The 120,298-nt window shown below is 41.9% G+C and overlaps 5 protein-coding genes, 1 long non-coding RNA gene and 16 other non-coding genes across 30 annotated transcripts in view; 4 read left to right on the forward strand and 18 right to left on the reverse strand.

Annotated features, from left to right (window-relative positions):
- Positions 1-5,768: 5,768 nt before the first annotated feature.
- plekhf2 (pleckstrin homology domain containing, family F (with FYVE domain) member 2) lies at positions 5,769-24,793 on the forward strand. Of its 2 annotated transcripts, none has more exons than XM_029679581.2 (2): positions 5,769-5,900; positions 21,282-24,793. In XM_029679581.2, exon 2 carries the CDS (start codon positions 21,293-21,295, stop codon positions 22,037-22,039), a length of 747 nt encoding a protein of 248 aa, XP_029535441.1. In that variant the 5' UTR covers positions 5,769-5,900; positions 21,282-21,292; the 3' UTR covers positions 22,040-24,793. The 2 variants fall into 2 exon arrangements, with proteins under 2 accessions (XP_029535441.1, XP_029535440.1); XM_029679580.2 differs by lacking the exon at positions 5,769-5,900 and adding an exon at positions 11,794-12,097.
- Positions 24,794-31,907: 7,114 nt separating this feature from the next.
- Positions 31,908-38,620, forward strand: LOC115142228 (serine/threonine-protein kinase pim-3-like). The gene is made up of 7 exons (XM_029681687.2): positions 31,908-31,944; positions 32,187-32,570; positions 32,656-32,750; positions 37,226-37,276; positions 37,456-37,834; positions 38,039-38,215; positions 38,369-38,620. The coding sequence occupies exons 1-7, from the start codon at positions 31,908-31,910 to the stop codon at positions 38,458-38,460; spliced, it is 1,215 nt and encodes a 404-aa protein (XP_029537547.1). The 3' UTR covers positions 38,461-38,620.
- Positions 38,621-43,499: 4,879 nt separating this feature from the next.
- LOC135559648 (uncharacterized) lies at positions 43,500-52,786 on the reverse strand. The gene is made up of 2 exons (XR_010458461.1): positions 52,332-52,786; positions 43,500-44,170 (listed from the first exon to the last, which is right to left on the reverse strand). It is a non-coding gene; the product is annotated as an uncharacterized LOC135559648 (long non-coding RNA).
- LOC115141016 (scavenger receptor cysteine-rich type 1 protein M130-like) lies at positions 49,591-63,523 on the forward strand. Of its 8 annotated transcripts, none has more exons than XM_029679590.2 (13): positions 49,591-49,711; positions 49,816-49,922; positions 51,663-51,743; positions 52,774-53,073; positions 53,340-53,654; positions 56,209-56,268; positions 56,411-56,554; positions 57,064-57,177; positions 57,565-57,711; positions 57,957-58,040; positions 58,157-58,291; positions 58,485-58,586; positions 61,307-61,759. In XM_029679590.2, the coding sequence occupies exons 2-13, from the start codon at positions 49,871-49,873 to the stop codon at positions 61,327-61,329; spliced, it is 1,557 nt and encodes a 518-aa protein (XP_029535450.2). In that variant the 5' UTR covers positions 49,591-49,711; positions 49,816-49,870; the 3' UTR covers positions 61,330-61,759. The 8 variants fall into 8 exon arrangements, with proteins under 8 accessions (XP_029535450.2, XP_029535449.2, XP_029535447.2 ...); XM_029679589.2 differs by lacking the exons at positions 57,565-57,711; positions 61,307-61,759 and adding exons at positions 57,778-57,864; positions 62,321-63,523 and having other exon boundaries at positions 49,592-49,711; XM_029679587.2 differs by lacking the exon at positions 61,307-61,759 and adding an exon at positions 62,321-63,523 and having other exon boundaries at positions 49,595-49,711; positions 56,414-56,554.
- Positions 62,830-67,018, reverse strand: cfap418 (cilia and flagella associated protein 418). Its single transcript, XM_029679591.2, has 6 exons — positions 66,651-67,018; positions 66,269-66,365; positions 65,913-65,962; positions 65,384-65,449; positions 64,797-64,892; positions 62,830-63,892 (listed from the first exon to the last, which is right to left on the reverse strand). The coding sequence occupies exons 1-6, from the start codon at positions 66,830-66,832 to the stop codon at positions 63,733-63,735; spliced, it is 651 nt and encodes a 216-aa protein (XP_029535451.2). The 5' UTR covers positions 66,833-67,018; the 3' UTR covers positions 62,830-63,732.
- trnas-aga (transfer RNA serine (anticodon AGA)) lies at positions 65,740-65,821 on the reverse strand. Its single transcript has one exon. It is a non-coding gene; the product is annotated as a tRNA-Ser (tRNA).
- Positions 66,994-67,075, reverse strand: trnas-aga (transfer RNA serine (anticodon AGA)). Its single transcript has one exon. It is a non-coding gene; the product is annotated as a tRNA-Ser (tRNA).
- Positions 67,076-71,108: 4,033 nt separating this feature from the next.
- trnas-aga (transfer RNA serine (anticodon AGA)) lies at positions 71,109-71,189 on the reverse strand. The gene has a single exon. It is a non-coding gene; the product is annotated as a tRNA-Ser (tRNA).
- Positions 71,190-73,157: 1,968 nt separating this feature from the next.
- Positions 73,158-73,239, reverse strand: trnas-aga (transfer RNA serine (anticodon AGA)). Its single transcript has one exon. It is a non-coding gene; the product is annotated as a tRNA-Ser (tRNA).
- A 1,974-nt stretch (positions 73,240-75,213) lies between these two features.
- trnas-aga (transfer RNA serine (anticodon AGA)) lies at positions 75,214-75,295 on the reverse strand. Its single transcript has one exon. It is a non-coding gene; the product is annotated as a tRNA-Ser (tRNA).
- A 1,967-nt stretch (positions 75,296-77,262) lies between these two features.
- On the reverse strand, positions 77,263-77,344 carry trnas-aga (transfer RNA serine (anticodon AGA)). Its single transcript has one exon. It is a non-coding gene; the product is annotated as a tRNA-Ser (tRNA).
- Positions 77,345-79,312: 1,968 nt separating this feature from the next.
- On the reverse strand, positions 79,313-79,394 carry trnas-aga (transfer RNA serine (anticodon AGA)). The gene has a single exon. It is a non-coding gene; the product is annotated as a tRNA-Ser (tRNA).
- A 1,975-nt stretch (positions 79,395-81,369) lies between these two features.
- trnas-aga (transfer RNA serine (anticodon AGA)) lies at positions 81,370-81,451 on the reverse strand. The gene has a single exon. It is a non-coding gene; the product is annotated as a tRNA-Ser (tRNA).
- A 1,971-nt stretch (positions 81,452-83,422) lies between these two features.
- On the reverse strand, positions 83,423-83,503 carry trnas-aga (transfer RNA serine (anticodon AGA)). Its single transcript has one exon. It is a non-coding gene; the product is annotated as a tRNA-Ser (tRNA).
- Positions 83,504-85,476: 1,973 nt separating this feature from the next.
- trnas-aga (transfer RNA serine (anticodon AGA)) lies at positions 85,477-85,558 on the reverse strand. The gene has a single exon. It is a non-coding gene; the product is annotated as a tRNA-Ser (tRNA).
- A 1,968-nt stretch (positions 85,559-87,526) lies between these two features.
- On the reverse strand, positions 87,527-87,608 carry trnas-aga (transfer RNA serine (anticodon AGA)). Its single transcript has one exon. It is a non-coding gene; the product is annotated as a tRNA-Ser (tRNA).
- Positions 87,609-89,585: 1,977 nt separating this feature from the next.
- On the reverse strand, positions 89,586-89,666 carry trnas-aga (transfer RNA serine (anticodon AGA)). Its single transcript has one exon. It is a non-coding gene; the product is annotated as a tRNA-Ser (tRNA).
- Positions 89,667-91,641: 1,975 nt separating this feature from the next.
- On the reverse strand, positions 91,642-91,723 carry trnas-aga (transfer RNA serine (anticodon AGA)). The gene has a single exon. It is a non-coding gene; the product is annotated as a tRNA-Ser (tRNA).
- Positions 91,724-93,697: 1,974 nt separating this feature from the next.
- trnas-aga (transfer RNA serine (anticodon AGA)) lies at positions 93,698-93,779 on the reverse strand. Its single transcript has one exon. It is a non-coding gene; the product is annotated as a tRNA-Ser (tRNA).
- A 1,973-nt stretch (positions 93,780-95,752) lies between these two features.
- Positions 95,753-95,834, reverse strand: trnas-aga (transfer RNA serine (anticodon AGA)). Its single transcript has one exon. It is a non-coding gene; the product is annotated as a tRNA-Ser (tRNA).
- A 10,819-nt stretch (positions 95,835-106,653) lies between these two features.
- Positions 106,654-106,725, reverse strand: trnae-cuc (transfer RNA glutamic acid (anticodon CUC)). Its single transcript has one exon. It is a non-coding gene; the product is annotated as a tRNA-Glu (tRNA).
- Positions 106,726-114,600: 7,875 nt separating this feature from the next.
- LOC115141018 (uncharacterized) overlaps positions 114,601-120,298 on the forward strand; it is a 10,582-nt gene continuing 4,884 nt past the window's right edge. The window contains exons 1-6 of the mRNA XM_029679593.2: positions 114,601-114,787; positions 117,280-117,425; positions 117,654-117,776; positions 117,878-117,914; positions 118,022-118,087; positions 119,866-119,943. Coding sequence (XP_029535453.2) covers positions 114,760-114,787; positions 117,280-117,425; positions 117,654-117,776; positions 117,878-117,914; positions 118,022-118,087; positions 119,866-119,943 — 478 coding nt within the window. The 5' untranslated portion in view covers positions 114,601-114,759. The remainder of the gene's footprint in view (positions 114,788-117,279; positions 117,426-117,653; positions 117,777-117,877; positions 117,915-118,021; positions 118,088-119,865; positions 119,944-120,298) is intronic.

The following is a 120,298-nucleotide window of genomic DNA, read 5'->3' on the forward strand; positions in this document are numbered from 1 at the left end:
AAATGTTCTATAGGATTGAGGTCAGGGCTTTGTGATGGCCACTCCAATACCTTGACTTTGTTGTCATTAAGCCATTTTGACACAACTTTGGAAGTATGCTTGGGGTCATTGTCCATTTGGAAGACCCATTTGTGACCAAGCTTTAACTTCCTGACTGACCCAAGCATAATTGTGGCTGTAATCACTGCCAAAGGTGCTTCAACAAAGTACTGAGTAAAGGGTCTGAATACTTATGTAAATGTAATATTTCATTTTATATATTTTTTTACTGTTTTTTCTTTGTCATTGTGGGGTATTGTGTGATTGAGGGGAATTTTTTGGGGGGTCCATTTTGGAGTGGGGCTGTGGCTTAGCAAGGTGTGAAGGAGGTCAAGGGGTCTGGGTGCTTTCCAAAGGCACTGTATAACATTCTATAGGCTACACATACTGAGACAGAGAGGTGCTGTTTCACTGTCCAGACAGCATCAGATACATGGTCAACACATACTGAAACAGGGCAGTGCTGTTTCACTGTCCAGACAGCAAAAAAAAGAAAAAAAGACTTCCTGACTGATGTCTTGAGATGTTGCTTCAATATAACCACATCATTTTCCTACCTCATGATGCCATCTATTTTGTGAAGTGCACCAGTCCCTCCTGCAGCAATGCAACCCCACAACATGATGCTGCCACCCCATGCTTCACGGTTGGGATGGTGTACTTCGGCTTGCAAGCCTCCCCTTTTCCCTCCAAACATAACGATGGTCATTATGGCCAAACAGTTCTATTTTTGTTTCATCAGACCAGAGGACATTTCTACAAAAAGTACGATCTTTGTCCCCATGTGCAGTTGCAAACCGTAGTCTGGCTTTTTCATGGTGGTTTTGGAGCAGTGGCTTCTTCCTTGCTGAGCTGCCTTTCAGGTTATGTCAATATAGGACTCGTTTTACTGTGGATATAGATACTTTTGTACCTGTTTCCTCCAGCATCTTCACAAGGTCCTCTGCTGTTGTTCTGGGATTGATTTGCACTTTTCGCACCAAAGTACGTTCATCTCTAGGAGACAGAACGTGTCTCCTTCCTGAGCGGTATGACGGCTGCGTGGTCCCATGGTGCTTATACTTGCGTACTATTGTTTGTACAGATGAACATGGTACCTTCAGACGTTTGGAAATTGCTCCCAAGGATGAACCAGAGTTGTGGAGGTCTACAATTTTTTTCTGAGGTCTTGGCTGATTTCCTTTCATTTTCCCATGATGTCAAGCAAAGAGGCACTGAGTTTGAAGGTAGGCCTTGAAATACATCCACAGGTACACCTCCAATTGACTCAAATTATGTCAATTAGCCAAGCCATGCCATAATTTTCTGGAATTTTCCAAGCTGTTTAATGGCACAGTCAACTTAGTGTGTGTAAACTTCTGACCCACTGGAATTGTGATACAGTGAATTATAAGTGAAATAATCTGTTTGTAAACAATTGTTGGAAAAATGACTTGTGTCATGCACAAAGTAGATGTCCTAACCGACTTGCCAAAAATAGAGTTTGTTAACAAGAAATGTGTGGAGTGGTTGAAAAACAAGTTTTAATGACTCCAACCTAAGTGTATGTAAACTTCTGACTTCAACTGTATATCGTATCCAGTGGAGAGATGAGGAGGAAAGTATCAATTGGTTGTGATGATGTAAGTGACCAGGTTGGGAATTTATAAAGGACTATTAAAACCCCTATTTGTCATAAAACTCCACTATCACTGCCCTGTGGTGTTGGAGTCATCAGATTAATGGCCCTAGTTTTCCAACAGCAGCAACCTGATTTTGTCTACCCACCCATCCATCTCCCTAAAGTCTACTAGGTCTGACCCTGCTAGATGAAAACCAGTAGATAAGGATAGAGGTTGGTGTGGTTTGGTTGACTAAAATCATACAATACTGCACACTGATTAAACGTGATTGTCTAAGGAGTCTGTAACATGGATGTTCTGTTTTTAGCTTTGTTTGGGTAGAAGTAGACACAAAGAAAAACAAAATAATAATCTCATGCCATAGTAGGTGTAGTGTAGTGGTAATGCTCCCTAATCCAGGGTCACCACGTGTGACTCAGGTCCCAGCTCTGCAAAGCTCCATAAACAGAGGAAGACATGCAGCTGGCATCATGCCCATCTCACCAGATGCAACAGTCAATATTTCCTTTATCGCAATTCAACAGTGATAGGAGAGTACCTACCACTGTTGAACAACAGCGCCTCAAAACACATGTGGAACGTCAAAAATGGAAAACTTGAGAAATCTTATCACGGAGATGAGATAAAAAGAAATACAAGGGATTTAGAAAAGACAAAAACATGGCTTTGGTGAAAAAAAGGTACTTTGTGTAAATTCCTTTAATGTCCATTAGTAGCTAGCTACCTGGAGAGACAAAGAGTCTCGAGAAAAGGTATTCACTTCCTTCTGGTTTTCTGTTCTACCTGATAATTAATTGCAGACACCCAGTGTCCCAGGTCTAAATCAGTCCCTTATTAGAGGGGAACAAATAAAAAATGCATGAAACTGGCTTTGAGGTCCAGAGTTAAATTTGACGGGTCTAGAGGATGAAACTGGGATTTAACTAAATCTCTTTGAGGCCACTCGAGCTGATAAGAATGTTTATTTCTCCCTTTGCTCCCAATTTGTTTTTTGGAACTTGCCCAGAGGAGTCTTTTCCTTGTAGTCACCAGAGTACACACTTCAAATGAACAGACTTTCGAGTCTCTACACACCAGGTTTTCTGGACTACAATTTAACCTGTTGTGTGTGTTTATGATCAGTCAATGTAGTTCAGATGATAATCAGTGCATTATCATTGTGCTCTAACTCCTAGCCTGGCTCTATGCTCTAACTCCTAACCTGGGTCAGAATCAGCTGCTAGAGACTAAGGAATATGCTCCTCATAAAAGTGCGAAACATTCAGGTGCACTGAATTAGATGTACAAGTAATTGTACAGGAACATGTTTTCTGAGTGTTCTTGGATATCCCTGACCTACTAGTGCTATGTCTGTGTGTACTAGATGGTTGTCCATGCTTACATGATCCTCCAGGCTATATTCACCTCTATTAAGAGTGTGTTCCTTATTTAAAGATCTAGGCATTGGAGGATAAAGTATGTGGCATTCTCCTGATCCTCTTAACTACACAAAAATATAAATGCAACATGTAAAGTATTGGTTCTGTGTTTCATGAGCTGAAATGAAGAATCACAGAAATGTCCATACTCACTAAAAGCTTATTTCTCTCAAATTTTGTGCACAAATTAGTTTATATCCCTGTTCGTGAGAATTTCTCCTTTGCCAAGATAATCCATCCACCTGACAGTGTGGCATATCAAGAAGTTGATTAAACATGATCATTACACAGGTGCACCTTGTGCTGAGGACAATAAAAGACCACTCTAAAATGTGCAGTTGTCACACAACACAATGCCACAGATGTCTCAAGTTGAGGGAGAGCTCAATTGGCATGCTGACTCCACCAACGCTGTTGCCGGACAATTGAATGTTAATTTCTCTACCAAAAGCCGCATCCAATGTCGTTTTAGAGATTTTCAACAGTACGTCAAACCGGCCACACAACCACAGTACACTGAGGAGTATTTATGTCTGTAATAAAGCCTTTTGTGGGGAAAAACTCATTCTGATTGGCTGGGCCTGGCTGCTAAGTCGGTGAGCCAATGCCCTCCCAGGCCAACCCATGGTTGCACCCCTGCCCAGTCATGTGAATTCCATAGATTAGGGCCTAATGAATTTATTTAAATTGACTTATTTCCTTATATGAACTGTAACTCAGTAAAATCTTTGAAATTTTTGCATATTTTTGTTCAGTATAGAAGAGAAAGCAGATCGGCTTGATGGGAAAGTGATGTATGTTAGTCCGTTCCTGACGTAATGCTGCGTTCAAAAACAACTGGGAACTCGGAAATCTCAGACTTGCAACTTCAATGCGTTCAAGACAACTGGGAATTTGGGGGAAAAACTAACTCCAACTGGGAAAAATAGTTTTGAATGGTCATCCAACTCGGCATTCCAAACTCTGGCATCTTTCTAGAGCTCTGACTTTCTGACCTGAAGATCACTGACATCATGATTTGACCTGTTTTTTTCCCCCATTTGTCTTGAAAGCACAATAGAGGCAAAGCAAAAAAAATAACAGTTGCGTGCCATCGACTGAAACATTGCTATAACATCTGGGATGCGTTCCTCTGACCAGGTGTTGGTGACGCATGTCAAATCTTACAATGCCTGGATAGGTACGCTATATGACCAAAAGTATGTGGACACCTGCTCGTTGAACATCTCATTCCAAAATCATGGGCATTAATATAAGAGTTATAACAGCATCCACTCTTATGGGAAGGCTTTCCACTAGATGTTTTAACATTGCTGCAGGGACTTGCTTCCATTCAGCCACAAGAGCAAGTGCAGGCCAGTCAAGTTCTTCCACATCGATCTCAGCAAACCATTTCTGTATGGACCTCGCTTTGAGCCAGGTGGTAATTGTTATGCTGAAAAAGGAAAGGGCCTTCCCCATACTGTTGTCACAAAGTTGGAAGCACAGAATCATCAAGAATGTAATTGTATGCTGTAGCGTTAAGATTTCCCTTCACTGAAACTAAGGGGCCTTGCCCAAACCATGAAAAACAGCCCCAGACCATTATTCCTCCTCCACCAAACTTTACAGTTGGCACTATGCATTTGGGGAGGTAGCGTTCTCCTGGCATCCGCCAAACCCAGATTTGGACTGCCAGATGGTAAAGTGTGATATATCACTTCAGTTTCCTCTGCTCCAGAGTCCAATGGCGGCGAGCTTTACACAACTCCAGCCGACGCTTGGCATTGCGCATGGTGATCTTAGGCTTGTGTGCGGCCGCTCGTCCATGGAAACCCATTTCATGAAGCTCCTGATGAACAGTTCTTGTGCTGACGTTGGTTCCAGAGGCAGTTTGGAACTCGGTAGTAAGTGTTGCAACAGAGGACAGACAACTTCGCGACTGAGCCATGTTGCTCCTAGACATTTCTATCTCGCAATACCATCACTTACAGTTGACCGGGGCAGCTCTAGCAGGGCAGAAATTTGACTAACTGACTTGTTGGAAAGGTGGCATTCTATGACAGTGCCACGTTTAAAGTCACTGAGCTCTTTAGTAAGGCCATTCTACTGCCAATGTTTGTCTATGTAGATTGCATGGCTGTGTGCTCGATGTTACACACCTGTCAGCAGCAGGTGTGGCTGAAATAGCCAAATTCACTAATTTGAAGGGGGGTCCACATACTTTTGTATATATAGTGTATTTTAAGTATTAGCCAACCACACTATATGTTATAGTAATCTGTCAGTCAATGACGTGACACGCAACCATTGGTTGATGCGTGCAACATATGAGCAGGGGAACACAACCTATATGTGGTTAGCTGATAAATACCTATCATGCATTGTAAGATCTGTCAGGAGTCAGAAACATCTAGGCAGTGGAACATGACATAAGTATTTACTCAGTAGGGAGTCCAGGCAGTTATCTTCTCTACTATTGTTAGATCGCAGTTTACTAGTGGAGTAGCCTGCCTACTTTACAACAGGGTCTGTTGACTAATCCTAAACCAAATGATGGATAAGAAAAATAAAGACCAAAAACCATTGTACGCCAGTGAGCCACAATATCCCCGACCCGTCCTGTTTATGACTGCACGTCCCAGTCCAGCACTCACTCCCATATTTTTTTGAATAAGTCAAGTGACGCCACTACTCCCTGTAGCCATATTGTTATTACTTTCAAGGCAACGAGTGAGCCGCTACCCGCGGACAGCAAGGTAGAGGGCGACTGACAAGTGTGGAATTTCATTAAAACGAAGTTACAAGTTACTTGTAAATTGCTGGCCGAAGTTAAAGTCGGGTATGTGCTTTGTTGGAATGATATCTCACTATTTGTGTTCTATTCTTAGCCATAGTCACAGCTACTGTAGCTAGCTAACGTTAACTCACCACTTGTCCACTGCACTAACACTACAGCAGCTAAGTTAGCTAGTAAGTTGGAAACGGGACCGAATGGAGGATTTAGCTAGACTTTGCATTAACATTGTGGCTAATGAGCTTAGCTACCAACTAACTAAGTTGATCTATACACCAATTATGAAGTATATTGAGATAACATTAGCCAAGTTAAACACGCGAGTCATCTTAAACTAGTAGCTAATGTTAGCTAGTTAACCAGTACACCATAGACGTCGTTAGCGAACTATCTTATTTAGCGCCCATTGACGATAGTATCGTCTGACTGGGGGTGTTTTGTTTAAGAGCCCCGACGCTTGTTCTAAACGTTAACGCATCGTTTGCGGTAGGGTTATGAAAACACAAAGTACGTATCTTTCATATCATCAGGTGGGAAAAAGTACTCAATTGTCATACCTGAGTAAATATAGCTTAATAGAAAATGACTCAAGTAAAATGGAAGTCACCGAGTAAAATACTACTTGAGTAAAAGTCAAAGTATTTGGTTTTAAATATACTTAAGTAGCTATCAAAAGTAATTTGAATTGCCAAAATATCAAATCAGAGACAGTAGGGATGAACAGGGATGTTCTCTTGATAAGTGTGTCAATTGGACCATTTTTCTGTCAAAGTGTAACGAGTACTTTTGGCTGTCAGGGAAAATGTATGGAGTAAAAGGTACATGTTATTCAGGAATGTAGTTTCGTAAAAGTTGTCAAAAATATAAACCGTGAAGTACAGATACCCCAAAACTACTACCGTAGTACTTTAAATTATTTTTACTTAAGTACTTAACACCACTGTATATCATCGAGAAATAATTTCCTACAAACAGGTTAAATTACACACACCTTTTATAGGGTTATGGCTCCCACAGAGACATATTTCCATGTTACACTGCTTGTTTTCAGTAGTGATGGGGAAACAAAGCTTCCTGAAGCTTTGTACATTTCCAGCCAATTGTGTCAAATAGGTTCATTACTCGAGGCTTTGATCGACACTGTGCACACTAGTGGCACCTGGTAGTCAAAACAATTTAGCACAGCCAATTTATTATAGATGACATCCCACACAGCAAGGCACAGTGTAAGCTTTTTGTCATCTCCCAAAACAATCAGGTGTTTGGCGACAGGTAGCCTAATGGTTAGAGCGTTGGGCCAGTAACCAAAAGGTTGCTTGGTCAATCCCTGAGCTGACAAGGTCAAAATCTGTCGTTCTGCCCTTGAACAAGGCAGTTAACACACTGTTCCCCGGTAGGCCGTCATTGTAAATAAGAATTTGTACTTAACTGACTTACCTAATTAAATACAAATAATAATTTGTATGATGAAAAGAAGCTTCGGACGTCATTGATCACGTGCCTTTGATAAAGCATCTGCACACTGCTTCAAAATAAACTGCTTAGCGATTGCCTTGGCGCGCCAGTATTAAACGTAACATCACTAGTTTATGGAAGACAGAGTGGACTAACAACTTGTGCTAATTAGCTATCTGCATCACTGACACCTGTGTGTATCAAACATCTTGTCACTGAAAAATACTGTCGGGTGCAACTGTGTTAACCGGTTAAAACATTGTACAGTAAGTGTGTATTTGTGAAATTATTTAGTTGTGAGATGTAAGTAGAGGGATTTCTGTTTCTAGAACCGTACTGCAATTTAGAATCAATGCTTTCTTAAGGGCCCTTCCCAACAATGCAGAGAGAGAAATTGATAAACAATTGAAAAATTGTAACACGAGGAATAAATATATAATGAGTAATGATAACTTAGCTATATACATGGGGTACCGAGTCGATGTGCAGGGGTACGAGGTAATTGAGGTAGATGTGTAAATTGACTATGCAACGGGATAGATAATTAACAGTAGCAGCAGCGTATATGAGTCAAAAGAATTGGTGTAAAAAGGGCCAATGCAGATAGTCCGGGTAGCCATTTGGTTAAATATTTACCAGTCTTATGGCTTGGGGGTAGAAGCAGTTCAGGGTCCTTTTGGTTCCAGACTTGGTGCATCGGTCCTGCTTGCTGTGCAATAGCAGAACGAACAGTCTATGACCTGGGTGGCTGGAGTCTTTGACAATTTTTTTAGGGACTTTGATGGCAGGGAGCTTGTCCCCAGTGATGTACTGGGCCCGTACGTACTACCATTAACACCTTGCACTTGGATGCCAAGCAGGTGCCATATTCAGTCACTAGGATCAGGATTAAGAAATTGTGATTACGACATTAGCTAGCTAGATTTTCACCAGGTCAGAGCATCAGCGTTGTACAATTATATTAAAATTAGAGGTATCTAGCTGTTGCTTTTACACACACACACACACACACACACACTACTGCCCAGTGCCTGATACTGCTAACTTTACTGTAGAGTAGCAAAAGGACAAGGTTGTGCAAGTGTGTCAATAGGCTATTGCAATGCCTTTTACTTCTGATTTATTGTCTTTGTATGTCTCTGTGAGAGGATTTCACTTGAGAGCTTCACTTCTGTGAGAGGATTTCAGTTGTTAGAACTTTACTTTTATCCAAATGGGAGGTAAGCAAACAGTTAGCAAGATGGGACATGAGTAGCCTAGTTTTTTATTGCTATTAGAAGACAGTTTTATTCAAAGTGGCTAACTGCAAGCCGTACCACTCAACTTTTTACCGTTCTCTGCTACCTTTTGTATTAAAATGTCCCAGAAGTGAATATGATGAACGAATGAGCACATCTGAAGGAGTGTAACAGATGTTGTTATGGTGCATTCCTGTGTAGCCAAACTCCTCTCTCTTGCTGGTTCTGCTCCTATGGTTGAGTTTAACGAGCGCTACCAAAAACCTGGAAAGAGTTTGGAAGAGCAGCCATTTCACATGTCATCAGAAAATAGCATGTGTTAATACTCAAACCGCATATGGAGAGCAGCTACCCTTTTTTTTCACATTAAACATCAATCTGTAGTGAATGCTGTTGCCTGCTGCTGAGGGAGTGATCATAGCTTTCTGAGTGAGTGGTATGAGTAACAACTTCTCCACAGAAGCAGAGAGCTTAAGGGTCAACCACATGACACAGTACCCTTTGACCTTTACCACAACTCGGTCGGAAAGAGGCGTGTCAGTCGGACTCTTGATCTCCATGGTGATTTTACAACCCCGTGAGCGGTATGAGGCTGAGCTAATGCATAGACTTACTAAAGCTCCCACGCTTCCTGTACTGGAAATTGTAGTGCTGGAAATGTTGTCAGCCTATAGGCCTAGCCTAAAAAATAATTTTGAGACAAAAAGGTACTTGGATCATACAGTTGAAGTCGGAAGTATACATACACTTTGGTTGGAGTCATTAAAACTCGCTTTTCAACCACTCCACAAATTTCTTGTTAAACTTTAGTTTTTGCAAGTCGGTTAGGACATCTACGTTGTGCATGACACAATTAATTTTTTCAACAATTGTTTACAGACAGATTATTTCACTTATAATTCACTGTATCACAATTCCAGTGGGTCAGAAGTTTACATACACTAAGTTGACTGTGCCTTTAAACCGCTTGGAAAATTCCAGAAAATTATGTCATGGCTTTAGAAGCTTCTGATAGGCTAATTGACATAATTTGAGTCAATTGGAGGTGTACCTGCGGACATATTTCAAGGCCTACCTTCAAACTCAGTGACTCTTTGCTTGACATGGGAAAATCAAAAGAAATCAGCCAAGACCTCAGAAAAAATATTGTAGACCTCCACATGTCTGGTTCATCCTTGGAGCAATTTCCAAACACCAGAAGGTACCACGTTCATCTGCACAAACAATAGTACGCAAGTATAAACACCATGGGACCGCACAGCCGTCATAACGTTCAGGAAGGAGACGTATTCTGTCTCCTAGAGATGAACGTACTTTGGTGCGAAAAGTGCAAATCATTCCCAGAACAACAGAAAGGACCTTGTGAAGATGCTGGAGGAAACGGGTACAAAAGTATCTATATCCACAGTAAAACGAGTCCTATATCGACATAGCCTGAAAGGCAGCTCAGCAAGGAAGAAGCCACTGCTCCAAAACCGCCATAAAAAAGCCACACTACGGGGACAAAGATCGTACTTTTTGGAGAAATGTCCTCTGGTCTGATGAAACAAAAATAGAACTGTTTGGCCATAATGACCATCGTTATGTTTGGAGGAAAAAGGGGGATGTTCGCAAGCCGAAGAACACCATCCCAGTCGTGAAGCACGGGGGTGGCAGCATCATGTTGTGGGGGTGCTTTGCTGCAGGAGGGACTGGTGCACTTCACAAAGGGAACATTTATGTAGATGTCTTGAGATTTGTTGCTTCAATATATCAGTCAGGAAGTTAAAACTTGGTTGCAAAACGGGTCTTCCAAATGGACAATGACCCCAAGCATACTTGCAAAGTTGTGGCAAAATGGCTTAAGGACAACAAAGTCAAGGTATTGGAGTGGCCATCACAAAGCCCTGACCTCAATCCCATAGACAATTTGTGGGCAGAACTGAAAAAGTGTGCGAGCAAGGAGGCCTCCAAACCTGACTGTTACACCAGCTCTGTCAGGAGGAATGGGCTATTATTCACCCAACTTATTGTAGGAAGCTTGTGGAAGGCTACCTGAAACATTTGACCCAAGTTAAACAATTTAAAGGAAATGCTACCAAATACTAATTGAGTGCATGTCAACTTCTGACCCACTGGGAATGTGATGAAATAAAAGCTGAAATAAATCATTCTTTCTACTATTATTGACATTTCACATTCTTAAAATAAAGTGGTGATCCTAAGAGTGCATTTTTACTAGGATTAAATGTCAGGAATTGTGAAACAGTTTAAATGTATTTGGCTAAGGTGTATGTAAACTTCCGATTTCAACTGTATATAGCGTGTCAACTTTTGGCCTGAGAGGCAGCTGAAGTCAATTTGGGTCAGTCACTTAGTCAAAGACAATCTTTCAATGATTTCAATCAATTCAAATCGAATCCCATGGTCCATTTCCTGCTCCATTAAATTGTTTCAGAGGTTTTATATAGCCTAGCCCACAATACTGGGGGATGGCTTCCCCTCCTCTAGTCAAATCATTACATTACATTTAAGTCATTTAGCAGACACTCTTATCCAGAGCGACTTACAAATGGGTGCTTTCACCTTATGACATCAAATTTAACATACTTTCTGCTTAATGCTTCTTCTTTTTTTTTTACTAGCTTCTGAGTCAGCAAGTTATGGCAATGACTAAAGCTTTCCCTCCAAGGTTCTCAGTAGAGAATAGTAGCTGAATAATTATTTGCCATTTTAAGAGTAGGGTGTTTGTTTTTGTCCCTCCATAACCAGTGTTTATTTTTTTAAACTCTCACCTGCGCAAGGTTATAATCTAGCCTATCACCAGGTGGCTTCACTGTAATAGTTTACACCGTGGAATGTCCCACTCCACACTTCACCCGAAGGTAGAGGTCCCCTAACAAAGGTTAGACTGAAATTCAAATAAAACCTTGTTGCAATTGGATTTATAAGGGTATTCTATAAATACAGTGCATTGGACATGCTTTGGTTAGACTGCCCTCTTGCTCTGGTTTAGAGAACACATTCACAACAGTCCCACGCAATTGTGCATGTCATGAATTAGGCTTGGGCAGTATATACCGGGGTATTTGGAAAAGCCACGGGATATATTTGTAGATACTTTTTAAGTAAATACCTGCAGTCAACTTGTGCAATACTATAGAAGATAAAGAACATTGCGTTCTTCAGTTCGTCTGTCACATTCTTATGAAGTTTACGGTAGTCCCCAGTCACGTGTCACATGGTGTTTGTTTACAAGAAAACGACGAGAGACTGGAGATTTGTGAGTCACTCACTGTTGTGCAGCATGCGCCAGGGGATCTAATTACAGTATGGAATTCACAGCTAAATGTTTGCCAGCTAGATATATTTTATAACGTATGTTACATCTCAAATGTGCTATATGTCTGCAGTTGTGCACTTGGTGTGCAAATTTAGTAGCTAGTTAGCTATCTAGCTAAGTGGTTAGCTTATTCCTAAATCAAGCATTCGCTTGGTAACAGCAGAGAATCCCCGCCTGGATCAAGAGCCTTGTGGGCAAATATTAGTTTTGTGCGTGCAGCAAAATGAGTGAGTAGTATTTTTGAGTTACTTCTTTAGGTCAGAAACTGTACAAAATGTTTACAATGCGCTCTTTAGCATTTAGTTGGCATTCTCTATTGGGATTTCACAGTGCATTCAAAAACTATTCAGACCCCTTCCCCTTTTCCACATTTTGTTACGTTACAGCCTTATTCTAAAATGGATTATGTACATTTTTACTCATCAATCTACACACAATACCTCTTAATGACAACGAAACAGGTTTTAAGTCATTTTTGGAAATGTATTAAAAATAAAATACAAATCTTATTTACATAAGTATTCAGTCCCTTTGCAATGAGACTCAAAACATCCTGTTTCCATTGATCATCCTTGAGATGTTTATACAACTTGATTGGAGTCTACCTGTGGTAAATACAATTAATTGGACATGATTTGGGAAGGCGTGCACAGCTGTCTATACAAGGTCCCACAGTTGACAGTACATGTCATAGCAAAAACCAAGGTCGAAGAAATTGTCCGTAGAGCCCCGAGAAAGGATTGTCGAGGCACAGATCTGGGGAAGGGTACCATATCAACTGTAGTACCCGAAATGTGAAGTGAGAATGCCATCATGCCACTATATCATCAGAGGCTATTAGGTCCAATGGTTTGTTTTGAAAGGTCACCCCCCTATATTTGCAGTGAGGGGTTTGACCTTAACTTAGCCCTGTCCTATTCAACAGGTGGATGTGGCTGCACTGCACACCTGTTTAGATATCACATAAATGGCCACATGACACAATATATTTACAACCCCCTTATCTCATATTGAGATCATGTAATCCTCTGTGTAGACATGCTGTGCTCCTGGTAAGCCAGGAGTGTGTCCTCTACAAGGCTGAAGTTGTTTGTTGTAAGCTGATGATAACACAGTGCGGTAGTGTTGTCACGATACCAGAATTTTTTGGACTTCGTTACTCGATACCACAACAAATAAAGAAGGCATATCAGCCAAAGTCACAATGTCACTTGACCCAGACAGATCTTTTGAGTTCAATATCATTGCATTACAATTTGAGTTTTGGTAAAAAAAAAAATAACGAATTACCTAAAGGTAATCATTTATTTGAATGGCAAATCTTAGGGATGTGCAGCTTTTTTTGGTTTTAAATGATTCGGAGCGATTTGGTTTGATTAGAGGAACGATTCGATGCACTAACATTTGTTGTATAAGCACATTCGTTTTCCATTCTAAATTCTAATGGAGTTTGAGCTGGGTGCCTTTAAGCTGAATCTGTCTGAGCTGACCTCTGTGTGTGTGTGTGTGTGTGTGTGTGTGTGTGTGTGTGTGTGTGTGTGTGTGTGTGTGTGTGTCTATGGTTTATGTCGGCACCTGAGCTGAGCCATAAGGATGACTCGGCATCTACCACCCCACTATCAGATAATGTGGATAATGTTTGCTTTTTGTCCCTAAACGTTAGATCTGAAACCCCATCACCCACTAATTAATTTGTCATTTTTGCAAATTCAAAGTGTTTGACCTAGTAATGTATCAATATTCATGGTTACAAATTAGCTATGACATAGCCAATGACTATATAGCACAACTTTGTATTTCAGCCATGTCTCAATTGAATGGTTAGACCTTTTTTGATATATATATTTTTTTAAATATATATCTCCTGCCGCTTTGCCCATGCAAAAACTAGGGAAGTCAGTTAAGAACAAATTCTTATTTACAATGATGACCTACCCCAGGCCAAACCCTAACCCGGACGACGCTGGGCCAATTGTGCGCCGCCCTATGAGACTCCCAATCACAGCCGGTTGTGATACAGCCTGGAATCGAACCAGGGTCTGTAGTGATTCCTCTATAACTGAGATGCAGTACATTAGACCGTTGTGCCCCTCGGAAGTATCTTCTTGCAAGTGTTCTAGCCTGTAATGCTAATGAGTGCAGTGGTTCCTCAGGCCAGGCTAGCGAAGAGTAAGTGGAGCAGGCACGGTGCTCTCCCGCTATAAGGGGACATCTGCTGCCCTGATAGACATACTTTATCCTCTCTCAATCAGTAGACGACATGAGGTACGTTTGAGACTGACAGAAGTACCGAAAGTAACAAACTGGTTTTCATGTTCTATTGTTGAAAAGGTACTGAAAGTTTGGTGTACTGTGCTACACTACAGTGCAGTGGTACTTCTCAGTCCCAAGGACTCAACATATTTTTTTCTGGCTGTCTGGTAAGTTCTGTCCTTGGTGATTGGGGCTGGCTGTGGAGTGGACAACTCGTGGTCCTCTGGTTCTTGGACTTCCTGCCATCCTTAAAATGAGGAGAATTTGATACCAAATGGAACAACTCTGTGAAATTGAGTCTACTACTGTTACCAAAAAGCAGTGACGCTAGTAGAATCACCTCAGCACGATATAAGAGGAGATTTGGATTGGAGGAGAAGGAAGAGCAGAGTTGGGTGTAGTGAAGTAGTAGCCTAAATTCTTTTGGAGGTGTCTGGTCACTGGTGACATTCGTTCTCAGTGAGGAGGCATAGGCCTATAGCTGTACTGTACTATTTCCCAAATATAAACATGTTTTACTCTCAATCTTTGTCAACAAAATAAATACAAACCCTATATAGCCTTAAAACATGGTTTAAACTATATAATTTTGCCATCATGGATGGTGAATCCTTGCATCCATAGCTCTATGAATTTGAGTGGTTACATTTCTCAAGCCCGATCCCTTAACTTTTTACTGAAACTTCTGGGTAGGTCGCTTTATTGTTTTAACTGCTGGTTTCTGCTTTAAGGTCATGAATTCATGTTTTGGTGAATGAATGTTTACTCGCCTGCTTCTGCCTACCACCGCTCAGTCAGATGCTTGTATGCTCATTCAGATTATACGCAACGCATGACACGCTAGATAATATCTAGTAATATCATCAACCATGTGTAGTTAAGTCATTATGATTGATTGATTTTTTTTTTTTTAGGCCGTCATTGAAAATAAGTGTGTACTTAACTGACTTGCCTAATTAAATAAAGGTGTTAAAAAAAAGTTTTTAATCAGTAAAATTGGTGTCCAAAAATACCGATTTCCGCTTGTTATGAAAACTTGAAATCGGCCCTAATTAATCGGCCATTCCGATTAATCGACCATTCCGATTAATCGACCTCTAGATGGAGCATACAAATTGCTCTTTCTCCTTTTCTTCCTTCTGACACTTTCATTCTCTTAGTATCTGAGTCACTTCTCTGTCTTGCCAGAGTTCATGAGACGTGGGCCGGTATACAACTGCATTGCACTTTCAGACTCAGTGGTCCTCAGAGTATTCTAGTGTCTGAAAGTTAGTTAGGCTAAGAAATGTTGTGGCTAAGAAATGTTGTAGCTCAGCACTGTGGAGAAAGGTTGAATGTCCCCTGCTGCCTCCCTCCATCTGCTTCATGAAGACAATTGTTTTGCAATGGTGACCCATCTGGGGAAACCTTGGATTATTTTTAGATTAACTGTCTCCCAATTTGAGACTGAAAGAAGACTGTTTTGCATGCAGTGCCTCTTCTGTTCGACGTTACAGGAAGGAAAGGGCAAGGAACCATTCATTATGAGAGCCAGGCCTTTTTAAACCTGCTGTTTATTGACAGTGTCTCCTCCTATACCATTAGTTTATTATGACCATTACACCATGTGTAGCTTGGATGCCCTCCTGCCTATGGAAAATGTTAGCATTATTGGCCTTCATGTTGCCTCAGGAAGATGTAGGGTGGCAACTGTGTTCATTGGGCCCTCCCCACAAACTCATATAAACTTCACATAGAAAATGTTGTGGGGAGAAGAAGATGTAGGGTGGCAACTGTGTTCATTGGGCCCTCCCCACAAACTCATATAAACTTCACATAGAAAATGTTGTGGGGAGAAGAAGAAGAACTAACATCATGAGTGTTGACTTTCTGAAGAAGTCCTGTTTTCATGTCTGCATAATGTTGGGTGTATTTTCACAACCTCAATCTGATTCTGGGCAAAATGGCTAGAAAAATAAACCTGAAAGAGCGAGAGGACAGGGCTCGTAATCTATTAATCATGGGTTTATCTTTAGCTACTGCTTCTCCCGTAACCCGAGGTAGGCTATAGCAACAAGTGTCGGCGTCAGCTAACCCTGCCATTCAAAATTAAGTCTTTAGTCCTGTTACTCCAGCATCTAAAACTATGAGGAGTGCTCTGTAAAAGGTTGTCCTTTTTCCCAACCTGTCCAAGATCTGGTGTCGCTGATGGCGGAGGGAAAGTTTGAGGTTCTGAAAGGACCAGCTGGTGATGGGGAAGCCCATAGTCAACCTGGTGCTGGGATAGAGGTGTATTCACCACCTTGCTACCCTCTGCTACCTGGCAACCTTCTCCCACCTGTCAACTTGGCAACCTGTACATCCACTCAGAGACAAGAGGCACAAGAGCAACCAATCAGCACATGACAACCTAAAACACTCCCAAGTGTTGTTGCCACCTGTTGCGTGGTGTCTGACCGGAGTCTAGATTTGTGTGAGGAGGTGGTTATCCTGTATGTGTTTTGGCGTGGTAGTTCTTTTGCAAAAAAAAAAATGTTTTGTTGTTGTTGATATTACTCTTGAAATCGAGTCTTTTTTTCTGTCATTATGAATAACAGTACTAAATATTTTGTGGACATACGCATGTGTTTGATTCGATGACCCATGAGTAATTACCCTGTTCCAGTGCATATTTTCTTTTGTCGCTGATCATTTGGACAAATCACGATTTCACAGGTGTGCGTGCACATCTTTAAAATTTCAGAGAGGGGAGGGGTCATTTGGCCCATAAACTTGCCTGTAACCTGCAAGGAGAGGGGGTGGAGCTACAGCTCTGCTTCCCCTCGTTTTAGTATCTTTCTGGCAAGTCTGCAACCAGAACTTAATCAAGCATCTGATGCAATTACGTGGGATTTTAGTTATGGATTTCCGAGATTACTTGATACTAGGTAGTGGACCCTGTGTACCCTAACCTATTTGACAGCAGAAGTACATGCACGCACATGCATAGTATTAAAAGGTCTAAATGAATTCAGTCAGTATGTGCTTACTCTTTCAGGCAGTGCACTGGTTGACCCGTTGAGCTGAAGGTGGTGTATGACCCGAGCTAAGCTGAAAGGACATGAGATGTTTTTCTGTCTTCCCCATCTGTTTACTGCGTGTCACACTGAAGAGGAGGCGGTGTGAAAGTGAGACTGAGGTCATTCTGCTGTTATTTTGGATGAGAGCTGGAATCTGCATCTTCGGAACTAAATCTATTGAATCCACTGAAGCACTACATGTACTATAGGCCTGTTACTGTATAAAGTTAATGCAAAATCTATAGCCTCACTGAAGCACTTTTCTCTGAAATGGCATAGGCCTCCCTCTCCACTCTGTGTTTAACTTTGCAAAGCAGAGGTGAGTCACAGTAGTTCACACAGTCACAACCAGGATTGGCAGTTGGTTTTGTCCCAACATGTTGAGCCCTTCAGATGAAAACCACCACGCCTAACCTGGTGGGCGCAGAACCTTGCGCCTCAATGCTGAATGTCAATGCGTCCTCGTATGCCTTTGCCATTTACATGTAGGTGTTTGAATCGATGCCTTCATGCAGCCTCACCACTGCAAAGTATTGCATTTTTCTTGGACAGTGTAACGTGATCAAGATCATCTGTTGTAATCAGATGTGTTGAAAGGTTTAGGCCTTCTCTCTTTCTATTGGGCATTAAGTACCAATGAAGAGACCAAGCAGTCTTGTATCTTTCTCTTAACCTAACTCCCTATGATTAATTTCCCTGACACAATCCTTCATCTCCTTTCCTTTTCTCTTGACTGCAGCTGTAGTTTGTCGTCATGGCAGTAGGCAGAGAGGCCTCACTAACAGGGCTAATATGTCTCTAAACAATATCCCCTCCAGGCAGGGGCACACAAGGCCCTATACTCCATGGCTCCATATTACCTGTCGTCAATAGTGTTAGCTCTCTGGGCTAGGTGGCTAATGCACAAAACTGTGAGCCTGTGTGCCCTCCCTGCTTGTAGCTTGGCCCCAGTGCTTATGTTAGTGTTAGCTTCTGCTACTAATTAGCACAATCCCAGAACAGCAACAGTGAGGCCAGGCCTGGAGTGGCATTATGTTGCTATGATCCACTTCATATTACAGATCTGCCAGAGGTGTGTACCTAGGTTTGAATTTGTCTTGGTATCAACATCAAGAGATGGCCTAGTTGAGTAGACTGTGTATGCAATCTGTAGGCTTGATTTGAGATTGAGTGATCAAAAATAATGTGCCTATAGTATTGTATGCATCAGATGCATGTGCATCACCAGTTCAAACAACTGAAGTCTGTCCCTCTTGCAGGGTACAGGCCCACAGGGCAAACACAGCCCATCGTCTTTCTCATCAATTACCTTTGACCTATATGAATGTACAATTACAAGCTCCCGCTCAGTGCTTTTGCTGGAAGTTGGGTCAAAGCAGATTAACTTCTGTGTTTGCTTTGCTAGTTTTGGATTCACTCCAAAGAGTGGGAGAGATGAGGGTAGCATTGTATTTGTCACATACGCCGAATAGAACAGGTGTAGACCTTACAGTGAAATGCTTACTTACAAGACCTTAACCAACAAAATGAGAGGTATAAAATAACAGTAGTGAGGCTACCTACAGGGGGCACCAGTACAGTCAATGTGCGGAGGCACAGATTAGTCGAGGTAATTGACGTAATATGTACATGTAGGTAGAGTTAAAGAGACTATGCATAGATAATAACCATAGAGTAGCGGGAGGTAGCCTTTTGACTAGCTGGTCAGGAGTCTTATGGCTTGGGGGTAGAAGCTGTTAAGAAGCCTTTTAGACCTAGACTTGGCGCTCTGGTACAGCTTGCTGTGCGGTAGCAGAGGATATCTATGACTAGGGTGGACTCTTTGACAATTTTTAGGGCCTTCCTCTGACACCGCCTGGTATATAGGTCCTGGATTGCAGGAAGCTTGACCCCGGTGATGTACTGAGCCATACGCACTACCCTCTGTAGTACCGGTCGGAGGCTGAGCAGTTGACATACCAGGCAGGGATGAAACCCTGGTGCAGCTGTATAACTGTTTTAGGCTCTGAGGACCCATGCCAAATCCTTTCAGTCTCCTGAGGGGGAATAGGCTTTGTCGTGCCCTCTTCACAACTGTCTTGGTATGTTTGGACCATGATAGTTTGTTGGTAATGTGGACATTAAGGAACTTGAAACTCTCAACATGCTCCACTACAATGAATAGCATTCTCATGTAGGTGTTCTTTTTGTCCATGTGGGAAAGAGCACTGGAGTGCAATAGAGATTGCATCATCTGAGGCGGTATGCAAATTGGAGTGGGTCTAGGGTTTCTGGGATAATGATGTTGTGAGCCATGACCAGCCTTTCAAAGCACTTCATGGCTACAGACATGAGTGCTACGGTTCAGTAGTCATTTAGGCAGATTACCTTAGTGTTCCTGGGCAAATGGGGCTTTCTGGTTTCATGCCATGGTTCTGTGACGCTGCAGATGGAAGTGCCCTAAGGATAGAGAGAGTGAGGGAATTAGATTGGGAAAGACAGATGGTGTTTTCTGGGCAGAGAGCGAGGTTAAGGAGGCGAACGAGTAACGGAGGTTGTCATCGTTATGAAAGTTAGATAGGAGCAGCTTGGTTTTTCTACTGGTACATCAGAACCGGTTAGAATATAATGTCCCAGTGCAATTCTCTACTGGTACATTAAAGGGATATTTCACCCAAATGACATATTGGTTTCCTTACTCTGTAAGCGGTCTATAGACAAGGTGAAAAGCACAGCAATCCATGCTTTGGTTTAGTTTCAACATTTTCCAAGTCATGGGACTGATATTAGCATTTTTCGTGCTTCATGTTCAAAGCATCAATAAGTGACTTTATTGAGCTTTACAATCAATGTAGGATACTTTCACATGATTTGGATATGATGCGTGGGGGGAAAAAAAGCTATCAGTCCCATGACTTGAATAGGATTTGTGCCACAAATGCTAAAACGTTAGCATGTGGAAACCGTGCCAGACGAACTAAACCAAAGTATGGGCTGTCATACCTTCTCCATCTACTGCTTACAGGGCATAATTAAGTAATTTCAGTGAACAATCTCTTAAAGACCCATATTAAACTCTCTCTTTTTTAACACTCATCTTCTGTGGACATCATTAATCTGCAGCTATCAACCTTCATTAAATTGGTTGTCCAGATTATTTTGTGGGGGCGATGGGAGTTATTAATACTAAGCATTTGCTTCTCGGTGTGTGTGTTCCTTGAAGCAGTGTTTCCCCTTTATTAATTTAGCAGCGGTGCCGCCACTGAAAAAATAAATATAAATAAAATACAGATTTCTGCCGAGACGCACTTTTTAAGGTCAGAGTGAAGTTGCTTATCTTCCTCAGATTTTCAGTAGCTCGCCCGAGAATCTCCAAGGTAACTTGAAATCCTGGAAGTGTAGCCAACCCATAGAGAGAGAGGATTCGAGAGCCCAAGAGCCCGTTTTTGCATGGGCAGCGCTATTGATGACTTTCACCATTTTGAAGTAGTTAGCAGGGTGGGACTTCTCATGAGTAAAGGAAGGATCACATAATTCCATCCAGGTCATCAGAAGGCATGAGCCAGTGAATTATACTTGTGTGAAAAGGTGGCAGTAAATGTATACCTGTTCAAACAGCACACTTCAGGTGGCAGTATGCACCCTTTCACTTTGTTTACCATCTCATAGGAGTAGTAGAGGAAGAACATTTGACTACTTCAAAATGGAGATGGCCTCAATGGCGCTGCCCATGCTCTCACAGTTGCCGTAATGGGACAAATACAATGTTGCGTCCTCTGTCCTCGATTTTCAGAAGTGTTTTAAAGGAAGATAACATAATTACATGTTCATGTATTTTGGAGTAGGATGTCTAATAAAGCTCACTCAAAAAGGATGATTTTCATCTTTTATTAAGTTAATAAAGCAGCTAAGTGAATGAGACTTCAGGACTTGTCCATGGACATTTTTCAGAGGTTCTCAATTGAAATTCGTCTGTATTGCCTGACATATTTCCAATATTGCTTTTCATATTCTTAAAATATAATGAGGATGAGACTTTTTTTCCACTTTCAATATTTGTATCACAGCTTTGAAGGGGTATTTGCAAAACATTCAAATACAATAGTTTTCTCTCTCTCCCTCCTCTCTCTGTCTGCTCCAGGCGAGGCTAAGATGGTGGACCGGCTGGCGAACAGCGAGGCCAACTCCAAGAGGATCCAGGTAGTCGAGGGCTGCTTCGGCGCGGCGGGCCAGCCACTGGTCATACCGGGCCGCGTACTCATCGGTGAGGGTGTGCTCACCAAGCTGTGTCGCAAGAAGCCCAAGGCGCGCCAGTTCTTCCTGTTCAATGACATCCTGGTGTACGGCAACATTGTCATCCAGAAGAAGAAGTACAACAAGCAGCACATCATCCCGCTGGAGAGCGTCACCATCGACACGGTGGCTGATGAGGGCGACCTGCGGAATGGCTGGCTCATCAAGACACCCACCAAGTCCTTCGCTGTCTACGCCGCCACCGCTACTGAGAAGTCAGAGTGGATGAGCCACATCGGCAAGTGCGTGGGCGACCTGTTGGAGAAGAGCGGCAAGGCGCCAACTGGCGAGCACGCAGCCGTCTGGATACCAGACTCAGAGGCCACCCTCTGCATGCGCTGCCAGAAGATCAAGTTCACGCCCCTCAGCCGCCGCCACCATTGCCGCAAGTGCGGCTATGTGGTTTGTGGCCCGTGCTCTGACAAGAAATTCCTGCTGCCCAGCCAGTCGTCCAAGCCGGTGCGTGTGTGTGAGTTCTGTTACCTGCAGCTGGCCTCCGCAGGAGGGGGGATGGGCTTAGGCCCACGCTCGGACTCCTACAGCCGGTCAGGGTCAAAGTTCAACAACGTGTCGGACGACGAAGATGAGGAGGACAGCAGTGACTGAGGAAGGCCCTCCTGACAGCCTTCCATCTTCCCCTTTTAGTAATCAATTAGCAATATTCCACTTATAATTATAGTTTTTTTTTCTCCACAGCAGGGTTTTGAAGAAAAGTTTTTTTTTTCTTCTAGCTGAAATAAATGCTTTTTAATGATAATATAGTGAAATGCCTGATGGGAATTGTAGTAAGTTTGGTAAAAATATCCCACACACTATTTGTAGTATGGCTGCTTCCTGTATGGCGTGCTCCACAGTCATCCTCTTTGTTTTCCATTAAACAGTGGACCTCACTACAGCGGAGAATGATGCTAGGAGTCATGTAGCACCTCTCATTGTCCTCTCTGCTAATGTCATCCTCTTCTATTATATTCTTGATTTCATTTCCCCTTTTTTTTTATTTTTTTATTTTTTTTTTTTTACAGATGAACCTTAAGAGGTACATGCCTCAATGCTGATATTTCTGCAGGGAGAAGCGATTAGCATTCAGTCACACGTCACATGGTCTACCTACCTATTTAAATATTTCAGGTAAAATACCTATAGGTGCTTTTTTTTCTAGGTTTGTAGCTGCTTCATTCTTTTCTAACCTAAATAACCCCTCCTTCACTAACCTCTCAAATGACAAATCAGCTAAAGCGTTATGATTGTATGGTGAAGCTCCTCTAGGTGTGTATGTCTTAGCATACAGTGTTGGCCAACTTTCAGTTTTGAAGTTGAAGAGTTTTTCTACACAGCTTAGCTTGTAATAGCATGTATTTGAAATGCACATATTCAATCATCCCAAAAATGTACCTCACACAGACCTTAATTTCCACACAGTGCCTTCTGAGAAAGTGAGTTGTCTGGGCAGCCCTGTTTTAATGAGATATTGCATCAGACCCTAGTACTGTAACTTCTATTTTGAGGCTGTGTTCTGTCGGTATAACCCTAAGCTGAATAATGGCTGTAGGGAGAAGTTTGTGTGATCATTGTGTCGGTGTGTGTGTGAATGCGCTAGAAAGCTTTACTTCAGATATTTTTTACTAAATCATAGAAAACATGCACCTAAAAATATTGTCATGCTTTATAGAGTACTGTCCAGTGTTGGAGATATGTGTTAGGTTTTGGTTTATCTAAAGTATTTGGTAAGTTTCTGGCTGGAGTCTCCACTGAGTGCCTCTAGAGTGCTGTGAGAGCAGAACCTTGACCTGTGGTGATCAGGAAATCAGCCCATTGTCTTACTGTGGTCTCTTCAGTATGTGACTGCTTCCTAACCTGCCCTCACAGTTCCAGGGTATCATGACCTGTCAGAAAATAAAGCTGAACTTGCCTGAACAGAGAATGGGAAATCATTGCATAACGCACAGGAACTGTACAGGAAGTGTCTACCGTCGACTTCTCTCAGAGGAACCAGGACTGTCCCTGCCCCCCTGTGGCCCTCTTCCAACTGTATTTCCCTATAAGGTATGGCCATTCTGTGTCAGCTGACACTGACATGTGAAAGGCTTGTTGGAGGACTAATGATGACCTACCCGCAACCACCATCACTTTTTCACGCTGTGAAGCGAATGTCAAATGCACTAACCATTTCAGGTTTTACACTCTGGGACAGACAGATCTAATTCAATCACTTTCAGTCTGGGCATAGTTTATCTTCCTGTGTTTCCATGGGAATCCTTTCTCTCCTTTTTTTAAAGCAGCTTGTTTTTATACCTAAGCAGTCAGGCTCACAGGTGGCAAAGACTTGAACTAATTTGCAGTCTTTCAGTGTAATATAGAACGTTTATCCTGAGATGTGTGTGTTTTGAGTGACAGAACTGACAAAAGGGATCATTTTTCTTTCCTTTTTTTCTTTTTTAGCTTCTCTAAGAAGTAACTGTAGAACCCTATAAAAGTCCATCTCTTTGGCAAGCAATAAAACATGAGATGTCATACAGTACTTCGATGCAAATCTCCTATCCCATTGTCTTTGATTATCAGGTTGTATTGTTGCAGATGCTCAAAATACTACATCCCTCACTCTTGAAGGTTTATCATTATACTCAAACAACAAACCGATATTGGGCACAACTATATTAATGCAATTCCTACCATAATCTGTAGTTTCCTTTAATCAACTATTTTTTTCTTCTTCTTTCACCTCACTTAAGGAATATTTTGAAATGACTTCTGTTGATTTTGTATATTTGTATAGTGTTTGGGGTTTGTTTTGTACAGTATACTATGTAGTTATACAAATGCCGCTGTTTCAGGTCTCCTTGTGCTCGTCTTACCTTCATGTATGGACCGGATTAAACACCTGCACTTTACTCTCTTTCTCTGGAGAGAGGTCGTAAACAAGAGCTACATTACCGCTGAGACCGTAAACTGACAGGACTGGATTTCCTGTCTGACATCACCTCAGGAGAGTGAGCTAGGGGTACCTACACAACCTGAGAATTAACATTGTACACCCGTTAAGCAAAAATGATGTCTGAACACAGAACAGAGGGAACAATGTGAGGTTTCTGAAAAGGAGCATACCATACTTTTTTGTTTGTTTTCTTTGCCTGCTTATCTGGTTTGGTTTGTTAACCTCTCAAGCCTCATGGAATTGAAGTTCTCTCCATTGCTATCGGGTGGTGTTTTTTGTTGTCTTCTCGAAGATTATTTTTTTTCTGTTGCCATTTAAATTCTCGTTATAAAAGTCTTAAGGGCTTAAACCTGAATGTAATACAGCATATCATCATTGGATACTAATTTTCTCTGAATTGAAATATATAAATACCATATTGCCTAAAATCTGTCTCTTCTTTGGCTCGCTGGAAAAAGTCCTCATGGCTTCAGAGGGGAATGACTATTTACTATGGTGTTTAGAGGGAGCTTGCTAGGTGGTGGCGACAGTCTTCTCGGGGAGCTGAGAACTGACTGCTCCATGACCTCATAGGCTGCCTGATAGTCACATGGCCTGTAGTGCTCGTAACAATCATGCCATAATCCAGCAGCCAAACTGCTCTGTCAATGCAGTTTTCAAGCCCTGTTTGTCCAGTGACTCAATGGGAAGCCCGGAAAATTCTGAGACTTATTTTGTTTTCCTTATGCATATCTTAACATTCGTGATCAAGTCACTTTTAGTTATGTAGTAGAATTTAATTAGCCACTGCTTTCTATTCCGAGCATCGCAGAATTCCTTGTGTATTGTGCAACTTAACCAATTCTTACACAATGTTGAGGAATTCTGCCAGGCTCTGCACCAAGCATTTCTGAATGCTATTTTACTCATTCTGAAGATGCCATGTTCATAGCTGTCCTTTCATTTATCTGTTAGACACCTTACATTCATCCATTTCTGATGAATTATCAAGAGGCCCTCAACTGAGCCTGTGGTGTCTTGACAAAGTCAAATAAAGTTAAGATTATAGGGATGGTTGTTTGTCACATTTACCATTCCCTGAAACAATAAATTATGTATGAAGCTTAACTTGTCCAACAAGTGCAAAAAGCGTTCAAAAAAATCTGGAATAGGAATATTTTACTGTCCATCTCCCCGCAGTACAGGTCTATCAAAACGTTCAAGTTGAAGTTGGTTAAATGCCTCCAAATCCCTCTTGATACACCATCCAGCCCAAGTCTTTCTGATACACCATCCAGCCCTAGTCTTTCTGATACACCATCCAGCCCAAGTCTTTCTGATACACCATCCAGCCCAAGTCTTTCTGATACACCATCCAGCCCAAGTCTTTCTGATACACCATCCAGCCCAAGTCCCTCTGATACACCATCCAGCCCTAGTCTTTCTGATACACCATCCAGCCCTAGACTTTCTGATACACCATCCAGCCCTAGTCTTTCTGATACACCATCCAGCCCAAGTCTTTCTGATACACCATCCAGCCCAAGTCTTTCTGATACACCATCCAGCCCAAGTCTTTCTGATACACCATCCAGCCCAAGTCTTTCTGATACACCATCCAGCCCAAGTCTTTCTGATACACCATCCAGCCCAAGTCCTCTGATACACCATCCAGCCCAAGTCTTTCTGATACACCATCCAGCCCCTCTCTTTCTGATACACCATCCAGCCCTAGTCTTTCTGAACACCAAACACCATCCAGCCCAAGTCTTTCTGATACAAGCCCAAGTCTTTCTGATACACCATCCAGCCCAAGTCTTTCTGATTCCAGCCCAAGTCTTTCTGAACACCATCCAGCCCAAGTCTTTCTGATACACCATCCAGCCCAAGTCTTTCTGATACACCATCCAGCCCAAGTCTTTCTGATACACCATCCAGCCCAAGTCTTTCTGATACACCATCCAGCCCAAGTCTTTCTGATACACCATCCAGCCCAAGTCCCACTCACTACAGCCCCTGGCTAATCTCCACTGTACAGTTCCCATGGAAACCGCAGAGGGCTGCAGCCTGGCTGTGATTATGACCCGTTGTTGCAACTTTGACCTCCGTCTGGGTAAGTTTAAGTGCTATTGAGTTTTTACTGAGACTTCACAGCAAACAATTTTTTTGAAATCCTATTGAGAAAATAGGAAGGTTTAGTATTTGTATGTTGATACTTGAGATTTTTATGGTAATGCTGCAGATGGTGTTATAGATTGACTCCTTTATCAGGCCAGTATAAACTTGTGGTAGTTATCTTCAGATTTTTCTTACTAAAATGATGTGAAGGATATTGACTGGGACCAAACTAAACCTAATAGTCCAAGCTGGGGGGGGGGGGGGGGGAATTCAGCCCCAGCATGGCAACAAAAAATAGTTACAACATCTTCAGAAAAGCACTATTGATTGCTTAAAACCTACGACATCAAGCTGAGGAAACAACGGACAAGGAGCCATCCGCACTGATGTCCATCCGGCCTCTAACGACTGGCAGGTCGACCACCCATTTCTGGTTGGAGGAAGAGAAGAGGTATTGATTAAGCTAGCTGCCAGTGGGATGTGGCAGTTTAACGCCACTAAGAAAGCAAGATGTACTTGCTCAGGTCAGGTTGGGTGTTGTGATCAGCGGGGAAGCTAGACCGCTTTGTCCATGAACAACATGCAATAAATGCACAGACAACCGTTGAGTGGGGTGTTCGGTGTAAAGGTGAGAACTGCTTGTGTGTGACTACTCTCTTACAGATGGGATCGATGGCTGGTCCTGATGCTGTAACTTCAAAAGCTGCATGGCACTTTCTACTGGCAGACGCTTAAACTGGACGCATGTAGCCTACTGTCACAGTCTTCTACTAGGGACAGTGTTCCTACTGAGAATAGAAATTGACATTACCGCAGAAGGCTGGTGTGTTGGACAGTTTATGCCACACATGCTATACATCCTCTATTGCAGCGGTTTTGAACTGGAGGAGGTTGGAATGCCTTCTCCTGGCGTTCTCCTTTTCTACTTTCTTTTTGACATAGGGGTGCTACAAAATGCTATATTTAAAACTCACTTTCATTTTCTATCTGAGAGTACCTTATCCATACTGCTTTGTATGAGAAACAGATTTCAAATGAATGATGGTGGAAAAGCTGTTTTGAAAAGCAGCTGTAAAGGTCCATGTGTCATTCTACAAAGCCACGTTGTTTCACTCCACAGGTATTAATAGCCTTACTGTTGTAACAACTAAACACCTGTGCTCAGTTAGCCTGCCTTGCCTCTCCATGGTGGGGTCTGTGATGAACTACCCTGCATCGGAAACAGAGGTGCATTGTTTGAATAGTGATGGCTGTTATCAGGAAATGCTTTCCTTTTAAAAGTGACTTTTATTGTGAGACCCCAACGGGCAACTTCCTCATTTATTTTAGTGATAGGAAATGCATGAACATACATGAGGTAGTTACCCGTTGGGGTCCCACAAAAGTCACTTCAATAATATGTCAGATACATTTCAAAAGACAGGGGCCTAGAGAACAATGCAAAAAGACAGGGGCCTAGAGAACAATGCAAAAAGACAGGGGCCTAGAGAACAATGCAAAAAGACAGGGCATAGCTGTCAGAAAAGCTTCAGCTATGCAATTATGATCTTAACGATGTTCTTTACTGACAGAAATACAATGGAACGAACTTGTAAAATAATGCATTGACCATTAATAAACAGATAATGATAATAGTGACTATGATTGTGTAATCAGCAGTGCTTCACAATGATGAATCATAGCTAACTGAACACAGTAGGAGGTACAATGGCAAGAGAATGCTGTACTTGACCTACAACAGTACAACCCTCCCCACACATTTTAAATGATGCCTCTGCTTTTTTCAAACATCTTGCATAGATTTAATTCCCTGTTTTCTGTCCATCACACTGATCTGACTTGACAGGTAACTGGCAAATAATGTATGTCTGTCCACCTCCGTATGAAGCAAATCACTGTAAAGCCAGGATCAGCAAGAGTGAAGCAGTTGCAGATCATTGGGGCACTAATTTCTATAGAAATACAGTAAATCAAATTCAATGTAATTCAAAGTTGAACTTCCACTTTCAAAGAGTTGCTCTGTCTCCGTCAAACAGGTCACATTTGATTAAATGGATGTCTTGTTGACGAGTGCAAAGATGTGTGAAGCACACCACCAACAATCACCCTTCGCCTGTCCTTGTCCATTAGCTCCAGTGAGCAACAGTAACAAGATGACTAGAGAGAGAGAGACTCTTGACTTAGCTATTGCGAAGAAGAGAGACAGTGGAATGTTATATTTTTTTGACTAAGTGTTCATTTACTCTGGTCTTGTTATTCTGACCACTCGACACAGAACATCACAGCAACAGTTGGTGAAAGTGAGAATTGTTGTTGAGCCAAAGTCCCTTCTTCTGTACTTCTGTAGAAACCCCACGTCATCTATCTGGGCATTAATCACCAACTTTGTGGGTGCTTACTGAAGTATGTGATCTGTAGTACAGGGATAACTGTATATGGAGAGTTGTGAGGCAGGGGTGTGTGCTTTGTGATACACCAATCCGTATCATCATGGAGACCTGACCTACAGTATAGTACTGTAGGGACTCAAAAGGGTTGTGAACCCGGTCTGGAGCAGGATCCATTGGGTAATGGGTTGCAGAGTTGTTACACAACCCTCCCCTATTGAAAAGCATGTCAACACTGACTAACTAGTCCTTCATAGGACTTCAGGAGTGATGGTTGTCGTGGTCACGATTCCACTTCTGCCACCAACATAACAAAGCTTTGGCCTCATGTATAATGGCTATACAGTATATTGGTCTTGTACTGTGTGTATAAAGGACACATTTTTGACAAAAGCACAAGAGAAATGGACATACATTGTTGTCTTCCTGGATCTGCCACAGCATGTGAAATGAGTTTGGGCCAAGTTCTGGGCCCAGGCCTTCTACAGGCCCTTCAGACTGAAGGAGTCTGTGTGTATGGTGCAACCACGTCAATCTCATGGTCAAAGGATTCGTGATCAACTGAGGAGAACATCAGGGGTGTAATCATTAGTCCAAACAGTTTCTATTGGACAGATTCCAGTAGGTCCCTCCGTTTCATTCCGTACTGGTTGTGGGCCTACTGGAGGAGGTTTAATCATGTTGTGTATTCAATGACACCCATAGGATAGGATATTATTTGGTTACGAAATCACACACCTACTCCCTCCTTGGGCATTTGGTCCGAGGCTATATTGAACACTATACCTGAGGTCTCAAAGTGGTTTTGGTTGTGGTGGGAAATGCATCACAGATTTTTTAAATATTTTTAGTAAACAGCCAGACTTAGCAGTCCTGTCTGCAGTCTAGCTGTTTTAGAGGGAGATGATAATGGTTTGTTGTGGTAAAAGTGCATTTGTAAGTTGCTTGTCAATGTAGTAGGTAGTATACGAATGTGTTACCGTTGAAAAGAGTGTCTGTGTAAATATGCAAAACTATTCAAACCAATTATTGACACATTAATGAAATGTCTCATTAGATTATATAGGCACGTCTTCTATAACTTTCTCCAATTATAGCAAATTACGACCTTGTGCCTCATGCAAATCAGTCTGTTGACATCCACCCGTCCCTCGAGTGGTTCAAGTGGCTTTCCTGTTCAAACCAGAAGCCCCGTGGCGGTAGAAAATACATTTAGTTAGGGGGAAACCCCGAGTCTGATATCAAGCCAGGGCTGAGTGTCATTCCAAAAAATGTGGCCTTGTCCATCTGGCCTTAACCAACCTCTTTCACATTGGAAAAGACTGGACATTTGGCATAGGGGCATTGTCGTGCTGAAACAGGAAAGGGCCTTCCCCAAACTGTTGCCACAAAGTTGGAAGCACAGAATCGTGTAGAATGTCATTGTATTCTGTAGCGTTAACATTTCCCTTCACTGGAACTAAAAAGCCTAGCCAAACCATGAAACACAGCCACAGACATTATTCCTCGTCCACCAAACTATACAGTTGGCACTATGCATTGGGTGGGACTGCTCGGCCATGGAAACTCATTTCATGAAGCTCCCAACTAACAGTTATTGTGCTGACGTTGCTTCCAGAGGCAGTTTGGAACTCGGTAGTGAGTGTTACAACCGAGGACAGGCGATTTGTACCCACTTCAGCACTCGGCGGTCCCGTTCTGTGAGCTTGTGTGGCCTACCACTTCGCGGCTGAGCCGTTGTTGCTCCTAGTCGTTCCCACTTCACAATAACAGCACTTACAGTTGACCAGGGCAGAAATTTGACCAACTGACTTGTTGGAAAGGTGGCATCCGTTGACTGTCACTGAGCTCTTCAGTAAGGCCATTCTACTGCTAATGATTGTCTATGGTGATTGCATGGCCGTGTGCTCGATTTTATACACCTGTCAGCAACGGGTGTGGCTGAAATGGCCAAATCCACTAATTTGAAGGGTTTCCACATACTTTGTATATATAGTGTATGATAACCACTTATTACTAAGAACAACAGCAGTTCGACTTCCTCCTCACTTGATATTTAGATCGCTTGGAGGGTGGAAACTGTTTGAACTATGTTTGGAGGGAGCAAATCACAGGTGTCTTTGTCCATAAACACACACACACACACACAGCTGTTTTTAATCTCTCTCCACTGCTTTCTTTCATCCTTGTCTGGTCATTGCCAACAAAGTGCAAATTGATATTTGGCCAATTTTCTCAAATGTTTTCACATTGGGTGTTTATGCAGAGCTTAAATGGTATTGAAAAAAAAATCTATACCTAACTTATTTGTTGTGGATTCAGAGAGTTTGGGGGCATTTTTCTCAAAAACACTGAATTTACAAATATTTTTTTTTTTACAAAAATGTGAGATAAAGTAGGCCTAATGATGATGATTAAATTAGACTATATAGTGTTAGGTCATATTAAGCTTTTTGTAACTGATTAAATTTGTCAAGGTTTTGTTGTTGATCAGCTATAGTTTCATCAATTGGTATGGATTAAAACAAAAGCCTGCACAGTATGTGGGTCTCCACTCTCCATGGACCAAGATTTCAAAAACAGTTGTAGGTGTGTGAAGATTTCGACATTTATATAAAAAAACATTTTTTAAAGAATGTGATATTGTTAGCATATGGCGTCACAAAATGCAAGGTAGGGCTGCTTTTATCTTGGCTTTGAACCTTTCTCTTCGTTTCTAACCATGAAATAGAGGAATGGGTAATCTCCGAAATTTTAGGTAAAAGCAACAATTTAAGGCGATTTTGAAAGAGCTAGTAGCGCCCCCTTTTGGATTTTCATGTACAGGCACAATTGAACTCGTAAAGCAGCCAGTCATTGCTTGCAATAGGTGTGGGACACTTGGCGCGCACGACTCTTTGTTTTACATCATGGCACGTCATAATTGTCACTGTACATTACGTCAGAGCAATAGTGTTTTTTAAGGCCATGTGACAATCTGTCAGACGCAAATATCTGGTTTGATATCCGTTTCAGCCTACCTAAAATCATGGCTGATTTAAGAGGATAGAATTCAACCATGATTACTCGTAGCTCCCAGGAAGTTCTCTCTTCAGGTAAACGAAAATAAAAAAGTAGTCTGGGTGCCTAGTCTTGTAAAGTAGGCTAGATAAATACATTTAGGCTATATTGTAAATGGGTATATGGAAGGAGATGGGATGGAAATGACAGAAGAAATGTTATAATCAAACAACATTGACCTTGTTGTTATTATCAAAAAAGTGAACATCCTTTTAAACAGATATTTTTAAATATTAGGTTATCATCAACTGTTTGCCCCTCTCTGTTCTCCCTATAGTCCCCAACAGCTCTGACCAGGGTTGCGGTCTGAATGGAGGCGGCAGGCGGAAGAGGAAAAGGTCTGGGTTCCACAACGCCAAAACGGCTTCCCCCGACTTAGAATGTAGAGGGTCCAAGGAGCCAAATGCTTTCCAGGAGCTATTTGCTGTGCCGGCTCCCCCTGCACCCAAGGTCCTGTGCCGGCGTAAAGGGAATGTTAGCCAGAGATGCAATGCTGTGACCTCCAGGGCCTGGGCCCCAGGCAGGGGGGGTTGGATGGAGCCTGTAGGCCATGGTCCTGCCCTGAACCAGACTCAAGGCCCCTGGCCACTGTGCCTGGTGGGGGCAAAGGATGACTGCCCCTCCACTTCCCGTCCTAAAGCCACTAAACGCCACCGCAAAGGTAAAAGTGACCACCAAATAGATTTAGAAATAATTTCCGGTCCCATCAGGAGGGAATGAATTTTCACAGTTTTGTTTCGTTTCAGCCCGACTGGAAAAGCTGTATGTAAAGGGGCCGTTGCTGGGGAAAGGGGGCTATGGCTCTGTCTATGCAGGGACCCGCAAATCTGACGGCATGCTGGTGAGACAACTACTCTTCCCTTTCCTGTGAAAACACATGTTGTCTGTGTGACACTTAATATTGTTTTAGTGTCATACAAAATCTTAAGCCAGTCTGGTTACCCAGTCTGTTTCTGCCTCAGCCAACTTGTTGTTGTCCTGCTTGTTTGGCAAAGCAACAAAGAACTGATACAGTGGGGCAAAAAAGTATTTAGTCAGCCACCAATTGTGCAAGTTCTCCCACTTAAAAAGATGAGAGAGGCCTGTAATTTTCATCATAGGTACACTTCAACTATGACAGACAAAATGAGAAAAGAAATCCAGAATATCACATTGTAGGATTTTTAATGAATTTATTTGCAAATTATGGTGGAAAATAAGTATTTGGTCACCTACAAACAAGCAAGATTTCTGGCTCTCACAGACCTGTAACTTCTTCTTTAAGAGGCTCCTCTGTCCTCCACTCGTTACCTGTATTAATGGCACCTGTTTGAACTTGTTATCAGTATAAAAGACACCTGTCCACAACCTCAAACAGTCCCACTCCAAACTCCACTATGGCCAAGACCAAAGAGCTGTCAAAGGACACCAGAAACAAAATTGTAGACCTGCACCAGTCTGGGAAGACTGAATCTGCAATAGGTAAGCAGCTTGGTTTGAAGAAATCAACTGTGGGAGCAATTATTAGGAAATGGAATACATACAAGACCACTGATAATCTCCCTCGATCTGGTGCTCCACGCAAGATCTCACCCCTTGGGGTCAAAATGATCACAAGAACGGTGAGCAAAAATCCCAGAACCACACGGGGGGACCTAGTGAATGACCTGCAGAGAGCTGGGACCAAAGTAACAAAGCCTACCATCAGTAACACACTACGCCGCCAGGGACTCAAATCCTGCAGTGCCAGACGTGTCCCCCTGCTTAAGCCAGTACATGTCCAGGCCCGTCTGAAGTTTGCTAGAGAGCATTTGGATGATCCAGAAGAAGATTATGAGGCTGTCATATGGTCAGATGAAACCAAAATATAACTTTTTGGTAAAAACTCAACTCGTCGTGTTTGGAGGACAAAGAATGCTGAGTTGCATCCAAAGAACACCATACCTACTGTGAAGCAAAGGGACCAGGACGACTGATCCGTGTAAAGGAAAGAATGAATGGGGCCATGTATCATGAGATTTTGAGTGAAAACCTCCTTCCATCAGCAAGGGCATTGAAGATGAAATGTGGCTGGGTCTTTCAGCATGACAATGATCCCAAACACACCGCCCGGGCAACGAAGGAGTGGCTTCGTAAGAAGCATTTCAAGGTCCTGGAGTGGCCTAGCCAGTCTCCAGATCTCAACCCCATAGAAAATCTTTGGAGGGAGTTGAAAGTCTGTGTTGCCCAGCAATAGCCCCAAAACATCACTGCTCTAGAGGAAATCTGCATGGAGGAATGGGCCAAAATACCACCAACAGTGTGTGAAAACCTTGTGAAGACTTACAGAAAACATTTGACCTCTGTCATTGTCAACAAATGGTATATAACAAAGTATTAGGATAAACTTTTGTTATTGACCAAATACTTATTTTCCACCATAATTTGTAAATAAATTCATAAAAAAATCCAACAATGTGATTTTCTGGATTTTTTTTCTCATTTTGTCTGTCATAGTTGAAGTGTACCTATGATGAAAATTACAGGCCTCTCTCATCTTTTAAGTGGGAGAACTTGCACAATTGGTGGCTGACTAAATACTTTTTTGCCCCACTGTATATTGTTGAAAGCAAGACTGGTAGTCTTATACATGTTTCTACTCTCTACACACTCGCAGAGTCGTCCTACTCACGCACTCGCAGAGTCGTCCTACTCACGCACTCGCAGAGTCATCCTACTCACGCACTCGAGGGATCTAACCATCATAAAAAGCCTCACGCCCTTGCAAATTCTTATATTCTTATCGTTTGAGACATTCTGTCTCATCGATGCTATAGCTTTTGATTGTCGGCGCTCTATGGCGATAGACTATTGATTTGTGTACCTTTTGCACAGTGCTTGACTTGGGCAGGAGCTCACTGGAGCTGAGTACCTGCTCCTCACATTTTCTACTGCTTAAACTCCTTTTCCTTTTATAGAATATTAGCTCAAATGTATTGTGTTGCTCCTGCACCTATATGCAAACAGTAACGGCACCCAAAATGAGTACCGCCACATATTTCTGTCCAAGTCAAGCAGTGCTTTTGCATGAAGCTACTGTAGCTTATTTAAGCAGCCAAGGGTATTTAAAACAAAGAGGCTGCTCTCGATTCCATCTTACACCTAAACTCCCATAACTCTTGTCCAGTGTCATGGATCAAGCACACACTCACCTTCCCTGGCCCACCAGGGGGCAAGATCCAACTGAGGCTGGTCTTCTCATACAGTTGCAATGGTAGTCTGAGATATATATATATATATATATATATATATATATATATATATATATATAATATGACATTTGTAATGTCTTTACTGTTTTGAAACTTCTGTATGTGTAATGTTTACTGTTCATTTTTGTTGTTTTTCACCTTATATATTCACTTTGTATGTTGTCTACCTCACTTGCTTTGGCAATGTTAACACATGTTTCCCATGTCAATAAAGCCCTTGAATTGAATTGAATTGAATTGATATTTTCTTGGTGAGAGAATGGATACAAAATATTCCTCTGGAGCAGTGGTTCACACTCTTTTGTACTGTGACATGGCCACCCAAAGTCAATGTGACCTGACACAGGAACAAACCCAGGGCCCAGTATTGAGCTATAACCCAATTGGACTGAGTTGTGACTCAGCATTTGAGACTGCTCTGCGGTAATACATGCCTTGGGCATGACAGGCCTACTCTCACCTAGGTCCTCCTGTTACAGTACATCTTATTTCCCTGTGGGCTGTCAGTCAATATAATTGCTCCCCCCCCCCCTCTGTCTGTCGCTCCATCTATCCTCCAGATTTAGCCACTCTCCTTTCCTAACAGTGGCAGTGTAGGAAATTTGTTACCCAACCTCACTAAACTTTCCTTTTCAATAGAAAATCTCTACTTTCTTTGCATTTAGTGAGATATTGCGCTGCTCCCTTGCAAATCAGGAAGACTGACCCAGTCATTAAACAAGCCTGTAATTATACTGAACAAATATATAAATGCAACAGGCAAATATTTCAATGAGTTACAGTTCATATGAAGAAATCAGTCAATTGAAGTACATTCATTAGGCCCTAATCTATGTATTTCACATAACTGGGCAGGGCTGCAGCTGTGTGTAGGCCTGGGAGGGCATAGGCCCACCCACATGGGAGCCAGGCCCACCAACTGGGGAGCCAGGCCCAGCCAGTCAGAATGAGGTTTTCCCCCCCATAAGGGCTTCATTACAGACAGAAATACTCATCAGCTGTCCTGGTGGCTGGTCTCAGATGATACCGCAGGTGAAGAAACCAGATGTGGAGGTCCTGGGCTGGCGTGGTTACACGTGGTCTGCGGTTGTGAGGCTGGTTGCACATACTGCCAAATTCTCTAAAATGTCTTTGGAGGCTTATGTTAGAGAAATTAACATTTAATTATCTGGCAACAGCTCTGGTGGTCATTCCTGCACTCAACATGCCCATTGAGCACTCCCTCTAACTTTTGACATCTGTGGCATTATGTTGTGTGTCAAAACTGCACATTTAAGAGTGCCGTTTTATTGTCCCCAGTACAAGAACCACCTGTGTAATGATCATGCTGTTTAATCAGCTTCTTGATATGACACACCTGTCAGGTGGATGGATTATCTTGGGAAAGAAGAAACGCTCACTAACAGGGATATAAACACATTTGTGCACAACATTTGAGAGAAATAAGGTGTTGGTGTGCAATCAATTAATTTCAGCTCATGGAACATGGGACCAACACTTTACATGTTGTGTTTATATTTTCATTCAGTATATTTGATGTAAAATTAAGCAATAAGGCACGGGGGGGTGTGGTATATGGCCAATATACCACAGCTAAGGGTTGTTCTTAGGCACTCCGCGATAGCCGTGGTATATTGGCCATATACCACAAACCCCCGAGGTGCCTTATTGCTATTATCAACTGGTTACTAAAGTAATTAGAACAGTAAAAATACATTTTTTTGTCATAGCCGTGGTATACCGTCTCATATACAACAGCTGTCAACCAATCAGCATTAAGGGCTGGAACCACCCAGTTTATAAGGGAAAATAACTAATGACTAATAACTAACTAATCATAATGGCTTTTTATGATGGTGTAACTGCTTTTTCTTTAATAACTTTCATATATCTTCACCTTGTCATTTACTTCTTAAAGGCCCTTCGTCACACCTGACCAGCCTCAGCTGTCTCCTGTATGAGTTAATTAATTTTGTATTATTCTCATGAAAGCACTGAGAATGTTATAACAACACATTTTTTATTTATTTTTATTTTTACATGTAACAGCTGTACTTAGACTGTTGTTGCTATTCCTTTCCCACAGGTAGCCATCAAGTATGTGTCCAAGGCCCAAGCTGAGGAGGAGCTGGACATTGTGAGTGTTAGTCTACTGGTTGATTTTACTGTAGGGGTTATATCAGTTATCTCTACTAATGCTAGCCTAACTGCAATTGCTAACAACAGTTCCCTCTCCCCCTCCTCCTTTGCACGTGCGCACGCACGCACACACACACACACACACACACACACACACACACACACACGCACACACAGCCTGGGCAAGAAGGGCCCCTGCCCCTGGAGGTGGCGTTGATGAAGCAGGTGAATGTGGCGCCACAGTGTCCCTACATCATGCAGCTGCTGGAGTGGTTTGACCAGCCATCGCGCTACATCATGGTGCTGGAGCGCCCCGAGCCCTGCCAAGACCTTATCGCCTTCTGCCAGGACCGGGGAGGCACCATGAGCGAGGGCTTAGCGCGCCAGGTGATGGTGCAGCTGTTGAGGGCGCTGAACCACTGCAGCGAGCGAGGGGTCCTGCACCGGGACATCAAGCCAGAGAACCTGCTGATCCAGACTGACTCTCAGCACGTCAAGCTGTTCGACTTTGGCTGTGGAGACCTGCTGAAGAATACGGCCTACAAGGACTTTGCAGGTTAGAGACGTTAGAGAGTGTAAGGGAGGGAATGTGGTGGTTGAGAGAGCAGATCACTAAGAATTGCTCAGTGAGAGTGGAAGCAATATGACGGAAACTCCACTTAGCCCTATTGTTGATTTCAGCATGCAGCCTACGCTCTCAGTATGCTTTCAAAAAGGCTACTGAATAATACGTTTCCTGTGTCTGTCCGCCCCCTCTCAGGCACCCTGGAGTACACCCCTCCAGAGTGGTTCCTACATAGACAGTACCTGGCAGGTCCAGCTACTGTCTGGTCGGTGGGCATCACCCTCTACAACCTGATATGTGGCTTCCTGCCCTTCAGCACCATCCGAGAGACCATCAAGGGCCGCGTGCGCTTCACCAAGGGACTGTCCCCCGGTCAGAGAAAGAGGGATGAGGGAAGGAGGGTTGGATGAAGTAGGGGAAGAGGTTTCCATAAAGGGGTAGATGATGTAACCTCATACTACAATAGATGATTATGGAATTATCCTCTGTCTAATCATATACCTGTTGTTACTTCCTCTCCACCAGAGTGCCGTCAGCTGATTCGCTGGTGCCTGAGCACTAAGGCAGTGGACCGACCAACCATGGAGCAGATCCAGCTCCATCCCTGGCTCCTGTGAGGGGCCACCCAGGCCAATGAAAAATACAATTATAACCTCAGTTCATTCTTGTCTTAGTCATTTGAGTCACTTTTAAAGCACTTTAACCGAGCACTTTATAGCGTGGTTTAAAAACCCCACCCCAAAAGACTAATAGCGAACGTGCATAAAGATGGCATTGTTTTAGCACCATCCAAAGTTTTTCAACAAAACCTGACACAAGTGAAGATGGGTTTGGTGGAACGACTGGCGCTGCAGTTAAATGCTGTACTTTTGATTTATTTCCCCTGGAGTCTTCCATTCTGAAAATATCAATATTTATAGGCTTAGTGCTTCTACTTTTCTTTAAAAGTAACATTTTTACAAATATCAAATCTTTTATCTTTTTATATGAATGAAATCCTGAAAGCGAAGCTTTTTCAGTTTTTTTTTAAATAAAAGGAAACATGTCTACTGTCACTTCAATCCTAATGACTGTGGGCACTTACCCTCCAAGACCCCCACACACCCATCCACCCACACACAGGAAACAGGCAGGCCTAGGACATAGTTACACACAGACTGAGAAATTACGGGATGAACGGGAACAGAAGATGTGTCAACACAAATACCACTCTTATATCTGTCTTTACCTTCTCTCCATACACCTACCACTACTATCATTTCAGTTCAGTCTTCAATTCATCTCCACCATCAATTCAAACTCCCACTGTCAATTACCATCCCCATCAATTCACAGCAACGTCCAATAAACTGTCTTTACAGACTGTGGTGAAAAAGTACTCAATTGTCATACTTGAGTAAAAGTAAAGATACAGTACCTTAATAGAAAATTACTCAATTAAAAGTGAAAGTCACCCAGTAAAATACTACTTGAGTAAAAGTCTAAAAGTATCTGGTTTTAAATGTACTGAAGTACAGTGGTGGAAAAAGTACTACATTTTCATACTTGAGAAAAGTATAAAGTAAATGCTATACATCAAATTCCTTATATTAAGAAAACCACAATTTGCTTATTTTTTAAATTATTTATGGACAGCTCACTCGAACACTCAGACATAATTGTGTGTTTAGTGAGCCCTCCAGATCAGAGGCAGTAGGGATGACAACCTGTTATATTGATAGGTGCACCATATTGCTGTCTTGCCTGAGCATTCGCAAATGTAACGTGTACTTTTGGGTGTCAGAGAAAATGTAGGGTATTAAAAAGTACATATTTTCCTTAGGAATGTAGTGAAGTAAAAGTTCAAGTAAAAAATATATATAAATAGTAAGGTAAAGTACAGAAACTCTAAAAAATGTCTTAAGTAGTACTTCAACATCACATATAGATGCCAGGGGGAAATAGTTTCAGGGCCGGGATGAGGGGAGATGTCAGAGCTTTGACTGGTGCTCCCCAAAGCTGAGGGGAAAGACCGACGTATCTGCTCTCTGCAGTACTGCAGTACAATATAACATCAGAATGTAAGAGGGAAGCCTCTTGAACGGAGGATGTATAGAGGGTGGGATGGGTCTCTAACAACAGTCTGTGCCTTCCTTTTGGTTGCCCTATGGAAGAGGTTGCCCAGCTGTTCCTGTGGCTGACCGATGATTTTGCTGGCTGACAATTGTGGCCAGCTTGTTTTTACTCCTCACATTCAAGTTGCTGTATCAGACTGTCATGTTGGTTAGGGTGCAAGAATATCTTGACCATCTTATTACCTTGCTCTCTTTCTTCCTATCCTTTAACCCAGATTTCTAGTTTGCAAAAAACATTCTTCACAAAACAGACTATGCATATGTCTGAAAAAGGGAAGAATTAAGGTAAAACTGAAAGTACATTTGGACCTCAGTTTGAAAGTCTGGTAAATTATCTAGACGTATTCAGAGTGTAGACCGAGCTTGGAAATTTTTCTAAAATGTTTGTTGGTTATTCAAGCATGACATTGGTTCCAATCTCTACTGTTTTCTGATAAGTACTAACCCTCTGCAAATGCTGGGGCTAGTTAAAAAAGTGAGATATATCTGTAAAATTAATGTTTGAGTTGTGAAAGATTATGTGCTTTATTTAAATGTCTATGTAAAACTTCAAAAAAATAAAGATGGAGTCAAAAAGACAAGTTCCAAAAAGTCTTAAATTCTCTGTAAAACAAATTCTTTACAAAACAAATCAAAACATGAATGCATGGAAGAGAGAGAGAGTTACAGAGTTTTTCTCTGAAAGGAGAGTGTAATCAACTCCTTTCATTTCTTTTTTAGATTCTATTCCATGCATTTAATTTAGCTGAATCTCGTTGATAATTATTTTGTTCGTATCCTCGTACTTGGCAACATATTAGCTGCACTACCAAATCAACATGCTTGGTATTCAGTCTGTGTCCAAAATGATCCATTTAATTTCAGTCGAGATGTGCCTCTGCCAGATGAGTTGATGATTTACATTAATGGCATCTCTGTGTATCTGCCTTCTAGGTTACTGGCATTTTGTGAAGCATACATTTCCCAGATATAAACTGGAGAAGTTCGACATCAAAGCTACACACAATGAAATGTATTTCCTAGCAGGTAGCTGTCCTGTAGCACAGCAGAGAAGACAACCAAATAGTTCTAACCTTCATGCATTTGAGTTTCTTCAAACCATTGTTTAGTTTTGGGAACAAAACAATTCTGCCAGTGCAAGAGTTGTTTTTATTAATACAATTATGTGATTGAATAGGGTTCCTAAGTTTACAAAGGGACACCAAAAGTACGATTAAATGGGGGGTGAAAGAGGGTAATTGTAATTGGAACATAAATAATGAACTTGTCAAAACATTTCATTTCATAATGCTGTACTATGTTGAATGCAATATTCAACCTTTTTGGGGTTTTGTTCATTTTGATTAATATGAGTTCGTCTAAATTATCACTCTGAAGCTGAAACACTGTTTCTTTCATTAATCAATAGGAATGGCAGGAACAGTAATAATAATTGTAATAAAAGAGACAAAGTGACCATAATACCAATGTCATTGGGAGAAACCGTGATCAATTGAATAAGATGCTCAAGCCCAACTCTGTGACAGGTAATCTCCATTTCCCATTGTCTGATTGTGACCACATTATGCTAATGACGTGTCGGCATTGCTTTATGCAAGGCCCTGAGGGCAGTGGGAGGCGATGAAGTCACCAGACTGGAAAGGTAGGTAGGAATCGTATTATCATATAAAAAGGAAGAGACATTTAGTCATGGGAACTGACCTTCATGGCATCATTTGGAGATACTCTGCAGGGATAACAATAAAAGGTACTGTTCGAGACAGCCTATAGGGAGGTCAGAGACCTGGCTGGGTGGTGCAAGAATAACAACCTATCTCTCAACGTAACCAAGACTAAGGAGATGATTGTGGACTACAGGAAAAGGAGGACCGAGCATGCCCCCATTTTCATCGACAGGGCTGTAGTGGACCAAGTTCCTTGGTGTCCACATCATCAACAAACACCAAGACATTCATGAAAAGGGCACGACAAAGCCTATTCCCCCCAGGAAACTAAAAAGATTTGTCATGGGTCCTGAGATCCTCAAAAGGTTCTACAGCTCCAACATTGAGAGCATCCTGACTGGTTGCATCACTGCCTTGTATGGCATTTGCTTGGCCTCTGACCATAAGGCACAACAGAGGGTAGTGCGTACGGCTCAGTACATCACTGGGGCAAAGCTGCCTGCCATCCAGGACCTCTATACCAGGCGGTGTCAGAGGAAGGCCCTAAAAATGGTCAAAGACACCAGCCACCCCAGTCATAGACTGTTCTCTCTACTACCGTATTGCAAGCGGTACCGGAGTGCCAAGTCTAGGACAAAAAAGCTTCTCAACAGTTTTTACCCCCAAGCCATAAGACTCCTGAACAGCTAATTAAATGGCTACCTGGACTATTTGCATTGAAAATAATCCTGCAGCAACAGGAAATGAGAATTATTATGTGGATTATAATTAATTTAAAAAATGTATAGGGGTTGATAAATCAAGTATCAAATTTCAAAGTGGAAATTACAATCTTCTGCCTTTTTAAACCTCAAATACACTACTAGTTTTACATTTCCTGCCATGCAGGAAGGTTCTCCTGCAACAGTGTGATCAAATTAAGATCCTACATCTGTATGTTGACTGTATTTGTTATGGTTGATACAGTATGACGTTATTGAATTCAGTCAATCCCCAGGAAGGGAAAGTGAAGTCACCTCTCATTGAGTAGTGTATGTTTTCCATAAAACTTTCAGACTCAATGGAGACTCATATAGCTTCTTCTGTGGCGCTGTATGACGAATCAAATGAAATGAGAAGCCAACTGAATAGAAACACAATTCTAAAGGGTGAAGCAGGGTCAAGGTGTGTGAAGCATGATTCACTTTCTCTAAAGAGTTAAATGGATAGGGAGGTTGACTAGGCTGACTCTTGGGAGCTCAGCTGTGATGGCTAAAGGCAGTTTGTATTGACGTCCCTAAACCTGCCTCCAGGCTGCAACCATAGAGCCAGGCCTGTACTGGCAGCTTCAATAGTCCTAATTAGATTCACTGGAATAGGCCCGGTCTGTGTGGATGAGGAAGGTTCCACGATAACTTCCTGCCTGGCCCTCAGGTTTGTGAGGTGTCTTCAAGGACTGGAGAAATGTTTTTTTTATTTCAAATGAAATTACCTTGATGACCTTTGGTAATATGGGTACTCAATTATATTCAAGGTTATGGTACAGCCAAGGCCTTTTTCCATTCAAGTTAAGTTCAGTTGCCTCACATAAAAGAAAACGTTTACTTGTTAGAGGTAGTCTTTATTGGTAATAATGGTGGCCTTTGCGTACTGAAGTTCAGGATGTTTGGGAAGTGCTATCATAAAATAGCCTTAAATAGATTCCATTACTGTGTATGGGGACAGCTTCTACACAACTCCTTTAATTGCTCAGACTGTCGAGGCAGACCTTCCATGCCTTCCCCTACTCTGGGCCTATAATTTACCAGCTGAATGGTATTGGAGTTGGTCTTTGTTCACAATCACACAAACAGTGCTTAAATTCTTCTCCAGCCCATGTAAAACACTGATGAAAATCTCTTCGCTTCGATCAATGTTTAATTTAGATAGTAATAATGCAGGTTTAGTATTGCCAGCGGCTACAGATTCTCTCAAAAATGTTCTGGCATATAAAGCTTTTCAAGTAAATCAATCAAAAATATTTATAAAGCCCTTTTTACATCAGCCAATGTTACAAAGTGCTGTACAGAAACCCAGCCTGAAACCCCAAACAGCAAGCAATGCAGGTGTAGAAGCACGGTGGCTCTGCAAACTCCCTAGAAAGGACAGAACCTAGGAAGAAACCTAGAGAGAAACCAGGCTCTGAGGGGTGGCCAGTCCTCTTCTGGCTGTGCCCCTGTGGAGATTATAACAGAACATGGCCAAGATGTTCAAACGTTCATAGATGACCAGCAGGGACAGATAATAATAATCACAGTGGTTGTAGAGGATGCAACAGGTCAGCACCTCAGGAGTAAATGTCAGTTGGCTTTTCATAGCCGATCATTCAGAGTTCGAGACAGCAGGTGTGGTAGAGAGAGTCCAAAACAGCAGGTCTGGGACAGGTAGCACGTCCAGTGAACAGGTCAGGGTTCCATAGCCGCAGGCAGAACAGTTGAATCTGGAGCAGCAGCATGACCTGGTGGACTGGGAACAGCAAGGAGTCATCAGGCCAGGTGGTCCTGAGGCATGGTCCTAGGGCTCAGGTCCTCCTAGAGAAGAGTGAGAGAAAAGAAAGAAAGAAAGAAGGAAAGAGAGAGAAAAGGAGAGAGAGAATTAGAGGGAGCATACTTAAATTCACACAGGACACCGGATGAGACAGGACAAATACTCCAGATATAACAGGCTGACCCTAGCCCCCCAACACACAAACTATTACAGCATAAATACTGGAGGCTGAGACAGGAGGGGTCGGGAGACGCTGTGGCCCTGTCCGACGATACCCCCGGACAGGGCCAAATAGGCAGGATATAACCCACCCACTTTGCCAAAGCTCAGCACCCACACCATTAGAGGGATATCTTCAACCACCAACCTACTACCCTGAGACAAGGCCGAGTATAGCCCATGAAGACCTCCCCCACGGCACGGCCCCGAGGGGGGCGTCAACCCGGACAGGAAGATCACGTCAGTGACTCAAACCACTCAAGTGACGCACCTCTCCTAGGGACGGCATGGAAAAACACCAGTAAGCCAGTGACTCAGCCCCCATAACAGGGTTAGAGGCAGAGAATCCCAGTGGAGAGAGGGGAACTGGCCAGGCAGAGACAGCAAGGGTTGATCGTCGCTCCAGTGCCTTTCTGTTCACCTTCACACCCCTGGGCCAGACTACACTCAATCATAGGACCTACTGAAGAGAGCAGTCTTCAGTAAAGACTAAAAGGTCGAGACCAAATCTGCTTCTCTCACATGGATAGGCAGACCATTCCATAAAAATGGAGCTCAATAGGAGAAAGCCCTGACTCCAGCTGTTTGCTTAGAAATTCTAGGGTCAATAAGGAGGCCTGTGTCTTGTGACAGTAGCGTACGTGTAGGTATGTACGGAAGGACCAAATCGGAGAGATAGGTAGTAGCAAGTTCATGTAATACTTTGTAGATTAACAGTAAAACCTTGAAATCAGCCCTTGCCTCAACAGGAAGCCGATGGCTAGCACCGGAGTACTATGATCAAATGTTCTGGTTCTAGTCAAGATTCTAGCAGCTGTGTTTAAATAAACTTCAATTAGTGCTAGTGGTTTATCTGGGTAGCCGGAAAGTAGAGCATTGCAGAAGTCTAATCTAGAAGTGACAAAAGCATGGATACATTTTTCTGCATCCTTTTTGGACCGAAAGTTTCAGATTTTTGCAATGTTATGTAGATGAAAAAAAGCTCTCCTTGAAATATTCTTGATATGTTCGTCAAAAGAGAGGTCAGGATCCAGAGTAACGCCGAGGTTCTTCACAGTTTTATTTGAGATGACTGTACAACCATCAATATTAATAGTCAGATCCAACAGGAGATCTCTTTGTTTCTTGGGACCTAGAACTAGCATCTCTGTTTTGTCCGAGTTTAAAAGTAAAATATTTGCCGTCATCCAGCTCCTTATATCTGAAACACAGGCTTCCAGGGAGTGCAATTTTGGCGCTTCACCATGTTTCATTGAAATGTACAGCTGTGTATCAAATCAAATCAAATTTTATTTGTCACATACACATGGTTAGCAGATGTTAATGTGAGTGTAGTGAAATGCTTGTGCTTCTAGTTCCGACAATGCAGTAATAACCAACAAGTAATCTAACTAACAATTCCAAAACTACTGTCTTATACACAGTGTAAGGGGATAAAGAATATGTACATAAAGATATATGAATGAGTGATGGTACAGAGCAGCATAGGCAAGATACAGTAGATGGTATCGAGTACAGTATATACATATGAGATGAGTATGTAAACAAAGTGGCATAGTTAAAGTGGCTAGTGATACATGTATTACATAAGGATGCAGTAGATGATATAGAGTACAGTATATACGTATGCATATGAGATTAATAATGTAGGGTATGTAACATTATATTAGGTAGCATTGTTTAAAGTGGCTAGTGATATATTTTACATCATTTCCCATCAATTCCCATTATTAAAGTGGCTGGAGTTGAGTCAGTGTGTTGGCAGCAGCCACTCAATGTTAGTGGTGGCTGTTTAACAGTCTGATGGCCTTGAGATAGAAGCTGTTTTTCAGTCTCTCGGTCCCAGCTTTGATGCACCTGTACTGACCTCGCCTTCTGGATGATACCGGGGTGAACAGGCAGTGGCTCGGGTGGTTGTTGTCCTTGATGATCTTTATGGCCTTCCTGTAACATCGGGTGGTGTAGGTGTCCTGGAGGGCAGGTAGTTTGCCCCCGGTGATGCGTTGTGCAGACCTCACTACCCTCTGGAGAGCCTTACGGTTGTGGGCGGAGCAGTTGCCGTACCAGGTGGTGATACAGCCCGCCAGGATGCTCTCGATTGTGCATCTGTAGAAGTTTGTGAGTGCTTTTGGTGACAAGCCAAATTTCTTCAGCCTCCTGAGGTTGAAGAGGCGCTGCTGCGCCTTCTTCACGATGCTGTCTGTGTGAGTGGACCAATTCAGTTTGTCTGTGATGTGTATGCCGAGGAACTTAAAACTTACTACCCTCTCCACTACTGTTCCATCGATGTGGATAGGGGGGTGTTCCCTCTGCTGTTTCCTGAAGTCCACAATCATCTCCTTAGTTTTGTTGACGTTGAGTGTGAGGTTATTTTCCTGACACCACACTCCGAGGGCCCTCACCTCCTCCCTGTAGGCCGTCTCGTCGTTGTTGGTAATCAAGCCTACCATTGTTGTGTCGTCCGCAAACTTGATGATTGAGTTGGAGGCGTGCGTGGCCACGCAGTCGTGGGTGAACAGGGAGTACAGGAGAGGGCTCAGAACGCACCCTTGTGGGGCCCCAGTGTTGAGGATCAGCGGAGATGTTGTTGCCTACCCTCACCACCTGGGGGCGGCCCGTCAGGAAGTCCAGTACCCAGTTGTACAGGGCGGGGTCGAGACCCAGGGTCTCGAGCTTGATGACGAGCTTGGAGGGTACTATGGTGTTGAATGCCGAGCTGTAGTCGATGAACAGCATTCTCACATAGGTATTCCTCTTGTCCAGATGGGTTAGGGCAGTGTGCAGTGTGGTTGAGATTGCATTGTCTGTGGACCTATTTGGGCGGTAAGCAAATTGGAGTGGGTCTAGGGTGTCAGGTAGGGTGGAGGTGATATGGTCCTTGAGGAACAATGGTGGCCCTCTTGAAGCATGTGGGAACAGCAGACTGGTATAGGGATTGATTGAATATGTCCGTAAACACACTGGCCAGCTGGTCTGCGCATGCTCTGAGGGCGCGGCTGGGGATGCCGTCTGGGCCTGCAGCCTTGCAAGGGTTAACACGTTTAAATGTCTTACTCACCTCGGCTGCAGTGAAGGAGAGTCCGCATGTTTTCGTTGCAGGCCGTGTCAGTGGCACTGTATTGTCCTCAAAGCGGGCAAAAAAGTTATTTAGTCTGCCTGGGAGCAAGACATCCTGGTCCGTGACTGGGCTGGTTTTCTTCTTGTAGTCCGTGATTGACTGTAGACCCTGCCATATACCTCTTGTGTCTGAGCCATTGAATTGAGATTCTACTTTGTCTCTATACTGACGCTTAGCTTGTTTGATAGCCTTGCGGAGGGAATAGCTGCACTGTTTGTATTCGGTCATGTTACCAGTCACCTTGCCCTGATTAAAAGCAGTGGTTCGCGCTTTCAGTTTCACGCGAATGCTGCCATCAATCCACGGTTTCTGGTTAGGGAATGTTTTAATCGTTGCTATGGGAACGACATCTTCAACGCACGTTCTAATGAACTCGCACACCGAATCAGCGTATTCGTCAATGTTGTTATCTGACGCAATACGAAACATATCCCAGTCCACGTGATGGAAGCAGTCTTGGAGTGTGGAATCAGCTTGGTCGGACCAGCGTTGGACAGACCTCAGCGTGGGAGCTTCTTGTTTTAGTTTCTGTCTGTAGGCAGGGATCAACAAAATGGAGTCGTGGTCAGCTTTTCCGAAAGGAGGGCGGGGCAGGGCCTTATATGCGTCGCGGAAGTTAGAGTAACAATGATCCAAGGTTTTTCCACCCCTGGTTGCGTAATCGATATGCTGATAAAATTTAGGGAGTCTTGTTTTCAGATTAGCCTTGTTAAAATCCCCAGCTACAATGAATGCAGCCTCCGGATAAATGGATTCCAGTTTGCAAAGAGTCAAATAAAGTTCGTTCAGAGCCATCGATGTGTCTGCTTGGGGGGGAATATATACGGCTGTGATTATAATCGAAGAGAATTCTCTTGGTAGATAATGCGGTCGACATTTGATTGTGAGGAATTCTAAAGCAGGTGAACAGAAGGATTTGAGTTCCTGTATGTTTCTTTGATCACACCATGTCTCGTTAGCCATAAGGCATACGCCCCCGCCCCTCTTCTTACCAGAAAGATGTTTGTTTCTGTCGGCGCGATGCGTGGAGAAACCCGCTGGCTGCACCGCCTCCGATAGCGTCTCTCCAGTGAGCCATGTTTCCGTGAAGCAAAGAACGTTACAGTCTCTGATGTCCCTCTGGAATGCTACCCTTGCTCGGATTTCATCAACCTTGTTGTCAAGAGACTGGACATTGGCAAGAAGAATGCTAGGCAGTGGTGCACGATGTGCCCGTCTCCGGAGTCTGACCAGAAGACCGCCTCGTTTCCCTCTTTTACGGAGTCATTTTTTTGGGTCGCCGCATGGGATCCATTCCGTTGTCCTGGATGAAAGGCAGAACACAGGATCCGCGTCGCGAAAATCATATTCTTGGTCGTACTGATGGTGAGTTGACGCTGATCTTATATTCAGTAGTTCTTCTCGACTGTATGTAATGAAACCTAAGATGACCTGGGGTACTAATGTAAGAAATAACACGTAAAAAAAACAAAAAACTGCATAGTTTCCTAGGAACGTGAAGCGAGGCGGCCATCTCTGTCGGTGCCGGAAGTACAAACAAAAAAAACAAAAAAAACAACAACAAAAAAATGTCCGCATAGCAGTGAAAGTTAACATTATGTTTCCCGAATGACATCACCAAGAGGTAAAATATATAGTGAAAACAATGGTGGTCCTAAAACGGAACCTTGAGGAACACCGAAATGTACAGCTGATTTTTCATAAGACAAAACATCCACAGAGACAAACTGATATATTTTCCGACAGATAAGATCTAAACCAGGCCAGAACTTGTCCGTATTGACCAATTTGGGTTTCCAATCTTTCCAAAAGAATGTGGTGATCAATGGTATCAAAAGCAGCACTAAGGTCTAGGAGCAAAAGGACAGATGCAGAGCCTTGGTCTGACGTCATGTATTATTGTGTTCTCATGAATCCTAAAACAGAGTTATTTGGGTCCGATTCATTTTACATGCTCCTCTTTATCAACATAAGGAGATAATAGTAAGCCTCTTTAAAATTGCATATGAATTTGAGTTTGTTTGTTTATTCAACCTTTTTTGTGTGTTGCGTTGGGAGGTTAAAATCAGTTGTTGAGGGTGTTAGCCAACAATTGAACCTCTTGTAGTTGTGTGTACAGCAGTGGGTGTATCTCACAGCCAGTCTGTGTCTGAGAAAGTAGTGCTCTACAGACAGAAGCCTATTTGATTTTGTGTCAGAGACGATGCTCATGGAAACCACAAGTTGCAGCAGTGCAAACAGAAATAGAGTGAGTACACAAGTTCTGACATATAGCACACTGCTTGACTCATGATAAGATCAGTAACGTGCATTATTTCTCATTTGATTGTTATTAATATTAAAAGAACAAAGTTGTTTCTGTTGAGGAGTATGCTCAAAGGACCCCGGCCTGACTGTTTTCTGTGAGATGGAACTGTTCAGGACGACAATACTTCTGCCAGTTCTGGTCCTCTCTCAAGGTAACACAGTTTAATCTAATATTTCAACTTTTTTTTTTTGTAACAGTATTTTTATTGGAATTTCACAATTTTCACCCATATTAAGAGATACAACAACAGAGACAAAGCACACAGAACAAAAACACACAAAAAACAGCACTCACTTACACATATCTACGTATATATATATATATATATATACATACACACACATACATATACATACACTCATACATATACACATATATACGCGCACGCACATACATACACACACATACATACGTACACCATTTACCTCTTCCCGCTCGGTGCTTCTCTCACCCCATCCCCATCATTGCGTCTCTCAATACATACATTTTAAACAAACTTACAAACAGAAATTAAACAAAAAAGCTCAGTTTAAACCAAGAGGTTAGGTTCCACACATGGAACGTACAGTGTAGTTCTGAAATACATAGATCCCCGCCATTCTAAGAGAATCCTTGCAGCATAATAGCTGATACCTCAGGTTCTAGGTAATTTAGATAAGGTTCCCATACTTTGTAGAACTGGTCTGTTTTAGAATACAATGTACATGTCAGTTATTCCAGAGGCACCCATTCAAATAGTATCTTATGTCAATCTTTAATAGAAGGAACCTTATCACCAATCCACTGTAAAAGAATGTTAATATTTCGACTTTGATTGTATTCAACTATATTATTTTCAGTGGCTCTTTTGACGGAAAGTATGACGGATGTACTCTATGTACATCAAACACAGCATCAAATGTATTTTAGAATTGTTTGTATGAGTTGTTGGATAATACTGAAGATATGCACATCAAAATAGTCGGCAGTGGAGTTACATTTGGTTTTTTATTATGCTTCTACATCACTATATTTTTAATGAATTTCTGTTTGCTTCTTATTCATGTCTGAATGTACAAGAGCATGTCGTTTTATTCTACTTGTTGACAGCACGTGTTGGTGTGTTCAAGCAAATAATCCAATATTCATACAAAAAGGGGCTGACCGTAGTGATGCCAACTAGGTGTAGGCTAAATGCTGCACAATCCTACAGAGGATTACTTTACTTCCCAATGTAAGGTGTTTACTGCAACAACCAATAGGATTCATCGAACACTAGCTAGCTAAAATTCAAAGGCTGCTTGAAGCAACATAAAAGTGCAGGGAATTCAAATCAACCAATAGTCAACAATGATTGGCTGAAGCGTAATTGTTTTTGTATGACTCACTAGTTTGTCACAGAGTGATACATAAACAAAGTGATAGTTCAAAATGAATTGCTTTCTGAGGAGGAGAGCTGTGACATGGGTCAAAGCATGAACAAACTATTATTTTGCTTGACAAAGATGATGCATTATCTGCAACGATTAATTCAACAATGAGCCACAGATGTTATTCATGGCATACCCATCTAACAACTAAATTAACCAATTGAGGCAGTTGATAATAGCTGTTGTGAAAACCAGTGTAAATAGAGTGATTTACAGACTCCATATTATATCCTTCTAATGGGACTATTGTGTAGCCACCTTGAAATACCACCAACAGACAGTTTACAAAATGGAAAAGATTATTCTAATTAGAGCCAAATTCAATAACTTGTTTGTAATTTACGTGCCTGGGCTTCATGTAGCATTGGCAACATGAAGTAGGCTGAAATAACTGATTGGACAGTTGCATGAATACTCCCATCTACGCATAACCACAATAATGTGTCATTTATCTTAGTTTGTTGTTGTTTGTCATATTTCAGCCTTTCTAAATAAAGACCACTCTGTTCCAGGGAACTTCTCTGGGTCGAGAGAGACTGATGAGCAGCAGACATCCAATCTAAGTGAGTTCCAGTTTTATTTAAATGGTTGGTATTATGCTAAAAAGATCCTCAGAACCCGAGCCTCCAATCAAGCTTCATTTGGTTCCGGAGGCCACTGCAATCTACATCGATCTTACTCTCTGAATACCACCCCCCCATTCCTTCCTAAACCCCAAATTCCAATCCCTCGTGCCCATCCAGTCAAATTGCTAGGTGCAAAAATAGAGGGATGAATGGGTAAGGTGTCTGTGTGCTTCTTAGAGGGAGGAGACAACCTCAAGCAACGATCCTGCAGAGAATTTGATTGCTCACAAGTCATTATACTGAGATCGAAATGAGACGAGGCAAAGGCTTTTTTTTTTACTATAATGATGCAGGTCACCAGCAATTAAGCCATAGTGAGACAATATTTTCATTGTTCCCAGGGTGATGGTGATGCGTAAGGCTCCACTAGTGCAAAGTGGGAGGAACAACCCACACAAACATAAAATAAAAATAATGGGTCAATTGTCATTCGTGTCATAGAGGATATCAAATGGTCCAGTGGAGTCAGATTATTAAGGAAAATACTATCAATCAGTTATTCAGTTATAATCATACTACACTAACCTGGTTTTCATTCTCTATTTGTTGAACCTCAATGAAGTGCAATTCCATCCACCACATTTAAACAGGGGAAAAAGTGAAGACTGAAGAGTGAAATGCAGTACCAAAGGCTCCAGTGTCATATGGTTTGAAACCACTGAGAGTATTTGGTCCCGTGGTGTTTCTAGAATCAGGTTGGTCGACTTCAGTGTCCCCCTCCGAATTCACCACCCAGTGACATTTCCACAGGACATGACTCACAGGATGTGGCTGCTCTGCTGAACATCTGCAAATAGCACAGCAACCGATAGGCCAACAAACAGCTAGGGCATTCAATGTGTCTGGGTATGTGTGTGTATTATGCTGTATAACATGTACTGTACATGTGACTACACCACATGGGGAAATATAAACAGTCATCTGTATTTCACTCTCATATTGATTCTGCATCTCTCCATCCCTCCAGCCATATCTCACCCCCCCAGGCTATCTCAGCACTGCTCTGGGGTTGTCGAGGTGCTCCATCGAGGGCTGTGGAGGCCGGTGACCTTTGACCTTGGGTCTGCAGATTGGGCCAAAGTGGTGGAGGACATATGTACCAACCTGAGCTGCGGGGCAGTGTACGAGCGCCGACAGAATGGCACAGCTACATTAAACTACTCCAGCTCAACGTGTCTGAGCCAGTGTGTCTACAGAGACCTACTGGTGGAGAACTGTACAGAGCTCTCATACACGGACTGCTCTAACCTGACTGAGATAACCTGTGGTAAGACCGTCATTGCAAAGCTTATGCTTGGATCGGCAAGCATCTTGAGCAACCACAAACACGTTGTTGCAGTAACGCCTGCAAATTGCATGCAATGGCGAGCCATCGTATGGGCTCTCCAAGTGTTTTGTGGACGCTTTGCAACAAGTTTCTCCTTCCAGCGCGATTCCATTTTCAAGCTGCTTTTTAATGATGAGTGAGGCCCAGCTTCTATCGAGGTTAACTGATTATCTATGAACTGATTGGTTGATCTGTCCATTCCTCAGGGCACCAGGCCGTGCGATTGGTTGGAGGCTCACACCACTGTGAAGGACGGGTGGAGTTGTGGAGAGAGGAAAAATGGGGAACGGTGTGTGACGATAGTTGGGACCTGAGAGATGGGGGCGTGGTCTGTGCTCAATTGGGCTGTGGCTCTGCCCTAAATGTGAGTGGGCAGGACGGGTCCTTTGAAGCGGGTGTTGGTCTGGTTCTCTTAGATGAGGTGAACTGTGGGGGGAGCGAGAGGAACCTATGGGAGTGTCCCTCCCTGGGGACAGTCAACGACTGTGGACACAAAGAGGACGCTGCAGTGGTTTGTTCAGGTAAGCCTGCAGCTATAATATTATCATTGTCAGTTACTGTATTCACAATCATGTCATTTAAAAATGACATTTTAAATGTGAATAGAAGCTAAGTCAATGTCATGCCCACTACTTAAAATAGCTATGCTGTTACATGATGTTCTCCTTAGATTGGTCTGAATACGGATAGTGCAGTAATAACATGTAAAACACATTACCATGACTGAACATCCGGTGTCTTGGTGGCGAACCAAGTCCCCATCATCTTAGCGCTGATTTTCAGCATGCTAAACGCTGTCGACAATCAGGGTTCTGATGATTGCGAATCAAGAATGATTTGGCTCGTGACCTTATCAGCATGTCTGAATGGATAGCAGAGTCTCAGTCACACTCAACACTGATACTGACGAACAAGCTTCAAATCCTCCTACAGTAATGCAGAGATCAGGTGATGTGAAAGGTCATAAGCCGAAAAGAGACAGCTGCTTTGCATATTAATTATTGTTATTTTTATTAACGGGAAAAGAAAATGAAACACACAGGCAGCACAAAAACACACAGGCCAAAGTAATGCATGTCACTCAGAAAGTAGACATGTCAAACCATAGCTCTGTCTGAGGAAGACCCTCAATGAAAGATGTTCAACCTGGGAGCCAAGTTCAAGAGTTCCTTGGTGAGAAAACATCCAAACTGCCTTGACCTCAACATAACAACAGTTGTTTGGCACTTCCATTGGTTTTAAATCTCGCATCTAAATGAACAATTTGTTTTGACCATGTTTTAATTTTTTTTTTTTTATAATTATTTATTACAAAAAACACAAGGGGTAACATTAAAGTAATAGAACATGAAGGATAAACAATACAGCATCAAGACACTATCAAACATGTATCAGTCTTTCCACAACAGAGCCATCCTTATGTGTGAGGGTGTCTACTACTACTACTATCAAACATGTATCAGTCTTTCCACAGCAGAGCCATCCTTATGTGTGAGGGTGTCTACTACTACTACTATCAAACATGTATCAGTCTTTCCACAACAGAGCCATCCTTATGTGTGAGGGTGTCTACTACTACTACTATCAAACATGTATCAGTCTTTCCACAATAGAGCCATCCTTGTGTGAGGGTGTCTACTACTACTACTATCAAACATGTATCAGTCTTTCCACAACAGAGCCATCCTTATGTGTGAGGGTGTCTACTACTACTACTATCAAACATGTATCAGTCTTTCTGCAACAGAGCCATCCTTATGTGTGAGGGTGTCTACTACTACTACTATCAAACATGTATCAGTCTTTCTGCAACAGAGCCATCCTTATGTGTGAGGGTGTCTACTACTACTACTATCAAACATGTATCAGTCTTTCTGCAACAGAGCCATCCTTATGTGTGAGGGAACATGTGCATGATAGTGATATAAAATATATGTCATAGTTTCCTTTTTCATGATCACAATCATGTGAAATCCGAACCCTCCAAGATCCCCCCACAGTTCCCCAATAGCTGTCCCTCAACCATTCGCCCCCCCCCCAACTCCAATGCACCAACAACTAAGAGAATGAACTAAAGAGAAAGAGAGGAAGAGACAGAAGAAAACAGCAAGCAACAATGCAAATAATTTATTTTTTAAATATTACATTTAAAACAAAGGACATCAAGAACAACTGAAATCATAACAGCAATGCCTACTTTACATGTTTGTGTGCATGTCTGGCACTATTACATGTATGTGTGTGTGTTCTTGTATGTGTTCATTTGAATGAGAGTGTGTGTATATGCGTGTATATGCATGTGTACTGCCACCTGCCTCCTCCAGTCTGTATCCTTTAGATTGGGCAGACAGACCAGTTCCCTTCCTCCTCCTGCTGCCACCTGCCTCCTCCAGTTTTGATCCTTTATATTGGGCAGACAGACCAGTTCCCTACCTCCTCCCACTGCCACCTGCCTCCTCCAGTTTGTATCCTTTAGATTGGGCAGACAGACCAGTTCCCTACCTCCTTCCGCTGCCACCCGCCTCCTCCATTTTTGGGGCAATGCTGTAATCAATTGGTGGCACTCTTGGATTGAGCAGACCTTCCCGAACAACTCCATGAAGGACATAACTCTACCATCACAATATCATTTAAGAACAAAATACCCTTTTCAAACATCTTTTCCATTAATACAGGTATTTTATCAACCAGCACATTTGTTGACCATGCACATCAGAAGTGATTTATTATGTAGGCCTACTCAGAAGGCTACATACATCAATCTGGGAGTCCTACACATTACAAGTACATTTTTTAAGAAACACGCACATTCCTTGCAGTAATTGCCAAATGACTGACTGCAATGTCTAACTCTTGAATAAGAGTCAGATATTGGTTCAGTAGATCATTAGATACACAGATGGACAAACACAACTCCTCTTGGATTTTCAATTTTTGAGCAAATGTTTTTGTTAAACAAACCTTTTCCCCGTCTTTCAAACAAGAGTGCCTTGATTACTCAGGAGAAGTGAGCCATGCATCTGTTCTACATTCTATTTCTCTAACACCCCTAGGACTTTCCCATTTCCCTGACAGGAATTCCATCTCAACCAGGCAACGAGACGGTGGAACAGAACACCCAGACTTCAACCACAGGTACATTCAATAGATGCTGACACGCATGACCCTCCATCTGTGTAATAATACACCAAGAGTGTCTGCTCTGCTCATTAGAACATGTCAAGAAGAATTTGTTATCTAGTCTGTACTCTGCACTATGATTTGTTCTTGTTTCCAGCAGGCTCAGTTCTACTAGTCACCAGTGCAGAGAGCCGGTCCTCTCCTCCCGTAGCTGTCTGGGGCTGCATCGCATTGTCTATAGCCCTCCTCCTCACACTCCTCTCCAATGCTTCACTCTTCCTGTCTTACAGAAGGAGAGCTGGTGAGTCATTGTGTTTCTCTATTTTTCTCAACTGTCACTCTTCCCATTTGTTCACACCAACAACAACAAACATGCTATCATCAATGAGCAGTAATTAACACTGAGAAACTGCTTTGTCTGAAGGGTATTACATATTCTTCTCAATGGTTTGCCAATTATGATAATACAACAACACAATGCAATGTGATTCAATACAGTACACAAAGCAAATCACCCAACTGGAACAGTATTCATACCCCTGGGTTGGTTGATTGCTCATTAAGAGAGTCCCACCACCAGTGTTGTTTTCACACCAACTTAAAAAAGCAGCATATTTTATTTCACAGGGATGATAATGCTTTGAATATGTGCCATATGTGACGGTGGTCTAATTCAAATATTTAATTGGTTTTGAGATGTATTGTCCTTTTTTTCTTGTCCAACATCAAAGACAACAAAGGCCAACAAATCTATTATCCTAGTTTCGGTAAAGAGGAGTTTCAAAGGCAAAACTTTCCCTTCATTACTAGCACTTCTGGTTCACCAAAGACAAGATGGCCGTCTGCTGTCCATCCAGTCTCAACACACTGACCGAGGGGAGAGAGTCAACCTCCTCACAGTCACCACAGACACAGCTGATTACAGTGAGTTCCTACTGAGGCACTTGTCCTCTCTGTGCCCATTAGTTACTTGCAATTTCAGGAAATGTCTTATTAGTTCAAGTGTCCCATTTGTCAGAATACATTTTCTCTATGTGACCTTTCATGCAGCTCCACAGTACCTTTCCCAACATCCCTCTCAGAATGACACCGATGCCTCGTGTGACTCTGACTATGAAAACTATGACTTCAATGACCAACCCTCTGTTGCCATGGCTACTGCACTTGATCAGTTCATCTTCATAGTTTTGGATAAATAGTGCAATTCTAAAAAATGTAAAAAATGGGAAGTGACACATGGCTATTAAGGGAGAAAGTGGTCCAAGGACTCGCTCACAGTGCCAACCAAATGGTCTTTTATGTTTTCATTAGTCAGGGTCCTTGACAATGGAGTAAGCACAAGCAGAGAGCCATGGGAAACCACGCAGACAGCAGAGACTTCTGACGCTCCTGAGAAATATAATATTGTTGCTGAGACAATCAACGGCATTGAGAGAAAAAACCCTGCCACCCAAAGTCGTAAGTTACTGTCGGGTTGGGTGAACCAGATTTTTACCATGATCATATTGTGTCCATGTCCGACAGGTTTCTTCTTGGTCTTAAAAGGACATAATTTCCACTTAAAATCGGAGACTTTTCAACAACCGTTTGCAGGACAAGGAATCAGAAACGGTATATTTTGCTGAAACTTGCCATTGTGACAGAAAAGATGAATAAGAGCCCTATCGTAACATACTAACACTAACAACCATTTGTATGTCCAGGTCATTCGCTGGTGTCATCCAGCACGTCTTCTGGGGAATGCTATGAGAACATTGAGACACTGGAGAAGGAGCTGCTGGACTCAGGTCAGTCCAAAATGCTCAATGGCAAATGCTGCAACAGACTCAGTCAGTGCATCTATGAAATCCATTCTCATGAATCAATGATAACAGAGTAACTGTGTGGAATGCTAACCACCCAGGTCCAGATTTGAGAGAAACTGCCCTCACAGACTTGATCTGTGGAAGAGAGCCATCCTTGGGATCGAGTAGCAGTACATCATCAGGGGAATCCTACTACAACGTGGGGATGGCAGTGGAACAGCATCTACAGTCAGGTCCGTTCAAGTCAAATACACAGGAACAACAACACACAATTCATCTGGCTGTGTCTAAACACTGGATGGGGTAGACACAACAGCAAAGGCTTTTTGCACTACAGAACAGTACATTAAAGTATTGTCTTGAAAGTTTTGGGGAGAAAGTATGTAGATTTGTAATTACTTCATTGGGAGCACATTTTCTCCTCAGAGAACACCTATACACATTCCCCTGTGCAATCAACCAGTGCACACCAGGATCAGCAACAGCCTGTGAACAGCAACTGCCACCTACTGAGCAGTCAAAATCAAGGTACCTGATACATTTCTGATGAGTCTGTGCATGTGTGTTTCAAAGGTGGACAGAATTTCCATTGAACCGTGTAATGTTCCCTGCAGAGACTAATTCTCAGTCTCCTTTCTTGTGTCATATTGTGTTTCAAAACCTGCCAAATGAATTTGACGCCACCGGTGTAATCTCTGAAAGAAACAGAACAAATCATATTCAAAGGTTTCTCTAAGTTTATAAGCCAATGTGATTTCAAGTTGTGTCAAAACTCAATTCAAAGAGCTAAAATAGTCTGACAGATGGGGCCATTGGGTATGGGGCATAAACATCTGTAAGGATTTAAAATGTACTTAATTCCTTTAGTTTTCGCCAGATTTACTATCACAGTGAATAATGGAAAGGGTAGTATTTCTGGCAGGCACATGCTTGAATCCAACAGAGGGAGGGAGAGAGAGTTGAAGAGAGAGACGGTCCTCATTCAGATGGAGGAAATTGCCTGGTTCTGCCATTAAGATATGGAGAGCTACACCTCAGAATGACAGAGTCAATTAGATTACAGACACTAATACCCGTTATAGACAGACTTTAAGGCATTTTGCCTGTATTTTTATTTATTTATCTGGCAATGTTTTACAGACCCAATTCACAGTCACATTTTTGACACATTCTTGCCGAGATAAGCCTTTTATATCTCCCATGCACATGCCAGCATAATTAGGTATGGGAGTAGATGTGGGTGGATGTCTGTTTTAATAAATTAATTAAATATACACCATCACAAAGAAATCCATAATGAATGAGTTTTTTGGCAGGTCCTAAGAGACATTATAGGACCAATACAATTTATTTTCAAAAGAATAGAATGGCATATTTAGAGTTTAATGATGTTTACTGGTCTGTGTAGCCGATAGGCTACATGGCTGTGCCATGCATATAAAATCAAGTTATTTTGTTCCTTAAACAGTCAACACACATATATTTTGTCGTAGGCTGAGAATATAATGAAATATAACAGAATAAAAGACATCATATTTTTCCCACACAACTTGCATCACAGCAACGTGTAGAACAGCTGTCATGTAAAAAAAGTGATTTTGAAACAGAGCCCGAGGCAAGCCCATGCTTTTTTGATCCACGTTTCATCTCTTTTCTACCCTCCCTCCGCTTTGATAGGGAGCAGGCGTAGGGTCTTACATTGAGAGTATCTTCATCATGATACTGATAGAGAATAATAGCAATCTATATTTTCAAAAGCATGAGTCTCCTGTTCATATTTCACAACCTCTGCAGGCTTTTGGAGTTGCCTATACGCTATTGAGCATAACAATAGGCCTTCGCTTGATTTAAGGTGCATTACTGCATGCTAAATGTTTCTAATCAGTGATAGATGAGCAAACAAATAGATGAGTTACCACCTCTACTTATTTGCCCAGCCAGAGAATTAACCAAATATACAGATGGAGAGTCAGTTAAAAAAATCACATTGACAAGTCACAGGCTTTCGGTTGGGAGTAGGTCAAGGCTGCTATGCGACTGTGAGTAAAGAGGAGTGCTTTTCTCTGCTCATACAGGAGTAATTACGCCCTAGTTCTCTAATTGTGATTTTTATGTACGTATTATTTAAGACTTCATTTCAATTCATTAGGGGGTGCTGCAGCACCACTATTTGCTGTGGCTATGCCGTTCATGCAAAGGGGTGATTAAAATGTTCAAACATTGATGCATTACGATTAAGGGTAGGTTCCCTTGAGAAAGATTAAGCCTAGTCCTTGACATTAAGTCATGTTCAATAGCGGCACCAGGTACACGTATTCCCCTACATGGATCACAACTGTGCAGTAGATTCTAGAGTCATGTACTGTCTGTAATGTACATTGCCTTCATAAAGTAGTCATACCCTTTGACTTATTCCACTTTGTTACAGTCTGAATTCAAAATGGATAAAACAAATTAAAAACACATACCCCATAATGACAAAAGTGAAAACATGTTTTTAGAAATATATATATATATATTTTTTAAATAAATAAATATCTATTTAAATAAGTATTCACACCCGAGTTAATACATGTTAGAATCACCTTTGGCAGTGATTACAGCGGTCAGTCTTTCTGGGTAAATCTCTAAATAATCTTTGCAACACCTGGATTCTACAATATTTGCACATTATACTTTTTTAAATTATTCAAGCTCTGTCAAGTTGGTTGTTTATCATTGCTAGACAGCCATTTCTATAAGGGCACAAGGCGAGACCCAGATGCAGACACGGGAGGCAGATGGTTTGAGTCTTTGATATTTATTATAACCAAAAGGAGTAGGCAAGAGAATGGTCGTGGAGAGGCAAAAAGTCAAAACCAGTTCAGAGTCCAGGAGGTACAGTGTGGCAGGCAGGCTCGAGGTCGGGGCAGGCAGAATGGTCAGGCAGGTGGGTAAAGTCCAGAAAACAGGCAAGGGTCAAACCCGGGAGGACTAGTAAAAGAGGATAGAAAAGGCAGGACCACAGGGAAAGCACACTGGTTGACTTGGAACATACAAGACGAACTGACAACAGACAGACAGAAAACACAGGTTTAAATACCCAGGGGAAAATGGGGAAGATGGGTGACACCTGGAGGGGGTGGAGACAAGCACAAGGATAGGTGAAACAGATCAGGGTGTGACAATTTCCAAGTCATGCCATAGATTTAAGCCAAATTAAATCAAAACTGTAACTAGGCCAATGTATATTTTGTCTTGTGTTTTAGGTTTTTGTCCTGCTGAAAGGTGAATTTGTCTCCCTGTGTCTATTGAAAAGCAGACTGAACCAGGTTTTCCTCTAGTATTTTGCCTGTGCTTGGCTCTATTCTGTTTATTTTTATCCTAAAAAAAAACTCTCTACTCCTTGCTGATGACAAGCATACCCTTAACATGATGCAACCACCATACTTGACAAAATTAAGAGTGGTACTCAGTGATGTGTTGGATTTGTCCCAAACATAACACTCTGTATTTAGGACATAAAGTTAATTTCTTTGTCACATGTTTTGCAGTTTTACTTTAGTGCCTTATTGCAAACAGGATGCATGTTTTGAAATATATTTATTCTGTAGAGATTTCCTTTTTTCCCCCATTTAGGTTAGTATTGTGGAGTATGTTGTTAATCTATCCTCAGTTTTCTCCCATCACAGTCATTAAACTCTGTAACTGTTTTAAAGTTACCATTGGCCTCATGGTGAAATCTCTTAGCGGTTTCCTTCCTCTTCGGCAACTGAGTAGGAAGGATGTACGTTTGTAGTGACTGGGTATATTGATACACCATCCAAAGTGTAATGAAAAACTTCACTATTCTCAAAGGGATATTCCATGTGTGCTTTTTTATTTTTAACCATCTACCAATAGGTGCCCTTCTTTACGAGGCAATGGAAAACCTTGAATGTCTTTGAAGTTGAATCGGTTTGAAGTTCACTGCTTTACTGAGGGACCTTACAGATAATTGCGTGTGGTAGTCAATCAAAAATCATGTTGAACACTATTATTGCACATAGTGTTGCTACAAACATAATTCCACTTTGACATTATGGGGTATTGTGTGTAGGCCAGTGACACAAAATCTAAATTTAATCCATTTTAAATTAAGGCTGTGTAACCACATAATATGGAAAAAGTCAATGGGTGTAAATACTTTCTGAAGGTATTATAGATGCAAATCGCTGAAAACATGTAGCTTAAAATTAAAAAAAAAAAATGTATGTAAATGGTAATGTGACTCCTTTATACAGAAGATTCAAGCAGCTCATCTTCCTCTGAGCTTTATGAGAACATAGAAGTCCAAGATGAAGAGGGGATTGGTGATGTTACCGTGAAGGAAGTCCCGGACCAGTCTCTTTCTGACAGTGACTACGATGACATAACAAATTACTAGCATTTCATCAAACATAGCAGTGAAATGAGAACTATAAAACAGATTCATTTACATATTAGCAGTTGTTATTATCCAGAAAGACAAACAGGAGCAATTATGTTTAATTGCCTCTCTCAAGAGCGCAGACATATTTTTTTCTCTCACCTCGTTAGCGTGTGGATTCAAACCAGCGACCTTTCGGTTACTGGCCCAACGGTCTTAACCACCTTCGCTTCTCCACTGCACAGAATGACCAGCATTGTGAACAAACAGCACTGTCACTGATATTGATTCATACGGTGACCTGAGCCACACAACGCACACTCAAACTTTTTAAACTTGAAATTCAATTGTGTTAATATTATCAAGGAGAAAAAGCAACAAAAATGAAGTGCATACAACATTTATTCAACTAAGACTTGATGTGAATAGCCTAGTGTATAAACACATATGCAGATGCTTTGTACATAATATGAGCACATGTTTTGCAATCCAAAAGATCTACTTCTGACTGGGCTATCGCAACAAATGTCTTTGGAAGTTAAGCTTTTTTTTGGGGGGGGGGGGGGGGGTGGCTTCCCTAATGAATGAATTAGTAGATATTTAATAAACTATCCACAGACTACTTCATTTGATTATGATTCATTTATAAAGTATCAACTACTAGACTGTCAGAGTGAAGTGATTATTTTATGTTTAGTGTTTTTTCTTCTTGTAAATGTCTAGCACAGATGCAACGGGAAAGGTTTGGGTCATTTAACTTCACACTAACCTCACCTTCATACTATACACAATACATGAATGGTAAGATCAGAAATCCCTTAAAACAGAGAATGCATTTCACTCAAAGGGACAGAAGAGGAAATAAACAAAAGGACAAGGGAATTAGAAACTAAGACAGAAGGAAAGGCTACAGAAAAGCATGTAACAGCATTTTATATGAAATACTACCAGATAATGGAATGTCTTCATTACTATTTTTATTTTATTTTATACATAAAAGACTCTATTCAATTTAGCCTCATCTTTCCTAAGTACCATTTTCACACAAGTATGGTCTGGCATATACCTGCTCTTAAAACTGAGCTAGCTAAAATCACATCTCTAAAGATAGCAGAAGACCTACCTTGTTCATTTACATTTAAACCCAGAACACACTAAATGTAATGCAGAGAAAGACCTACATCATTCTCAAGGCAGAAAAATGTGTGTTGGGATGTCTATAACAAGAGGACATTGGTTTTCAAGTAACTGAAAAGTGATGGTGTGTGTGTGATAGAGAGAAGGCTGTCATACTTCATGCTTCCCACAGACCCACTTGAGCTGGTGCTGTTCTCTCAGGTCGGTGAGGTCTCGAGCAGAGTGCCAGCTACACTGGCAGGCGTACGCCCGCGCCCCTTTTCTTCTCCTCAGCTTAGCCCGCAGCTTCTGACAGTCTGGCATGTTGTTCCTGCAGAGATACAAAGAGACAAGGCTGGTTAGCTAAGCAATGAGCAGTAGGTGAATATCTCTCACAGTATTGGTATGTAGAGTTATAGATAGGATAAGTAGTACTAAATTCACAAAGTACTTGATTATTTAAGTTGGTCATGTGCATGGAACAAAACCAGCCTCCAAGAACCCCTGAAAGATTGTGGAATGATTGGAAACATCACACATATTCAAGAGTTAACCTGCAATTTACAGCTGAAGGAATTAATCTGAGTGGAAGCATCATTTGCACAATACATTACGTTGCATCTAACAAGGATATTTGAATGATAAATGAATCCCCATGTCTTGTAGAGGAGCCCTGGGCTCTCAGACACTTAGTAACCTCTATACTTCAGCACAAAGCCTGAAACCACCCAAGTGTCCACCAGAACAGATGATTAGTTCACTGCTGTGATAACACCGACAGCAAAACCCACATGCTTGGAACGTGCACCAAAACACCAACAACATTGTGATTGAGATAGCCTTCTTTGTTTTTCTATTTTAAAATGTTTTTCTTTTGTTGGTGTTAAGAGCACCAAATACCCATGCCTGCATACTCACACCGCTACTGCTATGAGGTCTTCCACTTCACTTCCTTAACTAAGCTTAAGTGTCAGTCTTTGTTATCATGGGCAAGCTCTCTGTCAGTGAAACAACACAATATTGAACCATATTACATTAAGATTATTCCAGTTTATTTTCACGAAGTCCCAAAATAAAAAGGTTTACACTGCCCTCTTCTGTTCAAATCTGAGAAATTTGGGATTTTGTTTTCTGTATCAACTTCCAACTTGTTTCAAGATAATAACAATATTTAAATTCCGCAAATAGTTTGTTACCCCATAAAGATACATCAGGCCCAATGAGAGGAGGCTCACCTGAAGAAGAGGTAATCACAAGAGGGGTCCCATTCATGATCGTCAAACATGGCCACCCGAAAGTCACAGGAGATACATCTCAGCTGATCACACGACCTGTCAGCACATGTTAAACAGTGAGTCAAATTAAAATGTGATCCATGCTTTTACACACACACACACACACACACACAATTACAACAGGGTTCCCCAACTGGCGGCCCCTAGGTGATTTTATTTGGTCCCCCGCGTTTTTTGAGCAAAATAAATAAATACATTTCATAATTTTATTGCTGGACATAAGACTGTAAAAACACCAGCAAATCAGCACCAACCAAGTGATTTTAATTGAGGAAATCTGTTCCAAAGAATTCCCACGCATAATATAGAGAGATACAGTATGTGATCATACACAAATGAAAGCAGGGTTTGAAATTAGTCTGTTGTTGTTAAATATTATATCGGTTTGGGCTTCTTGCAATCAAATTGCAGTTGACTAATTATCCGTAATTATGTTCTGGCCTCCTGACCATCCTCTCAAGAAAAAAAATGACCCTCGGCTGAATCCAGTTGATGATCCCTGCACTACAATTAAACATCACTTTTACCTTTGTGAAACAGCTGTTCCTACACCATTTGCAATGGAGCTTCCACCAAGGAAAACCGGGCAGCACCTGCTCACATAAGAACAAATGGGGATCAAAAGAGAGCTTTTATCAAATACATGCTTTAACAAAGGCTCACTACTAGATTTTATGGCTCCCCGTGAATTACCATTTTGGTCTGCCTAAAATAATGACAACTGTAAAACATACAATTACATTGACTGCATGCAACAGAGATATACAGATGTCTTAGATAACATTTACTGAGTTTCAATAATAACGTCAAATGTACACATTGACTTTTTGCAGTATACCACAGCCAGATATTATGATTCAACAGGCTGCAACACAAAAATAACCGTTGTCGGCAGGATTCGAACCTGCGCGGGAAGATCCCAATAGATTTCTAGTCTATCGCCTTAACCACTCGGCCACGACAACTGCCTACATGTTCGACGACTCAGCCAGGACAACTAACTATGTTTGCATGAATAAGTTATGTTTTTTTTAATAGGGTTGTAAGAAAACTTACTTTCTTGTGGACTGTGGCAATGTCTTCGTCATTTTAGGAAGCTGTCCAGTCTGCAAATGTGTAGAGTTAAGCAAATATGAGACCACCTACGGGCCAGCCCTTTTGCAATGTAACGTTAGCTAATGCATTGGAGTCAGAAGGACAAAAATGATAGCAACCTTCCCATTGGAAACAGGCTAAAAACAATCAAACATAGCCTCATATTTATCTCATTATAGCTAGCTAATACATCCGTGTGATATCCAGACAGCTAACTTTAGCTAGCTACTACTACTGGATAGTAGATGCTGTTAGCAACAACAACAAAAAACTGCATTCAACATTGCAAGGCGATGTAGCTAAGGTTATTTACTCACGTTTAGCGCAAGGGAATCGAAATCATCGTCAAGTATGTCATCAAGAAGGGCATCTATATCTTCGCTGTCCGTTTTTCTGGGTGTATCGTCAGTGGTGCTGACGGTGTGAAGCGAGGAACAGTTTTAGCAAGCTAACGTTACATAGCTAACTACGTGATTTAGCTAACATGCTTGATGAAATAAAATGCATTTTAGGAAGGCTGGCGTTTGCAACTACGTTACATTGCTATCGTCGTTAGTTACGTTGCATAAGCTTCCACTGTGTCAGTCATGGTTAACAACTTGGTTTGCTAACCTTGCTTGCTAACTTTAGTCCATTCCCCCGTACTAACGTTAGCTATCGTTAACGTTAGCCGGTTGACACTTGCATTTTACTACGCACCAGTGTTTTCTTTCTTTCCCAGTTTGAGTTAAACATTTCCCAGCCGTCGATAAATCTGAGGGAGCTTGAAGTTGTGGCGTCAATGAAACATTGCGACAGAACTTTGTTTCAACCTCATCTAGCAATTCGTCCAAATCGTCCGCCATAGCTTCAGGGTACTGCTGCTTATTGACTGTTGTCATGAACAGGAGTGCTTGATTGACAGGTGTAACCTAATTTCAAGTAGGTAAAGATTGATACCGTGGAGCTAGCGATTTATGTGTAGTGATACAATAACAGATACTGGCTATCTATGATACAATGTAAACGCCTGGGCATTACCAATCACAGGAGAAAAATAGCACGTTGTCGGCAGGATTCGAACCTGCGCGGGAAGATCCCAATGGATTTCTAGTCCATCGCCTTAACCACTCGGCCACGACAACTGCTGATATTCTTGAAGACAAAAACCGGTAATAGCCAACATAAAATTACAAATATATCAGAAACTGACTGATATTATGTTTTAGCTAAACTCAAATTACATTGGTAATCATTTTTTTCCAGGCTGTATCATAACCGTTTATCAAAAGTGTGGGAGATTCTCGGCACTATACCAGCCCTGAGGACTCTGATCCAGGGCTTTAGTCAGCATTAGCAAGCCACACTACTGCCCTGGAAAAGAGCAACGCAAAGTAGTTTACCTTGTACCACCTCACTGACCGGTACTTGACCCCAGGTAAAGAATTTTCTTTACATCTCAGAACCGAATCCTTGCAGCATATTGACCTTGTATTTTCAGCATCCTTCATAATCCCGCTGTGTACGCAAACTGGAAAAATGGAAGGCAAATGTCAAAACGAACCTTGATGGGCAGCCCTTACGAAAAAAAGATGGCTGTCAGAGTGCAGTGTAACTGTAGTATGCTGCAAATACTGCATCCAAAATAACATGTTTTTTTTACTGCAGTAAATTTGCAATGTAGCTGCAGTTAGAGTGCAGTATAACTGCAATTTTGCAATTACTGCTTCCAAAATACCACAGTCGACTGAAGTTACTGCAGTTTCAAAACTGCAATCTTTTTTTGGAAGGGAGGACATAAAGCCTTGTTAGCCCTAAAATGAAATTTGAACTTACCTAGTGCAAAGGCATGGAGAAGGACTAGGGTACGCATTTTTTGTTCAGCACCAACGCGTTTTCTATATTTTGTTGTCTAATTCAAGGCGTAGATTTATCCTACTAGAATATAAAAGTAAAAGTAGCCGTCAAAGTGAAAGTATACTGGGCTATCTGTTGAGGAAGAGAAAGGGCCAAATCGGCGGGAAATCTGTTTCCCTCCAGCAGGTGGCGGTTTTTCGTTGTCTTGCCCACCAAGCAAAGAGTGTTGGTATAGAGGTCAATGAGAGTGTCGAATTTGGTCAACAAATCAAATCAAATTTGAGTTGTCACATACACATGGTTAGCAATGTTAATGAACAGGGAGTACAGGAGAGGGCAGAGAACGCACCCTTGTGGGGCCCCAGTGTTGAGGATCAGCAGGGTGGAGATGTTGTTTCCTACCCTCACCACCTGGGGGCGGCCCGTCAGGAAGTCCAGGACCAAGTTGTAGAACGACAGATTTTCACCTTGTCAGCTCGGGGATCCAATCTTGCAACCTTACAGTTAACTAGTCCAACGCAATAACGACTTGCCTCTTGTTGCACTCCACAAGGAGACTGCCTGTTACGCAAATGCAGTAAGCCAAGGTAAGTTGCTAGCCGGCCCTTTTGCAATGTAACGTTAGCTAATGCATTGGAATCAGAAGGACAAAAATGATAGCAACCTTTCCATTGGAAACAGGCTAAAAACAATCAAACATAGCCTCATATTTATCTCATTATAGCTAGCTAATACATCCGTGTGATATCCAGACAGCTAACTTTAGCTAGCTACTACTACTGGATAGTAGATGCTGTTCGCAACAACAACAAAAAACTGCATTCAACATTGCAAGGCGATGTAGCTAAGGTTATTTACTCACGTTTAGCGCAAGGGAATCGAAATCATCGTCAAGTATGTCCTCAAGAAGGGCATCTATATCTTCGCTGTCTGTTTTTCTGGGTGTATCGTCAGTGGTGCTGACGGTGTGAAGCGAGGAACAGTTTTAGCAAGCTAACGTTACATAGCTAACTACGTGATTTAGCTAACATGCTTGATGAAATAACAATGCATTTTAGGAAGGCTGGCGTTTGCAACTAATTAGTTATTGACTGTTGTCATGAACAGGAGTGCTTGATTGACAGGTGTAACCTAATTTCAAGTAGGTAAAGATTGATACCGTGGAGCTAGCGATTTATGTGTAGTGATACAATAACAGATACTGGCTATCTATGATACAATGTAAACGCCTGGGCATTACCAATCACAGGAGAAAAATAGCACGTTGTCAGCAGGATTCGAACCTGCGCGGGAAGATCCCAATGGATTTCTAGTCCATCGCCTTAACCACTCGGCCACGACAACTGCTGATACTATTGAAGACAAAAACCGGTAATAGCCAACATAAAATGACAAATATATCAGAAACGGACTGATATTATGTTTTAGCTAAACTCAAATTACATTGGTAACCATTTTTTTTCCAGGCTGTATCACAACCGTTTATCAAAAGTGTGGGAGATTCTCGGCACTATACCAGCCCTGAGGACTCTGATCCAGGGCTTTAGTCAGCATTAGCAAGCCACACTACTGCCCTGGAAAAGAGCAACGCAAAGTAGTTTACCTTGTACCACCTCACTGACCGGTACTTGACCCCAGGTAAAGAATTTTCTTTACATCTCAGAACCGAATCCTTGCAGCATATTGACCTTGTATTTTCAGCATCCTTCATAATCCCGCTGTGTACGCAAACTGGAAAAATGGAAGGCAAATGTCAAAACGAACCTTGATGGGCAGCCCTTACGAAAAAAAGATGGCTGTCAGAGTGCAGTGTAACTGTAGTATGCTGCAAATACTGCATCCAAAATAACATGTTTTTTTTTACTGCAGTAAATTTGCAATGTAGCTGCAGTTAGAGTGCAGTATAACTGCAATTTTGCAATTACTGCTTCCAAAATACCACAGTCGACTGACGTTACTGCAGTTTCAAAACTGCAATCTTTTTTTGGAAGGGAGGACATAAAGCCTTGTTAGCCCTAAAATGAAATTTGAACTTACCTAGTGCAAAGGCATGGAGAAAGACTAGGGTACGCATTTTTTTGTTCAGCAGCAACGCGTTTTCTATATTTCGTTGTCTAATTCAAGGCGTAGGTTTATCCTACTAGAATATAAAAGTAAAAGTAGCCGTCAAAGTGAAAGTATACTGGGCTATCTGTTGAGGAAGAGAAAGGGCCAAATCGGCGGGAAATCTGTTTCCCTCCAGCAGGTGGCGGTTTTTCGTTGTCTTGCCCACCAAGCAAAGAGTGTTGGTATAGAGGTCAATGAGAGTGTCGAATTTGGTCAACAAATCAAATCAAATTTGAGTTGTCACATACACATGGTTAGCAATGTTAATGAACAGGGAGTACAGGAGAGGGCAGAGAACGCACCCTTGTGGGGCCCCAGTGTTGAGGATCAGCAGGGCGGAGATGTTGTTTCCTACCCTCACCACCTGGGGGCGGCCCGTCAGGAAGTCCAGGACCAAGTTGTAGAACGACAGATTTTCACCTTGTCAGCTCGGGGATCCAATCTTGCAACCTTACAGTTAACTAGTCCAACGCAATAACGACTTGCCTCTTGTTGCACTCCACAAGGAGACTGCCTGTTACGCAAATGCAGTAAGCCAAGGTAAGTTGCTAGCCGGCCCTTTTGCAATGTAACGTTAGCTAATGCATTGGAATCAGAAGGACAAAAATGATAGCAACCTTTCCATTGGAAACAGGCTAAAAACAATCAAACATAGCCTCATATTTATCTCATTATAGCTAGCTAATACATCCGTGTGATATCCAGACAGCTAACTTTAGCTAGCTACTACTACTGGATAGTAGATGCTGTTAGCAACAACAACAAAAAACTGCATTCAACATTGCAAGGCGATGTAGCTAAGGTTATTTACTCACGTTTAGCGCAAGGGAATCGAAATCATCGTCAAGTATGTCCTCAAGAAGGGCATCTATATCTTCGCTGTCTGTTTTTCTGGGTGTATCGTCAGTGGTGCTGACGGTGTGAAGCGAGGAACAGTTTTAGCAAGCTAACGTTACATAGCTAACTACGTGATTTAGCTAACATGCTTGATGAAATAACAATGCATTTTAGGAAGGCTGGCGTTTGCAACTAATTAGTTATTGACTGTTGTCATGAACAGGAGTGCTTGATTGACAGGTGTAACCTAATTTCAAGTAGGTAAAGATTGATACCGTGGAGCTAGCGATTTATGTGTAGTGATACAATAACAGATACTGGCTATCTATGATACAATGTAAACGCCTGGGCATTACCAATCACAGGAGAAAAATAGCACGTTGTCGGCAGGATTCGAACCTGCGCGGAAGATCCCAATGGATTTCTAGTCCATCGCCTTAACCACTCGGCCACGACAACTGCTGATACTATTGAAGACAAAAACCGGTAATAGCCAACATAAAATGACAAATATATCAGAAACGGACTGATATTATGTTTTAGCTAAACTCAAATTACATTGGTAACCATTTTTTTCCAGGCTGTATCACAACCGTTTATCAAAAGTGTGGGAGATTCTCGGCACTATACCAGCCCTGAGGACTCTGATCCAGGGCTTTAGTCAGCATTAGCAAGCCACACTACTGCCCTGGAAAAGAGCAACGCAAAGTAGTTTACCTTGTACCACCTCACTGACCGGTACTTGACCCCAGGTAAAGAATTTTCTTTACATCTCAGAACCGAATCCTTGCAGCATATTGACCTTGTATTTTCAGCATCCTTCATAATCCCGTTGTGTACGCAAACTGGAAAAATGGAAGGCAAATGTCAAAACGAACCTTGATGGGCAGCCCTTACGAAAAAAGATGGCTGTCAGAGTGCAGTGTAACTGTAGTATGCTGCAAATACTGCATCCAAAATAACATGTTTTTTTACTGCAGTAAATTTGCAATGTAGCTGCAGTTAGAGTGCAGTATAACTGCAATTTTGCAATTACTGCTTCCAAAATACCACAGTCGACTGACGTTACTGCAGTTTCAAAACTGCAATCTTTTTTTGTAAGGGAGGACATAAAGCCTTGTTAGCCCTAAAATGAAATTTGAACTTACCTAGTGCAAAGGCATGGAGAAAGACTAGGGTACGCGTTTTTGTTCAGCACCAACGCGTTTTCTATATTTCGTTGTCTAATTCAAGGCGTAGATTTATCCTACTAGAATATAAAAGTAAAAGTAGCCGTCAAAGTGAAAGTATACTGGGCTATCTGTTGAGGAAGAGAAAGGGCCAAATCGGCGGAAATCTGTTTCCCTCCAGCAGGTGGCGGTTTTTCGTTGTCTTGCCCACCAAGCAAAGAGTGTTGGTATAGAGGTCAATGAGAGTGTCGAATTTGGTCAACAAATCAAATCAAATTTGAGTTGTCACATACACATGGTTAGCAATGTTAATGAACAGGGAGTACAGGAGAGGGCAGAGAACGCACCCTTGTGGGGCCCCAGTGTTGAGGATCAGCAGGGCGGAGATGTTGTTTCCTACCCTCACCACCTGGGGCGGCCCGTCAGGAAGTCCAGGACCAAGTTGTAGAACGACAGATTTTCACCTTGTCAGCTCGGGGATCCAATCTTGCAACCTTACAGTTAACTAGTCCAACGCAATAACGACTTGCCTCTTGTTGCACTCCACAAGGAGACTGCCTGTTACGCAAATGCAGTAAGCCAAGGTAAGTTGCTAGCCGGCCCTTTTGCAATGTAACGTTAGCTAATGCATTGGAATCAGAAGGACAAAAATGATAGCAACCTTTCCATTGGAAACAGGCTAAAAACAATCAAACATTGCCTCATATTTATCTCATTATAGCTAGCTAATACATCCGTGTGATATCCAGACAGCTAACTTTAGCTAGCTACTACTACTGGATAGTAGATGCTGTTAGCAACAACAACAAAAACTGCATTCAACATTGCAAGGCGATGTAGCTAAGGTTATTTACTCACGTTTAGCGCAAGGGAATCGAAATCATCGTCAAGTATGTCCTCAAGAAGGGCATCTATATCTTCGCTGTCTGTTTTTCTGGGTGTATCGTCAGTGGTGCTGACGGTGTGAAGCGAGGAACAGTTTTAGCAAGCTAACGTTACATAGCTAACTACGTGATTTAGCTAACATGCTTGATGAAATAACAATGCATTTTAGGAAGGCTGGCGTTTGCAACTAATTAGTTATTGACTGTTGTCATGAACAGGAGTGCTTGATTGACAGGTGTAACCTAATTTCAAGTAGGTAAAGATTGATACCGTGGAGCTAGCGATTTATGTGTAGTGATACAATAACAGATACTGGCTATCTATGATACAATGTAAACGCCTGGGCATTACCAATCACAGGAGAAAAATAGCACGTTGTCGGCAGGATTCGAACCTGCGCGGGAAGATCCCAATGGATTTCTAGTCCATCGCCTTAACCACTCGGCCACGACAACTGCTGATACTATTGAAGACAAAAACCGGTAATAGCCAACATAAAATGACAAATATATCAGAAACGGACTGATATTATGTTTTAGCTAAACTCAAATTACATTGGTAACCATTTTTTCCAGGCTGTATCACAACCGTTTATCAAAAGTGTGGGAGATTCTCGGCACTATACCAGCCCTGAGGACTCTGATCCAGGGCTTTAGTCAGCATTAGCAAGCCACACTACTGCCCTGGAAAAGAGCAACGCAAAGTAGTTTACCTTGTACCACCTCACTGACCGGTACTTGACCCCAGGTAAAGAATTTTCTTTACATCTCAGAACCGAATCCTTGCAGCATATTGACCTTGTATTTTCAGCATCCTTCATAATCCCGTTGTGTACGCAAACTGGAAAAATGGAAGGCAAATGTCAAAACGAACCTTGATGGGCAGCCCTTACGAAAAAAAAAAGATGGCTGTCAGAGTGCAGTGTAACTGTAGTATGCTGCAAATACTGCATCCAAAATAACATGTTTTTTTACTGCAGTAAATTTGCAATGTAGCTGCAGTTAGAGTGCAGTATAACTGCAATTTTGCAATTACTGCTTCCAAAATACCACAGTCGACTGACGTTACTGCAGTTTCAAAACTGCAATCTTTTTTGTAAGGGAGGACATAAAGCCTTGTTAGCCCTAAAATGAAATTTGAACTTACCTAGTGCAAAGGCATGGAGAAAGACTAGGGTACGCGTTTTTTGTTCAGCACCAACGCGTTTTCTATATTTCGTTGTCTAATTCAAGGCGTAGATTTATCCTACTAGAATATAAAAGTAAAAGTAGCCGTCAAAGTGAAAGTATACTGGGCTATCTGTTGAGGAAGAGAAAGGGCCAAATCGGCGGGAAATCTGTTTCCCTCCAGCAGGTGGCGGTTTTTCGTTGTCTTGCCCACCAAGCAAAGAGTGTTGGTATAGAGGTCAATGAGAGTGTCGAATTTGGTCAACAAATCAAATCAAATTTGAGTTGTCACATACACATGGTTAGCAATGTTAATGAACAGGGAGTACAGGAGAGGGCAGAGAACGCACCCTTGTGGGGCCCCAGTGTTGAGGATCAGCAGGGCGGAGATGTTGTTTCCTACCCTCACCACCTGGGGGCGGCCCGTCAGGAAGTCCAGGACCAAGTTGTAGAACGACAGATTTTCACCTTGTCAGCTCGGGGATCCAATCTTGCAACCTTACAGTTAACTAGTCCAACGCAATAACGACTTGCCTCTTGTTGCACTCCACAAGGAGACTGCCTGTTACGCAAATGCAGTAAGCCAAGGTAAGTTGCTAGCCGGCCCTTTTGCAATGTAACGTTAGCTAATGCATTGGAATCAGAAGGACAAAAATGATAGCAACCTTTCCATTGGAAACAGGCTAAAAACAATCAAACATAGCCTCATATTTATCTCATTATAGCTAGCTAATACATCCGTGTGATATCCAGACAGCTAACTTTAGCTAGCTACTACTACTGGATAGTAGATGCTGTTAGCAACAACAACAAAAAACTGCATTCAACATTGCAAGGCGATGTAGCTAAGGTTATTTACTCACGTTTAGCGCAAGGGAATCGAAATCATCGTCAAGTATGTCCTCAAGAAGGGCATCTATATCTTCGCTGTCTGTTTTTCTGGGTGTATCGTCAGTGGTGCTGACGGTGTGAAGCGAGGAACAGTTTTAGCAAGCTAACGTTACATAGCTAACTACGTGATTTAGCTAACATGCTTGATGAAATAACAATGCATTTTAGGAAGGCTGGCGTTTGCAACTAATTAGTTATTGACTGTTGTCATGAACAGGAGTGCTTGATTGACAGGTGTAACCTAATTTCAAGTAGGTAAAGATTGATACCGTGGAGCTAGCGATTTATGTGTAGTGATACAATAACAGATACTGGCTATCTATGATACAATGTAAACGCCTGGGCATTACCAATCACAGGAGAAAAATAGCACGTTGTCGGCAGGATTCGAACCTGCGCGGGAAGATCCCAATGGATTTCTAGTCCATCGCCTTAACCACTCGGCCACGACAACTGCTGATACTATTGAAGACAAAAACCGGTAATAGCCAACATAAAATGACAAATATATCAGAAACGGACTGATATTATGTTTTAGCTAAACTCAAATTACATTGGTAACCATTTTTTCCAGGCTGTATCACAACCGTTTATCAAAAGTGTGGGAGATTCTCGGCACTATACCAGCCCTGAGGACTCTGATCCAGGGCTTTAGTCAGCATTAGCAAGCCACACTACTGCCCTGGAAAAGAGCAACGCAAAGTAGTTTACCTTGTACCACCTCACTGACCGGTACTTGACCCCAGGTAAAGAATTTTCTTTACATCTCAGAACCGAATCCTTGCAGCATATTGACCTTGTATTTTCAGCATCCTTCATAATCCCGTTGTGTACGCAAACTGGAAAAATGGAAGGCAAATGTCAAAACGAACCTTGATGGGCAGCCCTTACGAAAAAAAGATGGCTGTCAGAGTGCAGTGTAACTGTAGTATGCTGCAAATACTGCATCCAAAATAACATGTTTTTTTACTGCAGTAAATTTGCAATGTAGCTGCAGTTAGAGTGCAGTATAACTGCAATTTTGCAATTACTGCTTCCAAAATACCACAGTCGACTGACGTTACTGCAGTTTCAAAACTGCAATCTTTTTTGTAAGGGAGGACATAAAGCCTTGTTAGCCCTAAAATGAAATTTGAACTTACCTAGTGCAAAGGCATGGAGAAAGACTAGGGTACGCGTTTTTGTTCAGCACCAACGCGTTTTCTATATTTCGTTGTCTAATTCAAGGCGTAGATTTATCCTACTAGAATATAAAAGTAAAAGTAGCCGTCAAAGTGAAAGTATACTGGGCTATCTGTTGAGGAAGAGAAAGGGCCAAATCGGCGGAAATCTCTTTCCTCCAGCAGGTGGCGGTTTTTCGTTGTCTTGCCCACCAAGCAAAGAGTGTTGGTATAGAGGTCAATGAGAGTGTCGAATTTGGTCAACAAATCAAATCAAATTTGAGTTGTCACATACACATGGTTAGCAATGTTAATGAACAGGGAGTACAGGAGAGGGCAGAGAACGCACCCTTGTGGGGCCCCAGTGTTGAGGATCAGCAGGGCGGAGATGTTGTTTCCTACCCTCACCACCTGGGGGCGGCCCGTCAGGAAGTCCAGGACCAAGTTGTAGAACGACAGATTTTCACCTTGTCAGCTCGGGATCCAATCTTGCAACCTTACAGTTAACTAGTCCAACGCAATAACGACTTGCCTCTTGTTGCACTCCACAAGGAGACTGCCTGTTACGCAAATGCAGTAAGCCAAGGTAAGTTGCTAGCCGGCCCTTTTGCAATGTAACGTTAGCTAATGCATTGGAATCAGAAGGACAAAAATGATAGCAACCTTTCCATTGGAAACAGGCTAAAAACAATCAAACATTGCCTCATATTTATCTCATTATAGCTAGCTAATACATCCGTGTGATATCCAGACAGCTAACTTTAGCTAGCTACTACTACTGGATAGTAGATGCTGTTAGCAACAACAACAAAAAACTGCATTCAACATTGCAAGGCGATGTAGCTAAGGTTATTTACTCACGTTTAGCGCAAGGGAATCGAAATCATCGTCAAGTATGTCCTCAAGAAGGGCATCTATATCTTCGCTGTCTGTTTTTCTGGGTGTATCGTCAGTGGTGCTGACGGTGTGAAGCGAGGAACAGTTTTAGCAAGCTAACGTTACATAGCTAACTACGTGATTTAGCTAACATGCTTGATGAAATAACAATGCATTTTAGGAAGGCTGGCGTTTGCAACTAATTAGTTATTGACTGTTGTCATGAACAGGAGTGCTTGATTGACAGGTGTAACCTAATTTCAAGTAGGTAAAGATTGATACCGTGGAGCTAGCGATTTATGTGTAGTGATACAATAACAGATACTGGCTATCTATGATACAATGTAAACGCCTGGGCATTACCAATCACAGGAGAAAAATAGCACGTTGTCGGCAGGATTCGAACCTGCGCGGGAAGATCCCAATGGATTTCTAGTCCATCGCCTTAACCACTCGGCCACGACAACTGCTGATACTATTGAAGACAAAAACCGGTAATAGCCAACATAAAATGACAAATATATCAGAAACGGACTGATATTATGTTTTAGCTAAACTCAAATTACATTGGTAACCATTTTTTTCCAGGCTGTATCACAACCGTTTATCAAAAGTGTGGGAGATTCTCGGCACTATACCAGCCCTGAGGACTCTGATCCAGGGCTTTAGTCAGCATTAGCAAGCCACACTACTGCCCTGGAAAAGAGCAACGCAAAGTAGTTTACCTTGTACCACCTCACTGACCGGTACTTGACCCCAGGTAAAGAATTTTCTTTACATCTCAGAACCGAATCCTTGCAGCATATTGACCTTGTATTTTCAGCATCCTTCATAATCCCGTTGTGTACGCAAACTGGAAAAATGGAAGGCAAATGTCAAAACGAACCTTGATGGGCAGCCCTTACGAAAAAAGATGGCTGTCAGAGTGCAGTGTAACTGTAGTATGCTGCAAATACTGCATCCAAAATAACATGTTTTTTTACTGCAGTAAATTTGCAATGTAGCTGCAGTTAGAGTGCAGTATAACTGCAATTTTGCAATTACTGCTTCCAAAATACCACAGTCGACTGACGTTACTGCAGTTTCAAAACTGCAATCTTTTTTGTAAGGGAGGACATAAAGCCTTGTTAGCCCTAAAATGAAATTTGAACTTACCTAGTGCAAAGGCATGGAGAAAGACTAGGTACGCGTTTTTTGTTCAGCACCAACGCGTTTTCTATATTTCGTTGTCTAATTCAAGGCGTAGATTTATCCTACTAGAATATAAAAGTAAAAGTAGCCGTCAAAGTGAAAGTATACTGGGCTATCTGTTGAGGAAGAGAAAGGGCCAAATCGGCGGGAAATCTGTTTCCTCCAGCAGGTGGCGGTTTTTCGTTGTCTTGCCCACCAAGCAAAGAGTGTTGGTATAGAGGTCAATGAGAGTGTCGAATTTGGTCAACAAATCAAATCAAATTTGAGTTGTCACATACACATGGTTAGCAATGTTAATGAACAGGAGTACAGGAGAGGGCAGAGAACGCACCCTTGTGGGGCCCCAGTGTTGAGGATCAGCAGGGCGGAGATGTTGTTTCCTACCCTCACCACCTGGGGGCGGCCCGTCAGGAAGTCCAGGACCAAGTTGTAGAACGACAGATTTTCACCTTGTCAGCTCGGGGATCCAATCTTGCAACCTTACAGTTAACTAGTCCAACGCAATAACGACTTGCCTCTTGTTGCACTCCACAAGGAGACTGCCTGTTACGCAAATGCAGTAAGCCAAGGTAAGTTGCTAGCCGGCCCTTTTGCAATGTAACGTTAGCTAATGCATTGGAATCAGAAGGACAAAAATGATAGCAACCTTTCCATTGGAAACAGGCTAAAAACAATCAAACATTGCCTCATATTTATCTCATTATAGCTAGCTAATACATCCGTGTGATATCCAGACAGCTAACTTTAGCTAGCTACTACTACTGGATAGTAGATGCTGTTAGCAACAACAACAAAAAACTGCATTCAACATTGCAAGGCAATGTAGCTAAGGTTATTTACTCACGTTTAGCGCAAGGGAATCGAAATCATCGTCAAGTATGTCCTCAAGAAGGGCATCTATATCTTCGCTGTCTGTTTTTCTGGGTGTATCGTCAGTGGTGCTGACGGTGTGAAGCGAGGAACAGTTTTAGCAAGCTAACGTTACATAGCTAACTACGTGATTTAGCTAACATGCTTGATGAAATAACAATGCATTTTAGGAAGGCTGGCGTTTGCAACTAATTAGTTATTGACTGTTGTCATGAACAGGAGTGCTTGATTGACAGGTGTAACCTAATTTCAAGTAGGTAAAGATTGATACCGTGGAGCTAGCGATTTATGTGTAGTGATACAATAACAGATACTGGCTATCTATGATACAATGTAAACGCCTGGGCATTACCAATCACAGGAGAAAAATAGCACGTTGTCGGCAGGATTCGAACCTGCGCGGGAAGATCCCAATGGATTTCTAGTCCATCGCCTTAACCACTCGGCCACGACAACTGCTGATACTATTGAAGACAAAAACCGGTAATAGCCAACATAAAATGACAAATATATCAGAAACGGACTGATATTATGTTTTAGCTAAACTCAAATTACATTGGTAACCATTTTTTCCAGGCTGTATCACAACCGTTTATCAAAAGTGTGGGAGATTCTCGGCACTATACCAGCCCTGAGGACTCTGATCCAGGGCTTTAGTCAGCATTAGCAAGCCACACTACTGCCCTGGAAAAGAGCAACGCAAAGTAGTTTACCTTGTACCACCTCACTGACCGGTACTTGACCCCAGGTAAAGAATTTTCTTTACATCTCAGAACCGAATCCTTGCAGCATATTGACCTTGTATTTTCAGCATCCTTCATAATCCCGTTGTGTACGCAAACTGGAAAAATGGAAGGCAAATGTCAAAACGAACCTTGATGGGCAGCCCTTACGAAAAAAGATGGCTGTCAGAGTGCAGTGTAACTGTAGTATGCTGCAAATACTGCATCCAAAATAACATGTTTTTTTTTTTTTACTGCAGTAAATTTGCAATGTAGCTGCAGTTAGAGTGCAGTATAACTGCAATTTTGCAATTACTGCTTCCAAAATACCACAGTCGACTGACGTTACTGCAGTTTCAAAACTGCAATCTTTTTTGTAAGGGAGGACATAAAGCCTTGTTAGCCCTAAAATGAAATTTGAACTTACCTAGTGCAAAGGCATGGAGAAAGACTAGGGTACGCGTTTTTTGTTCAGCACCAACGCGTTTTCTATATTTCGTTGTCTAATTCAAGGCGTAGATTTATCCTACTAGAATATAAAAGTAAAAGTAGCCGTCAAAGTGAAAGTATACTGGGCTATCTGTTGAGGAAGAGAAAGGGCCAAATCGGCGGGAAATCTGTTTCCCTCCAGCAGGTGGCGGTTTTTCGTTGTCTTGCCCACCAAGCAAAGAGTGTTGGTATAGAGGTCAATGAGAGTGTCGAATTTGGTCAACAAATCAAATCAAATTTGAGTTGTCACATACACATGGTTAGCAATGTTAATGAACAGGGAGTACAGGAGAGGGCAGAGAACGCACCCTTGTGGGGCCCCAGTGTTGAGGATCAGCAGGGCGGAGATGTTGTTTCCTACCCTCACCACCTGGGGGCGGCCCGTCAGGAAGTCCAGGACCAAGTTGTAGAACGACAGATTTTCACCTTGTCAGCTCGGGGATCCAATCTTGCAACCTTACAGTTAACTAGTCCAACGCAATAACGACTTGCCTCTTGTTGCACTCCACAAGGAGACTGCCTGTTACGCAAATGCAGTAAGCCAAGGTAAGTTGCTAGCCGGCCCTTTTGCAATGTAACGTTAGCTAATGCATTGGAATCAGAAGGACAAAAATGATAGCAACCTTTCCATTGGAAACAGGCTAAAAACAATCAAACATAGCCTCATATTTATCTCATTATAGCTAGCTAATACATCCGTGTGATATCCAGACAGCTAACTTTAGCTAGCTACTACTACTGGATAGTAGATGCTGTTAGCAACAACAACAAAAACTGCATTCAACATTGCAAGGCGATGTAGCTAAGGTTATTTACTCACGTTTAGCGCAAGGGAATCGAAATCATCGTCAAGTATGTCCTCAAGAAGGGCATCTATATCTTCGCTGTCTGTTTTTCTGGGTGTATCGTCAGTGGTGCTGACGGTGTGAAGCGAGGAACAGTTTTAGCAAGCTAACGTTACATAGCTAACTACGTGATTTAGCTAACATGCTTGATGAAATAACAATGCATTTTAGGAAGGCTGGCGTTTGCAACTAATTAGTTATTGACTGTTGTCATGAACAGGAGTGCTTGATTGACAGGTGTAACCTAATTTCAAGTAGGTAAAGATTGATACCGTGGAGCTAGCGATTTATGTGTAGTGATACAATAACAGATACTGGCTATCTATGATACAATGTAAACGCCTGGGCATTACCAATCACAGGAGAAAAATAGCACGTTGTCGGCAGGATTCGAACCTGCGCGGGAAGATCCCAATGGATTTCTAGTCCATCGCCTTAACCACTCGGCCACGACAACTGCTGATACTATTGAAGACAAAAACCGGTAATAGCCAACATAAAATGACAAATATATCAGAAACGGACTGATATTATGTTTTAGCTAAACTCAAATTACATTGGTAACCATTTTTTTCCAGGCTGTATCACAACCGTTTATCAAAAGTGTGGGAGATTCTCGGCACTATACCAGCCCTGAGGACTCTGATCCAGGGCTTTAGTCAGCATTAGCAAGCCACACTACTGCCCTGGAAAAGAGCAACGCAAAGTAGTTTACCTTGTACCACCTCACTGACCGGTACTTGACCCCAGGTAAAGAATTTTCTTTACATCTCAGAACCGAATCCTTGCAGCATATTGACCTTGTATTTTCAGCATCCTTCATAATCCCGTTGTGTACGCAAACTGGAAAAATGGAAGGCAAATGTCAAAACGAACCTTGATGGGCAGCCCTTACGAAAAAAAGATGGCTGTCAGAGTGCAGTGTAACTGTAGTATGCTGCAAATACTGCATCCAAAATAACATGTTTTTTTTACTGCAGTAAATTTGCAATGTAGCTGCAGTTAGAGTGCAGTATAACTGCAATTTTGCAATTACTGCTTCCAAAATACCACAGTCGACTGACGTTACTGCAGTTTCAAAACTGCAATCTTTTTTGTAAGGGAGGACATAAAGCCTTGTTAGCCCTAAAATGAAATTTGAACTTACCTAGTGCAAAGGCATGGAGAAAGACTAGGGTACGCGTTTTTTGTTCAGCACCAACGCGTTTTCTATATTTCGTTGTCTAATTCAAGGCGTAGATTTATCCTACTAGAATATAAAAGTAAAAGTAGCCGTCAAAGTGAAAGTATACTGGGCTATCTGTTGAGGAAGAGAAAGGGCCAAATCGGCGGGAAATCTGTTTCCCTCCAGCAGGTGGCGGTTTTTCGTTGTCTTGCCCACCAAGCAAAGAGTGTTGGTATAGAGGTCAATGAGAGTGTCGAATTTGGTCAACAAATCAAATCAAATTTGAGTTGTCACATACACATGGTTAGCAATGTTAATGAACAGGGAGTACAGGAGAGGGCAGAGAACGCACCCTTGTGGGGCCCCAGTGTTGAGGATCAGCAGGGCGGAGATGTTGTTTCCTACCCTCACCACCTGGGGGCGGCCCGTCAGGAAGTCCAGGACCAAGTTGTAGAACGACAGATTTTCACCTTGTCAGCTCGGGATCCAATCTTGCAACCTTACAGTTAACTAGTCCAACGCAATAACGACTTGCCTCTTGTTGCACTCCACAAGGAGACTGCCTGTTACGCAAATGCAGTAAGCCAAGGTAAGTTGCTAGCCGGCCCTTTTGCAATGTAACGTTAGCTAATGCATTGGAATCAGAAGGACAAAAATGATAGCAACCTTTCCATTGGAAACAGGCTAAAAACAATCAAACATAGCCTCATATTTATCTCATTATAGCTAGCTAATACATCCGTGTGATATCCAGACAGCTAACTTTAGCTAGCTACTACTACTGGATAGTAGATGCTGTTAGCAACAACAACAAAAACTGCATTCAACATTGCAAGGCAATGTAGCTAAGGTTATTTACTCACGTTTAGCGCAAGGGAATCGAAATCATCGTCAAGTATGTCCTCAAGAAGGGCATCTATATCTTCGCTGTCTGTTTTTCTGGGTGTATCGTCAGTGGTGCTGACGGTGTGAAGCGAGGAACAGTTTTAGCAAGCTAACGTTACATAGCTAACTACGTGATTTAGCTAACATGCTTGATGAAATAACAATGCATTTTAGGAAGGCTGGCGTTTGCAACTAATTAGTTATTGACTGTTGTCATGAACAGGAGTGCTTGATTGACAGGTGTAACCTAATTTCAAGTAGGTAAAGATTGATACCGTGGAGCTAGCGATTTATGTGTAGTGATACAATAACAGATACTGGCTATCTATGATACAATGTAAACGCCTGGGCATTACCAATCACAGGAGAAAAATAGCACGTTGTCGGCAGGATTCGAACCTGCGCGGAAGATCCCAATGGATTTCTAGTCCATCGCCTTAACCACTCGGCCACGACAACTGCTGATACTATTGAAGACAAAAACCGGTAATAGCCAACATAAAATGACAAATATATCAGAAACGGACTGATATTATGTTTTAGCTAAACTCAAATTACATTGGTAACCATTTTTTTCCAGGCTGTATCACAACCGTTTATCAAAAGTGTGGGAGATTCTCGGCACTATACCAGCCCTGAGGACTCTGATCCAGGGCTTTAGTCAGCATTAGCAAGCCACACTACTGCCCTGGAAAAGAGCAACGCAAAGTAGTTTACCTTGTACCACCTCACTGACCGGTACTTGACCCCAGGTAAAGAATTTTCTTTACATCTCAGAACCGAATCCTTGCAGCATATTGACCTTGTATTTTCAGCATCCTTCATAATCCCGTTGTGTACGCAAACTGGAAAAATGGAAGGCAAATGTCAAAACGAACCTTGATGGGCAGCCCTTACGAAAAAAAGATGGCTGTCAGAGTGCAGTGTAACTGTAGTATGCTGCAAATACTGCATCCAAAATAACATGTTTTTTTTACTGCAGTAAATTTGCAATGTAGCTGCAGTTAGAGTGCAGTATAACTGCAATTTTGCAATTACTGCTTCCAAAATACCACAGTCGACTGACGTTACTGCAGTTTCAAAACTGCAATCTTTTTTGTAAGGGAGGACATAAAGCCTTGTTAGCCCTAAAATGAAATTTGAACTTACCTAGTGCAAAGGCATGGAGAAAGACTAGGGTACGCGTTTTTTGTTCAGCACCAACGCATTTTCTATATTTCGTTGTCTAATTCAAGGCGTAGATTTATCCTACTAGAATATAAAAGTAAAAGTAGCCGTCAAAGTGAAAGTATACTGGGCTATCTGTTGAGGAAGAGAAAGGGCCAAATCGGCGGGAAATCTGTTTCCCTCCAGCAGGTGGCGGTTTTTCGTTGTCTTGCCCACCAAGCAAAGAGTGTTGGTATAGAGGTCAATGAGAGTGTCGAATTTGGTCAACAAATCAAATCAAATTTGAGTTGTCACATACACATGGTTAGCAATGTTAATGAACAGGGAGTACAGGAGAGGGCAGAGAACGCACCCTTGTGGGGCCCCAGTGTTGAGGATCAGCAGGGCGGAGATGTTGTTTCCTACCCTCACCACCTGGGGGCGGCCCGTCAGGAAGTCCAGGACCAAGTTGTAGAACGACAGATTTTCACCTTGTCAGCTCGGGGATCCAATCTTGCAACCTTACAGTTAACTAGTCCAACGCAATAACGACTTGCCTCTTGTTGCACTCCACAAGGAGACTGCCTGTTACGCAAATGCAGTAAGCCAAGGTAAGTTGCTAGCCGGCCCTTTTGCAATGTAACGTTAGCTAATGCATTGGAATCAGAAGGACAAAAATGATAGCAACCTTTCCATTGGAAACAGGCTAAAAACAATCAAACATAGCCTCATATTTATCTCATTATAGCTAGCTAAAACATCCGTGTGATATCCAGACAGCTAACTTTAGCTAGCTACTACTACTGGATAGTAGATGCTGTTAGCAACAACAACAAAAAACTGCATTCAACATTGCAAGGCAATGTAGCTAAGGTTATTTACTCACGTTTAGCGCAAGGGAATCGAAATCATCGTCAAGTATGTCCTCAAGAAGGGCATCTATATCTTCGCTGTCTGTTTTTCTGGGTGTATCGTCAGTGGTGCTGACGGTTTGAAACGAGGAACAGTTTTAGCAAGCTAACGTTACATAGCTAACTACGTGATTTAGCTAACATGCTTGATGAAATAACAATGCATTTTAGGAAGGCTGGCGTTTGCAACTAATTAGTTATTGACTGTTGTCATGAACAGGAGTGCTTGATTGACAGGTGTAACCTAATTTCAAGTAGGTAAAGATTGATACCGTGGAGCTAGCGATTTATGTGTAGTGATACAATAACAGATACTGGCTATCTATGATACAATGTAAACGCCTGGGCATTACCAATCACAGGAGAAAAATAGCACGTTGTCGGCAGGATTCGAACCTGCGCGGGAAGATCCCAATGGATTTCTAGTCCATCGCCTTAACCACTCGGCCACGACAACTGCTGATACTATTGAAGACAAAAACCGGTAATAGCCAACATAAAATGACAAATATATCAGAAACGGACTGATATTATGTTTTAGCTAAACTCAAATTACATTGGTAACCATTTTTTCCAGGCTGTATCACAACCGTTTATCAAAAGTGTGGGAGATTCTCGGCACTATACCAGCCCTGAGGACTCTGATCCAGGGCTTTAGTCAGCATTAGCAAGCCACACTACTGCCCTGGAAAAGAGCAACGCAAAGTAGTTTACCTTGTACCACCTCACTGACCGGTACTTGACCCCAGGTAAAGAATTTTCTTTACATCTCAGAACCGAATCCTTGCAGCATATTGACCTTGTATTTTCAGCATCCTTCATAATCCCGTTGTGTACGCAAACTGGAAAAATGGAAGGCAAATGTCAAAACGAACCTTGATGGGCAGCCCTTACGAAAAAAGATGGCTGTCAGAGTGCAGTGTAACTGTAGTATGCTGCAAATACTGCATCCAAAATAACATGTTTTTTTTACTGCAGTAAATTTGCAATGTAGCTGCAGTTAGAGTGCAGTATAACTGCAATTTTGCAATTACTGCTTCCAAAATACCACAGTCGACTGACGTTACTGCAGTTTCAAAACTGCAATCTTTTTTGTAAGGGAGGACATAAAGCCTTGTTAGCCCTAAAATGAAATTTGAACTTACCTAGTGCAAAGGCATGGAGAAAGACTAGGGTACGCGTTTTTTGTTCAGCACCAACGCGTTTTCTATATTTCGTTGTCTAATTCAAGGCGTAGATTTATCCTACTAGAATATAAAAGTAAAAGTAGCCGTCAAAGTGAAAGTATACTGGGCTATCTGTTGAGGAAGAGAAAGGGCCAAATCGGCGGGAAATCTGTTTCCCTCCAGCAGGTGGCGGTTTTTCGTTGTCTTGCCCACCAAGCAAAGAGTGTTGGTATAGAGGTCAATGAGAGTGTCGAATTTGGTCAACAAATCAAATCAAATTTGAGTTGTCACATACACATGGTTAGCAATGTTAATGAACAGGAGTACAGGAGAGGGCAGAGAACGCACCCTTGTGGGGCCCCAGTGTTGAGGATCAGCAGGGCGGAGATGTTGTTTCCTACCCTCACCACCTGGGGGCGGCCCGTCAGGAAGTCCAGGACCAAGTTGTAGAACGACAGATTTTCACCTTGTCAGCTCGGGATCCAATCTTGCAACCTTACAGTTAACTAGTCCAACGCAATAACGACTTGCCTCTTGTTGCACTCCACAAGGAGACTGCCTGTTACGCAAATGCAGTAAGCCAAGGTAAGTTGCTAGCCGGCCCTTTTGCAATGTAACGTTAGCTAATGCATTGGAATCAGAAGGACAAAATGATAGCAACCTTTCCATTGGAAACAGGCTAAAAACAATCAAACATAGCCTCATATTTATCTCATTATAGCTAGCTAATACATCCGTGTGATATCCAGACAGCTAACTTTAGCTAGCTACTACTACTGGATAGTAGATGCTGTTAGCAACAACAACAAAAAACTGCATTCAACATTGCAAGGCGATGTAGCTAAGGTTATTTACTCACGTTTAGCGCAAGGGAATCGAAATCATCGTCAAGTATGTCCTCAAGAAGGGCATCTATATCTTCGCTGTCTGTTTTTCTGGGTGTATCGTCAGTGGTGCTGACGGTGTGAAGCGAGGAACAGTTTTAGCAAGCTAACGTTACATAGCTAACTACGTGATTTAGCTAACATGCTTGATGAAATAACAATGCATTTTAGGAAGGCTGGCGTTTGCAACTAATTAGTTATTGACTGTTGTCATGAACAGGAGTGCTTGATTGACAGGTGTAACCTAATTTCAAGTAGGTAAAGATTGATACCGTGGAGCTAGCGATTTATGTGTAGTGATACAATAACAGATACTGGCTATCTATGATACAATGTAAACGCCTGGGCATTACCAATCACAGGAGAAAAATAGCACGTTGTCGGCAGGATTCGAACCTGCGCGGGAAGATCCCAATGGATTTCTAGTCCATCGCCTTAACCACTCGGCCACGACAACTGCTGATACTATTGAAGACAAAAACCGGTAATAGCCAACATAAAATGACAAATATATCAGAAACGGACTGATATTATGTTTTAGCTAAACTCAAATTACATTGGTAACCATTTTTTTTTTCCAGGCTGTATCACAACCGTTTATCAAAAGTGTGGGAGATTCTCGGCACTATACCAGCCCTGAGGACTCTGATCCAGGGCTTTAGTCAGCATTAGCAAGCCACACTACTGCCCTGGAAAAGAGCAACGCAAAGTAGTTTACCTTGTACCACCTCACTGACCGGTACTTGACCCCAGGTAAAGAATTTTCTTTACATCTCAGAACCGAATCCTTGCAGCATATTGACCTTGTATTTTCAGCATCCTTCATAATCCCGTTGTGTACGCAAACTGGAAAAATGGAAGGCAAATGTCAAAACGAACCTTGATGGGCAGCCCTTACGAAAAAAAGATGGCTGTCAGAGTGCAGTGTAACTGTAGTATGCTGCAAATACTGCATCCAAAATAACATGTTTTTTTACTGCAGTAAATTTGCAATGTAGCTGCAGTTAGAGTGCAGTATAACTGCAATTTTGCAATTACTGCTTCCAAAATACCACAGTCGACTGACGTTACTGCAGTTTCAAAACTGCAATCTTTTTTTGTAAGGGAGGACATAAAGCCTTGTTAGCCCTAAAATGAAATTTGAACTTACCTAGTGCAAAGGCATGGAGAAAGACTAGGGTACGCGTTTTTTGTTCAGCACCAACGCGTTTTCTATATTTCGTTGTCTAATTCAAGGCGTAGATTTATCCTACTAGAATATAAAAGTAAAAGTAGCCGTCAAAGTGAAAGTATACTGGGCTATCTGTTGAGGAAGAGAAAGGGCCAAATCGGCGGGAAATCTGTTTCCCTCCAGCAGGTGGCGGTTTTTCGTTGTCTTGCCCACCAAGCAAAGAGTGTTGGTATAGAGGTCAATGAGAGTGTCGAATTTGGTCAACAAATCAAATCAAATTTGAGTTGTCACATACACATGGTTAGCAATGTTAATGAACAGGGAGTACAGGAGAGGGCAGAGAACGCACCCTTGTGGGGCCCCAGTGTTGAGGATCAGCAGGGCGGAGATGTTGTTTCCTACCCTCACCACCTGGGGGCGGCCCGTCAGGAAGTCCAGGACCAAGTTGTAGAACGACAGATTTTCACCTTGTCAGCTCGGGGATCCAATCTTGCAACCTTACAAGTTAACTAGTCCAACGCAATAACGACTTGCCTCTTGTTGCACTCCACAAGGAGACTGCCTGTTACGCAAATGCAGTAAGCCAAGGTAAGTTGCTAGCCGGCCCTTTTGCAATGTAACGTTAGCTAATGCATTGGAATCAGAAGGACAAAAATGATAGCAACCTTTCCATTGGAAACAGGCTAAAAACAATCAAACATAGCCTCATATTTATCTCATTATAGCTAGCTAATACATCCGTGTGATATCCAGACAGCTAACTTTAGCTAGCTACTACTACTGGATAGTAGATGCTGTTAGCAACAACAACAAAAAACTGCATTCAACATTGCAAGGCGATGTAGCTAAGGTTATTTACTCACGTTTAGCGCAAGGGAATCGAAATCATCGTCAAGTATGTCCTCAAGAAGGGCATCTATATCTTCGCTGTCTGTTTTTCTGGGTGTATCGTCAGTGGTGCTGACGGTGTGAAACGAGGAACAGTTTTAGCAAGCTAACGTTACATAGCTAACTACGTGATTTAGCTAACATGCTTGATGAAATAACAATGCATTTTAGGAAGGCTGGCGTTTGCAACTAATTAGTTATTGACTGTTGTCATGAACAGGAGTGCTTGATTGACAGGTGTAACCTAATTTCAAGTAGGTAAAGATTGATACCGTGGAGCTAGCGATTTATGTGTAGTGATACAATAACAGATACTGGCTATCTATGATACAATGTAAACGCCTGGGCATTACCAATCACAGGAGAAAAATAGCACGTTGTCGGCAGGATTCGAACCTGCGCGGAAGATCCCAATGGATTTCTAGTCCATCGCCTTAACCACTCGGCCACGACAACTGCTGATACTATTGAAGACAAAAACCGGTAATAGCCAACATAAAATGACAAATATATCAGAAACTGACTGATATTATGTTTTAGCTAAACTCAAATTACATTGGTAACCATTTTTTTCCAGGCTGTATCACAACCGTTTATCAAAAGTGTGGGAGATTCTCGGCACTATACCAGCCCTGAGGACTCTGATCCAGGGCTTTAGTCAGCATTAGCAAGCCACACTACTGCCCTGGAAAAGAGCAACGCAAAGTAGTTTACCTTGTACCACCTCACTGACCGGTACTTGACCCCAGGTAAAGAATTTTCTTTACATCTCAGAACCGAATCCTTGCAGCATATTGACCTTGTATTTTCAGCATCCTTCATAATCCCGCTGTGTACGCAAACTGGAAAAATGGAAGGCAAATGTCAAAACGAACCTTGATGGGCAGCCCTTACGAAAAAAAGATGGCTGTCAGAGTGCAGTGTAACTGTAGTATGCTGCAAATACTGCATCCAAAATAACATGTTTTTTTTTACTGCAGTAAATTTGCAATGTAGCTGCAGTTAGAGTGCAGTATAACTGCAATTTTGCAATTACTGCTTCCAAAATACCACAGTCGACTGACGTTACTGCAGTTTCAAAACTGCAATCTTTTTTTGTAAGGGAGGACATAAAGCCTTGTTAGCCCTAAAATGAAATTTGAACTTACCTAGTGCAAAGGCATGGAGAAAGACTAGGGTACGCATTTTTTGTTCAGCAGCAACGCGTTTTCTATATTTCGTTGTCTAATTCAAGGCGTAGATTTATCCTACTAGAATATAAAAGTAAAAGTAGCCGTCAAAGTGAAAGTATACTGGGCTATCTGTTGAGGAAGAGAAAGGGCCAAATCGGCGGGAAATCTGTTTCCCTCCAGCAGGTGGCGGTTTTTCGTTGTCTTGCCCACCAAGCAAAGAGTGTTGGTATAGAGGTCAATGAGAGTGTCGAATTTGGTCAACAAATCAAATCAAATTTGAGTTGTCACATACACATGGTTAACAATGTTAATGAACAAGGAGTACAGGAGAGGGCAGAGAACGCACCCTTGTGGGGCCCCAGTGTTGAGGATCAGCAGGGCGGAGATGTTGTTTCCTACCCTCACCACCTGGGGGCGGCCCGTCAGGAAGTCCAGGACCAAGTTGTAGAACGACAGATTTTCACCTTGTCAGCTCGGGGATCCAATCTTGCAACCTTACAGTTAACTAGTCCAACGCAATAACGACTTGCCTCTTGTTGCACTCCACAAGGAGACTGCCTGTTACGCAAATGCAGTAAGCCAAGGTAAGTTGCTAGCCGGCCCTTTTGCAATGTAACGTTAGCTAATGCATTGGAATCAGAAGGACAAAAATGATAGCAACCTTTCCATTGGAAACAGGCTAAAAACAATCAAACATAGCCTCATATTTATCTCATTATAGCTAGCTAATACATCCGTGTGATATCCAGACAGCTAACTTTAGCTAGCTACTACTACTGGATAGTAGATGCTGTTAGCAACAACAACAAAAAACTGCATTCAACATTGCAAGGCGATGTAGCTAAGGTTATTTACTCACGTTTAGCGCAAGGGAATCGAAATCATCGTCAAGTATGTCCTCAAGAAGGGCATCTATATCTTCGCTGTCTGTTTTTCTGGGTGTATCGTCAGTGGTGCTGACGGTGTGAAGCGAGGAACAGTTTTAGCAAGCTAACGTTACATAGCTAACTACGTGATTTAGCTAACATGCTTGATGAAATAACAATGCATTTTAGGAAGGCTGGCGTTTGCAACTAATTAGTTATTGACTGTTGTCATGAACAGGAGTGCTTGATTGACAGGTGTAACCTAATTTCAAGTAGGTAAAGATTGATACCGTGGAGCTAGCGATTTATGTGTAGTGATACAATAACAGATACTGGCTATCTATGATACAATGTAAACGCCTGGGCATTACCAATCACAGGAGAAAAATAGCACGTTGTCGGCAGGATTCGAACCTGCGCGGGAAGATCCCAATGGATTTCTAGTCCATCGCCTTAACCACTCGGCCACGACAACTGCTGATACTATTGAAGACAAAAACCGGTAATAGCCAACATAAAATTACAAATATATCAGAAACTGACTGATATTATGTTTTAGCTAAACTCAAATTACATTGGTAACCATTTTTTCCAGGCTGTATCACAACCGTTTATCAAAAGTGTGGGAGATTCTCGGCACTATACCAGCCCTGAGGACTCTGATCCAGGGCTTTAGTCAGCATTAGCAAGCCACACTACTGCCCTGGAAAAGAGCAACGCAAAGTAGTTTACCTTGTACCACCTCACTGACCGGTACTTGACCCCAGGTAAAGAATTTTCTTTACATCTCAGAACCGAATCCTTGCAGCATATTGACCTTGTATTTTCAGCATCCTTCATAATCCCGTTGTGTACGCAAACTGGAAAAATGGAAGGCAAATGTCAAAACGAACCTTGATGGGCAGCCCTTACGAAAAAAGATGGCTGTCAGAGTGCAGTGTAACTGTAGTATGCTGCAAATACTGCATCCAAAATAACATGTTTTTTTTTACTGCAGTAAATTTGCAATGTAGCTGCAGTTAGAGTGCAGTATAACTGCAATTTTGCAATTACTGCTTCCAAAATACCACAGTCGACTGACGTTACTGCAGTTTCAAAACTGCAATCTTTTTTTTTTTTGTAAGGGAGGACATAAAGCCTTGTTAGCCCTAAAATGAAATTTGAACTTACCTAGTGCAAAGGCATGGAGAAAGACTAGGTACGCATTTTTGTTCAGCAGCAACGCGTTTTCTATATTTCGTTGTCTAATTCAAGGCGTAGATTTATCCTACTAGAATATAAAAGTAAAAGTAGCCGTCAAAGTGAAAGTATACTGGGCTATCTGTTGAGGAAGAGAAAGGGCCAAATCGGCGGGAAATCTGTTTCCCTCCAGCAGGTGGCGGTTTTTCGTTGTCTTGCCCACCAAGCAAAGAGTGTTGGTATAGAGGTCAATGAGAGTGTCGAATTTGGTCAACAAATCAAATCAAATTTGAGTTGTCACATACACATGGTTAACAATGTTAATGAACAAGGAGTACAGGAGAGGGCAGAGAACGCACCCTTGTGGGGCCCCAGTGTTGAGGATCAGCAGGGCGGAGATGTTGTTTCCTACCCTCACCACCTGGGGGCGGCCCGTCAGGAAGTCCAGGACCAAGTTGTAGAACGACAGATTTTCACCTTGTCAGCTCGGGGATCCAATCTTGCAACCTTACAGTTAACTAGTCCAACGCAATAACGACTTGCCTCTTGTTGCACTCCACAAGGAGACTGCCTGTTACGCAAATGCAGTAAGCCAAGGTAAGTTGCTAGCCGGCCCTTTTGCAATGTAACGTTAGCTAATGCATTGGAATCAGAAGGACAAAAATGATAGCAACCTTTCCATTGGAAACAGGCTAAAAACAATCAAACATAGCCTCATATTTATCTCATTATAGCTAGCTAAACATCCGTGTGATATCCAGACAGCTAACTTTAGCTAGCTACTACTACTGGATAGTAGATGCTGTTAGCAACAACAACAAAAACTGCATTCAACATTGCAAGGCGATGTAGCTAAGGTTATTTACTCACGTTTAGCGCAAGGGAATCGAAATCATCGTCAAGTATGTCCTCAAGAAGGGCATCTATATCTTCGCTGTCTGTTTTTCTGGGTGTATCGTCAGTGGTGCTGACGGTGTGAAGCGAGGAACAGTTTTAGCAAGCTAACGTTACATAGCTAACTACGTGATTTAGCTAACATGCTTGATGAAATAACAATGCATTTTAGGAAGGCTGGCGTTTGCAACTAATTAGTTATTGACTGTTGTCATGAACAGGAGTGCTTGATTGACAGGTGTAACCTAATTTCAAGTAGGTAAAGATTGATACCGTGGAGCTAGCGATTTATGTGTAGTGATACAATAACAGATACTGGCTATCTATGATACAATGTAAACGCCTGGGCATTACCAATCACAGGAGAAAAATAGCACGTTGTCGGCAGGATTCGAACCTGCGCGGGAAGATCCCAATGGATTTCTAGTCCATCGCCTTAACCACTCGGCCACGACAACTGCTGATACTATTGAAGACAAAAACCGGTAATAGCCAACATAAAATTACAAATATATCAGAAACTGACTGATATTATGTTTTAGCTAAACTCAAATTACATTGGTAACCATTTTTTTCCAGGCTGTATCACAACCGTTTATCAAAAGTGTGGGAGATTCTCGGCACTATACCAGCCCTGAGGACTCTGATCCAGGGCTTTAGTCAGCATTAGCAAGCCACACTACTGCCCTGGAAAAGAGCAACGCAAAGTAGTTTACCTTGTACCACCTCACTGACCGGTACTTGACCCCAGGTAAAGAATTTTCTTTACATCTCAGAACCGAATCCTTGCAGCATATTGACCTTGTATTTTCAGCATCCTTCATAATCCCGTTGTGTACGCAAACTGGAAAAATGGAAGGCAAATGTCAAAACGAACCTTGATGGGCAGCCCTTACGAAAAAAAGATGGCTGTCAGAGTGCAGTGTAACTGTAGTATGCTGCAAATACTGCATCCAAAATAACATGTTTTTTTTACTGCAGTAAATTTGCAATGTAGCTGCAGTTAGAGTGCAGTATAACTGCAATTTTGCAATTACTGCTTCCAAAATACCACAGTCGACTGACGTTACTGCAGTTTCAAAACTGCAATCTTTTTTTGTAAGGGAGGACATAAAGCCTTGTTAGCCCTAAAATGAAATTTGAACTTACCTAGTGCAAAGGCATGGAGAAAGACTAGGGTACGCGTTTTTTGTTCAGCACCAACGCGTTTTCTATATTTCGTTGTCTAATTCAAGGCGTAGATTTATCCTACTAGAATATAAAAGTAAAAGTAGCCGTCAAAGTGAAAGTATACTGGGCTATCTGTTGAGGAAGAGAAAGGGCCAAATCGGCGGGAAATCTGTTTCCCTCCAGCAGGTGGCGGTTTTTCGTTGTCTTGCCCACCAAGCAAAGAGTGTTGGTATAGAGGTCAATGAGAGTGTCGAATTTGGTCAACAAATCAAATCAAATTTGAGTTGTCACATACACATGGTTAGCAATGTTAATGAACAGGGAGTACAGGAGAGGGCAGAGAACGCACCCTTGTGGGGTCCCAGTGTTGAGGATCAGCAGGGCGGAGATGTTGTTTCCTACCCTCACCACCTGGGGGCGGCCCGTCAGGAAGTCCAGGACCAAGTTGTAGAACGACAGATTTTCACCTTGTCAGCTCGGGATCCAATCTTGCAACCTTACAGTTAACTAGTCCAACGCAATAACGACTTGCCTCTTGTTGCACTCCACAAGGAGACTGCCTGTTACGCAAATGCAGTAAGCCAAGGTAAGTTGCTAGCCGGCCCTTTTGCAATGTAACGTTAGCTAATGCATTGGAATCAGAAGGACAAAAATGATAGCAACCTTTCCATTGGAAACAGGCTAAAAACAATCAAACATAGCCTCATATTTATCTCATTATAGCTAGCTAAAACATCCGTGTGATATCCAGACAGCTAACTTTAGCTAGCTACTACTACTGGATAGTAGATGCTGTTAGCAACAACAACAAAAAACTGCATTCAACATTGCAAGGCGATGTAGCTAAGGTTATTTACTCACGTTTAGCGCAAGGGAATCGAAATCATCGTCAAGTATGTCCTCAAGAAGGGCATCTATATCTTCGCTGTCTGTTTTTCTGGGTGTATCGTCAGTGGTGCTGACGGTTTGAAACGAGGAACAGTTTTAGCAAGCTAACGTTACATAGCTAACTACGTGATTTAGCTAACATGCTTGATGAAATAACAATGCATTTTAGGAAGGCTGGCGTTTGCAACTAATTAGTTATTGACTGTTGTCATGAACAGGAGTGCTTGATTGACAGGTGTAACCTAATTTCAAGTAGGTAAAGATTGATACCGTGGAGCTAGCGATTTATGTGTAGTGATACAATAACAGATACTGGCTATCTATGATACAATGTAAACGCCTGGGCATTACCAATCACAGGAGAAAAATAGCACGTTGTCGGCAGGATTCGAACCTGCGCGGGAAGATCCCAATGGATTTCTAGTCCATCGCCTTAACCACTCGGCCACGACAACTGCTGATACTATTGAAGACAAAAACCGGTAATAGCCAACATAAAATTACAAATATATCAGAAACTGACTGATATTATGTTTTAGCTAAACTCAAATTACATTGGTAACCATTTTTTTCCAGGCTGTATCACAACCGTTTATCAAAAGTGTGGGAGATTCTCGGCACTATACCAGCCCTGAGGACTCTGATCCAGGGCTTTAGTCAGCATTAGCAAGCCACACTACTGCCCTGGAAAAGAGCAACGCAAAGTAGTTTACCTTGTACCACCTCACTGACCGGTACTTGACCCCAGGTAAAGAATTTTCTTTACATCTCAGAACCGAATCCTTGCAGCATATTGACCTTGTATTTTCAGCATCCTTCATAATCCCGCTGTGTACGCAAACTGGAAAAATGGAAGGCAAATGTCAAAACGAACCTTGATGGGCAGCCCTTACGAAAAAAAGATGGCTGTCAGAGTGCAGTGTAACTGTAGTATGCTGCAAATACTGCATCCAAAATAACATGTTTTTTTTACTGCAGTAAATTTGCAATGTAGCTGCAGTTAGAGTGCAGTATAACTGCAATTTTGCAATTACTGCTTCCAAAATACCACAGTCGACTGACGTTACTGCAGTTTCAAAACTGCAATCTTTTTTTGGAAGGGAGGACATAAAGCCTTGTTAGCCCTAAAATGAAATTTGAACTTACCTAGTGCAAAGGCATGGAGAAAGACTAGGGTACGCATTTTTTTGTTCAGCAGCAACGCGTTTTCTATATTTCGTTGTCTAATTCAAGGCGTAGATTTATCCTACTAGAATATAAAAGTAAAAGTAGCCGTCAAAGTGAAAGTATACTGGGCTATCTGTTGAGGAAGAGAAAGGGCCAAATCGGCGGGAAATCTGTTTCCCTCCAGCAGGTGGCGGTTTTTCGTTGTCTTGCCCACCAAGCAAAGAGTGTTGGTATAGAGGTCAATGAGAGTGTCGAATTTGGTCAACAAATCAAATCAAATTTGAGTTGTCACATACACATGGTTAGCAATGTTAATGAACAGGGAGTACAGGAGAGGGCAGAGAACGCACCCTTGTGGGGCCCCAGTGTTGAGGATCAGCAGGGTGGAGATGTTGTTTCCTACCCTCACCACCTGGGGGCGGCCCGTCAGGAAGTCCAGGACCAAGTTGTAGAACGACAGATTTTCACCTTGTCAGCTCGGGGATCCAATCTTGCAACCTTACAGTTAACTAGTCCAACGCAATAACGACTTGCCTCTTGTTGCACTCCACAAGGAGACTGCCTGTTACGCAAATGCAGTAAGCCAAGGTAAGTTGCTAGCCGGCCCTTTTGCAATGTAACGTTAGCTAATGCATTGGAATCAGAAGGACAAAAATGATAGCAACCTTTCCATTGGAAACAGGCTAAAAACAATCAAACATAGCCTCATATTTATCTCATTATAGCTAGCTAATACATCCGTGTGATATCCAGACAGCTAACTTTAGCTAGCTACTACTACTGGATAGTAGATGCTGTTAGCAACAACAACAAAAAACTGCATTCAACATTGCAAGGCGATGTAGCTAAGGTTATTTACTCACGTTTAGCGCAAGGGAATCGAAATCATCGTCAAGTATGTCCTCAAGAAGGGCATCTATATCTTCGCTGTCTGTTTTTCTGGGTGTATCGTCAGTGGTGCTGACGGTGTGAAGCGAGGAACAGTTTTAGCAAGCTAACGTTACATAGCTAACTACGTGATTTAGCTAACATGCTTGATGAAATAACAATGCATTTTAGGAAGGCTGGCGTTTGAACAGGAGTGCTTGATTGACAGGTGTAACCTAATTTCAAGTAGGTAAAGATTGATACCGTGGAGCTAGCGATTTATGTGTAGTGATACAATAACAGATACTGGCTATCTATGATACAATGTAAACGCCTGGGCATTACCAATCACAGTTGAAAAATAGCACGTTGTCGGCAGGATTCGAACCTGCGCAGGAAGATCCCAATGGATTTCTAGTCCATCGCCTTAACCACTCGGCCACGACAACTGCTGATACTATTGAAGACAAAAACCGGTAATAGCCAACATAAAATGACAAATATATCAGAAACTGACTGATATTATGTTTTAGCTAAACTCAAATTACATTGGTAACCATTTTTTTCCAGGCTGTATCACAACCGTTTATCAAAAGTGTGGGAGATTCTCGGCACTATACCAGCCCTGAGGACTCTGATCCAGGGCTTTAGTCAGCATTAGCAAGCCACACTACTGCCCTGGAAAAGAGCAACGCAAAGTAGTTTACCTTGTACCACCTCACTGACCGGTACTTGACCCCAGGTAAAGAATTTTCTTTACATCTCAGAACCGAATCCTTGCAGCATATTGACCTTGTATTTTCAGCATCCTTCATAATCCCGTTGTGTACGCAAACTGGAAAAATGGAAGGCAAATGTCAAAACGAACCTTGATGGGCAGCCCTTACGAAAAAAGATGGCTGTCAGAGTGCAGTGTAACTGTAGTATGCTGCAAATACTGCATCCAAAATAACATGTTTTTTTTTTACTGCAGTAAATTTGCAATGTAGCTGCAGTTAGAGTGCAGTATAACTGCAATTTTGCAATTACTGCTTCCAAAATACCACAGTCGACTGACGTTACTGCAGTTTCAAAACTGCAATCTTTTTTTTTGTAAGGGAGGACATAAAGCCTTGTTAGCCCTAAAATGAAATTTGAACTTACCTAGTGCAAAGGCATGGAGAAAGACTAGGGTACGCGTTTTTTGTTCAGCACCAACGCGTTTTCTATATTTCGTTGTCTAATTCAAGGCGTAGATTTATCCTACTAGAATATAAAAGTAAAAGTAGCCGTCAAAGTGAAAGTATACTGGGCTATCTGTTGAGGAAGAGAAAGGGCCAAATCGGCGGGAAATCTGTTTCCCTCCAGCAGGTGGCGGTTTTTCGTTGTCTTGCCCACCAAGCAAAGAGTGTTGGTATAGAGGTCAATGAGAGTGTCGAATTTGGTCAACAAATCAAATCAAATTTGAGTTGTCACATACACATGGTTAACAATGTTAATGAACAAGGAGTACAGGAGAGGGCAGAGAACGCACCCTTGTGGGGCCCCAGTGTTGAGGATCAGCAGGGCGGAGATGTTGTTTCCTACCCTCACCACCTGGGGCGGCCCGTCAGGAAGTCCAGGACCAAGTTGTAGAACGACAGATTTTCACCTTGTCAGCTCGGGGATCCAATCTTGCAACCTTACAGTTAACTAGTCCAACGCAATAACGACTTGCCTCTTGTTGCACTCCACAAGGAGACTGCCTGTTACGCAAATGCAGTAAGCCAAGGTAAGTTGCTAGCCGGCCCTTTTGCAATGTAACGTTAGCTAATGCATTGGAATCAGAAGGACAAAAATGATAGCAACCTTTCCATTGGAAACAGGCTAAAAACAATCAAACATAGCCTCATATTTATCTCATTATAGCTAGCTAATACATCCGTGTGATATCCAGACAGCTAACTTTAGCTAGCTACTACTACTGGATAGTAGATGCTGTTAGCAACAACAACAAAAAACTGCATTCAACATTGCAAGGCGATGTAGCTAAGGTTATTTACTCACGTTTAGCGCAAGGGAATCGAAATCATCGTCAAGTATGTCCTCAAGAAGGGCATCTATATCTTCGCTGTCTGTTTTTCTGGGTGTATCGTCAGTGGTGCTGACGGTGTGAAGCGAGGAACAGTTTTAGCAAGCTAACGTTACATAGCTAACTACGTGATTTAGCTAACATGCTTGATGAAATAACAATGCATTTTAGGAAGGCTGGCGTTTGCAACTAATTAGTTATTGACTGTTGTCATGAACAGGAGTGCTTGATTGACAGGTGTAACCTAATTTCAAGTAGGTAAAGATTGATACCGTGGAGCTAGCGATTTATGTGTAGTGATACAATAACAGATACTGGCTATCTATGATACAATGTAAACGCCTGGGCATTACCAATCACAGGAGAAAAATAGCACGTTGTCGGCAGGATTCGAACATGCGCGGAAGATCCCAATGGATTTCTAGTCCATCGCCTTAACCACTCGGCCACGACAACTGCTGATACTATTGAAGACAAAAACCGGTAATAGCCAACATAAAATGACAAATATATCAGAAACTGACTGATATTATGTTTTAGCTAAACTCAAATTACATTGGTAACCATTTTTTTCCAGGCTGTATCACAACCGTTTATCAAAAGTGTGGGAGATTCTCGGCACTATACCAGCCCTGAGGACTCTGATCCAGGGCTTTAGTCAGCATTAGCAAGCCACACTACTGCCCTGGAAAAGAGCAACGCAAAGTAGTTTACCTTGTACCACCTCACTGACCGGTACTTGACCCCAGGTAAAGAATTTTCTTTACATCTCAGAACCGAATCCTTGCAGCATATTGACCTTGTATTTTCAGCATCCTTCATAATCCCGTTGTGTACGCAAACTGGAAAAATGGAAGGCAAATGTCAAAACGAACCTTGATGGGCAGCCCTTACGAAAAAAAAAAAAGATGGCTGTCAGAGTGCAGTGTAACTGTAGTATGCTGCAAATACTGCATCCAAAATAACATGTTTTTTTTTACTGCAGTAAATTTGCAATGTAGCTGCAGTTAGAGTGCAGTATAACTGCAATTTTGCAATTACTGCTTCCAAAATACCACAGTCGACTGACGTTACTGCAGTTTCAAAACTGCAATCTTTTTTGTAAGGGAGGACATAAAGCCTTGTTAGCCCTAAAATGAAATTTGAACTTACCTAGTGCAAAGGCATGGAGAAAGACTAGGGTACGCGTTTTTTGTTCAGCACCAACGCGTTTTCTATATTTCGTTGTCTAATTCAAGGCGTAGATTTATCCTACTAGAATATAAAAGTAAAAGTAGCCGTCAAAGTGAAAGTATACTGGGCTATCTGTTGAGGAAGAGAAAGGGCCAAATCGGCGGGAAATCTGTTTCCCTCCAGCAGGTGGCGGTTTTTCGTTGTCTTGCCCACCAAGCAAAGAGTGTTGGTATAGAGGTCAATGAGAGTGTCGAATTTGGTCAACAAATCAAATCAAATTTGAGTTGTCACATACACATGGTTAGCAATGTTAATGAACAGGGAGTACAGGAGAGGGCAGAGAACGCACCCTTGTGGGGCCCCAGTGTTGAGGATCAGCAGGGTGGAGATGTTGTTTCCTACCCTCACCACCTGGGGCGGCCCGTCAGGAAGTCCAGGACCAAGTTGTAGAACGACAGATTTTCACCTTGTCAGCTCGGGATCCAATCTTGCAACCTTACAGTTAACTAGTCCAACGCAATAACGACTTGCCTCTTGTTGCACTCCACAAGGAGACTGCCTGTTACGCAAATGCAGTAAGCCAAGGTAAGTTGCTAGCCGGCCCTTTTGCAATGTAACGTTAGCTAATGCATTGGAATCAGAAGGACAAAAATGATAGCAACCTTTCCATTGGAAACAGGCTAAAAACAATCAAACATAGCCTCATATTTATCTCATTATAGCTAGCTAATACATCCGTGTGATATCCAGACAGCTAACTTTAGCTAGCTACTACTACTGGATAGTAGATGCTGTTAGCAACAACAACAAAAAACTGCATTCAACATTGCAAGGCGATGTAGCTAAGGTTATTTACTCACGTTTAGCGCAAGGGAATCGAAATCATCGTCAAGTATGTCCTCAAGAAGGGCATCTATATCTTCGCTGTCTGTTTTTCTGGGTGTATCGTCAGTGGTGCTGACGGTGTGAAGCGAGGAACAGTTTTAGCAAGCTAACGTTACATAGCTAACTACGTGATTTAGCTAACATGCTTGATGAAATAACAATGCATTTTAGGAAGGCTGGCGTTTGCAACTAATTAGTTATTGACTGTTGTCATGAACAGGAGTGCTTGATTGACAGGTGTAACCTAATTTCAAGTAGGTAAAGATTGATACCGTGGAGCTAGCGATTTATGTGTAGTGATACAATAACAGATACTGGCTATCTATGATACAATGTAAACGCCTGGGCATTACCAATCACAGGAGAAAAATAGCACGTTGTCGGCAGGATTCGAACATGCGCGGGAAGATCCCAATGGATTTCTAGTCCATCGCCTTAACCACTCGGCCACGACAACTGCTGATACTATTGAAGACAAAAACCGGTAATAGCCAACATAAAATGACAAATATATCAGAAACTGACTGATATTATGTTTTAGCTAAACTCAAATTACATTGGTAACCATTTTTTTCCAGGCTGTATCACAACCGTTTATCAAAAGTGTGGGAGATTCTCGGCACTATACCAGCCCTGAGGACTCTGATCCAGGGCTTTAGTCAGCATTAGCAAGCCACACTACTGCCCTGGAAAAGAGCAACGCAAAGTAGTTTACCTTGTACCACCTCACTGACCGGTACTTGACCCCAGGTAAAGAATTTTCTTTACATCTCAGAACCGAATCCTTGCAGCATATTGACCTTGTATTTTCAGCATCCTTCATAATCCCGTTGTGTACGCAAACTGGAAAAATGGAAGGCAAATGTCAAAACGAACCTTGATGGGCAGCCCTTACGAAAAAAAGATGGCTGTCAGAGTGCAGTGTAACTGTAGTATGCTGCAAATACTGCATCCAAAATAACATGTTTTTTTTACTGCAGTAAATTTGCAATGTAGCTGCAGTTAGAGTGCAGTATAACTGCAATTTTGCAATTACTGCTTCCAAAATACCACAGTCGACTGACGTTACTGCAGTTTCAAAACTGCAATCTTTTTTTGTAAGGGAGGACATAAAGCCTTGTTAGCCCTAAAATGAAATTTGAACTTACCTAGTACAAAGGCATGGAGAAAGACTAGGGTACGCGTTTTTTGTTCAGCACCAACGCGTTTTCTATATTTCGTTGTCTAATTCAAGGCGTAGATTTATCCTACTAGAATATAAAAGTAAAAGTAGCCGTCAAAGTGAAAGTATACTGGGCTATCTGTTGAGGAAGAGAAAGGGCCAAATCGGCGGGAAATCTGTTTCCCTCCAGCAGGTGGCGGTTTTTCGTTGTCTTGCCCACCAAGCAAAGAGTGTTGGTATAGAGGTCAATGAGAGTGTCGAATTTGGTCAACAAATCAAATCAAATTTGAGTTGTCACATACACATGGTTAGCAATGTTAATGAACAGGGAGTACAGGAGAGGGCAGAGAACGCACCCTTGTGGGGCCCCAGTGTTGAGGATCAGCAGGGTGGAGATGTTGTTTCCTACCCTCACCACCTGGGGGCGGCCCGTCAGGAAGTCCAGGACCAAGTTGTAGAACGACAGATTTTCACCTTGTCAGCTCGGGGATCCAATCTTGCAACCTTACAGTTAACTAGTCCAACGCAATAACGACTTGCCTCTTGTTGCACTCCACAAGGAGACTGCCTGTTACGCAAATGCAGTAAGCCAAGGTAAGTTGCTAGCCGGCCCTTTTGCAATGTAACGTTAGCTAATGCATTGGAATCAGAAGGACAAAAATGATAGCAACCTTTCCATTGGAAACAGGCTAAAAACAATCAAACATAGCCTCATATTTATCTCATTATAGCTAGCTAATACATCCGTGTGATATCCAGACAGCTAACTTTAGCTAGCTACTACTACTGGATAGTAGATGCTGTTAGCAACAACAACAAAAAACTGCATTCAACATTGCAAGGCGATGTAGCTAAGGTTATTTACTCACGTTTAGCGCAAGGAATCGAAATCATCGTCAAGTATGTCCTCAAGAAGGGCATCTATATCTTCGCTGTCTGTTTTTCTGGGTGTATCGTCAGTGGTGCTGACGGTGTGAAGCGAGGAACAGTTTTAGCAAGCTAACGTTACATAGCTAACTACGTGATTTAGCTAACATGCTTGATGAAATAACAATGCATTTTAGGAAGGCTGGCGTTTGCAACTAATTAGTTATTGACTGTTGTCATGAACAGGAGTGCTTGATTGACAGGTGTAACCTAATTTCAAGTAGGTAAAGATTGATACCGTGGAGCTAGCGATTTATGTGTAGTGATACAATAACAGATACTGGCTATCTATGATACAATGTAAACGCCTGGGCATTACCAATCACAGGAGAAAAATAGCACGTTGTCGGCAGGATTCGAACATGCGCGGGAAGATCCCAATGGATTTCTAGTCCATCGCCTTAACCACTCGGCCACGACAACTGCTGATACTATTGAAGACAAAAACCGGTAATAGCCAACATAAAATGACAAATATATCAGAAACTGACTGATATTATGTTTTAGCTAAACTCAAATTACATTGGTAACCATTTTTTCCAGGCTGTATCACAACCGTTTATCAAAAGTGTGGGAGATTCTCGGCACTATACCAGCCCTGAGGACTCTGATCCAGGGCTTTAGTCAGCATTAGCAAGCCACACTACTGCCCTGGAAAAGAGCAACGCAAAGTAGTTTACCTTGTACCACCTCACTGACCGGTACTTGACCCCAGGTAAAGAATTTTCTTTACATCTCAGAACCGAATCCTTGCAGCATATTGACCTTGTATTTTCAGCATCCTTCATAATCCCGTTGTGTACGCAAACTGGAAAAATGGAAGGCAAATGTCAAAACGAACCTTGATGGGCAGCCCTTACGAAAAAAAGATGGCTGTCAGAGTGCAGTGTAACTGTAGTATGCTGCAAATACTGCATCCAAAATAACATGTTTTTTTTTACTGCAGTAAATTTGCAATGTAGCTGCAGTTAGAGTGCAGTATAACTGCAATTTTGCAATTACTGCTTCCAAAATACCACAGTCGACTGACGTTACTGCAGTTTCAAAACTGCAATCTTTTTTGTAAGGGAGGACATAAAGCCTTGTTAGCCCTAAAATGAAATTTGAACTTACCTAGTACAAAGGCATGGAGAAAGACTAGGGTACGCGTTTTTGTTCAGCACCAACGCGTTTTCTATATTTCGTTGTCTAATTCAAGGCGTAGATTTATCCTACTAGAATATAAAAGTAAAAGTAGCCGTCAAAGTGAAAGTATACTGGGCTATCTGTTGAGGAAGAGAAAGGGCCAAATCGGCGGAAATCTGTTTCCCTCCAGCAGGTGGCGGTTTTTCGTTGTCTTGCCCACCAAGCAAAGAGTGTTGGTATAGAGGTCAATGAGAGTGTCGAATTTGGTCAACAAATCAAATCAAATTTGAGTTGTCACATACACATGGTTAGCAATGTTAATGAACAGGGAGTACAGGAGAGGGCAGAGAACGCACCCTTGTGGGGCCCCAGTGTTGAGGATCAGCAGGGTGGAGATGTTGTTTCCTACCCTCACCACCTGGGGGCGGCCCGTCAGGAAGTCCAGGACCAAGTTGTAGAACGACAGATTTTCACCTTGTCAGCTCGGGGATCCAATCTTGCAACCTTACAGTTAACTAGTCCAACGCAATAACGACTTGCCTCTTGTTGCACTCCACAAGGAGACTGCCTGTTACGCAAATGCAGTAAGCCAAGGTAAGTTGCTAGCCGGCCCTTTTGCAATGTAACGTTAGCTAATGCATTGGAATCAGAAGGACAAAAATGATAGCAACCTTTCCATTGGAAACAGGCTAAAAACAATCAAACATAGCCTCATATTTATCTCATTATAGCTAGCTAATACATCCGTGTGATATCCAGACAGCTAACTTTAGCTAGCTACTACTACTGGATAGTAGATGCTGTTAGCAACAACAACAAAAAACTGCATTCAACATTGCAAGGCGATGTAGCTAAGGTTATTTACTCACGTTTAGCGCAAGGGAATCGAAATCATCGTCAAGTATGTCCTCAAGAAGGGCATCTATATCTTCGCTGTCTGTTTTTCTGGGTGTATCGTCAGTGGTGCTGACGGTGTGAAGCGAGGAACAGTTTTAGCAAGCTAACGTTACATAGCTAACTACGTGATTTAGCTAACATGCTTGATGAAATAACAATGCATTTTAGGAAGGCTGGCGTTTGCAACTAATTAGTTATTGACTGTTGTCATGAACAGGAGTGCTTGATTGACAGGTGTAACCTAATTTCAAGTAGGTAAAGATTGATACCGTGGAGCTAGCGATACAATAACAGATTCTGGCTATCTATGATACAATGTAAACGCCTGGGCATTACCAATCACAGGAGAAAAATATGACGTTGTCGGCAGGATTCGAAACTGCGCGGGAAGATCCCAATGGATTTCTAGTCCATTGCCTTAATCACTCGGCCACGACAACCGCTGATACTATTGAAGACTGAAACCGGTAATAGCCAACATAAAATTACAAATATATCAGACACTGACTGATATTATGTTTTAGCAAAACTCAAATTACGTTGGTAACCATTTTTTCCAGGCTGTATCACAACCGGCAGTGATTGATAGGCCCAGAGGGCAGCGCACAATTGGCCCTGTGTCATCCGGGTTTGGCAGGTGTAGGCCTTCATTGAAAATACGAATTTGCTCTTAACTGATTTGCCTAGTTAAATAATAAATAAATAAAAATAGCAATAAGGCACCTCGGGGGATTGTGGTATATCGCCAAAGGGGGAGATCAAGCTGATCCTAACTGTTATAGGCCTATTTCTATTTTTCCTCGTTCATCAAAAGTGTTGGAAAACTTTGCAAATAATCAATTGACTGGCTTTCTTGATGTCTATAGTATTCTCTCTGGTATGCAATCTGGTTTTTCGGCTATGAGCCGTCCTCCCCTCAGCAGCCTACACTCATATAATATTATCATAGTATTATGAAGAGAACATTGGTGAATACTGTTAGTACAGAAAAAATCTGTTCAGAGCAAAGAAAAACAGTGTGTTCCCTGACCGGGAATCGAACCCGGGCCGCGGCGGTGAGAGCGCCGAATCCTAACCACTAGACCACCAGGGACCAGTTGTATAGCTCATGTCGACAGCCCACAATGGAAAGAACTAGGATGGTATTGCTTTCTGATTGGTCTGTGGACTTATTGTAAAGGCAACATGCAAATGACAAAATAAAACACAAATCCTTGAGCACCACTGGAAACTTTAAAAGAGTATATATCAGCACAGAGGAACTCTCTGGGGGTCCAATTTAAAACATCCACATGCAGTATACAGTTTGTTTACATACCAAAACAAGCACACAATGAGAATAGAACACACTCACCTGTCACTCTGAGGTGAGCCTGCCCCTCCTGGTTCTGCTCTCCTACAGGTGCTGCCAGGAGACAATTGTACCTCCTGCTATCAACAACCGTTACATTGGGCAGGAAGATATCAAAAGAATCATCAGCCAAAAGTTCCACTTTACGCTCCAGGCCTGTGTACCATTGGGTGGTGCTGTTAGGTGATAGCCTCTTCATCAACAGACCGGACTCCTTATTAGAGGGCTCCTCACCCAGCTGGAAGAAGAGGGTGTGAGGTTACTTTATGCCTTTATGCCCCTAACAGCTGGTCTGGAGCCAGTGCTGTAGTTTCAATAATGATGATTACAATGAGGAGACAAACCTGAGGTTAAATTGTCTGGGAATCATAAAAGTTATGAGTTCTGCTATCTTTAGATGGAAGAAAGAGTGGACGAAGATTGATATGATTAAGTGGCTAGACAAAGGCAATCTACAATACTGGAAATGTACATTTCCGGAAGAAAATGTGGTGTGCTTGCTAACTTGTTTTAAACTATGGTTTTGAAATAAGTTAGTGTAGTGGTACTGACTGCAGTAGTAATGGTAATGACTGGTTATAGTTGAAAAAGTAGGTAGCTGTAAAAATGTATTGATTGGTTTGGTGTCTCTAGTTTGAACAGTTCAAGAGTTACTGTTGGTGAGTTGTTTTATGCTAATTTATATAGTAATAGTTGTTAACCACTTCTAAGAATTTGAAGTCGGGATAGCCTAAACCTGTGAAAGTTGGTTTGGTGTATCTAGCATGAATGGTTCAAGAGTTACTGTCGGTGAGTGATTTAGTGGTAATTTATGCAAATGTATATAGTTATAGTTAAAGCTTTTAAGAATTGGAAGTTAGGATAGCCTGAACATGTGAAAGATGGTTTGGTGTCTGTCATATATATATATATGTAAACATTCATACACATAGCTCATATATATTATACAGCGCCAAGCCAAACCGCCTGACTCAAGTCATCTTGCCTACCCCTGTTAAAACAGGAACTAGCTCACACAGCCAGCAATAAAACTAACCCCCTAACACTATCCCCTCAGCTCTGTTGTCTTACCACCCCAGGAAACAAAGACATTCCATCGCAAGAACACATACACCCAGCCATAAAACTGACCCCCTCTGTTCTCTTCTTTCACGACCCCCTCTGCTCTCCTGTATCAGATTTCCTGACACACAAATACCTTCTTGCATGAACACACACACCTTACCCCCCATCTCTATCTGGTCAGGGAGCTCAGAGAACAAGACTCTGCTATGCACCAATGGGGCCCGCTCTGGCTAGAGCAAGGCCCGCCTCCAACTCTTTGTGACCAGTCAGAAGACCAAAACGACAAGACTCCACCTACTTTATTATATGTATAAAAATGAATGTAACCTTTGTATAAGGCCTCTTTTTCACCTGAATCCTTGCCGAGTTATATGAACTAGATCCGTGCACGTAAAACTGTGGGACAAGATATCTTTGACTCATTAAAACTGTCTTTTGATACACCTGATTCCACTCTGTCCAGCGTCCATGATTTGGCCTGGGAACAGTGGATTAACTGCCTTGTTCAGGGGTAGAACAACATATTTTTACCTTGTCAGCTCAGGGATTCAATCCTGCAACCTTTCGGTTACAAATCCAACGCTCTCAGCACTAGGCTACCTGCCGCCCCACATTAAGTATGATGTTACGTTTTGTATGGTATATTTTAATTTGTGTATGTCGGTCACCCATTTTGTATGATAAATTACAATTCTTATTATATGTTACAAATTTGCAAAACGTATGTATGATATGTTATGAATTCTGGCTATTTTAGCTAATGTTATCTAGGCTAGGGGTTAGGGTTAAGTTTAGGAGTTAGCTAAAAGGGTTAGGGTTAGCTAACATGCTAAGTAGTTAAAAAGTTGCTAATGAGCTAAAATTGTCGATGGTGAGATTCAAACTCGCAACCTTTGGTTTGCTAAATATTTGTGTTATACTACCACCTATTCAACCCGTGCAGGGGCAGTATTGAGTAGCTTGGATGAAAGGTGCCCAGAGGTGCCTAGAGTAAACGGCCTGCTCTTCAGTCCCAGTTGCTAATATATGCATATTATTATTAGCATTGGATAAAAAACAATCTGAAGTTTCTAAAACTGTTTGAATGATGTCTGTGTGTGTAACAGAACTCATATGGCAGGCAAAAACCTGAGAAGAAATCCAAACAAGAAGTTGGAAATCTGAGGTTGGTCGATTTTCAACCCAGCCCCATTTGAATACACAGTGGGATATTGGTTATGTTGCACTTCCTAAGGCTTCCACTAGATGTCAACCGTCTTTAGAAACTTGTTTGAGGATTCGGCTGTGAAGTGGGGGCTCATAAGGGCGGTTTGAGCCAGGTTTCTGGCAGAGTCCCACAGGCTCTGAGGCGCGGTCACGAGAGAGTTAGCTCTCGTTCCATTGCTTTTCTACAGACATAGGAATTCTCCGGTTGGAACATTATTGACGTTTTATGTTAAAAACAGCCTAAAGAATGATTCCATACATCGTTTGACATGTTTCTACGGACAGTAACGGAACTTTTTGACATTTCGTCTGCAACTAGGGAAAGCGCTTCATGACTTTGGATTTGTTTACCAAACGTGCTAACAAAAGTAGCTCTTTGGACATAAATGATGGACATTATCGAACTAAATCAAACATTTAATGTGGAACTGGGATTCCTGGGAGTGCATTCAGATGAAGATCATCAAAGGTAAGTGAATATTTCTAATGCTATTTCTGACTTCTGTTGACTACCCAATATGGCGGATATCTTTTTGGCTGCTTTGTTGTCTGAAATCTGTACTTAGATTATTGCATGGTTTGTTTTGTCCGTAAAGTTTTTTTTAAATCTGACACAGCGGTTGCATTAAGGAGAAGTGTATCTATATTTCCATGTTTAACAATTGTATTTTCATCGACATTTATAATGAGTATTTCTGTAAAATGATGTGGCTCTCTGCAATATCACCGGATGTTTTTGGAACTAGTGAACGTAATGCGCCAATGTATACTGAGATTTTTTAAATATAAATATACACTTTATCGAACAAAACATATGTATTGTCTAACATGAAGTCCTATGAGTGCCATCCGATGAAGATCATCAAAGGTTAGTGATTAATTTTTATCTCTATTTGTGCTTTTTGTGACTCCTCTCTTTGTCTGGAAAATGGCTGAATATTTCTGTGATTTGGCTGTGACCTAACATAATCGTTTGTGGTGCTTTCACTGTAAAGCCTATTTGAAAGAGGACACTTTGGTGGGATTAACAACAAGATTACCTTTAAAATGATATAAGATACATGTATGTTTGAGGAATTTTAATTATGAGATTTCTGTTGTTTGAATTTGGCGCTCTGCACTTTCACTGGCTGTCATATCAATCCTGTTAACGGGATTGCAGCCCTAAGTGCCCGTCTACACCCACTGTGATGAAGCACATGCCATGTTTTTAGTCCTTTGCAGACGTGCAGAGTGCACACACACCTGAGACGATCACACCCAGAATGTCATTCTATGGGATCACGTTCACACCTCATACAGAACCCTGGCTGTCCCATATGGGGATAATTCATGCCAGAATTAAGCCTCGTGAAGTTACTGATACCTCTCACCAAGTCACCTAACGTCTTCCTAGCGCCATAAAACTGTCAATGGAGACAAGTTTGTTTCTGAAGGCGTCAAACTGCTGACGCGTTCATGTCACGTGACACATACACATCATGTAGACATTTTTTATTATTAACAAATCAATATAGAAAGTACATGAGGGAACACAAGTATATATAGATTTTATACAATGCACAATCAAGCTAGGGGATATAATATCACATTACAATTACACAAGGACCTTAAGGGACATATATATACACTTATAATTCTAACAGCTTATTTGTTAGTAGAGTATTTAATTGTCTTAAAATACAGTTCAATTTCGTTTTGTAGGGTAAGAACATGTGTTTTTTTGTTTGTAAATGTACATTTGTGTATATAAAATTTGGCCAAAAGAATAATGAAATTAATTACATTAAAATGTTTCAGGTTATTTCTATCATATGTAAAGAATCCAAGCAGTATATCTCTCCACAATAGTGTAAAATCTTCATAAATGTGTTCAATTATAAATCTACTGATGTCTTGCCAGTTTTCTTACATGAATACAATGCCAAAAAAGATGCAACACTGTTTCTGGGTGGTCATTACAAAAGGAGCAATTTGAGTTCATGTTTTCCTTAAACTTCTTCATAATAATGGTTGGCAGGATAATATTTATGAATAATTTTAAAGGAAACTTCCTTAATTTTGTTAACAAGTAGGTATGTGTGTGGCAACATCCAAACTTTTTTCCAACAGATATTATCAATAAATCCATTCCAATAAGGCATGACATAAGGTATATAGATACCTTGTATCTATACCTTATGTCATGCCTTATTGATAATATCTGTTGGAAAAAAATGTGTATGTTGCCACACACATACCTACTTGTTTCCTGCTGAAACAAGGTTCGTATCGCTCTGTTGTTGAATGGACCAAAAGAGAAACAAATCTTTCCTACTGATGAGTCAACAGGGTCAATAGAAGGTAGGCTCTGAGGGTCAGGTCTTGACACGTTCCTGAATAACAGAGCAACACCTGAGGGAATGTTATCTAAAACAATTGCAAAATCTTTAGGTGTTACAGTGACCTTGTAAAGTGATAAAAATTCCTTATAACTGAGTAAAAGACCCTCTGCATTTACCAGTTGGCTCACCAATAGGATATTATTTTGGAACCAATATTCTAAAAACAAAGAGGTATTTTTATACAATATATCCTGATTGTTCCATATATAATATCTGTGTGCAGAAAATGTGTGTTTATAAATGAAGGACCATGACAAGAAAACCTGCCGATGAAAATAGAAAGTTTCACTGTCAATATTATAATTGCAAAACATCATGAAGTTAAGGCCACCAAAAGTAGAGAAAACACGAGGAATAAAATTCCAGATAGAAGTGGGTCTTCTTAGGAATTGTTTTATCCAATTGATCTTAAAAGTATTATTTAAGGTAGTAAAGTCCAGAAAATTCAGCCCACCATTCTCATAAGTGTTCATTACAACAGTTTTCCTAATGTAATGGGTACGGTTTCTCCACAGAAAGTTAAAGCATCTGGACTATCTCCTTGCTTATTTTACTGTCAAGATATGAAGATAGAGCGCCATATGTTAGTCTAGAGATACCTTCAGCCGTCGGTATTAGGACTCTTCCTTTTAAAGATAAGTCTCTCTGTAGCCATTGATTTAGCTTCTCCTGTGTTTTTTTAATAAGAGGGTTAAAATTTAGTAAGCCTCTAGACTTCTGATCCTTTGAAATGATTATGCCTAAATATGTACAGTGGGGCAAAAAAGTATTTAGTCAGCCACCAATTGTGCAAGTTCCCCCACTTAAAAAGATGAGAGAGGCCTGTAATTTTCATCATAGGTACACTTCAACTATGACAGACAAAATGAGAAACAAAATCCAGAAAATCACATTGTAGGATTTTTAATGAATTTATTTGCAAATTATGGTGGAAAATAAGTATAGAAAAGATTATGTCCAATCTATAGTGCAAATCAATCCCAGAACAACAGCAAAGGACCCTGTGAAGATGCTGGAGGAAACAGGTACAAAAGTATCTATATCCACAGTAAAACAAATCCCATGTCGACATAACCTGAAAGGCCACTCAGCAAGGAAGAAGCTACCGCTCAAAAACCGCCATAAAAAAGCCAGACTAGGGTTTGCAACTGCACATGGGGACAAAGATGGTACTTTTTGGAGAAATGTCCTCTGGTCTGATGAAACAAAAATAGAACTGTTTGGCCATAATGACCATCGTTATGTTTGAAGGAAAAAGGGGGAGGCTTGCAAGCCAAAGAACACCATCCCAACCGTGAAGCATGGGGGTGGCAGCATCATGTTGTGGGGGTGCTTTGCTGCAGGAGGGACTGATGCATTTCATCAAGAGGAAGGACAATTATGTGGAGATATTGAAGCAACATCTTAAGACATCAGTCAGGAAATTAAAGCTTGGTCGCAAATGGGTCTTCCAAATGGACAATAACCCCAAGCATACTTCCAAAGTTGTGGCAAAATGGCTTAAGGACAACAAAGTCAAGGTATTGGAGTGGCCATCACAAAGCTCTAACCTATATAAAATTTGTAGGCAGAACTGAAAAAGCGTGTGCGAACAAGGAGGCCTTACACACCTGGCTTAGTTACACCAGCTCTGTCAGGAGGAATGGGCCAAAATTCACCCAACTTATTGTGGGAAGCTTGTGCAAGGCTACCCAAAAACGTTTGAAGTTAAGTTAAAAAATGTAAAGGCAATGCTGCCAAATACTAATTGATTGTATGTAAACGTCTGACCCAGTGGGAATGTGATGAAAGAAATAAAAGCTTAAATAAATCATTCTCTATACTATTATTGACATTTCACATTCTTAAAATAAAGTGGTGATCCTAAATGACCTATAAAAGGGATTTTTTACGAGGAATAAATGTCAGAATTGAGAAAAACTCAGTTTAAAGGTATTTGGTTAAGGTGTATGTAAACTTCTGACTTCAACCGTAGCTAGGCAGGCTAACGTCAGTTAGCTAATTAATATGCTAGCTATAATACAGTAGGCGTATATTAATAATTATATACACTACAGCTCAAAAGTTTGGGGTCACTTAGAAATGTCCTTGTTTTTGAAAGAAAAGCAAAACATTTTGTCCATTAAAATAACATAAAATTGATCAGAAATACAGTGTATACATTGTTAATGTTGTAAATGACTATTATAACTGTAAACAGCTGATTAAAAATAAAAGGAATATCTACATATGCATACAGAGGCCCATTATCAGCAACCATCACTCCTGTGTTCCAATGGCACGTTGTGTTAGCTAATCTAAGTTTATAATTTTAAAAGGCTAATTGATCATTAGAAAACCCTTTTGCAATTATGTTAGCACAGCTGAAAACTGTTGTCCTGATTAAAGAAGCAATAAAAGTGGCCTTCCTTAGACTAGTTGAGTATTTGGAGCATTAGCATTTGTGGGTTTGATTATAGGCTCAAAATGGCCATAAACAAAGAACTTTCTTCTGAAACACGTCAGTCTATTCTTGTTGTGAGAAATGAAGACTATTCCATGCAAGAAATTGCCAAGAAACGGAGGATCTCGTTCAACACTATGCGCCTACTCCCTTTCACAGAACAGCGCAAAAAGGTGTGAACTTGATCCCATAGGATGACATTCTGGGTGTGATCGTCCCAGGTGCGCGTGCACTCTGCACGTCTGCAAATGACTAAAAACAAGGCATGTGCTTCGTCACAGTGGGTGTAGATATAATTGCACCCTGCACACACACACCTGAGACGATCACACCAGAATATGTAATTATATGGGATCACATTGACCTTGGCTGTCCCGTCTTAATTTCTTACTGAAGTCGAAGTGCCCGTCCACGCCCACTGTGACGAAGCACAAGCATGATTTTAGTCCTTTGCTTTCGTCACTCTACGGAAATCCCCATAGTGTCACTTCCATTTTAGCCTATTGTAACGACCCTGGGTTTATAAAGGCAGATATCGACTCTGCGGCTTGAGCATGCTTTTGCGGCACAGTCGATAGCGCGCCGAACCTCGTGCTAGAAGGTCGAGGTTTCTGTTATGGGTGTATAAACTGATTGACTTCTGTTCTGGATCGTCTTCATTGCTGTAGTTCTACAAATATGTTTTTTCAACTCGTCTGCATTCTAGGTATGTTGTCACTTATTTTAAACAATGAGACTGATATCAAACTGTGCAGGCTCACCTAAAATTATGATTTACTTTACTTGTCAATAGAGTCTGTGGACCTTTTTTATAGATACTTTCTCAATGTAGAAATAACCTTTTGACGAACAAAACAGGGTTTTTTCTGGTTAGCCATTATATTGTCACATTTCCATCAATTCTGTTGTGTTAATTGATTTAAATAAGGTGTGCAAACTCTGGAACAGCTTAGGGATCCTGAGGAGTGGTTTGAGAACTGATTTTAGACCACAGTTCTCATTTGATGCAAGGTGTCTGTGTAACAGTATAACGTCCTCTCGCCCATACCCGGGCGCGAACCAGTGACCCACTGCACACATCAACAACAGTCACCCACGAAGCCTCGTTACCCATCGCTCCACAAAAGCCGCGGCCCATGCAGAGCAAGGGGAACTACTAATTCAACGTCTCAGAGCAGGTGACGTCACCGAATGAAACGCTATTTAGTGCTAACTAAGCTAGCCGTGTCACATCCGTTACATCTGTCACAAGACACCTTCACTGGCCATATTTTTATTTATTTATTTTCTTCCCAATTTAGTGGTATCTAATTGGTAGTAGTCTTGTCTCATCGCTGCAACTCCCGTACGGACTCGGGAGAGGCGGAACGTCGAGAGCCATGCATCATCCGAAACACAACCCAACCAAGCCGTGGTTGCACATAAAGAGATCTGAGCAAACCACACACCCCAAAAAATATTTGAATGAGCTGCCGCCCCTACAGAGAGGAAGAGGCAAAGCGAGAGATTTCACTCGCCAAAATCTGTCCAAAATAAACCCAATGCCCAACGACTCCCATTGTTAGGGTGGACACATGAGCGTCTCGCCATTATTAACAGATATCTGTTATCACTAAAAGAGCAAAAACACTTTTTGTGAACTGCAAAGAACCATTGAAGGGCTCAAAGGGTTATTTGTCATTATGGTTCCGCACAGAACCATCACCCAGTTTCTTAGTGTGTGACTTTGGTCGTTCGAGTAATTGGGCTGTGTCAGATTAGGTTACATCTCACGCGTGCGTTGGTAGGCAAATTCACAAAAAAATACATCCTGAAAATAGTTCATGCATGCTGAAAAGGGGATATCAACAGCCGCCTAGTCATACCTAATTTAGGACATGCCGTTTGCATTGTAATGTAGCTAATCTCATTCTCAGACACTTCCGCCCAAATGTGCGAAGACGTCAAGCTTGGCCTTCATTACTGTTGACATCTTATCTTATGTCAACATCTTATGTCATCTCATTGCAGTGTTCCCACAAGGACCACCGGTCATTTCAATAAGTATGCAGTAGGCCTATGTACTGATGTAACCAATTGGATTTGAGCCTAGGTTGTTTTCACAAGACTCTTTTAGCCCTCTGAATTTATGGCTTCGCTTGGAGGAGCTAACACAAGCGCTCCGCTTTCTTGACAATTGGGCCAGAACAGAGTAGCACGGCAGGCCCTTAGATGTACACGGTGAGCCAGCATTGATAATATGCATGTCAATCTCTCCTGGCTCAGGGTGGAGGTGAGATTGACGGCATCAATGCTTGTTTTTGTAAGAGGTATTGGCATGTTTAAATCACTGAGCTGTCTGTTTAACCGACTAGCGCATACCCATACATACCCCACAAGACATGCCACACCAGAGCTTTCTTCACAGTCCCCAAGACCAGAACAGACTCCGGGAAACTAACAGTACTACATAGTCATGACTACATAGAACTCTATTCCACATCATATAACTCAGTCAAGCAGTAAAATCAGATTTAAAAAAACAGATAAAACAACACATTATGGAACAGCGCTGTGAAGAGACACCGGCACACACACAGCATTCACAAACACATGCTAACACGGGCACTCTACACACACATACATTAGAATATTGTTATTTTGCTGTATTATGGATTTTGTATTGTAGATGTATTATGGTAGAGTAGTGTGTTGTATGTATTTGTGATTGAACCCCAGGAAGAGTAGCTGCTGCCTTAGCAGCCCCTAATGTGGATCCAGAATAAATCCAAATACATTTACATTTAAGTCATTTAGCAGACGCTCTTATCCAGAGCGACTTACAAATTGGTGCGTTCACCTTAAGACATCCAGTGGAACAGCCACTTTACAATAGTGCATCTAAATCTTTTAAGGGGAGGGGGGGGGGTGAGAAGGATTACTTTATCCTATCCTAGGTATTCCTGAAAGAGGTGGGGTTTCTGGTGTCTCCGGAAGGTGGTGATTGACTCCGCTGTCCTGGCGTCGTGAGGGAGTTTGTTCCACCATTGGGGGGCCAGAGCAGCGAACAGTTTTGACAAATAGACTATAGTGACCACCTCCGTTAAGCTGACACTGCCTAGTATGCTGCATAATACAGTGGCTTTAGGTCGACATGATCCTTTCTTGGGGTGAGGTGGATTCCCATCCCTCATGTCCTTTTCTTTATTCACTTTTCAGTCTCCGTATTCTCAGTCTCAGTGTGCGCAGCCTCAGTAGGGGAGAAGCTGGTTTCCTACACATGTCAAGAGGGTACAAACACACTTGAAGCACCATTTGGAGTAGTGGATCCCCAATGTGATCAGAGCTGGACCACTAGCAAAAAGGTAATCTATTTTCTACAGTATGTGGTCATGACAAGTAGATACAATGTGATAAAGATATCTTTATTAGAGCCATTTTTTTTTTTTACATATCACCATTGACAGTACGAACATTGCTGCACTCACTACTGTAATTCACTCTGGATAACAGCGTCTGCTAAATGACGCATGTTATGGCAGGGGCCATGTCAATTGAGACATGACATGTGAAAGATGATTTATTCACTACAGCCCATTGCCTACTATGAAAATGGCAAAGGTGAATGCAGTTTTTCATGCGAAGAAGTGTTCTCTGGCAAAGTCATCCTCCGTGAATGTCCCAATGTCACATTAACTATTGGTTGCACCACCAAGGTAGGTCAACTCATACAATTCACCTTCCTCTTCTCTGTTACTGCCTACCAAATGCCAACCTAGTAAACATTTCTAAATATTTCCACCTTTCTCTTTCACAGGATGGGGTATATGAAGAGACCAGGCTGCACTTCTCAGGTGTGGTTGCTCCTGATGTTATTGGTGAATAACACAACATACCATTGATGTTCATATAAAGCGTTGTTGTCATCATATTGCTCATGTCACTCTTTTTGCTCCATCAGCGATAAGCAGACCAGCTGTCTCTATGACAACCACTAACACTGCAAACAATCATATCGCACATTATGGTAAAGTATATATATTTTTTAAGATAATGAATTACGTGGTATTCTGGGTTCGAGCCCAGGCTCTGTCACATTCGGCCACGACCGGGAGGCCCATGGGGCAATGCACAATTGGCCCAGCGTCGTCCGGGTTAGGGAGGGTTTGGCCAGCAGGGATATCCTTGTCTCATCGCGCACTAGCGTCTCCTGTGGTGGGCCGAGCGCAGTGCACGCTGACCAGGTCGCCAGGTGTACGGTGTTTCCTCCAACACTTTGGTGCGGCTGGCTTCCGGATTGGATCTGCATTGTGTCAAGAAGCAGTGCGGCTACGTTGGGTTGTGTTTCGGAGGACACATGGCTCTTGACCTTCGCCTCTCCTGAGTCCGTACGGGAGTTGTAGCGATGAGACAAGACTGTAACTACTACCAATTGGATACCACGAAATTGGGGAGAAAAAAATACATTAAAAATAAGGAGAGCATGTCACACCACAGACACAAGTGAATGATGTGAGTGCTCTACAATAACGATGGCTGGTCGAAGAACCACACTTAGATGATTCGTTGAGAGCCATGAGATAAAGAATACAAACACTTTTTATTGCAAAGATACACCCCCTTAGTCTACATGACAAACAACAGATGTGTGGAATGGGTCACAAGGTTAGGATTCGTGTAAATTATTAGTATCTGCTGTAAAGACTGTTCTCATCGTGTAGAAACCAGGGTCTGGCCCCCAAAACAAGACGCAATACAGTTCTAAGAGACCCCTATTCTGTTGTATAAAACAACCATTTGATGCAATAACAGTTTTATAACAATCTTGTAATTTCGTTCTCACAAGAGTCACTCTACAAATTATCACAAACCCAAACAGGTCTATAATAGATTAAAAGAAAAAATGTGTTACAACTTCCCACGGTCTCCCCTTATTAATAGTGAGCGTACAACTTTCAAACAATGTCCCCTACTCTTCCCAACACCGAATCATCTAAATTCTGATGAGCACGATAAAATTAGGATATTTTTCTATAAAAATAAAATACAGTTACTTTACGAGTAAAGTAGGAAGCCCAGGTTGCAATAGGCAAAAATATATTGTGTCATGTAAGGAGTGTAGATATTTGGCCTGGCGAAGCGGTTTTATGGGCTGACTGAATAGGAGCTGATATTTGAGTTTTTCACTCTGCTGGTCTTGGCAGATTAGCAGTCCTCATTGTCCAAGACAGAATCAAGACTGAGTAAAAATGTATCCGACACCGAGACAATCAATACAGATGTAGGATCTTAATTGTATCACCTTTTTTTTGCAGAGGATTTGCATGTACAGCTTGTAATTCCCACTTTTAAAATGTCAACTTCATTTCCCCTAACAAAACATGTATAAACCCCTACAGAAAATGACCATTTAATTATAATCCACATTTATAATCCACATAGTTCAAATTTCAGGATTATTTTTCTGCTGTAGCAAACTGGCTCAAATGTAAGATCCAGACCAGACTCAAGTTCTGTTCCAAACACAAAAACCGAATATACAAAACACAGTGGGATATGAAGTGGACAATACCAGGTGGGAGAATGACACACTTCTTTTGAGATTAAAATGAAGAAAAATTGTAGGAGGAGACCCTCCCACAGTTCAGAATCATTAGCATATTTAAGCAATAATGCCCGAGGGTTGTCTAGGGCAAGAAAGTTGTCTCCACTTCTCTGGTAAGGTTTCCTTCGATTTCAGTGCCTTATACCATTAGCCATTATTTTATCATATTGCTCATCTTATTTATTTTCTCCTTTTTATAGGGATAAGTGTCAGCAACCAAGCTTTGCCTCCGAAAACTGCCAGCACTGCCTCTACAAACGTTCAACATGCTCATTATGGTTAAGTATAGAGTTTTATTTTATTCGTTACACCAGTGGTCTCCCAACAGGTCGATCGCGAGCTACCAGTAAGCTCGCAGCCCACCTATGAGTAGCTCGCCAAACAATTCTTAAAGTACATGCAATTTTCATATGTTCCACGGCAAACTGTCATAAACAAATCTCACAAGTATCAGACACTGCAAACTCCCAGCTACTTACTATCTAACAAATGCAACATTGACATTATGCAACACCTGGTTATCCACTATTGTCTTAAAAGCCAAACCTAACACAATATATGCCTATTACTGTTACGATAAACCATGAGTGGTGGGTAGAATCAGGCGCAGAGAGCAGGGTTCCGTCGTTTATC

The sequence above is a fragment of the Oncorhynchus nerka genome, linkage group LG14 (genome assembly GCF_034236695.1).
Source record: "Oncorhynchus nerka isolate Pitt River linkage group LG14, Oner_Uvic_2.0, whole genome shotgun sequence".
NCBI lineage: Eukaryota > Metazoa > Chordata > Actinopteri > Salmoniformes > Salmonidae > Oncorhynchus > Oncorhynchus nerka.

Coding starts and splice junctions, on each gene's coding strand:
- LOC115142228 (XM_029681687.2), top strand. CDS start 31,908: ATGATTACTCGTAGCTCCCAGGAAGTTCTCTCTTCAG. Junction 31,945..32,186: donor CCAGGAAGTTCTCTCTTCAG/GTAAACGAAAAT, acceptor TTCTCCCTATAG/TCCCCAACAGCTCTGACCAG. Junction 38,216..38,368: donor CACCAAGGGACTGTCCCCCG/GTCAGAGAAAGA, acceptor CCTCTCCACCAG/AGTGCCGTCAGCTGATTCGC.
- LOC115141016 (XM_029679584.2), top strand. CDS start 49,871: ATGGAACTGTTCAGGACGACAATACTTCTGCCAGTTCTGGTCCTCTCT. Junction 51,744..52,773: donor GCAGCAGACATCCAATCTAA/GTGAGTTCCAGT, acceptor CCATCCCTCCAG/CCATATCTCACCCCCCCAGG. Junction 53,655..56,208: donor CGCTGCAGTGGTTTGTTCAG/GTAAGCCTGCAG, acceptor TTTCCCTGACAG/GAATTCCATCTCAACCAGGC.
- cfap418 (XM_029679591.2), bottom strand. CDS start 66,832: ATGACAACAGTCAATAAGCAGCAGTACCCTGAAGCTATGGCGGACGAT. Junction 66,366..66,650: donor GGGAAAGAAAGAAAACACTG/GTGCGTAGTAAA, acceptor TCACACCGTCAG/CACCACTGACGATACACCCA. Junction 64,893..65,383: donor GGAACAGCTGTTTCACAAAG/GTAAAAGTGATG, acceptor ATGTGCTGACAG/GTCGTGTGATCAGCTGAGAT.